We start from the raw sequence: 102,005 nt of genomic DNA on the forward strand, positions 1-102,005 counted from the left end.
TGCCTACACCATTATAGTTTCAATGGCTTAAAGAAGATTACATTAATCTCAGATTCAGGACCTCTTCCTTATGCAGTATATTTTAAAGCATTTTTATTCCTTGTAAAAAGCTATAATTAATCTGCTACAAATAATATATTTTAACTGGTGTGCAAATAGCAGAATTGTGATATCCAACAAGAGACAACAGAATATACAATATATACAAAATTAAGCAATTACGGCTGTTTTTTTTAAAAAATACAGCAGCCTTGTTTCCTCCCAAAAATTTAATCTGGCGCTTTGTATGAGACCGAGTACTTTGGATAGAGATCTGCCAGGAAAATTGAAGAATAGTGAAGAGCTAGAATAAGACTGAAACTCAAAAACTGCTATACTTTTTTTAAATCCCTAAGGTAAAACTCCTTTTTCATAGATGCCAAATGGATCAAATACCAATTACAATTTTATTACTAATGGGCATAATCTGGACATGGTTAAGCACTTTTAAGTACCATTGATTTAAGTTTGTGTTTAACTCTCCTCCCCTTGAAATCAATGGGACAGAATAACATAGAATGGAGATAAACAAGAATTAGAATAAGAAAAAGGAAGAATAAATAAACACTTGAAGGGAACATGATCCTGCCATTCTTAAAGGCCCATTGATTCTAGTGAGGGTGGGTGTGAATTTAGGAAATGTTAAATTTGCTAAAAATAATGAAAATAATGAAGTTTAAAAGTGCTCAATTCTGCCCAGGTTGTTCCCAGGATTACGTTGTGCATTATGACTTGATTTGACGGCTTGATGGAAAAGATTTCAAATCTCACACTGTAAGCAGTGGCTTTATGCATGTCTTTGGCCTTATGCTCATAGTTTTGAGTCCTTTCAGCCTCAGGCGCCAATCACGTAATGGAGAATATCTATGGAATTGTAATGGAGAATTCCACAGAATGACTGAGGACACAAATACAAGAAATTATGTTTATCATGGAAGATGTGAACTTACCACTGTTCCAGCAAATGAATATGCCATAACAAAGATGGAAGAAAGGAACGTGCAAATATACACCAAACTGCAGGAATCTTAAATATCATGCATTTGAATATAAGAAGATTGCAGTCCTAGACAGAGGGCCATCTTGGTAGTGGCACCCTCCCTGTGGAACGCCCTCCCTTCAGATGTCAAGGAAATAAACAACTATCTGACTTTTAGAAGACATCTGAAGGCATCACTGTATCAAGAAGTTTTTAATGTTTGATGTTTTAGTATGTTCTAGTATGTGCTGTAAGTCGCCCAGAGCGGCTGGGGAAACCTAGCCAGATGGGCGGGGTATAATAATAATTATTATTATAAAAATAATAACTGTTGTTGTTGTTGTTGTTGTTGTTGTACACATGACATGAGACTCAGGTTTCATGATGAGACTTCAGACTCAGGTTTCATGATAACCTGCTCAGTCCTTGGTGCTTCTGCCTGAGACTGCACTGTGGGTCAGTTTGGTCTGTACTGTTCCTTTGTGATGTGAAATAGGCCTGATGTCTGCATGCAGCAGCATCCTCAGCCAGCTGCTTCTCCAGGAAGATTAGGGCCACCATTTTAATTTCACACGGTCCTTCAGCACACCTCAGTATTAGGGGCGTTGTAGAAAATTAACATGGCAGCTCAAAGTTGCCTGACACTGATCACAGCCCTGCTGTTGCCTGCAGCCACCAGGTAAACCCATGACAGCCCAGTGATGCAGGACAGGGCCAACCAGAGGGCACTTTACCAAGCTGGTTTCGCAAATCTGGAGCTGGTAATGGTGTGAAAGCAGACCTTCACAAACATGTGTCATGCATTGCAGTAAGTCTAAGACAACTCATTATTAGATGCACCAATTTTATTTACTGAAAATATATGATGAAAAAGAAATGCCAATTATTTAAAAAGAGCTTACTTAGGACCACAGCAGTTGTTGTTTTTTAGCAGGATTAGTTGCAAATACTGAATATTGCAAGTGACATTTGTGTGGCAGCGCCTGGGAACTAATGGATGGTTCCCATGTATACCACCATCTCTCATTGCTTGATTACTTGGTGGTTCTCAGTTGAATGAACTAAAGTATTGTTCTTAAGCCGATAAGAAATCTGAATTTGATCTGTGACAACTTTTTAACATATGTCCAGACCCTAGGTGGGCAGTGGCAGTGGGGGTTGGAATAGGGAAAGGGGGGAGAACAAAGAATACTGTACAGTGCTTTCACTCATGGTATCTGAAGAAGTGTGCATGCACACGAAAGCTCATACCAGGAACAAACTCAGTTGGTCTCTAAGGTGCTACTGGAAAGAATTTTTGATTTTGTTTTCACTCATGGAGTAGTTCATATTATTTATTTCATAAAATTTATACACTGCCTGATTGTAAAACAACAACACTCAAAGCAGTCCAAGAGAGATGTTAAGAAGAGAGAGAGGAAGAGGTTGCAATATCTAGTATTCAATTTATAGTATGTCAATATTGGGTGTCATCTTTAATACAAGCTTTGAGACTATAAATGAAGTGGCATTGCAAAGCATAAACCTTAGAAGAATAACCACACCTTTCTTACCAGATGGACCTCCTAAACCCACCCCTTCTATGTCATATTGCAGGTGCATCAATGGCTGCTGATGCCAAGCCTCCATGACTGTGGGACGCTGATCTCATTAATTCCAGGTGTTCACACTCCTGCCTTTCGAAGGAACTTCCAACCACAATGTTGGTAAGGATACGTTTTATTTGATTACCTAGATTCAAATCCCCAACCATAGACAGACACTAAGTAACATCTGTGTTTCCTACTATTCAAACATGCAATAGGATGGGGACACAGGACTGCATTGACCAGGCATAGGCAAACCTGGCCTCCAGCTGTTTTGGGATTACAACTCCCATCATCCCTAGCTAACAGGACCAGCAGTCAGGGATGATGGGAACTGTAGTCTCAAAACATCTGGAGGGCCGAGTACTTTGCCTTAGCTCTTGATCCAGAGCCCCACATATATTCCAATGAGCTTTTAAGCATTAAAAATAAGAAATCTAGTAACTCAAAGAGTGTGTGAATCTGCTACCTTCATTAAATGAGTACAGCTGTCTTAGTAAATGAGGAAGCTCCAGGTATGCATGAGGGGTGGATACATACTTAGGTATGTAATGTATTGTCAATTATCATAAATATTTTAATGTTATTAGCTACATTTGTAGCTTGTGGTGTACATGGTTCTCTGCCTCCACACATATAGTGAAAAAGCTGTCAACCAGCGTTTGAGGGACATCAAATAAGTGTTTTTATCATTCACGATAGATTTAGGATCATTAGGAGGGAAAATATATTAACAGTTATCTGTGCTGTGCAAGAAGTCAGCACAGTAATATTAAAAGAAACTTTGCTTTTTAATTTAAAAAATCTAAAATAATTTGATAAAGATCAAGTGCCAACATTTATCTTGTTTTCTCTCTGTGTAACTACCCTGTCATCTTCATTGTGCATTAGGAAGACTATTTTGTTTTGTTTTACTAAGATATAAACATGCATGAGCACTCTATAATTCCTTTCAAAATTCTTTTCAATCACCATAAGAATTGCGACTTCTGCAGTCAGATCCAAGTAACATCTGCTCAGAGCAACCAGTCAATATTGTGGAAAAGTTCAAAGAATGAAGATCATTAGTAGTGTCAGCTTTACAAGCAGAAGGTAATGACGTTAAAGTGAGCAAGGATAATACCCACAAACAGTGGCTTCATTAACCAGTGATTTATCATGATGAAAGACCTGTTTAACCTTTTGATCTCCACATGCTTTCTGATTTTAACAAAAAAATCCCTATTATTTTGTGTTGTCGTGATAATTTGTGGATTGTTAAAGGGTTGTATTGAATTATTCTGAAAGCAATTTATGCACATTTTAATTTGCAATGGGATAATCAGAAACCTATGTTAAAATGTATTCAGTAAGTATTATTGATTTCATTTTTTAAAAAATTCTTTTTGGCCAGTACGACAAGTGAAACTGGTGTCCAATTAAATTTATAAGTCTGATGAAATTATAGGGGGATATGTTCATAATGTATACTATTGTAATTGTCAACCTAGCTTTAAGCTCAAACCCTGAGAACCACATTTAAGCTTTTACCATATAATAGTTCAGCTTTCCTTCTTCCATGCTTAACTATAGTTCAGTTTGACGAAAACCAACTGCTGGAAGCCTTAGGCCCTAGCACTCCCCCCCCCCCCTGTTCCTCTAGTGCAGTCACGAGGAGGAGTTTGAAATATTTCCTTCTGGTTTAGATTAACCACAGCTTTTTGCCTCTAAGAAAAGCTGTGATTCATTTTACATATGGTACCTTTGAAACAAGCCAGCTTCAAACTATTGAGCTGAGTTGTTTAAACCAACCAGAGTTTAGGGTTCAGAACTGCTGAGCACCAACACCCTGCACATTGACCTATCCCTCCTTCCTGATCCCCACCTCCCGCCCCCATTCCCCCCCATGCTGTAGCAGCATGGGCATAGTGAGGCTTTTCAGGGTCTTACACTTGGCGATGTTTCACTCTGATAAAGGACCATAGGGAACATAGAATCCTTCCAGGGCAAGGCATTGTGGGTGAGGTGGCCCTGAAGAGTGCTCGGCTGCTGCTTTGCAACAGCACTAGAAAACACAATAAAATACTGCTTAACTACCGTTTACTGTTTCACTATAGTTAAACTTTAAGCAATATTTGCCACAGCAAAGTGGCAGTGGCATAGGCACTCTCCAGGGCCAGCCCTCCTAATACGCCTTGCTCCGAGGAAGGATCTCAGAGCCTGGTGTGTGTCACCGAGTTCCACTGGAGTGTTCTGTGGAGGCACTACTGACCATTTTGCTGAAGTGGCAAAGCAGTGGTAGTACTCCTAATACGGTCCTTCCCAGAGGCAAATATCACAGTGTGGCTAATAGACAGACCAAACTCAGCCCTCCAGATGTTTTGGGACTACAGCTCCCATCATCCCTGACCACTGGTCCTGTTACCTAGTGATGATGGGAGTTGTAGTCCCAAAACGTCTGGAGGGCCGAATTTGCCTATGCCTGCTCTACATTGTGTCTAACCAGAATGGCCATGGCCACCCAGGAAGAGTACAGGACTGCCTGAGGCTTGTTCTCATCACACTAAACTATGATTTAGTGTGGCATCCGAATGTCGCCACTCTCTTCTGTCTTTTCTTTCTCTTCATTTTAAAACAAAATCAAGAAAAGATATGTGTGAAATGTTAAAAAGCAGGGTTTGTCAGAATGCTGGGATTTTCTTGAGACTTACCGGCATTAGAAAGTCTTGGTCCTGAACCGAATTCCTCATGAATAACAGCACTGTGTGTTCAGGGAATTGGTCGTTTGTTTATGATGTCTCTAAATTGCAATCACTGGTAAATAATGTAAGTAAATATCTATCTAAAAGGGGTTGGCCCTGAGATTGGCAGACATTATAACATTTCTAAATTAACCAGGTCTGGTATGACTATAACAAAATAAAATAAAAAATTCCTTCCAGTAGCACCTTAGAGACACTTCTTCTGAAGTGTGCATGCACACGAAAACTCATACCAAGAACAAACTTAGTTGGTCTCTAAGGTGCTACTGGAAGGAATTCTTTATTTTATTTTGTTTTGACTATGGCAGACCAACACGGCTACCTACCTGTAACTAGTATGACTATGTTACCTTTGCTCCTTTGGATTTTAAGGTTTTAGTTTCAATTTTTGTCACTTGGCAGTGTTCAGTTTCATTTTGTTTGTTTATGGCAACTGCTTTGGGGGCCCTTGTTATAGCCCACAATCAGTATAAAATTATCTTTATAACAATACTAGATGGCATGATAGAGTAGAGGTGTTCACCTGACCTCTGGGACAGTGAGTTGCTGCTGTTTATAATATTTATTGATTGATTTTATTACATTTATATACCACTCAATATAAGAAGCTCAAAGTGGTGCATATGGTTCTCTGCTCCCTAATTTATCCTTACAACAACTTTGTGAGGTACATTAGGCAGAGAGACAGTGACTGGCCAGGACACCCACTGAGTTTCATGGCTGTGTGGGCATTTGAACCTGGTCTATGGGGGGGGGGGAATTAGGTCATGGTGTGGTTGGCCTAGTCCAGTGCTCTTGCCCATGTATTTGCACCATGTTGCCCTCCTGCCTCCTTGTCCCTTCCCCTCCCAGAAAGCAGACCACCCACCCCATGATGCCATCTGCTACTGCTGTATAAATAACAAAATGAAAAATGGTATCAAAAAAATTAATTCAAAACTGGGAAACTGCAAGTCTTGCTCTGGATATAATGCACTGTCCAAACATTCACACCATTCTGAACTGAGCAGCCTACACATTCTCTTGTCATGGCTGGCATTTGGAATCTCTACTTTGCAAAATCACAGGTGATACAGTGGTACCTCAGGTTACATACGCTTCAGGTTACATATGCTTCAGGTTACATACTCCGCTAACCAAGAAATAATGCTTTAGGTTAAGAACTTTGCTTCAGGATAAGAACAGAAATCATGCTCTGGCAGCGCAGCAGCAGCGGGAGGCCCCATTAGCTAAAGTGGTGCTTCAGGTTAAGAACAGTTTCAGGTTAAGAACGGACCTCCGGAACGAATTAAGTTCTTAACCCGAGGTACTACTGTATTTAGGAAGACAGGACACACACTCCAACCATGGGCATGTCAGAACACATTTAATTACTTAAGACTAGTCCCGTCCCCTGTCCCCCGCCTTTCTAAATATCAGCTAGGTATACATGTGTCCTCAGGGGACATGGATGGTGCTGTGGGTTAAACCACAGAGCCATGGGCTTGCTGATCAGGTCAGCGGTTTGAATCCCCACGACAGGGTGAGCTCCCGTTGCTCGGTCCCAGCTCCTGCCCACCTAGCAGTCCGAAAGCATGTCAAAGTGTAAGTAGATAAATAGGTACCGCTCCGGCGGGAAGGTAAACGGCGTTTCCGTGCGCTGCTCTGGTTCGCCAGAAGCGGCTTAGTCATGCTGGCCACATGATCCGGAAGCTGTACGCCAGCTCCCTCGGCCAGTAACGCGAGATGAGTGCCGCAACCCCTGAGTTGGACACGACTGGACCTAATGGTCAAGGGTCCCTTTACCTTTATACATGTGTCCTGGATATAGATCATGGCATGCAAGAAGGGGGCTTTAATGTTGTTCAGTCGTTCAGTCGTGTCCGACTCTTCGTGACCCCATGGACCAGAGCACACCAGGCACACCTATCTTTCACTGTCTCCCGCAGTTTGGCCAAACTCATGCTAATTGCTTCGAGAACACTGTCCAACCACTGTCCAAACATTTTTCTTTGAACAATAGTGGGGGGGGGTCTTTAATACTTCCCCACTATTGTTTCAAGAAAAATCCCTTCACCTAAAGGTGCTATTCACCCTGGGAGAGGAATACTAACAGAAGCTTCCCTCCAGGAGTGGCTGGGGAGACCCAGCCAGATGGGCGGGGTACAAATAATAAATTATTATTATTATTAACAGCTTTAGGTCTTTGGGGGATTTCCAAGACAGAGGGAGAATAAGGACCCTCCACACACACATGGTTCCAGGCCTGATCAGCTCCCCTTCCCCATGCAACCCAGACACTTATCTTTTCGTATCATCTGCCTTGACCCTGGTTAGGTGCTGTTCTACTGGGCTTATGGGAGAGATCTTTCCCAACAGCTACATTCCATCTACCTCAGCCTTTCTCAACCTTGGGTCCCCAGATGTTTTTGGCCTACAACTCCCATCATCCCTAGGTAGCAGGACCAGTGGTCAGGGATGATGGGAGTTGTAGGCCAAAAACATCTGGGGACCCAAGGTTGAGAAAGGCTGATCTACCTGATCCTTTCAACTGGAGGTGCCAGAAATTGAACCTCCAAGCATGTGTTCTATCACCGCAGTATGATCCTGCCAGAAAAGTATCAGCCATTTTCCAAACAAAACACTTCCTCCAATTCCTTATCCTTTGCATTCATTGAAAGAGAATAAATGTTATTAGCACGGGTCTAATTCTTAATCTTCTCTCAGACTATGCCACAGATGTTTGATTGTTGTCTCATTGAAAAAGAAGAATGAAAGAGAACAGGGTTGTAGCTTAAGCAAGAATACCGTAATACTTCTGTTTGCCCCTTGTCTGTGATGATGTCACTGATGTGCATTGGAATCTGTCTCTCCCATTCAAGCCATTTGAAATATTTTAAAATTATGTGTGTGTGTGTGTGTGTGTTGTGAGCTGACTACTCAAACAGCACTCTGGGCAGTGTGCTGCTTCATGGTGCATTCACAGAGACTTTTAATATATCTGGTGAACATTAGCAAGGCACCTATCTCCCCTGCATCAACCCTTTCTTTATCTTTTCTTCTCTGATTTCCCCTTATCAATGCTAGAAAACATATCTTGTTGATTTTTTTTTTAAAAAAAAAACCTAGTGAAGGAGGTTTCCCTTTGCAGCAAGGCTGCTACCATATAATTCTTTTTTTTTTTTCATTATCTTGAAAGGCTCTGCAGAAAAGCACCAAATAATGCTGCAAAGAGATTTTAAGTGCATGTACTTTTTCTTTCTTTCTTTAATGCAGTATCAGTAAAACAAGGTTATGAAGTAAACAGCTATCTACACACACGTTCAATTCACTCAATCTTGAGGCCAGCTTTTGCCACTGCCTCCTCCTTCTCCTTCGCTCTCCCCCCTCCTCTGTAGCCTAACAAAAGCTTCTCCACAAAAGAAATTCTTCCTGGTCTGTAAAACAGTTGTGTAAAACTTGAACTGTAAAAGCCACAGTTGACTGCGTTAATGCAGAACAGTTGGGAGGGTGGGGAAATCAGTGGCAGGTTGGGGCAGGCTACAGCAGTGGTGTCCCTATTCTGCTGAGGGGCTACTTAGTCACACCACCTGCTCCCCCTATTATTTCAAAGGCAAACCAGTCATGGCAATATGGACAGACGGGTGTTTAGCTTCAATACCATAGACACAGGACACCAGACGGTTCGAGGGGAAGTTAAGAAAAGATAAATTAAGTGATCAATAAAGATAAGGGGAGCAGTAAAATGGTAGGGACAGATCAGACAAAACGGGGGGGGGGGCGACGGCGACGACGACGTGAGTTTAATAATGCAAACAGTAGCTGAATTCAGCTTTCCAAATCCATATTATATTTAACAGAACTATTTCTTTCTCCCACTGATTACTTCTGTTCTTCTATAACGATAACTGTGAAGCAAGCGTGGAAACAGACAAATGTGTGATTCTTACCAGACTGCTCAGTTGCCAGGCAGGCGTAAAAGGGGAGAATCGTATGTTTGGAGCCAGCCAGCTTAGCTCCCGAGTCCCAATAAATACAAATGTTTCAGTGTGGAGAAGTGGAGTTGAGGTTTTGAGAAAGAAGGGTGTTTGCCTTTAGAGCAACTGAGTTCTCCTAGAACTGACAAGGTACCAGTGAAATGCTAGCAGAATTTGCAGGCTCCTGAAATTCATCCAATTACATCCACTGTCTATATGTGTGCAATGTCAGACCCTCCAAGTGTCCCTATTTCCTAGGGATGTACCTGATTTGGAGAAGCTGTCCCAGTTTCTGATTTGAACCCAGAATGTTCCACTTTTCCTTAGGATGTCCCTATTTTCATTGGAGAAATATTGGAGGGTATGGAGTTATTTGACTCCTGAGCCGTCTGAAGGCAATCCTGTATAGGAAAGGTTTTTTTTAACGTTTAATGTCTTATTATGTTTTTATATATGTTGGAAGCTGCCCAGAGTGGCTGGGGCAACCCAGTAAGATGTGTAGGGTATAAACAGTAAAATTATCATTATGGAATAGGATGTCCCTATTTTCATCGGAGAAATGTTGGAGGGTATGCAATATTATGTTTTATATGTGTATACCTAAAATTATATGAATGTTTAGGAGTGCAATTATCTTAGATGTATTTCTAGAAAAGGAAAGGGGGTGGACTTTATTTCACACATGCTATGTATACAGAACAAGAGGAATCTTTTTCATCTCAAGGGCAACTTTCTGGTGGCTGCATGCCAGTGGTGGTTGGAGCCCAGAAGCAAAAAGTGGGTGCCACAATATCTGTGACTCGCCTTACATGTGTACAGTAGGCTACATTCCAGACACTTAAAAGCCAGAAATTTCTACACACACAGCTCTCTATCTAGCTAAGTGACAGGCATTATCACACTTCAAGGTAGGGTTGCCAGGTCTGCTTCCAAAAAATAGTGGACAAGCGGGGGGGGGGGTAAATTAAATTAAATTATATATTTTCTTACAAACATTTTAACACATATTAAAATACCATTTCATCATAAAGCTTTTGGGAAAAAAGTCCACTATTTTGTGGGAAAAAATAGTGAACATAATGTGAAAAAGTGGACTGTCCACTCAAATAGTGGACACCTGGCAACCCTACTTCAAGGACATATTCCAGCCAGGCAAAAACACTCAAAGAGGGGATAGAGCAGGCAGGGTAAGGGGTGGGGCCTGCAGAGAGTCTCGAGGGCCACATTTAGGCCCTGGGCCTGACGTTCGTTTCCCTTGACGTATAAGGTCTAGACAAGCCCACCCAGATGCTTAGAAAGTTGAAGTAATTTTAACCTGTTTTAGTATTTTAAATTTGATATGTTTAAAAGTACTGTTGCAAATTGTTCTTGATTTTATTCTTTTATCTACACTACACTGGATGCTCCCTCAACACTCTATAACAGATTTTGGTTGTGTGTGTGTAGGTGGCTGCAGTGGAACAGAAGGATCTACCAAAATCCTCTGCTCTCCTCTTACATTAATGAAGGCATCTGCTGGATCAAGAGCCATTATGTGGCACTGGATTTCGCCAAGAAAACCAAGATAGCCGATTTGCTTGGGCTGAAAAGTATCTTTTTATCTAGGGGATCTATACAGAAACAACTATATTTCTGAGGATAATAAAAGATGTAATACTACGCTCCAGATTAAAATTGCCATTACTAGGTAGAATTGACATTAATAAAGCAGAGGCTTTGTCTAAAACCACTTTATATTTCTAAGATCCTATTGGACAAAACATTAAATGAGTGGCAGAATGTAATTTCTGAATATGTCTGGAATAACAGAATAACAAGGGTGGCATTTAAACAGGCCAGAGTGGATAGAAGAGGGGTGGAATTGGAACTGGAATTCATGGGCTAGAATCTCATTACTGTGTAAGCAAGACAGAATGGGTGTTACAAGAAATTCGTTGTTGTTGTTGTTGTTTCTTACCTACCCTTCACTATGAGGTCCAGCTTAATAAAATCTCACTGAAAGCTCTAGGGTTTATTTAAATAAGAGAATGGTTTGGAACTTGAATTTGCTCTAGTAAGCAGGAGTTCTAAGTTCTGCTTCTCCCTCACAGAGGAAGATGAAACCTTTGCCAATTTCTCCTTGCCTCAGTACTTGTTGCATTGTTCAAAAACCAAGAAACAAAAAACACCTGATCCAGAAGGTGGGGCAGAGGAGGGAAATCAGCAAAAAAAAAAAAAAAAAAATCTACCCCTACCCCATCAAATAAAATACATTCCATGACTAGAAGCAACACTTCCATTCATGGAAGTCACTGTTCGGGACCAACGGTTAGGGAAAAATTGTAGCTGGGAATACTGCATTGGTTTAAATGCTGATGTTCCTATTCCAGCATATGATGAAATTATTGTGGAAATGTGTGGAAATCACATTTTCTCACAGCATTTACAATTAGGAGTTTTTCATATGCAAAGTGACTAATCATATTGGGCAGAGCACTCTTCTGGAGATCTTTGGAAAAGAGGATCCATGGCAGGGGAATAGCAACCTAAGCCTTGTGTCAGGAACTACTGACCTCTGTTTCATGTGCACAATTGTAGTTTCTCAGGGAAAATGCTACCCATTGGCTCTTCTGGGGCAGGAGGAGTAGAAGAGGGCTTCCTGTTTCAATGGTACCGGTACTTTGCTTCAGCAACAAGGTCTTCCTGAGCTCTGGTGTATCTTGGGTCATCTCTCTTGGCTTGTCCTCTCATCCTGCCTTCTGGTTTGTCCTCTGCTCTTCAGACTTCTGATCCCAGCTCCTGACTCACTGCACCTCTAATGCTCTATCAGATACCAACTGAAGTAAAAGATGGTGGCAGGAGACAACTTTTTATTTTCTCTATACTGTAGTTCTCCCTGCCCTGCAAATTGATCACAGTTGGGGAAAATTAACTTAGCCTGCTGCGTGCTGCAATAGTTTTGCCGAGTCCCATGGGAATAAGATGGCTTTGGATCCTGTGGTTCAAGCTTCCCTCGTGTCACTTTTCATCCCCTACTAACAGTGGAGTAGCAAGGGTGAAAGAGGCTACGGTCCCACAGTATTGAGGAGGCCTCTGGTGGTAGACCTCCTTCTCCAAACACAGTCCTCCTTCTCTGACCATGGAAATGGAGTCCTGCAATCCCCTATGGCCCCTAAGCCACCCTCCGTGGGATCTTAGTCCTTTGAAGGACTAAATTGAATGGAGAAAAAAATTCAAAGGGAAAAGGCAATTTTGTTGGTATTTTTTCTTATAAGTCACAACCCAACATCTTTGTGAAAAGTAAGCCTTCAAACTAGTGTTTCATTTCTAAACTAAAGATGGCACAGCTCAGAAGGTCTACTGAGGAATCCTTACCCTAATTTCAGATGTAACGAAGGATTGGTTATGGTGACTAATTGGAAAGGCAGCCTGTATGTATTCTAAGTTAATAATCCTATGCACACTTTCCAAGAGAGGAAGTCCTGAACACACTGAGATTTAGCTCCAAATAAAGATGCAAAGGATTGTGGTGTAAAGCACTTGGGGGGGGGGGTTCTTACTACTTTACATGTCCTAGGGTTAGGCTTTGCCATAGCTGAATAGCTAAGCTCTGGTGTACCCTATCTCAACGTAAGCCCAAAGCAAATTGCACTCTTCACCCCATGAGATCTATGAACTGGTCTGTTGATTGTCAAGGCCAATTCCTTCAAAGCTATTGACAGCTCTGAACTCAATATTCACTTCATCCGCAGAATTTGGATCAATCCCCTGCATGCATTGTTCAGCTTATCAATTTACAGAACCCAATTTAGTAATTGCCTGAATAAATCCTCTGATTAGTGTAATAAATCTGAGAAATTGTCATTCATAGCTCAGCAATAAAACTGTTTGCTTTGATGAGATATTATACAATTCTAACTCTGAGTAAGGCATGGTACATTAGCATTAGTACATCAGCTTAATGGGCATGTAGAGTCATAAAATGAATCAAACAAACAACGGGGGCATTAGAATGTGTTAGGGAATTTGCCACAGTGCAGCCATAACATGATTCATTGAGCAGATTTCTTTTAAGGCTTATTAGCGTCTTGGTAGAACAAGGATTTATACAAGTATTTATTTAACTGCCAAGAGGGTGAGAAGCAGTCTTCCAATGCAGCATAATAATTATCACTACAGTGATATTGCAACAGAAACAGACAAACTGAGTGATGACACAGCTTAATCTCACATCGGAGTTTATTGTGTCCTTTGTGAGAGGACTTATTAATGTATTGCTGCAGGAATAGCATAGGTCAGTGGCATCAGTCAGCAGCAAGCCTAAAAAACTGCTTCCCTGTGGGGTGGGAGAGAATCATATTTTTACACAGCTGCCAATGATGGTGTTTGACTCCCAGCATAATACTACTGAGGAAGGACAATGTATGGAGAATCTGGCCAGTGTGTTCAATGGAATTAGTACCCTACAAGGCAACTATATTGACATGCTTGGATTTAGGCTTGGTAGCAGGACAAAAATAAACCAACAAAACACCCTAGACTAGGAGTCCCCAGACTGTGGTTCATGGACCACCAGTAGTCCACAAAAATCATTCAGGTGGTCCATGGAGTGTATGTGTAGAACACTTACATTCCGAATTATATGGAATTCAAATTGAAATAACATAAGAGAAAGAATCAGTAAAAATACCCTTTAAAAACCACACAGCATCAAGCACAGCACATTACAATTGCTACAACAGGCAGAAAAATTACCGTATTCAGTGGTCTTTGAAGACCCCGGGACATTTTCACATGGTCCAATGGGGGAAAAGGTTTGGGAATCACTTAGAATGAATAGCTGGCTAGTTCACATGAGGTATTGTTTGGGGCTCACAAGCTGATTTTAGGGGTGCCATATTTCAAAAAGTGAAAATCCAGACACATTTTTTTTTTTTTTTACAAAATCCAGACACAAAAAGCTTTTTTGACAAAAAAAATTTGAGGTTTTTGAACTATTTTTAAGGGAAATTGCCAAAACTGACACTTCCGACATGGGTTGTCATACATCTAGATTATCCCAGACATTTTTGCGATTTCTGCACGGGAACTGCTTCCGACTGCAGTATTCCGGCTATGCCTAGGAAATTCTGGACATTTGGCAACCCTAGATTCATACTGTCCCTACAAGGACATGGCTACAGTACTGACTACTTAGATCTGCAGAGGGCATTCAGAAAATTATGGGTGACAAAGTCTTCAACATGGCAATCTTCTTCACATAATATGTAGCGATGAGCCAACAGAAAAAAATCTGCATTACAGGATGGGACTAAAGATTCTGAGTGTGTTTTTGTGAACAAATCCATATTAAACCTTAAAAATCCACAAAGAATCATTTAAGATAAATATTAAGGTGCGGAAACACAAGGTGACCTGGGTTGTGAGTCCAAAGGCTGCCTTTCTCTCTTCTTTTTGTTGGTTTTTAAAAGTAATTTCAGCCACCTAAAGCAGGCTAGCCTGTAGTACCACTGCACCCCATAAACTTCCCTGGGAGTAACAGGTTTTGATACTCAATGAGAATTTTATGTACATTTTATGTGTTTTATTTTCAAGACCTCCTTAGAGTATCAGGCAAAATCAAACATTAAACATGTTGTCAAATGGTTGCGGCTTATGGCACCACCTCGTGAGAGGTCTGTGAGATCTTGCCAGAACCTGGAAGCTTCACCCACTTCTTGAGAGCCAGCATGGTGTAGTGGTTAAGAGCGGTAGTCTCATAATCTGGGGAACTGGTTCCTGTCTCCGCTCCTCCACATGCAGCTGCTGGGTGACCTTGGGCTAGTCACACTTCTCTGAAGTCTCTCAGCCCCACTCACCTCACAGAGTGTTTGATGTGGGGGAGGAAGGGAAAGGAGAATGTTAGCCACTTTGAGACTCCTTAGGGTAGTGATAAAGCAGGATATCAAATCCAAACTCTTCTTCCTTGCTTTGGCAGTCCTGGCAGGTGGGCAGGGCACACACACACCCCTCCACAGGAGAAATGGCAGCAGAGGCAAATTATTGTGAGAGCGCCACAAGATCTCATAAGGTCTCACCAAAAGCCACTGCTGCTGCTACCTTATCCAGCGGCAGTGACAGTATTGTCTGATACCCCACTGCAGCACCTATGGACATAGCCTTTCTGTAGTTATTCATGACTGGTACAATCCAGACTTGATCACTGCTGTAGGCTGTCTGTGGATTTGCCCTTCCAACTATTCAGAAACTTCTGGTGGTTCAGAATATGGCAGTCAGATTATTGAGTGGCAGTGATTGCTGGCTAGGACCAGTGGGAGTTGTCACCCACAATGTATGGAGGGCAGCACGTTAGCTAAATCTGTGCTAGGTCCTGTTCTAAACAGACATATAACCAGGATAAAAGCCATTGAACTCGGGGGTGGGAGTCCAAACCAAAGAACTGGAAACTAAACACACAGCTGAGGGCAGAGCCGAACAACACATTTAAAACATATGCGATGCACATTTACAGCATACAACTGCTCCCCAAAAGTTATGATAACTGTAGTTTATTAAGGATGCTGGGAATTTGTAACTTTCTGAAGGGGAAACTATGGTTCCCAGGATTCTTTAGGGGAAATCATGTGCTTTAAATATCTGTTGGATACGCTTTAAATGTATGGAGTGGGGAAAGAATGAACAAAATTGAAAGTAGGATAAAGTGTATGAAGTTTAAAACATTTTCCTTGCTTTTTCTTGGGATTTACTGTATTTAAACTTACCTTTAGCTATAAATGGTAGAAAATAAAGTAGTATTCCTAGTGCAATGCAGTCATGCTAATTAGAATTATAAAGTACAGAGCAAACTACGTCCACAAGCTTACAGTCAAAATTTTGCTGAAATGTACGCACTAACTCCTTACATTAAGAACATTATGTTTAATGCTCGGTAAGTTTTGTACATCATTCACAGTACCATAAATAGTCAGATTTGGCTTTGGGTTTTCTGACTGACCAAGCTTTCCTACCAACATTACTGGAGTTGTATTGTTGATTGTAAGGGGGAAACAATGTTGTAATTTTTTCCAATCATTAAGTCTTACAGCTGTACAAATAGCATAGGAATGTGTATTCTTTTCCCTCTTGGCCTTAAAATTATGCATGCCCAGCAAATGCTCATAACAATTGCTTCTTAAGTCACTGAAATCTAAAACCATTCAGTTGCCCTGTAAAGAGCTCCCGGCGCCTTTTGATGTGAAACTTGGATAAGCTTAAATGTGGAGAACTAATAAAATAATAAAAAGACCCCAGAGGTGTTTATAGATTTCAATTATCTCTTGCTTTTCTATCCCAGGCCTGGACTAGGTCGGAATGTGTTGCTCTCTCAAGTACTACTTGAGTCTAGGCTGCATTTTTATGCTGGCTGGTTTCACATTCTCCTAGGCTGCTTCTTTGTAGCTGAATCGCCTTAGTGGGGTTAGTGTACAGAGGTGCTAAGGACTCCCCTAGACAAAGCAGGCATGCTTCACAAAAGCAAAGGAGCAAAAGGAAACAAAATTGAATCTCTAGCACCCAGCTCCTGAGCAAACAGACAAAACTAATGGATCCCCTCTTGCTCCTCCCATCCAATTACTGTGATCCAGTAGAGAGAATATGGCAACATCAGTTCACACAAATTCTAATGCTCTTAATCCCTTCCATACATATAAACCTCACATTCACCAACATTACTTCATTACCAAGCCACCCAGGCAGACTGAGTGTCGGAATGGACCCACCAGCTGCAAAAACCTGCCTCCTTCAGGTTTTAATCAGCTAATGAGGGATATGCAAATGACAAGCTTATGGGATTATGGCTTGTCTAACAGCAGTCCTCCCCACAGTGATACAGTACTAATACAGGTGTTAGTAAACTGGTTATTCGGCCCCAACTAATTTAGGTCCATTCATGCTGCGATTGTGCTTGCAGCCTTGTCATTTGTACCAATGTTTGCAGGCCCAGTGGGAGCTCTGTTAGTACTGTGGTGGGCCCGACATGAACTCCTGGTTGTCAGATATGATGTTAATAAATCCTATTGGTTTGGCATTTATGATGTTTCTTTATGGCCCCCCGCCTCCTTTGCTTTGCCTGAATCAGTCCATGGGAAATAGCCATGGATCAGTCAAGGGGGAATTTAATTAAATGTTACTTACCATTTATATGGACTTTTCACATACTTCGTTGGGTAAAGGGTGAACCTTAGCAATAACTCATTTAACCTCCATTTTCTCTTGGCCACAAGGAGCCAGTTCTCAGTTGTCTGAGAAGGGGAATATAGTTAAAGTGGTAACACTAAGGAGAAGAAATGTAGAGCAGCATTGGGTTAAAGAGGAATAACTAATTTAAAAAATGAGCAGCACTTTTGTAATACAACTTGGGCTGTTGATTTCAATTGCAGAGCACAGCTATCATTCATTTTGTTTCCTTAAAAAAGCTGGCGGCAGTGCTTTATAGCGCAGCTGTTTAAAAAATGACAACACTGGGAAATCATTGCAGGAAACACCAAAAATTTAGATGTCAGAGGAGACATCTAGAAAGGCATATAATATAGTATGGAAGTATAACTGTTGTCCTTCAAGTCTCATATATCACAACTTGGACAAAATAGACCTAGGTGAAGGGGGGATGTGTGGTGATCAGCAGGCTAACTGCTTAAGTCTGCAAACCTCAGTGTAAGTCCACAGAAACATTAGCCTGTTGAAATATTTGTTCATTTGCTTATTTATTAGGATTACTTAAACCATGCGCTTCAACCATAGAGGTCAGTAAAAATAAAATAAAATAAAAGTAATTACAAAAAAGACTTTTCCATCATTAAAAATAAAACTAGCATGAAGAAAACCAGCAAAAAATGCAGATTAAACAGAGTAAAGAAACAGCAGATATCAAACTAGAAAGGGGTACTCATATTAGTGCAACACGTTTTCATATCTGATATTGGAAAGAGCTGATAATCCCCTACAAACTGGCAAAAAATGGGGTAATTTGCTGGTGTATACAATTAATACATGTAATAGTACAGATTACTCTCAGAAGGATTAGTGGTTGACATCTATGGTGAGGAGAGGTAAAAACACAAGGGTATGTGAACAAGCAAACTTGTATATTTTATAAAATAGGATACTTGGTCCCTTCAAATGTTAATCACTTAAAGGCCTCCACCCTATCACAGGGACAGTGAAGCATCACCTCTGTCCCTGAGTGGCTCCTAACTCTGTCCCAACCAATGTCCACATATTGAATGTGGACATCTAACAAGAGGAAGCCTATGTTATGTGGACATCTATCAGAGCCGGAATTCTTTGTTCATAACTGGGAAAATTAGTACTTCACATTATTTTCCAGTGCAGCAAATAATTTCAATGAAAACCATAGAACCTTTGGTTCTGCAGTTGCAGGAAACCTAAATACATCCAAATGCTGACTTCGAACACTGCTGCTGATTTTGTCTCATTGAACTCAAGAGAAATTATTTCCAAGTAGTCATGCATAAGATTGCACCATCAGGCATCTAACTTGCTTAGGTATAGTTGAGAAGAATAATTGTTATTGTTTTAGAAAGTAAAAAGTATGTGTTCTAAGCTACAGTTTAAGCAATGAGTTGAAACAGCAGAAAGGGAGAGTTACCTTTAGAAAACCTTGAGGTCAAATCAGACTACTAGCATACTTATTCTATGCCTTTCCCTAACAGAATCCTACATGGTGGTATAAAGGATCAAAGGTTAACTACTGGCTAACTCTGAGGGCAAGGTATTATTCAAAATTAGGTCCTTAACACATTTGCTAGAGGACTTATCTGTTAGCCTTGTTTGGAGTCAGTATGTTTGCCAACAGGGAAAGTATTTAGAAAGGGTAGGGGATGGGAGGAATTTGTAGAAGAGCATTCTACAGTCTCTTGTCACTGTAAAAAACTGAAAGGCACCAGTAGTTTGGGATCTTCTTCCTAAAAAACAAAGAAACAAAAACCACCACAGCATCTAAATTCATTTGGAAGGAGGCTTACAGTGCAATCCTAGACACGCCAACTCAGAAATGAATTCCATTAGTTTCAATGAAACAGGTAAGTTTATATACAGTTGCAGTCTTAAGGAGTAGGATTCCCTGTAAACAAAGTTTTAAAGGAAGTTTTCAGTTCTGCTTAATATTTTCTGAGCTTTAATAAAATAAGGGGTGGAAAGTACCTTCCATTAATAAAATGAGGAACTGAGAAGCAAGACCCAGAGCCGACAGGGATGCTGCACCCTGGCTGTGAGGGACCATTGCTGCCCAAGAGTCTGAACAACTAAAAGGATGCAGGCAGTAGGGTCTTGCCTAATAGCCTTATGCATGGCTATTAAGCTTGGCTATAGAAGCCAGATCAAGGAAATGGGCTTCCTAACAGTTACCATGAATTGGAATTGGGCACCCCAGCTGGAGTACTTAACTTTACCCTATTAGTCTTTATGTTTCTTGCATACCTGCAAATGGTAACCAGACTACACTAATTAGACTTTGTTGTTGTTGTTCAGTCGTGTCCGACTCTTTGTGACCCCAGGCACGCCTATCTTTCACTGCCTCCCGCACTTTGGCCAAACTCATGCTAGTCGCTTCGAGAACACTGTCAAATCATCTCATCCTCTGTCGTCCCCTTCTCCTCGTGCCCTCCATCTTTCCCAACATCAGGGTCTTTTCTAGGGAGTCTTCTCTTCTCATGAGGTGGCCAAAGTACTGGAGCCTCAACTTCAGGATCTGTCCTTCCAGTGAGCACTCAGGGCTGATTTCTTTAAGGATGGATAAGTTTGATCTTTTTGCAGTCCATGGGACTCTCAAGAGTCTCCTCCAGCACCATAATTCAAAAGCATCAATTCTTCGGCGATCAGTCTTCTTTATGGTCCAGCTCTCACTTCCATACATTACTACTGGGGAAACCATAGCTTTAACTATATGGACCTTTGTCGGCAAGGTGACTTTATGTAAGACTTTATGTAAGCTTATTGTGCAATTTATGCTTTAGTATGCTTTATGCAGCTTAGTCCTGTGCTTTATACTATGAGTTGGCTATGTGCATTTTGTGCTAATTCCTGCTATACATGAAAAAAGTGTGTGAATAAAGCTGAAGACATTTTGCTGCCTGAGGCAAACTATAGAATGCACCCCACTACCATGCCTCATTCCTTCAAAAACAGGGACTTGTCACATGCACCCAAGCGCATGGGAAGAAATGCCAGTGGCATCCTACCATGCATGCACTTACTTGGCTTATTTATTTGCCGTTTAGGGGAATGCACAATCAGCTCCACACACACACCCATAGCCAAAAATGTCGTCTCGGTTTACTGACCTAAATGCAATGCACTACACAATCGTGACAAAGGGAGGGCAAGCGAGCATGAAAGCAAGACTAACACACACAAAGTGAAGCTGTTCACCTCTATGCCATACATCCTGAGCAAGAGTAACAGCAAAATGTGGGGAAAGCTGCTTATTCCCCCCTCTTTCTGGAACATGTCACTTCATTCACCTCTTTAAACTCCAAAGGAGAACCAAGACTGCAACCACACATTTACAACTAGGTTTGTTTGGATGTAAATCCCTATCCCCCAGTGAGAAGAGTCTTACTTCTACATCAGTGTGCGCAGGGTCACAGCCAAACTTGGAAGCAAAACTCACTTTCTAAATAAATTCATACAGCACGATTAGCCCTCAGGAACTGCTTAGCCCCACTTCTCTAGCCCATTTGCAAAGAGCGTGGCTTTGTTTTCCTGGCAGCAGCAGAGGTGGTGTATGTTTGTGATGGGGCAGAGAACTGGAGAAGAAACATAAAGGGCAGCCCAAGTGGAATCTCTGCAGCACTCCTCCAAGGTACTGTGGAAAATTAAGAATGTTGCCTCATAGCTGCTTACTCCTGCCATTAGGGAAGAGAGGCAGAACCGAGGGCACTTTGTCAAGGGCTCTCTCAGACCTGGAGCCAGCCCTGACTAGGCCTCAAAAACATCCCCTAGTGCAGCATGAGTAGCTACTTTTCAAGGAACAAAGGTGAGAAAGCCAATGTGTGCATGCATTCACTTGTGTGAGCCTAAATGGGGTCTTTGGACTGGAGCCACAGAGTGCCAGTCAGGAATGCTTTTAACGTAACGTTGTAAGCATATGAAAAGTTTTGGAATTCTAACCTAAGCAGTCAGTGAAGTCTCTGAACAGAAGATAATAGGAAGCTTTTAAAAGGCAAACAGGATTCAAGGACTGACTAAACAGAGATAAATTGCTCTGATCTTAACAAATAATTTAAGCTTTTCATCCTTCTTTTGCAATTATATTTTGCTTCCTAGAAAACAACTTCTATGGCACCAAGAGATCCTCTAAAGTACTTATTTCTGAAGAATAAAAACATAGAGAAAATGGAGTTTTAAAAAGTACACTTGAGGTTGGGATATACAAACCAATGAGCAAATGTTTATCACTAGTGAACATTGGAATACGGTTGTTCATATATAAGTAACATATATCTGGGATCAGTGTTATGTCCTATATTTCACATGAGCAGCACACAGCAGGATTAGGAAAGACCTGTCAAATTTTTGATTTATTGATCTTGCTGTCAGCTGCATGACAACCATTCCTTACTCCTGATCACATATTAAACTGGTGATGAAACGAAACACTAAGGCTACATTCTTTTGCTCACTTACATGGAAGTAAGTTGTGTTTAATTTAGGGGGATGTACTTCCGTGTAAGACCCAGGTGGCACTGTGGTTTAAACCACAGAGTCTAGGGCTTGCTGATCAGAAGGTCGGTGGTTCGAATCCCCGTGACAGGGTGAGCTCCCGTTGCTCGGTCCCAGCTCCTGCCCACCTAGCAGTTCGAAAGCACGTCAAAGTGCAAGTAGATAAATAGGGACACTCCAGCGAAAAGGTAAACGACATTTCCGTGTGCTGCTCTGGTTCACCAGAAGCGGCTTTGTCATGCTGGCCACATGACCCGGAAGCTGTCTGCGGACAAATGCCGGCTCCCTTGGCCAGTAAAGCAAGATGAGCTCCGCAACCCCAGAGTCGGACATGACTGGACCTGATGGTCAGGGGTCCCTTTACCTTTACCTTTACTTCTGTGTAAACATGCTTAGGATTGTGCTGTAAGCTTTACTCAGTTTGCTGCTTCCAGAATGTACCTTCTTTTCTCCAAATTTTGAAATAAAATATGTTTAGATTTGCTTTTTAATGTTTTACAGTCATTTTGATAGGTTTAACAGCTATAACCAACCATGTATCATTCAGGGACAGGAGTGAGAATATAGAATTACATTTGCTCTACAGAGGGGGGGGGGGGAGGAATCCAAAAATCTCTTTCAAAGTTACACATCATTATAAAGAAAAGTATAACTATTCAGCCTAATCCTCATCATCTTCACTCAGAAGGAAATCCCAATGAGTTTAATGAAATTTGCTCTTCAGTAAGTGTGCTTATGACTGCAGCCTTACCTAAAAATGACTCCAAAAAATCCACTAGCTCAGGAGCCATGGAAACCCCGACTGCTGCCTCTTTAATTTGCCAAAATAAATAAATCAGGGTGTGTGTTTGTTTTTTACAGAATCCGACCTCTGCCATTCACCATAAAAACACGAATAGCAGGATTTCTAATCTTCTTTCAGTAATGAACAATTCTTCAACCTTTATATACACTGCCTTGTCAAAGCCAAATTACCATGTTGAGTAAGCAAATATATATCCATGTAATATTTTATAGTTTATTAATATCCCATGGTCTCTAATGCACCTTTGGTCGTATCTGGAGGAAGATGGGTTTGAAATGAAAGGAAAAAAATATGTCCAAATGGAAACACTGTTACTCCTCAGAACGAACAGTTAAATAACAATTTATGCCATGTGCAGTTGTAGTAAACCATCTCTGATTTCTCCCCACCTCTCCCCATAAACAAGAAGCTGGAAAATCTCTTCTCCCAATTCCCTTCTCTAAGTCCTAAGCTACTCAAATTGGGCATTTGTGACTACCTTCTAAGAAGATTATCAAGCCAGATGACCCCAAACAGCAGTGCCACCAATTAGCCACCATTCAATATTAATAAACAGTATGATGATAACAAATAAAAAGATTGATTCTTCAGATGCAGGAATCATTTTAATTAATTTAATCCTTGCTGAAAGATCAGCTGTGCACAGCGCTGCTTGCCAGCGGGCGCCATTTGTCCCTACCTCTCCCCATCACCTAAAGCCAGTGAATATGATCAGTAGCCAGCACTTAGGGAACAATAAGAAACAGATTGTACTGTCAGGCTTCATTAAAGATCATCATTAGTATTCCAATTTGGAAACAGTCAATCTATCCCAACCTTTTAGCCATTCTTTGGGGTTGCTTTTGTGGAGTTTGGTTCAGCTGCTGAACGTAAAAGGTGGCGGGGGCAGGGAATACCACCAACCCGAGATTTAGAGAGAAGGGTGGATCTCCTTGATGCCTGTCAGTCAAAAGCTTAAAGGTAAAACTCTGGGGATAGAAATATTATGCAAGTGTTTTCTAAACGATATCGTGTGCAGCTGCTTGTCACTGTGAGAGACTGTATGGGCAATGAACATAAACCCTTAATGATTACGTGTGGGAATGGAATTGACACTGGCGATGCTTTCTTTTATTCCACTGCTGAGTTCTTTCAGGGCTGGAGAGCCTGAGATGGGCTGTGTGTGTTTCATTTTGGTCTTGCAGCTATTGGCATTTTGAGCAAACTGTGAGAGGGAAAGAGAGCACAACTTGTGGCCAGAGGCAGTGCATGAAAAATGGGATGGCAAACCCTGCTCTCCATAGGTAACAATTGCATTAGATGCCTCATGTAGGGATGCACATATGCTTCAGATCTGCATGCATGTGCACTCTCCAGTCTTCCAAAGAGGATTATATCCAGAAGCCTGTAAGATAACTATTCTCAAGGATAACTAAAATAAATATTAGATGAAAGGTAAATACTGGAAGCAAAGGTAGTATTTTACTGCAATCCTGAGCTGTGTGCACCCCAAATATCTAAATTAAGGTAGCAATGCTAAACATACTTACCAGTATTTTGAACACAGACTTCTGAGTAAACATCTATAAGATTGTGCTGTAAAGGTAACACTCTGGGAAGCAAATGAAGGTTTGTTTCCTCCATGATTCACAAATTAGACCAGGGCAAAGTGGAGAAAATATGTTGGATACAAATGGGACAAGTTAGTTATACTTAGATCCCATTGATTTCACTGAAAATTTAGTGCAACTATCTTAGCCTTGATCCAACCCAGTATTAGGCACAAACCCACTTTTTATTCTTAAAAAAGAGAAATGTATATGTATCGGTGGGACTCAGAGAAAAGCCAGTGGAATAAATTCTGCTGGAAGTGCTATTCTGTGAACTGTTATAGAAGAACTATTGAAAGACTTAGTGCAAGCATGCATCACAAAATGTTTTGTGCAAGGCCTTGTATTAACAGAAGACCAGAACTGGATTTCCATTTTCTTCCCTCAAACAAGGAACCTGCAGTAATTCAGCAAGAGTCTTTCTGCTCATGGAAGGTATGTTCCACTTACAGGACAGATCTGGAGTCAACCCATATATAGTACACATGTACACACAAACACACACATGGGACATGGTTAAACCACAGAGCCTAGGGCATGCTGATCAGAAGGTCGGCGGTTCAAATCCCCGTGACAAGGTGAGCTCCCGTTGCTCGGTCCCAGCTCCTGCCCACCTAGCAGTTCGAAAGCACATCAAAGTGCAAGTAGATCAATAGGTACCGCTCCGGAGGGAAAGTAAACAGTGTTTCTGTGCGCTGCTCTGGTTCACCACATGACCCGGAAGCTGCACGCCGGCTCCCTCGGCCAGTAATGTGAGATGAGCGCCACAACCCCAGAGTCAGACACGACTGGACCTAATGGTCAGGGGTCCCTTTACCTTTACCTTACACACACACACAAGTATGCAAAACATACTTGTCATTACCACTTTACAATTTGATTTTAATATATTCACTGTTGTGCTAACATTATTGTAAGCCAACGCGGAATTGTTAACAGAATGCATTTTAAATGAATCAAATAATAATAATATTGATATTACAAAGTATATAAGCAGTTTAAGCAACTTTCTTCTTTTTTATCTTTTGCCATTTGCATTGATAACTGGCTCTGAATATAAGGAGATCATTATTTAGTTTAAAGGCACTTGCTGTGATGATGAAAATTAACATGAGTTGGAAAAGTTGTTCTATATCTGAATTCTGGAAGGAGCTCCAGCTGATGATAGCCAGCTATAAGGCCAAGGCTGATGCCCCACTGAAATCTGCAATGATGTCATCTGCAGTAGAAGTAATCTCTCTGGCTCAATTAAGGAGGTGCATGTCAACACAAATCTGGATTTTGCCTGGCTGCATAGCCTTTGGACCAGGGGTAGGCAACCTAAGGCCCGTGGGCTGGATGCGGCCCAATCGCCTTCTATATCCGGCCCACGGGTGGTCCAGGAATCAGCATGTTTTTACATGAGTAGAATGTATCCTTTTATTTAAAATGCATCTCTGGGTTATTTGTGGGGCACAGGAATCTGTTCATTCCCCCCCAAAAAAAATATAGTACGGCCCACCACTTGGTCTGAGGAATGGTGGACCAGCCCACAGCTGAAAAAGGTTGCTGACTCCTGCTTTGGACCATTACTGTTGGAGAGACCCAAGGGTAGAACCTTCTACTTGCTCAACAATGCCAAGCTCTTCTTGATATTTTAATTCTTCGATTTTCTGACGTGGATGGGAATATGTCTGGGTGGTAGGCTCACTGGCTTAACAGTAACAACAATGTGAAGTTTTAACTGCTAAAAAAAGGAAGAAGAGCTTTTCAGTTCCATGACACATTTTCCTTCATGAGTTTAGAGAGTTTGAGTCGTCTGTCAACTGTCTGCTTAGGCCAGAGCATTTGGAATCCTGGTCTGGATAAAGGAATGGGTCTGCTGTAGACATTACAACAGGGCTGCTCAGCTACAAGAGAAGACTGATTTTCTTCCATTGGCTTCTGTGAAAAACACACTTGTTTGCAAATAAACATGACTGGGATCAGACTAATTAGCCACATTGCTTGGACCTAGGTATGTTTATTGTAATTAGGCCCACTGGCTTCAATGGTACTTAAGCTGCAGTCCTGTGCACACTTACCTGGGATGCACATAAGCTCCACTGAAGACTCTCTTCCAAGTAAAAGTGCATAGAATTGCACTATTACTTCTTAATGTGTTCACATAACATTGAAGTCAAACTCAGCCTACTTCATTACTTGGTGTATGAAAAGGGTTTCATCAGGAAGCAGGAATTCTGCACAGCTACTCAAGAAAGTTCATTGAAGTAAAAAAGAAAAAGTGCAAAAATAAAAATTTTCCTGTGTGTGAAATTGTGCTTTTCTGCCCTTCTATGAGACGTTTTAAATTGTTGGGCATTTAAAAATTTTGTTTTTGTAAAAAGCAGCAGGGGTGCACTGGGAAGATCAGACAATGGATCAGTAGAACATTTGTGAGCTGAAAAGACAATGTAAAGTTTCAAGTCTAATTTCAAGACTCCTTATACGCAATACTTTTTTTCTCTTTAGGAATGGTTTGTCAGTTTCACTCAATGTAACTAAGATAAGACTGGTGCCCTAATCCTAAATATGTTTACTCAGAAGTAAATACGATTGGTTCGGTGGGACTTACTTTTGAGTTGGAGCAATGAAGGCTGTATTCTGAGACTTTTCTGAGAAAGTCCTTCCAGTCATACCGGTACTGTAGTTGAAAATATATTTTCTCAGGTTAGAACCACACTGCCCTCTTGTGCTTCTAATTGGAAATTGCAGGCAAACAATACTAAAGTGGGGTGCTACCGTTTCAGAAATGCAGGTCTGCATCTGACTAAATTCTACTCAGAGCTTAGCAGACCCATTAAAATTAAGTAAGTTATGTCCAATAATTTTAGTTGGACTACTGTGAGTATGCCTAACGTTGGATACAACCCATGGCTTTGGAGCAGAGGGTGGTTCAAGACTGAAGTTCATTGTCAAATCTGTGCTGCCCATGCAAGCATGTTTTTCATGGCATGCACATGATGACATCATCATCAAAACGTCAGCCTGTATTTTTTTTAACATATAAATATGCAATAAGTAAAAATAATCAATGACACTTCCACAGTCATTGCTGGTGAGGAAGCTGGTTTTTTTGGCCATTTTTTGGCCATGGATGTTTTAGTTGAGATTCCTGCATTGCACGGAGTTGAGCTAGATGACCCTTGGGGTCCCTTCCAACTCTAGAATTCTATGATTCTATGGTGGGCAGTTTGTCATGTATTTAGTAATGTTTTGGTGGGTGGTCTCTATTGCTAAACCCCTACCTGCATTTCTCCTCACCTGAGCAGAAGATGGCCATTTCCCCCTCCTGGCAGCTCAAGAAATATGAGCATATCTATTTCCACCAATTCCTGCATGCTGAAGGCATATCAGAATCTCAGCAACCCAGTTTGGAAGAACTGCACTCTCAAGATTTCCCCACAGTACATGCGAGAGATTACCTTGAAGATGGTAATTACAGTACGTAGATCAAGTGTTTTTTAAAAAATAATAATTAGGAAACTTGTGCAACACCTTTTCATCACTCTTGTGCAAGTCTTATACAAGTAAAAATTCCTACTGCATAGGAATTCAGCTTAAAAAAAATAAAAATGGATTTGGATATATGGAAATAGAGAGAGTGAAGGAAGAATGGCCGAGGGAAGGGACAAAAGAACATAATGCAGATACTTTTCATCAAGTTCTGCCCACTGGTGTTGATAGCAAGCAGTAGAAGATCAACAACTATCCATGACTGGACAAAAAGGGGAATGAAGAGAAGCTAATGTGCAAATGTGCACACAGAAAAATCAGAGCAGAATGACCCATTTGTGTTTTTAGGCCCCCATCTGGAAACACCCACACAATGCTAAGTTTCTAATTAGAGAGGTGCTGCGGCTGAAGCCATGCCAGGAATATTAAATATGATGAAACAGACTGTGGCACAGGCTTAGCTTCTATTCCAGCCACTCATCTGTAGAGTTGAAATGATTCTGGAATTGAGACCTGGGTTCCTGAACACTGAAACAAATTAAATCTTTGGGATATTCATCCTTGTAACAGGGAGCACAATCTTTGGAAAACAATCCATTTCTATTTGGTTGGGTTTTTTGTGGTTGCTAGATGAATCATTCCAAAGTTTCAGAGAGCTAAAGAGAGCCTTCCTTTTAAATCATGAGCAAGACTCTACAAGAAAAGTATTCAAGGATCCAAGTAATTCAAAAGGATCCAAGTAATTCAAGAGCTTTATGGGTTATTTGTAACACCTTGAATTTGGACCGGAAGCACATCGGTCCTGAGAGATCTACATTGGCTCCCAGTACATTTCCGAGCACAATTCAAAGTGTTGGTGCTGACCTTTAAAGCCCTAAACAGCCTCGGTCCTATATACCTGAAGGAGCATCTCCACCCCCATCGTTCAGCCTGGACACTGAGATCCAACGCCGAGGGCCTACTGGTGGTTCCCTCACTGCGAGAAGCAAAGCTACAGGGAACCAGGCAGAAGGCCTTCTCGGTAGTGGCACCCGTCCTGTGGAATGCCCTCCCATAAGAGGTGAAAGAGATAAGCAACTACTTGACATTCAGAAAATACTTGAAGCCAGCCCTGTTTAGGGAAGTTTTTAATCTGTGACATTTTAATGTATTTTAATATTTGTTGGAAGCCACCCAGAGTTGCTTGGGGGACCTAGCCAGATGGGTGGGGTACAAATAAATAATAATAATAATAATAATAATAATAATAATAATAATAGGAAGCCAGTACAGTGGTACCTCGGTTTATGAACTTAATCCATTCCGGAAGTCCGTTCTTAAACCGAAACTGTTCTTAGACTGAGGCATGCTTTCCCTAATGAGGCCTCCTGCCACTGGTGCCCTTCCACCATTCAGCTTCTGTTTTAAGACCAAGGTAAAGTACACTAACCTGAGCACTACTTCCAGTTTTGCGGAGTTCTTAAACTGACTAGTTCGTAAACAGGGCTGTTCTTAAGCCGAGGTACTACTGTACAGTTCTTTCAGAGCAGGTTTAGTATGGTACCAACCAGTGACTCCTCTCAAGAACAGAGTAAGGATGGGGAAGAAGTTTGATACACAGGCATTATCCTGCACACCCCACTCAGAATGTTTGTCTTTGAAGAAGGATCCCTGCAGCCCTTATTGAAAAAGGTGACACAAAGAGGGAGGAGGTAGAGACGCTGCTGCTAGTGCTGACACTGCTAATGCCATGGTGAGGCACATGGCCAATGGAGCTCATTTCATTGAGGGAGCTGAGGTGGTTTCATTCCAGTGCCTGTTCCTCCCTCACTCAGCCCAGACACTGAGCTCCTCCAAGGGTCTTCTGTTGGTTCCCTCACTGCAAGAAGCAAGGTAACAGGGAACCAAGCAGAGGGCCTTCTCAGTAGCGGTGCCCTCCCTGTGGCATGCCCTCCCTTCAGATGTCAAGGAGATAAAGAATTACACAACTTTTAGAACACATCGGAAGGCAGCCCTGTATTGGGAAGTTTTTAATGTTTGATGCTTTATTATGTTTTATATATTCTGTAAGCCACCCAGAGTGGCTAGGGAAAACCAGCCAAATGGGTGGGCTAGAAATAATAAAATTATTACTATAATTATTATAATTATTATTGTTGTTGTTGCTGCTGCTGCTGGTTGGCTTGAAAACCAGTTGTGCATTGTGCAGCTCTAACTGCTTTGCATTTAACATGTGCCTCAGAGCACAAGGAAGCAGGTGGAAAGAATGGAAAGAGCTGTGCTGTGCAGGGACTGGCCACAAATTGCAGGGAAGTGTGCCTAAAAGAAGCTGAAGTGGATAAGCTGCATCTCTACCAGGAGTACTCATAGCACTGGGTAGATAACCATATTCCTATAAGACCATAGACTTGAACAAAGATTATTTAGGCTTCAATTCAAACCTCCCACCACCCACTGCTAGTGGGGCTTTGTGGAGTAGAGGGGCCACCACCACATCTGCAGTCCTGCTGTGAACAGTGGCCAAGGCAGAAAGCTGAGTGCAGTAAGACTGCAGCACCAACCAGGCCTAATAATGTCACACAACAGCAGTGACACCAGTTTGAGATCCAAAGGACCCAGTGCTCACTCAGCCCTGCCTCCAGAATGCCCCATGTTTGGGCTTTCCACTGGCTACCAAGAAGCTCAGTGGGTGGAAACAGGAGTGCCACACTGATGAGAAGCCAGCCTAGCAGAGAGAGCTGTGCGGAAGGACATCTCCACCCAGTTGAACCCCCCCCCTCCAGTCCAGGACAAGGGGGTTTGGATTTTTCTACCTAGCTGCAATCCAAGACTCACTTGTTTGAGAAGAAGCCCCAAAGAAGTCAATGGGACATACTTCTGAGCAGACATGTACAGGATTGCACCACTGGCACAAGTATCAGGCCTAAACTAGTTTTGGATTATATCCTGTTTGGTTATACAGCTTCCTGTTACAATGTACATGAGCTCAGGTTTTATGCACTGCTCAACTTTGCCTTAGTGTTTCTCCTTCTAACATTGAAAAAGAACTACAGTAGTAGCCAGATAATTTGCTGCCCCTGAAAACTGTCCTGAAGTAAGCAACATATGAAATTGCCTCATACTACCCGGATCAGTGTTTCTAAAAGGTTTTGGACCCTTTCAACCCACTCCAAGCTCTACATGGAGACCTTTTGTTTTCAGAGCATGTGCTTTACCACTGAGCTATGGACCTCCCTGGCCATTGATGATGCCATTATTCTAAATCTCTTTTTTTTTTTACATAATTTACCCTGTGACATTGAAGAGTTCTGGAGTAATCTCTCGTGTTCATCTTGTTCCATTTATTGGTTTGTGCATTGGTTAAGTATAGCCAATGTTTGAATATACGTAGTTGATGTTTGAGTTCACTGTTTACTATGTATTTTTTACATCCGCACATATAAAACTTGTTTTCAAAAATGAATCTATAGTATAGCAGACTTGTCATTTGCATTAATGGTAAGGATCATTTTGATGCTTCAGACCCTTTTAAGATAAATATGGGACTTTTCTCCAATTCGTTCGCATTCTGTTAGAAAGCCTTACAGATAGAATCCTACTGTGCTGGTACTTGAAAAGATGGTGAGTTTGTATCTTTAACAGCAACAATAACAAAAGCCCTCCTTGTATTTGTTAAATCTTGTTCCCATATCATGGTATTCTATCTTCAAAGAAGTTACTTTTTCTGGTGAAAAATGCAACATTAAAGGGCAGCCTACCTTTGGTATTTGAAGCTTTCCTTTCCAGCTACAATGATCTGAGCATTGCATGGTGAGGAAAGAGAACAGAGGAAATAAACCACCAGAAATTTAGCATCTTAAAAGAACAAATGTTTATAATCAGTTTGAGTGCTCAGTGGATTTGTGAAATTGTTTGGGATTAACAGGCTATTGATAGCTCATAAAACAATATTTAGCTTTGTCTGGGGAACAGCAGTGGAGAAAGGTGTGGGCACCTTGTCAAACGGGACCCATTGAGGAAGGATGATGGGTTAAGTGTGGGGGTCGACGTGGCAGCGTGGGTGCCCATTCTTCAAGGAGAACTTGTCAGTTGTTAGTAAGACTAATGAAAGGAAGGACGCCAGCATCTGATGGCTGGGGTAGTATTGATGCAAGTTAGCTGACTAATCAGATTGAAAAAGTCCCATGGTATTTATGTCACTTTAATTTGCCTCAAACAATTGAAGACGACAGCACTCTATTAAGGAAAGCTTGATCCAGAACTAAAGCTAAATAAATTAGGGTCTCAGTTTAATCAAATTATCCTTTTACTGGCCTTGGATTAACTCAGAAAGACAGCGTCGGTCTAGGGACTTTTGATTGGCTGGCTAATTTTTAAGAAGCCAATATGAAGAATGAGAGATTTTACACACAACTACTACATATAATACTTCAAACAGTCCCCTCCTTTTTCTTTTAAAAACTGGAAATAATGCATGTGTAAGGAGAATTAGTATTTTTGTAAGGAAGAGAGAGGCTTCAGCTTTTTCTACAGTATAATTTGCTTGAATTAATTCAATTTAGTTGAATTAAATAAGCTTAAGCTATAGCTTTCCCCACTTTTTGTAAGGAGCTGTTGCTTTCCCAGTATGGCAACAGGAATTCACCAAAGCAATATAAAATGTATCCAGACTGCCATAATCCCAAGACTGTAACAAAAGTCTGGTGAAACTTTCTCTTCTATTTACAGAAGGCTCTTTTACATTTAAAATGTAGTGTGATTAAGAAAACAAAAAGTAACCACAAGATATCAAAACTAAATGTTGTCGGTGTTTTCATAGTTCCTTTTACTGTAAGTTTTGCTTTAGGATGATCAATTCATTTAAGAGCCATGCTTGCTAGATGCTACAGTGACAGTGCAATCCTATACATCTCTACTCGGAACTAAGCTCCACTGAGATCAATGGGTCTTGCACTCATTTAAATTTATATAGGATTGCAGTTCTAGTTGAGATATTCTTTCTATGCCCATATGCCTATATAACACACTACAATATTTGGGAGATAGGGAAGAAATGTCTCAAAGTAGCAATTCAATGTTAGATGTAAATTGCTTCACAGTCAACCCCAGGGCACAATAAATGAATGGATAGCACCTATAATTAGACATTAAAACTAACTCAAAATGCTAAAATAAGTTAATAATTGCACACCTCCAAACATATTATATTACACCGTGAATATGAATTTGGAATAATATAGCAAACAACAAAACAGCACAACTAATCAACTGCAAAGGAGAATGCAATCAGTCTACACAAATCAACAGGCAGATAATTAACACTCATCTTCCCAGCACTACAGGACCAGTATCCACTAGGAACCTGAATTTCACTGTTATAACCGGTGCTGCACTCCTGCCCCCAGCAAGTAATGGGGGAAAAATTGGCTTGCAGGGGTGGGCTATGTTTCAGAATAGGATCCAGGCACCTTCTCCATTCTTCCTTCAACCTCCCCCTTCCCAAAGAGATGGGAGTGCAATGTACTCAAATGCACACAACTATTGTGATTCTCCCATTTACTCTCTGTGATTAATATGAACTCTGTGCTGGTTTGAAAAATTCTCCTTTACTCAACACAGCATGCACCAATAAGTAGCATGTGGCTTGCATACTATGCATACCCAAATGTAGGTAGATTCCTAGAATGTAATTGTGTATGGGGTGTTAGGGGAGGGGTAGTACGTCTAGCAGGGGACATGTCATGCTCTTTCTGGGGTAGTTTGCCCACCTTTGGTCCCCACCCTGCACTCAGCTCTCACCTGTCAGCAGGCAACAGTGGCCACCCTGAGAACAGCTTTGACTCGCTGGCTAAACCAGGTGAAAGTAGCCGATGGGTCTCAAACTCTTGGTGTGTTAGGGACTTCCCCTGCATGTGAAGACAGGCTCCAGAGGATTGAGAGGATTAGACCAATATTGGATCCAACAGTCAAGAAGGCGGGTTGAGGGGAAGTGAGGGGCAGATGGGACTCATCAACCTGGGAAGGTAGCCCATCTAGAAGAAGGAAAACTCTGATCCTATACCTCTGCTGCCTTCTGGGATATCTTTGGGAGAAGAAACGGCTACAGAGTAAACCCTACAAAAATCTGGAGTGGAGTCCCTAAGATGGTTGGATGGCCTAGCTGGTGCCAAACATATTGCTCTGCTTTCCTTTGGACCATACCAGTGAGGTTGAGAGTGGGATCTTAGCAGCCCAGAACCTCCATACCCATTGCCCAGGCTTGCACCCAGGGAGGTCACTTCAGTACTGCCAACACAGTGGTTTGGTTTCACCCCTGGAGATGTACTCCATTGTCTCTTGAGACATAAGGATACCATCAAAAACAAACCCTGTGATGATAATGGCAGGATAATAACATTCTTGCATTCTGGACAGCCTTGCAACACAACCCTCAACTGGACAGGCCAGCACTGTGGCAGGAAAGTTTATTTTCTAACACAGATATCAGAACCACTACCACCACGGTACTGAGAGGAAGAAAATGGGGAGTACAAAATGAAATAGCATCTGGATTGACAGCATTTCTTTTTAATCACTCACCACCAACCCACAATAAAAACCTAGTTACAGGAACCATCTGTAAGTACTATCCCTGTTTCCTTCATCTCTCCACAGACAAGCAGATACAGTAGGCATTCAATAAACACAGGAGAAAATATTCTTTCTGCCCACCACCAATGGAGCCTACATAAATAAATAACAATTCAACACATTAATAATAGTGTTATAGAAATCTACAGTTGTTACTTCACTGTATGTCATGCAGCTCTCCCAATCACACCCAGAACAAGAAAGTTGCCTACTCCATTTCTTTGTGTTTTCAAAATTCATTCCACTACTGCAGCACTTTTATAATGTTGATAGTTTCACCTTTCTTTTAGTTCTAATTAAGATTTAACACAAATGACCCTTGCTTCTCACCTGTAACTCACCTCAGAAGTCTTTACAATGGGCACTCCAAAGGGATGGACTTCACTGCAGCACATTAAAAAACAAAATGTAATTTAATAGTGTATGCTTGTGAAAAAGCTAATGGAAAGTCTTGATCCAATTTTTAATTTAGAATTAATTCAACGTGTGTGCCGTTTTCTCAGATTGGAAATGAACCTAGCACTTCTTCTGAAAGTGATGCCAAGTTATAAGAGAATTGTCTTGAGTTTAAAACTGAGAAGTTTTATCCCAAAGAATTGGGGTATGGGGACTGTAGGTTAAGGGGGCCAGTGTATTAAAAGGGGATGGCAACTGAATCAATAAAAAAAATGATAACATTTTTGTATTATTTTACTACGCCGTTTATTTTTTCTGGAAGAGCAGTGTCCAGAATTCACGTCGGCCACTGAACCTATGTTTTAGCAAAAACTAAACCTTCCTTGTTCGGAGCAAAGGTTGAAAGGAGTCATCATGATGTGAGGCAGCAAGAATGACAAGCTTACCGGTAGTTCATTGAAAAATCTGTAGATGCCAAACCAAAACATATTGTCACCCTCGTGGCCCTTTTGGGAAATGTCAGGATTTCCAGGTACCCCTTATTGGTCTGTGATCCGTAGCGGCTGAAAAGCCCTGGCCACAACTCGGCCCACACAACAGCAGGCCTGGGAAGCTCCGAGGGAACAGCTGGAGATATACATATTAAGATATCGCAAATGGAGCCAGTCTGGTTCTAACTTTGCTGTGTGCCACAAACTAATCATAAAGCACAACCCTATTAAACTGGAAAGGGTGTTTAAAAACCAAACAAGTCACACGAACCAGCACTGCAGATTAACACTGATTTATTAACAGCAACAGAAACCCTAAGGTATTGTTTCTGCCACACAGTTTTAAAATGAAGTCGTAGTATATTATATAGATATGTAAGGGATTGTTTTTGGTCATGTTTACCACACGAAAAGCCGACGTCCGTTCATGGGATGAACTCTTTCAAGACGCTGTTTGCGGTTCAATGTTTATTGAACCGCAAGCTAGTTTAAAGGCTTGGAGCGGGGAAATCGTTTATTAAACCGCTAATACAAGCTTTCGCAATTATGCGCAAAATGGGCCGCCTCATGCCTTCCTTTCAACGGTCATCTCTCTCGTCGTGGACTTAAACCATGGAAACAGCCCCCTCCGCTGCCCGCCTGACTTCATAATCCTCAGGAGTTAGGGATGTAGGGCAGTTTATCGGGGCTTCCCTTCAAATCCCGTCGCGGGTACAAAAAACAAAGCAAAAACTCGCGCATTTATCAAGTTTGGCTCACTAGGGCCCGCCGTAGACTCCCCCTTTCCTCCTCCCCCTTAGCACACGCCCCTCCTTCTAGCTGCCGGAAGCGCCAACCCGGAAGTTTGGGTGCTCTCTGTAGCCGCACGTGCTCTAGTCCGCCTCGCGGTTTGAAGAGGGGCGGAGTTCCGAGGACCATCACGGCCGGCCATGAGCTCTCGGGCGGCTGTGGTGATTGGTAGGTTCCTTCTTTCCTCCGTCCGAAGGTTCCGGCGGGGAGGCTGAACCTCCAAGCCCGGGGCTCATCCCTCTTTTCGTTTCATCGCAGGCGAGATGCAGGCAGGGGATGGTCCGGACAGCGAGCCTTGTTCGTCTGACGACGGCGGCAGCGACGGCGCCTGGGAGGAAGACGACGAAACGAAGGCGCCCGCGCTGGCCTCGTGCCTCTTCTGCGACAGGTTCGGTTCAGTTTGCCTCGCCCTTCCACCCCGACAAGCCTCTCAGCTCTTGCTTTGGTCTCAGCAGTGGCTCCAGCAGCTCCCGTCGCCTAGTATATCTGTATCTTTTCACATTCCCTTCCCCTGCATTAGTGGAGTTCCCCCAGCAGCTTCCAACAACAGTAACTATATAGATGTGTAGCAAGCGGCCTTACACTGATTCGGAACCATTGGCCCATCTAGCTCGGTTTTGTCTACACGGATTGGCAGCAGCTCTCCAGGGGTTTCGTGCAGGAGTCGCTCTCCCATCCATTGGGTGAAAATCCGGGATCTTGTGCATGCAAGGAAGCAGGTGCTGGGCTACTGAGCGACATACCTTGCAAATCCGATACCTGTAGTTGTTACCTTGCAAGGAAGAAGTTTTATCAAAGGAAGACTACGTCTTACAAAACGCCTTCAGCTCCCGGAGACATAATAGATGTCAAAGCATCCTGTTGTATTTTTTTTAAAGCCCCCCCCCTTTTTTAGTAGACAGGTGGTTGATGCTATCTAAATCAGTACAGTACAAAAGAACCAAAGGAGTGCGAAGTTCTAAGTTTTATACTGTTGCTATAATGTGGGTAGGGAGCTAAAGTTGTTGGGGGTGAGGGGAGTTACGACTGCAATAACATCTGAAGGGGCACAGGTACCGCCATCCCTGATGTAGAGGCAAACTGGTCAGCTTCTCTGTGTTCACTTTAATGGTAACTGCCACCATTATAACTCTCTAATGACTTCCACAAAGTTGGATGGGTTTGTGCAGGGGAATAGCTGTTTTAACAGTAAAAATGGGAATAATAATTACTCTGGGAAGGGTTTGCCAAGCAAGTGAGGAGCACAGGCATCACCTGAACTGTATCATTCTTAAATGCACTGGTTTCCATCCAACCAATGCTTCTCTCTTTGCTTTTTTCCTGTTAATTTTGAAGTTTTTACTGCAATACAATAATATGTTTCCAGTTTGTATTCGACATTTATTATTCACTTTCATACTCCTGGGGTCAATCTACTGATAATTTCCCAAACCACTATCTACTCAGCTAGATTTTTCCCCACTTTTCGGGAGCTTGTAGTTTGTTTTCTATTGCTGTCTAAGTCTTATTTAAAAAGCTTAGCATAACATATGGACAATTTCTATGTTAACAACATTTGAACTGTGTTTTCCAAGATTTTTCAGTTCAGCTGAAGATGCTTTTTGCCATTGTACATCAGATCATGGGTTCAATATTGGAAATCTGGCTCATAAACACAGTAGTTTATTTCTGCATTTTATATAGTGATTTAGTATTTTGCTGCAAGTTTACATTTTACAAATTGATGAATAGCTCTTAACCTGTGAAATAAACCCAGATTTAACAATATAATTAAAGTACAAGTAAAAGAACTTTACTTGTACTTTAAGTTTCTTTAGTTACAGGTGGGTAGCCGTGTTGGTCTGCCATAGTCAAAACAAAATAAAAAAAAATCTTTCCAGTAGCACCTTAGAGACCAACTAAGTTTGTTCTTGGTATGAGCTTTCGTGTGCACACTTCTTCAGAAAGCTCATACCAAGAAAAAAACTTAGTTGGTCTCTAAGGTGCTACTGGAAAGAAGTTTTTTATTTTGTTTTAAGTGTCTTTAGTTTTGTTTTTAAAAAATATTTTTAATTAAATATTTTCTTGATTTACAAAGGTAGTGCATATCTCTCTCGTATTTTTCCATATAACTTTTTTACAAATCAGTTTTTGTTTTGAGACATTAGGAAGAGAAAAGGGGGGGAGGGAGGTGGGTGGGATGGGAGATTAGGTGGGGTGGGGTGGCCGATGTTTTATTTTACTTAATATGAGTAGGGTTTGGTGTTAGCATTGTTGTGTGTGTTCTCCGTTGTTCGCTTATGCTCCTTTGGCAGTGAGAGAGGTCGGGGTTGGCGTAGGGTGTGATTGTTCATATTGTGGTTGGCTGTGGTGATCTTTGGTTTTCTGTGTGAGTGGGGTTGGTGGGTGTTTTGGATCAGGTTAGCCATATTGATCTTGTATGCTGTCGGTAGATTTTTGTCATTGTCTTTGTTGGGCTGTGTGTGTGATGAAGGGGAACCATATGAAGGTGTCTTCTTCTGTTTGTCCCCATGTCAGTTTCAGGTTACTGGTTAGTTTTTCTATTAGGGCTGTTTCCCATACTACGCTGTACCATTGGTCCATGTTTGCTCCTGTCAGGTCTTTCCAGTGTCTGGTTATGATGTTTTCTGGCTGATGAGAAGTAGATGGATTATGAGTTTCTTGTGTGTAAGGTGGGCATTATTGTCTTGGAAGAGATGTTTAGTAAGACCAATTCTGGGGTGGTTTCAATACCTTGTTTGGCTTATTTTGCCTATTTTTGTGTGGTTGGTTGTCCAGAATGTTGGGTTTGGGGGGCACTCCCACCATATGTGGAAGTGTGGTGCCTGTGGAGGTGCACCCTCTCCAGCGTTTTGGTGAGGTTCCTGGGTGTAGTTAGTGCTAATTGTCTTGGTGTTAGATACCATCTGTAGGTTAGTTTTAGGGTGAGGTTCTCTTCTTTTTGTGTAATAAGGTTTCAAGGGGGGTTTAGACCACATTCTGGTCCCTTGGGTGGGGTTGATTTCGTATCCTATTGTCATCCTCCCATTGTTTTTTTGATTGTGTCTAGTGAGCTCGTGAGATTTTGAGTAGTATTTTGTATGTTGTGGATACCAACCCTTAGGTGTCTTTAGTTATACTGTTTTAAGTACTTGTATGAATGAGCTTATTGTATTCTGTTTCAGTATGATGAAATAATTCTATCCAGTGAAGGCAGAAAGAGAGAATAAGGGAAGCTGAATAGCATTATTTGAAGCCTCTTAATCTACATAAAATATTGGTTCATTAGCACTAAATTATAAGTTGCAAACACAGAAACATGCAGAATCTACCATGTTGGGTGTGACAAGCAAGATTGTTGGTGTTATACATTCAACAGATCTTGGAGGCTAAAGATAAGCAGTCTACAGTTCCATGTACACAAATAGGTGTGTCATCAAGTCTATGTCGATTAGCATACAGGATACATACAGGAACAGTTGAGCCTGGGAGAGATGTCTGGATCTGGACTACAGGAAGAAGTGCTTAAAACTATTGTAAATGGTATCTGTGAGCTATGAAATACCTTTTGTGTGGTAACAACTGCCTGCTATTACAACAGAAAACACTCAAATGTATTGTAAGTGTGAGCCAGTAAGAGAGATGGTGTATTCTTGGCAGTCTTCTATAGGGTGATAGTTAAAAAAAAGTCTAGAGGTCATAATATGAAATAAAATAGTTCAGCAGAAAGAAACAACCATGTCTGAATTCCAGTGGTAAATAGATTAAAATGTTGACCGACTTTTTAGCTTGACCAAACACACTACTGTACTTCTGTTTTCCTCTCTCTCTTCTAGGACTCGATTTCTATGGTTACATCAAGCTAGTGAACTTTATTAGGCTGGAAGTAAGTTACTGACTAAAGTTAAGTTATACTATGCTATGTCTCTTCAAAGCCATGCTAGTCAGAATTGGTTTAAAGTTTAGTAATAGGTTTATAAGGAAAACAGTGCACTCCCCCCCCAAACATGCAATTACTATCCATTGTTTTCATACTTACAAATGTAAATATATTAAGGCTGCAGATTTGGGTATGGTAAGATGTGCAATGGGGAGAGAGATGTAGGATGTGTGGCAAATGTGCATCATACAGTGGTGCCTTGCAAGACGAAATTAATTCGTTCGGCGAGTGCTGTCGTATAGCGAAAATTTCGTCTTGCGAAGCACGGTCGGAGGAAGCGCGGCTTTACGGGGGGGAACCGCAAAACCTTTTCGTTTTGTGAGTCGCGGCCATAGGGAAATTTGTCTTGTGAGTCTCCCTTTCGTTAGCGAATGCCTTTTGTCTAGCGAGGCATTCGTCTACTGAGATACCACTGTATATATATATTTTTGGTCATTTTATGCTACTGGTAGGGCTTGAAAACAATTCTAAGAACCCTCAGGGGCAGCAGATTCTGATGTCAATTTCCACATATCCCCTTATTCCTGTAAGAATTTTAAGAACATTATAGAGTATATTCATTTTTATTTCAGAAACCAACTGTAGAGTATTTTAGTTCTATCAGTACCCCATTTCCTTGGGAAGAAAGAAATATCTGAAGCCTGTCCTAGAAGATGACCTCTTACTCCAGTTTGGTAGGGTTCTTTTTAATTTTAAATTTGTATACTTAGATAGATGAAAAATGTGCAACTTTGTATACTGATGGTTTAAAGGGCGGATATATTCTAGGCCAAGAAAAACCTCTCATATCTTCAGATGAACACAGATGGCATTCTATGTTTAGATTAAGCACCTTAGAGGAAAGATGGGATATAAATAGACTTGCAAAATGTAGTAATAAATATAGTCTTATTGGCGTACAGAACAAGCCATGCAGTTATTTGGATCCCAAACACTCAGTAACTCTTAATATTTGCACGCTGTGTGATAAATTCTCTTGGTTGGTTTCCAGATATAGAAGATCTCCCTGACTCCACTGACATCTTTTGTTCTAATGGACTAACTGAGACTTCGTCTCTCCTTGAGCGTTTGAAACATGCAGAGCACAAAGCAGAGCTGGCAGAAACAGCATTGGCCAGAGCCCAAGAAGATCTTCAAAAAATGAGGTATTGGCCAGAGAGCCTTTTACTCTAGTATCTATTAGACTGAAGCATCTTTTAGCGCTTAGGCCACTAGAAACTCAGCAGGATGATGCTTCATCTGAATGGATTAGGAAGTTGTTGGGAAGCAGGATTCTGCAAACAAATCATACAGCTGCTGTTCCTATTCCACAGTGTAGGGATGTCACAGACATGGCAGTTCCTGCAGTACTCTTTCTTTTTGAAAGTTAAAAATGCTTATAAATGGGGGATTTGGAAGTAACGTTCGGCGCTTGCTGTTAGAGAAGAAGAAGGCGAGTGAAAGTGCTTGCGCGAAATTAAAAATAAGATAAAATTTAAATAATAAATGGGGATTTGCACGTCACGTTTCCTGAGGTGTTATGTGGAGGGGAAAGATGCATTTTACTTTGTTTTGTCTTTTTAAGATCTACCTCCTGTTTATCCAAGGACACCCAAGGCAGCTAAGATATAGTAGTAGAAATGGAGCAACAAGTATAATCCCTAAAAGCCGATTCAGTAAAATTAACACAAGTAGGGAAATACCTTTTTTTGTAGAAAAAGGCCAGGCCTTCACCAGCTGCCCGAAGCAGTATAGTGATGGGGCCTGATGGATTTCCTTGGCAAGGTGTTCCATAGGGTAGGAGCCACAACAGCCTTGTCTTCCAAGTTTGAGGGATTTGCAGCAGGACTTCAGATGATAATTGGAACATGCGGGAAGGAACATACTGAAGAAGGCAGTTCCCAAGTTGTTAAGGGGTTTAAATATTTAGACCAGTGCTTTTAACTAAGCCTATAGAAATGGCATGATAGAATCAAAACACCTAGCTCATGCCAGCATTTTGACTTTTGTGATTTTGCAGTAATTGAAGTATCCAAATGCTTTTCAAGAGTAGCCCTGCATAGACAAGAGTTACATGTGTCTAACCTGCTGTTCACTAGAGCATGAACGATGAAGGCAAAGCCTGTTTTTGTCTGGAAGGAATGTACCTGGCACAGCAGCCAAAGCTCGAAAAAGACACCCTTAGTAACCAACACCAAGTATAACAATGTGAGATCTGGAGTTGAGGAATACCTCCCTACCTTCAACTATGCATACATGGGTCATTCAGAGAAAAAACTTCATGCAGAACGGGCTGTGAACTCAGTCCTGAGTCACACAGTCAACCTACAAATAGTTCTGTTTTGTCTGCATTAAGTTTCAGCTTCTTGCAGCCTATCCAGTCCTTCAGTTATAGCACAGTGATTCATGTCTTCAGCTCCCTCCCTAGGATCAGATGAAAATGAGAGGGAGAGTTGGTGTATGCTGAGGACTTTGCAACCCAAATCTCTGGATTTGTAACACCAGGCCCGCCAGACAGATCCTTACTCTACTGGCAAACTGGAGTCCAAGTAAAAATGGAATCTAAACAGTTTTATATGCAGAGTTCTTCACAAACAGATCACAGTGGGCTTCCATAGCTTCTTGTAAACTTTCTGAGGACCATGATGTGAAAGGCTCTGCTAGATGGCACTGAGCAGGATCAACCAGGCACCATAAACATAGCCTGTCAGTAAGCCAATGAACTTTTGGGAATCATTCATAGGGGGGAAAGGCCTTAGGAGCGCCTGCGTCAATCTGGTGGAGCACAGAAGTGATCAGGCCATCGGCAGAATGACCAGCTATGTGAGTTAGAAGTCCCTCAGAGGCATCAGAAATCCTTCCAATCCATCAGTCTCTAGGGGTTGACCATTTTAATTGCCTCCCACCTCTGTGGTTAACCAGATTCTAACCAGCATATCCAGTTTACACCACAGGAAGAATCTGTTTTAAAACGTTCTACTTGAAATTCCAAAATTGTTTTGATTAGGTATTTCCTAGTTAAAGGTGTAGTTGCTTGTTCCAACAGTCCATGGTTTCAATTCATAATGCACTGATCACAGCTACTCTAGTCCCTTTTTCAACTTATTGCCCCCTTCTCTTGCAAAAAAACCTGGAACTTAATGGAGAAATTAATTCTACAAAGTAATTATATTCACCAACACAGAGGAATTGTTGGAGATTTAGAGCTCCACTGGCAGACTTATACACATATATAGGGAATATCTGATCATTTAGAACACATCCCAGAATCTAATCAGGAAAAGTAGTAGATATTTATTATTTCCAGAACCTAAAAAAAAGTTCTATTGGGCTATTTAAAACCTTTCGTTTTAGGCGTTGATTTGGAAGTGGCGGCAGATCTTCTCACTGCTTTCAGATTTGTTCAGCAAATAAATTGGGGGGCAAGAGGAGTATTGCCACATCGGGTTCAGAACGGCTTACAGAATCTGGACTGCTGTAATAATGTTTAAATTAACATATTATAGGGGAAATGAGCAATGAAAAAGCAAATAAACATTAGAGTGATTGACTGTCCATCCCTAAAGTGTGGACCTTCTCTCTCTATGGAGAGGGAGGTCCATGGATGGTGAATGAGATTCACTTTTACATGCCTTCACGTGGTGCACATGGAAATGGCCACCATACTGTCATTAGTGCTCCTGTGGTGGTGATAGCAGAAAGGTGTTTTGGAGTAGATCAGGGGGACATTGGGGACCCTAAACCCTCCCGTGTTCTTTGGATCCAAAGCCCACGGGCAACATTCCCTTGGGGTAGGGGTATGCCAGCCCAGCCCCCTTGCCATCTGCTGTAGCTGCATAAAAAACAGCAGGGCTTTGAATTTGGCACTTTTTCTGCCACAGATCCTTTGTCCCCTGCTGCTGTAGGATTGCGCTGTTAAAGTGAGTGAGCTGTTCTTCCAGCTGTATACTATAGTCACTTTGAAAACATGGTACTTTTTATGGCTGCCTTTTCTTTTTTCCGTAGCCGATTGCTTGTCCTTGAAAGATCATTTTGTGTTTCATTGCTAATTATTTTCAATTATATGTAATAAGGACATATTGTACTATACCATTTGGGTAATTGGGGGATCTGTATCCCTGGCTTCTCCGCTTGTTTGCCTGCCTTTTAAGAACACCTTCAAAAGTGCGTCCTTCTGGTATAGTTGTGGCTTTAAGGTTAATGATAGCATCTACTTTAAATGGCTTGATGTGGAAGGCTTTTTATCTTGAAGGTATCTTGTGAAACAGCAAGTCAGGATTCCAAATCATGAGTTCTAGGGAATCTGAAATGTGGAAAAATACTGAGGCTGGCATGCAAAGAGAATACAAATTTTGTACGCTGCAGCATCCTGCACAGCAGCCAGCAGGGGGAGCTTCAGCATGCTTCAGATCCACGATAGCCCCGTGAAACTTGCATGCTTTCTGTCTTCACACACCCTCCCCACATTCCTTTTTATGGTCTCCTTAACGTGTCTCAAGGGTATGTTCCAAATTGATTGCAGACAATTTGCCCAGGATTTCGTGATGAACACAGAAGTCAGAAGTGGCGCCATTGCGGACCTAAAAGAGGATGAGGAAGATGTTTACTTCAGCTCATATGGCCACTATGGGATCCATGAAGAGATGATAAAGGTGAGCAAACCAGTAGAAGCATGTCTTTCTCGCCATAAAGATGGATGCCATGGGGGTTTGTCCATAAGTACACTGCAGCATAGTTAGCTGCATTTTTAACCCTGAGTGTACTTCCTGGTTGTTGCTCTGTTGAAAGCAAAGGTTAAAAAGAAAAGAAAACAAAACCCCACAATAAACGCACGAAGGGGGAAACACTACAGAAGAATAAGTACCCAGGCTCAAGATGTAAAGGGGCATGTACAGTCTAGCTTTCCTTTACACTGTCTAGAAAGCCTGTCGTAAAGGTTTGTGGATTCCCTGCAGAGGGATGCAATGGAGCACCAAAACAATTTGGCCAGGAATGAAGGCGGTCAGTTCTGTTTATCTCCTTAATGGAAGATACTTTGGATATATCTACTTTCGGCTCATTTGGATATGGTAGATCCTGGTGGCTGTAAAAGTAGATGGTTGAAACGGAAAGATAAAAGTACCGATGCCCTGAAATGTACTTTGTTCATGAGAACAATCCATAACTTTGTCAGAAATGTTTTTGTTCAAGAGATAAAAAAAAATACCCCATGTGTGTGTTATGCCACCCCGTTATCAGAACTTAATTTCGTGGGGGTTTTACAATAAAGATACAACAACATATCATCTATTCTATATAATTGTAATATAGAAAAATCCACGTAGGATTAGGCAGCAGGTGAAATTTGTGGGATGTAATCTACTGAGAGCAGTCAAGTACAACATTCCTTGTTTTCCTAGAGTGGACATGCGAGGGAATTTTTGGTCCAGCCAGTCAAAACTTCCCGTTCCTCCTGGCCTAGAGCACCCTTCCTTGCATGTGACTAGTGGGTGGGCGTGACCTTTCCAGACCTGGTAAAAGGCCAAGCCATGCTACCAATTTCTCTCCTCTTTCCCATCTTCCTTTTGTCCTGCGAACTTCCTGAACTGCCAACTGCAGTCATTAGGTCAACCCACATATGGGGTAAACCTGTTTGTATATGCTTGTAACTTTAAGCCTAAAGCCTGCCTTCAGGGATCACACTGTGCTCTGCCTGATGTTAAGTAAACTTTCTTTTTATTGCTTATGAATAAGACTGTGGTGTCTTGATTCTTTTAGGAGGGAGTCAAGGTGTCTTACCAGGAAAATATTAGAACACATTTCAATCTGAACAAGCCAGATTGAATTGCATATTATCTTAAGAAATTCACATGAGTTTGCAACTAGTTTTCTGCTGTGTAAAGGGGAATGCACTCTGCTACTGTGTTTCCCCTAAAATAAGACACCGTCTTATATCCCCCCCCCCTGAAAAAAACACAGTATGGCTTAATTTCAGGGGATGTCTTATTTTTATTAGGTCTCTGTCTGTCCACCTACCGGTACCTCTCCTCTGTGGTGGGGCAGTCTCTTTCCTCCTCCCCGGCGTGGCGGTGCAGCGAGATCGGGGTTTCTCCCCGCAAAAAAACCCCCTGTTATTTGGTTTATTTGCTCTGACGGTCCTTGGGGCAAAGCTAAAAAACGGGAGGAGGGAGGGAAGGAGAGAAGCTTCTAAAGCGCTGCCAAGTTCCCACCACGGGTTCCTTCTTATTTATCTCCTCGCACGCGACAACGCTTCTCGCTCCGCAGGCGGGGCAGGACTCTGGCGAGAGGCTCAAGCGAGAGGCATCTGTTAATGTGCGCCTCTTGCTCGCTGGCTCCCTGCAAGGCGGCGTGTGAGGGGCTGAGGCGATGGGGGACAATGGCTGCATCTCCTCCGAGCCCATGCGGCAGTGGGGCCCCTGTGCTACTCTGGTCCGCTGGGCGGGGGGGGGGAGGTCTCTGAGGGCTTTGTGGGGGCTTTTGGCGCCCTCCAGAACTGCGCCTATCACTATGGCTTATTTTCAGGGTACGGCTTATATTTCGCAAATGCGTAGAAATCCTGCTACGGCTTATTTTATGGCTACGTCTTATTTTAGGGGAAACACGGTAAGTGAAGGAACTTGCTAGAACAAGTTAGGAAGGATATTAATAAACAATATATCCTCTTCTGCCACCCTGAACATTGCCGCAAAACTGAAAGCACTTAACATGCTAGGTTCTGTTAAGTCACTGGAACTCTAGATTCTGATCTGTGTTATTATTTGCTCTTATAGTACTCAGTTGTTACGATGGAAAATAATTTACCTCTTCCTTCTGGGTCTTGTAGGTCCCTGCTTACACAATTCATTTATGTGCAGGGCCTATTGTAGGTTTAGATCCTCAATATATAGTAAAAAGATTGGGGTAGTGGAACCTGTCACTCTCTAGGTGCTGTTGAACTCGATCTTCCATCACTCCCAGCCAACATGGCCCGTGGTCAGGGGTGATGAGGTGTGCAGAGCAGCAACACCTGGAGGACCCAGGTTCCCAGCTTATTATTATTGTAGATCAGGGAATGCTTGGAGGCAAGTTAGCATGGGATCAACATTCCAGAAGTCTGAGCTGAGGTTGTCATCAGTATGTGGATGACATACAGCTCTTTTGCATCTGTCAGTTCCAAGACAGTGGAGAAAGCCCTGAGCAGATGTTTCGGTCACCTTGGAGATGGCGGTGAACAAATGTACAAGACAAAACAAAATAAAAAATAAAAAAATGCTTCCAGTAGCACCTTGGAGACCAACTAAGTTTGTTCTTGGTATGAGCGCATACTGTATATACTTGAGTATAAGCCTAGTTTTTCAGGACATTTTTTGTGCTGAAAAAGCTGCCCTCGGCTTATACTCGAGTGAGGCGGGCGGTGGGGGGCGGCGAGAAAGAAGCCCTTTCTCTCCGCTCGGGCCGCCACCCGCTCTCCCCAGTCAACCATTCCTTAAGAAGTGTACAAGAACGGCGGTTCTTTACTCCCCAGGCAGCTTGTTCCATTCCTGAACTGCTCGCATAAATGCAAACTTGGCAAAGGAGGAAGAGGAAGGAGCAGCTCGTTCCTCCTCCTCCTCCACAGCGGCAAAGGTGAACCGGCTTATACTTGAGTCAATAAGCTTTCCCAGGTTTTTGTAGGAAATTTAGGTGCCTCGGTTTATATTCGGGTCGGCTTATACTCGGGTATATACGGTACCAAGAACAAACTTAGTTGGTCTCTAAGATGCTACTGGAAGCATTTTTTTTATTTTGTTTTGACTATGGCAGACCAACACGGCTACCTACCTGTACAAGACAAAGACATTGTGGGTCAAGAAATCTGCTGATCTGTGTGGTAGAACAGAAGTGATCCTGGACTGGCTTGTGGTCCTCCTAAAGGGCTAACTTACATAACCTGGAAGTCTATTGGATAGACCACCTGCAATCACATATCTGCCCAAGCCTTAAGGCTGGCATCAGAGACCCCAATAATTAGATCCATCAGCGAAAGCTGCTAGACTTGCCCTGCAACTCTGGAATATCCTTCCTGAGAAACATGTTCAGTACCCTTACTTGCAAGTCTTTGGAAGAGCTTTAAAGTCCTATTTATTACCGTGCATATAGATAACTTTGTGTTGCCATCTTTTAAAAAACGTTCAATCTGTTGTTGAAGTATTAATCTGTTGGTTTATCTGATGGTTATTTTTGCTACTTCTGCTTTGTTTCGCTATTATGTTTTAGTGTTTTGTAATCTTACTGGATTTTTTTTAAAAAATTGACTATACTGTATATAATACCTCAAGAACCGCCTCTCCCCATATAAACCTGCCTAGACTCTATGTATATCATCTGAGGCTTTTTTTGTGTGCCTCCTCCACGTGAGGTCCAATAACACGGGAACTGGCCTTTTCTGTAGTGCTCCCCATTTTTGGAATGCTTTTCTCAGGGAGGTTCACCTGGTGCTTTCATTATATATCTTTATGTGCCATCCAAAAACGTTCCTCCTCAACCAGGCCTTTGGCTGATTAATATTCTACAGCCTTTTTACATGCGTGTGGGAAGGGGGAGCTGTTGTTTTTGTTTTAATTTCTTGTGTTTTTATCTTGTGAACAACCCTGAGATCTTTTGATAAAATGCAGCATATAAATCTAATAAATAATATATAATGTAAACTGCCTTAGGTAGATGACTTAGCCTGAAAGGTGATTCAAAATATCCATTATAATAGCTTCTGAGGACTGAGCATAAGACCTTTTTCCGTGCAAAGCATGTGGGCTGCCATTGAGCTACAGCATTTCATGTGCAATTAAGGGGTGATTAAGCTCCACATGGTCTCAGATGTGTTAATTTAGATGTGTTAACTCAGTGTTAATTATTATTTTTTTATCTTGGAGAGGAAAGCAGGATTAAATGTTTATACATGCCTTTTCCATTGTCGGGGAGTGGGGACTTGTTAACACTGGATTTGTCAGACTATCATTTGTATGTTTGAAATGGAAAATACTGCTTATGTTTTAAGCACTTCCCTATTTGTTCTGCACAAGGACCCAGGTTTGCCAGTTTTTTTGCTGTTGCAGCATTGCAAATAGTCTGTTTTTCTACTTGAATTTGGGCTTTAACATATGTAATAGATTCCCTGTCTTTCCACCTCCCCCTTTTTACTGCTTGAATATTATTCCTACACAGAAGCAGAGGGGGCAGTGGTTGTTGGAGGGGGGAAAGAGGAGTTAACAGTGCCCCAAAATAAATGACTAGAGGTTTCCTGAGCAGCCGTGCATGTAGCAAAGACAGCAGTTGGAAATCTATTGATTAAGTTCAGGTAGCAAAAAGTAGTGAGGGTGGAAGTCTGAGAGATTCACAGTTGACTGCTCTTGTGACAGACAAAGAGAATTTTAATCTTAGGCAGCCTCACGTAATAGAGTGTCAAAGTAATGGACGCAAATAAATAAATAGCTCCTAATGCTCAAAAATGAGCATTAAAAGAGACCCAAATGAATCACTTCATTTCAGATGTTTGCAGTAAGCATTACTGAAATGCTTTGCTATTTTTTTTTTATAACTTGCACCTTCCACCCAAGTTGAATCCTCAAGATGTCTTACAATCAGTGATGCAAAACAATAATTAAACAACAATTTGAAATTGGCAAGGACCATAACTAAGTGGCATAGCGTAGTTATGGGACCTTTTGCATGCAATATCTGGCTGGCTTCTGCAGGTATTGCGTGCAAAATATGTCTTACCCAGTCCTTGGGGAGCTGCTGCCAGACAGCATAGACTCTTGAATTAGATTGCCTTATACCAAGTCAGGCAACTGGTCAGTTTTCCAGCAACAGTATAAAGTAAATAGCATCAAGAACAGCACAAAGTGCTATAAAATGCACATTCAGCCAAGGTTCTTTTTGTTTGCTATCTGCATATGCCCAGTGAGATAGATATCATAGGGTAGTAAATTCCATAAACCTCGCACTGCTGATGGGAAGGACCAGTCCCACGTTTCCATTCTCTGCATCTCACATGGCATAGAAATGCATAGCATGGCCTTTCCTGATGACTGCAGCTCTTGACAACACCTGGGTTCATGCAAGAGGCGGTCCTTTTAGATATCTAAAGCCCTGGATAGAGTGTCGGGAACCTGTGGCTCTCCAGACGTTGCAGAACTACAACTTTTCATGAGCTCTAGCAACTGTGGCCAATGGTCAGTGATGATGGGAGTTGTAGTTCAGCAACTTTTGGAAGGACAAGAGTTCTCCACACCTGCCACAGAAGATTTGGAACCTAAAGGTTGCTTGTTTTTTCAATATGTTAAAATCTTTATAAACAACCATTTCATGTTGCATTCTCATATTCTTATTTATAAATTTATAGAAGCTTGCAGATACGGTAGTCTAGCTCTAGTTGTTATTTTGCTTTTACAAACTCAAGCTCTGGAATATTGGTTGCTGCAGAGAATTGTACTTTCAGCGTTTTAGCATTGCATCCAGTGCTGCAGTGTCCAATTTGTATGCAAGCAAGGGCTCTTGCCTTTTTTTAGCTGTTCTCTGCACACTTTATACTCTCTTCTCTTCTCTTCTCTTCTTTTTTTGACCGCTGTCATAAGGAGCTAAAAATAAAAACCTTTGCTTGGCTGATTGGTTCTCTAGCCATTTGCAGGGATAGTAAAGCATATGGCTTGCTGGCAGTCTTTCTCCCTGCCTACGCATATTGAAAGGTGTGATGTTAGTTGGTTGCAAAGACAAGCTACGTAGCCAGATCACGTACAGATGTACTACATCAATTCAGGTACGTGAATGGAAAAACACCAGTATATCTCTAGTCATGCTGAGTGGGCACTGGAGAATTTTTCTGAGCTTGGCATTTTGTAGAGTGACTTGCACAGCTTCTGAGATTCACTTGGCTATGTACCTTTCTTGGTTTATATGCATTTGCTGAAAATACAATTTCTCCTAGAACAGCATGCTTTTCTACCTAGAGCTGACCAGTGGCCTTGTTTACAAATAGAAGCAGTATATTACTTTTCTCCTTTAATACCACTTTTCTCCTTTAATATGACTTCAGTAGTTCATACCCCAATATTCAATAAGATTTGTGTTGGACTGCACTCAAAAGCAATGTGCTTGATTCTTCGTATTGTGCTTTAAAAATGGGGGAACATATATATGAACCATACATTAAATATTTCCTTATGAATAAAAGGGACAGGTTATATCTTGGTACAATAAAACTTCAGTATTTCATTTATACCCACTAACTTTGCCAGTGTTGCTATAACAGGCTAGACATCAAGTTAATTTGCTACTTCCCGAATCTTTTTTTTAAAAAAGAACTGTTAAAGATATCTCTGCTTAGAAAATTCCAAATCTCAGTATGTTTGTTTTTAAAAAATGGAATAGGGTAGGGAACATTGGAAAGGTGACAAAAGCATTTTATTCTACTGTAGTAAACTGTAAGTGTGCTCTGAACACATCTTTTTTTATTTTAAATAGGATAAAGTACGCACAGAAAGCTATCGTGACTTCATATATCAAAACGCCCACATCTTTAGAGATAAGGTAAGTGGGCCAGCTTTAAAGCTCTTAATGTTCTTGCGGTATGGGACTCTCTGCGGTAATAAAAGCCTCTTGGATTGTATTCTTTCTAGAATTGGGAGACTGATGCTTTGACAGGGCTTTGATTCAATGTACTTGGGTTCTATTACACAGAGAGTATTATTATACTGCTGGAGGGTGCAGAGCACTGATAAGAGAAATTGCTGATCAGCATTGTCATTGTTCAGTGTGCTGTCTCTGAGTGTTCATTAATTATGATGGCATCATTTTGTTATACCTTTCCTCGTCTACTGTTCTTTTAGTGGCATCTGAAATAGGCCACATATACACTTATTTACAGTAATTCAAGGTAATTTCTAACCTGTACTTTGCATGATAAAGGCGTCATGGCCAACCCTAAGGAATTGGGTTCTGGAAATAGTTCAGATTCCATTGTTTTATTGTGACTGATACCCACATAAATTAGGCTTTCCTGGGCAGTGTATAAAAATCCATTGTTGCTATTATCTGTCTTTGCTGGGGACTGTATTCTGCTGTTATATGGTGCTACCAAGGAACAAGGATAAGTGCATGAAAGAGAAGAATGCTCTAAATACGTGGCGCAATCTGTTCCCCCTAAACACATACGGCAGGGACCCACTGCTGGGCCTTTTCCATTGTCTCCTTCATTGGCCCTTGGCAGAGCATATATAATGTCAGTAAAAGGCCTGTTCACATATTTCATATAGATACATGTTGGCACTACACTTCTGTGCCCCAGTTAAAATATGTTAAAGAACAGATTCCTGATTTTTTTTTTCATAATGCAAGTTAATTTATTTGGAAACATTTCAACAACATCTTTATTCTGCACAATTTTTGCCTGGCCTTGTTGAGCAACCAGAGTCCTTGGATGGCGAGCAGTGTGTTGTCCTCAGTCTTGTGTTTTGCCTCTTTGAGAAGTCCGCTCCTGTTCTCTGCCTTGGAGCTGGAGAGGGAGCAAGGTTCATCCCCATAGTTGTGTGAATTTCTAGGGCCCATCTGTTTCCTTCTCCAAATACAAGCATTTTAATTTTGCCACTGTTGGAAAATTGGCAGAAGGAAGTAAGCAGACCAGTTCCAGCAGCCATCCATTCTATTTTATTTGCCACTTTCATAGTTAAAAAAATATACTAAGTTTGAATATATTTCAGGTGAATTAAGAAACATGGACGTAGCAGTGCCAGCTATCTTGGGGCTGACCAAAGGCGTGAAGGAGAGCTTGTCTACCCATTGGTTTAAGGACTGTCCTTTTTTTCCTTTGGTTGCGAGAGGTTTTTTTTATATACCGGTATATACCTGTCAGAACAAAAACCCGGAACACCAGTTTCTCTGTCAAGACCCTGTTGATGTTTTGTCACTGACCCTACATAAATAATGATTAACATTACCATATTTGAGGGTAGCCTTGCATTCAGAAATGTGAGGCTAAATGTTCAGGGATTTCATACATTTAATAGGATGAAATTGAATGAAATTTTGAACCTTTCAGCAACAGTCTCCCTTTATTCTCCCCAAAGCCAGTCTTTATATAGTTTGTCTGTCAACCTTGACTGACAGATGACAAGGTGAAATGGGTTGCTTTACCTTTTACGTGGTGATGCATCCAGTTGCAGTATCACTCTCATGATTCTTGATGCAGTGTCTATCATCAGCTACCATTAGCTGTTGTAAAAAACAAACATAAGGGATTGAATGAGATATCGTGCTATATATTGATACATGATGTATTTATATTTATAATGGAGTATCTAAAGAACAAAGCAGTGTATAAGCAGGAAGATAAACTAGCCAGACAGTTAAGAGTGCTGCGGTCATAATGCCTAACCTAAATATCTAGGTACTTCTTCAGATCTTTTTAAATCTACATTTGGAAGTTCACTTCTGTAAGCAAACTGCTGCTTTATGCCTATCCCAAATGATCTTACTCTCTGATTTTTTGTGATTATTTTTTTTTAAAAAACCCTCATCATAGCGTTTGCTATTCAGATTGGAAATCTCTGGTGAAAAATCACTGGAGGGTCTATAATGAAAAAAAGCTGACAGGCCTTTAATTACAGACCTGTAAATGGCACCACTGGAATACAGTCAGAGCCCTCCATCAGATGTTGGCAGTCTGAATAATGACCTGGTGGCTGAACACTTGTGTGTCCAGTTATCTGGGCATCTGTCTTGTATCCCCCCCCCCCAATTCTCGCCAATTCAACTTGTTTTCAAATGAATATAGGTGGGTGTTCTGTGGGAGGAATTCAGTGTTGTGCTCTTCTAATCGCTTCACCAGAGCAAGCATTTCTCCTTTGCCAGGCAGAACAATCCTCCCTCTCCTACATGTTATTCTGGGGGTTCTTCTGGCTCTCCAGAGCATATTTGGGGGCGGCACATGGGAGGTAAGCCCCATTGCACTAGCAGGAGCCCTTACACTGGTTTCTCCTAATGTGCCAGGTTAGTTGAATTTAGGCCTGTGTGTGCACATGCACATACGTATGTATGATACATACACACGTTAACTCAGTAGTGGACCACATATTCTACATAGATGGTTTGAATTTATCATAGGGATGATATACCGGTACTTTAATTATACTGTCCCAGTATGTTGGACAAGTAACATTCTTACCCAGCTGCACTGTGGTGCTGGCATCGTTAATTTTGAATGTTTTGGAATTGCAACGACATTTCAGGGGCACCATAAGTATATTATTTGCCTGGGGGTTGTGTGGGTTCAACCTGTGAGACACTGAGATGTGTTTTTTGAATTTTGTTTAATGCCAAGTTCAGATTTCTCAGTATATCTTGCGACACTCTACAAAAATTGTTTCATTAGCCGCATGCAACCTGTGAAGTGAAGAACCTGTAGATGTCTGAATGTTGCTAGACTACAATCTCATTAATCCCTGACTTCTGTCCATGCTGGATGGGGCTGATGGGAGTTGGGAGTCCACTTGGAGGAGTACAGGTTCTCTATCTCTGCTATGAGGTGTATTCTTTGCTCTCCTGAGAATTTAATCCATTGTGTTTCTTATTTACTTTTTACTGGAAACTTGCAAACTTTCACAGATAGGTTTTGGGGCTCCATTATAATGGCTTTGTAGCATCGCCAAGTATTGCCACAATAATTCTTTCTTTCTTCTGTTAGATTGTCCTGGATGTTGGTTGTGGAACTGGAATCCTCTCCATGTTTGCAGCCAAAGCAGGTGCAAAGAAGGTGATAGGAGTAGACCAGTCTGAAATTATCTATCAAGCTATGGACATCATTAGGTAAGAGAATTTTAGAAACTTGAATTCCCTGTGTTAACATTCTTCACTATGTACACTCCTATTGTTGGGTGCCCATCTGCATTTAAGAGTGTGACACTCTATATTTTTAAGTAACATTAATTTCCCCCTGTACAGTGGTACCTCTACTTACGAGCGTGATCCGTTTCGGGGTGCTGTTCGCACCCCAAAAAGTCCATAAGTAGAGCCCCACTACTGCGTTTGCACGAAGCGCACAGATCGCTTCTGTGCATACACGTGCTGCGAACCCGGAAGTAAATAATTCCGGGTTTGCTGTGTTTGTAACCTGAAAAGCCGCAACGTGAAACAAACATAACACGAGGTATGACTGTACATTGCCTGGCTTACTGGCAAGGGATGCTGTTGCATAGTTCATTTTTTGTACTGTCAGCAAAGCCTTTATTTAAAATCACCACTAAGTCATTGGCAGCAAATTATGGGATCCAGGGACATGGCCCAATGTTTAGGAGCCTCTAGCATTCACTGTTAATGAGGAAAGGCAAACAAAATTTGCTCCTAAAGTGGCAATTAATTTTTTCAGATGCTGTTCAAATTGGCGGCTTTGAGCACATTACATGATGTGTGCAATACCTACCTCTATCATGGAACTGCAGTTTCTACAAAGAGCAGTTATTTAGGCTTATCCTTTTTTTATGAAGTGCTGCAGGCAGATGTTGCATTAAGAAACTGCCATTTGGACTAATTTTTTATCCCTTCATTATGGAGTACAGGAAGACCTTGCTGCTACACTTGGTATCTGAGATAATTATGAAAATACCTGTCAGCGCAACAGTTTTGGAGTTGTTTGATTTGCATGCCATGGTAGGGGCAAAGGGGGGTTTAAAAGAACTAATCTTATGACAGTGATGAATGGTTTCTAGGAGTACCCAGTGAACAGTTGCTCTAAGGTTACATCTGCTGATCGTAAAACTATTTCATTTGTCTCTAATTCACATTAAAACAATTTGTAAGAGTCTTGTTACAGACTTTCAGAGTAGCTGTCACAGCCACCCATTTTGAATACATAGTATGCATTCAGACAATCTTATCTTGGCTTAAGTTGAGATATATGAGTGCACCTTCTTTGCCTCCATTGAGACACCATACTTTCCCTATTGTGTTTGTGAGTGAACAAGCCAAGAAGTATTCAATCCATACTGGGAAACTCTGGTTAATGGCTTCAGAACAAGCCACAATATGAAGCCATTGTTAAATTGTTTTCCTATCCTGGCTTGTTCCAGGGCTGTTGGCCATGATTTTCTAGTTCAAACTGAGGATTTCCTGGAATGTCTGCTTAAGCTGAGATGTGATTGGCAGTGAACGTTGGTCAATCCCCATTGATCAGTAATCAGTCACCAGATCCCCATTGATCAGTAATCAGTCACCAGAGGCCAAAGTGCCTTGAGTGCCGCCATGATTGTACTTTAATTTACATGGAGGGCAGAGACTGGGTTCATAGTTCTACGTGTACAGTCCCCCTGTCATTGTTCACTTATGTCATTGGCTATGTGTAAAATAAATCATTTTGATATCTCACGTGGTAAAAAGTCCATTGCTAAATTCCTGAGCATCATCACTTCTGTTTCCCCCCCTCATCGTTCTTTTGTGGGTCTGTTAGGGTAATGCTGTTATTGGAGCACTTGTGAATCTTGACCAGAAGGCGTGTAACATTCTCGACGTTGTGCTTGCAGACTCAATGGACTGGGAGATACTATTTCTTTGATCAAAGGAAGAATTGAAGAAGTTGATTTGCCCGTTGACAAAGTGGATGTTGTCATATCCGAGTGGATGGTGCGTGCACAAATACGTTCTCTTAGATTTTATCAGCAATACTTGATCTGATTTTTGTGTACTTTGTCCTTGTGTGTTTAAATTATATATATTGTCAGATGTCTTGGCATTATGTGTAGGTATGCCAAGGGGAGGGCATTACTGTGGAGGCAGTAATGCTTCTGAAGGCCAGGAGTCAAGAGTACTCTTCTGCTCCTCTCCTGCCTGGCCAGTGTGAAAATAGGATGCTGGACCAGATAAGCCATTGGCATAATCCAGCAAAATAGTCTTATGTTCTTAATGAACAGCCAATATTTTAATTGTTCATATGTGTTCAGCTTCTACTTACACAAATTAGCCTGAGAAACTGATGCAAATGATGTGTGATTTTTTATTTTTTTTTTGGTAAAACAATCCAGGAAGTGTGGCTTTGTGAACCCACACACAAATTCATGTTCTAGAGTTTTTTATTAGTAACTGAAGTATCCAACTTTAACATGACATGACGGTGTATCTTTCAAATCGCCGCATTTCCATAACACAACGCATAATGCAGTGTAAAAGGAACACTAGAAACCAGGACAGAAGTGCTGTGATTGGGGTGGGGTGGATACCAAATTGCATCATAGTTGTTCCATATAACTTTCTGGTTTGAACAGCCTGATAATTGTAATTGTGATGGCGTATACATCTGGAAAAACTTCTCGGAAATAGAAATAGTTGGTCAGTGTTAGAAAAAGAAGTCTTGCTATTTTTATAGCTCTATTTGGGCATCAGATCAGCTTCTCTAATGGTATTACAGCATGGAAATTTGAGACTTGCAAAAATCCAAATATCCTTGGAAAAATAGAGAGACTTGTGGTAACAGGCAATGTTCTGATCCACTTATTTGAGGAAAATATTCCTTCAAAACAGTGGAATGAAGGTGTGCATCATAATGAAAAGGTCAGAAGTATTTTGGGGGGTGGGGTGGGGTGGAGAAGATCTACTTGCTTCCTTCAAACTTAAAAGTTAATGAATGAATAGTTACTTGCCAGCAAATGTATTTATGTTTCTTGGATGGCTAGCAGCCCTGTGATGATAAATATTGTAGGCTGATTCCATTTTTCATACCATACATAATTTATGGAAGTCTAATAAAAACGTACATGACCTACTTTAAAACCTAATACCATTTGAAGACACTGTGTTGATATACTCCAGTAGAGCTTTCCTGCGGAAATGTAGGGAGTATGGCTGCTTTTTGAACATAGGATTAGACACCTGCTTGTGTATTTGATTATTAACTGTTTCACTTCTGTGCTATTCTAGCTTTTCTGTTTTACTTAAATACTCCTGTTGTACACTTGCACTTGAATATACATCCTTTGTTTGCTGGCAAGATCTCAGTGATTGTGTTCAGATGTACTGCTAAATGTTGGTTTAGCGCTATCCTCCTCTCTAGTTCATGCACTCTCTCTACCCTCATGGCCAAGAGGAGAAGTTTGGAAGCTTTTGCTACTACTTTTAGCTAACTGCAGCCTGTTACCTCCAAACCAGAAAACGTTGTTTAACACTATCTGTGATTGGTCTCATAACCCATGGTTTGAAGCAGGCTTCTTAAGAAATTGACCACAGTTGGTTTTGAACTTTGTTTTCTGGTTTGAAGGAAGCAACAAGCCATAGCTAAGCAAAATCTGAACTTTTCTGAACTGTACTGGGAAGAGTGCAGGAACCTTGAAAGGAAGAAAGACTTTGTGTACATAGCACTAAACTATGGTATAGCTTTTTGTCTGTCTTGGTGCTAACAGAGGTACTTTAAAGATCTTAAGTTGCTTGTACTGCATGTGAGAATCTATACAACACAAACCTTTTTGGATGAAATCCTTTCCACAATTATTTGGGAATTAGTCCTGTTGGAAATACGTAGGACTTTTTACACGCAAAGGATTGTACCGTTAAGCAGCCATATTAGCAAATGAACAATAATGTTAAAAATCTGCTGCTTTTAGAATACACTGCAACAGTACTGTTAGGAGGACAGATATGAAATAATTGGGGCTAATGCTGTAGCAATAGTTTCAAAGGCTCTACTTGTGCACTAAAATGGCATTTAGAAGCATGTGGAAGTGTTTACACACAATGCGTATATTTTTGTGCTAGTTGGAAGCTAAGAAATGTGTCCTGGGTATCGTTCATATTGCTGGAGCAGCGGACTATATATCTTAGGTGAGCAGGCTTTGTGAACAAGGCTGCTTTGTATGCAGTCAGAATTGTGCTTCTGTTCCCTCGAGGTACAGAATTTTAAGAGGTAATGCTGTTTTACAGTAATTAGGGTAATTCTACATTCAGTAGTTAACTGAAATGAGAACGGCTGTGCAATATGCTGGTGCTAGTTTTTCAGAACATTCATTTTATCAGTTGAGGGAGATGATTCCATGTGTATGTACACCTGGGAGGAAGCTTTTCAGCACAGGCTTCACATTTCATCCCATGTCTAGATTCCTTAAACGTTCCTACTGGAAATAATGAGTACAGATAGCAGAACAAGCAGAATGCCTTAGGGTAATGGGCTGATTCTCTCCCCCCCCCCAATTTTTTTTATCATGCTAGTCTTGAAAGGGGAGACTTTACCTTTGGAAGCATGTTGTAGAATCTAGGACAGTTTGCACCTATGTTTGATGCATCACTCAGGAGGGCATAGAGTTGGCAGTGTCCAGGACTATTGTCATATTTGAGGTAGACCTCCTCAAGCAAGTTTTCCAGTGGCAGAGGGGTAGGCAGTGCCAGACAGCAACAGGGATGGGCAGTGGCACTTCTCCATCCTCTTGGTAAACCTTCAGTCCAGCCCGACAACGAGAACTACTGTACAAGACATAAGAACATAACCAAAGACCTGCTGGATCAGATGAAATGATAGCTATCCAGCATCCTATTTCCCACAATGTCCAAACAGATGCCAGTGGGAAGCCCACAAGGAGAAGGGCAAATAGGGCTCTACCACTGTTACTCCCAGCAACCAAGCATTCAAAAACTTGATACCTCTGGTCCTGGAGCTCCAAATAGCCATCAACTGCATCTTTGTTTCCTCAGAGTGTATGTGGCCTTTGAGGCAGTTGCTGTCTTTTAAGATGGTGATGACTAACTTAGTCCTTCAGCTAATAGCCAGGGAAGATGGGAATTAGTTCAACATCATCTGGATGGGCGCAGGAGGACCACCCCTGCTTTAAGAGTAGCATATATTTCCCTCGGCCCATGGGGTGACGAAGAGTCGGACACAACTGAACAACAACAACAATATTTCCCTCATGGCTTTTGTTATCACTGCAGCATTTTTTCAACTAGGATGGAGGTGGGGAACCTGAAGTTTTTGGACCCCAACTCCCATCAGCCCCAACACAGTATATCAGTGGTCAGGAATGAAGGGAGTTGGAGTCCAGCAACTATCTAGAGGGCCATGGGTTCCCCATCCCTGAACTCGGAACAGATAAGCAGGAGGAGTATGGTAAAACTAATTGAAACTGATTTGAACTAAATAGTCCTTTGGATGTGGATTTCTGATATAGGCAGTGTTAAAATGATGACCTTCAATATATTTCAGCTTCTGATAATGTAGGGTGTCACTAGCTTCTTTTGAGAGATGCAATTTCTTGCAAATTGTTATAGCCTACTTCAATTTTGCCTATTGTGTCTTTTATGACACGAGCGTTCATTTGAAGGAAGAGGCTTTCCTTCCTTGAAAAAAGCCCCCCCCCCCCATTTAAAAGTCAAATTGGGCGCAGTAACCTTTTTTCCCACCAGCCAGGACAGTCTAATTTGTATAGAACAATATATAACTACAGGAATACACCTCAAACAATCCTTTTTATTGCTTACAATAGTGTGCTTCTATAAAGAGAAAATGATTTCTCCTTTTTAGTTCATCTGATAGGATGATATTCTGCTAAGTCACACATCATAACTTACATCCATAGATTTCATTGGCTCTACTGGAATAGGAATGAGTTGAATATCACCCAGAGTGAACATGTCAATTGCATGCCATGGTTCTGCTGCTCACCTAAGTCATTAATATTCTGCTCACACATCTGTGCAGTACAGAACCCTTTGCTGTAATTAATTTTGAAGGTGCTAATGCGAGGTTTTTATTTTTATTTTTTTAAATCCTGAACCGTGTCAGTGTAGAAGCAGGAGAGTCCCTGAGTATCATAGGAGAAAACGTCAGGTATAATTCTCTTTCCAGATGGCACCCCTACAGGTGAAGCAGCAGTCTGTGAAATTACATTCTAAATTATACCAGAGATGAGCACCACACATAGAGCAATGCATTCAGAGATTAGTAATAAATGACTTGATTCAATATGAGGAATAGTTTGTTAGTGAGATGCAGGGATGTGATATTGCATGAGAAGTAAAACTTGCAGGAACAAATGCCAGTGAGAGAACACAATGTTTATTGAAAACCAGCATAGCAGTAGTTTGACTCACCTTTTCATACAGCACCTGACAGCATAAAAACATTGTGCTGCAGCCAGTAGTGGTTCTAGACTAGTGGGTAAAGATCAGTAGGTGATCTGAGAGGCCAAAAATATATGTGGTGGGAGAGATGGCGGTTCATTACCCCTGCCATAGATTATAACAATAAAAGTCAGAATCAATTTTTTTTAAAAAAACCAAAAACAAATGAGCAACAAAAGATCTCTCAATGCAATAACCATAAAACCTGTCATTTAACCAATTAAAGATCATTTGTGCTTGTGTACATTCTTGCTGGGTTGGATAAAGTGATGCACATTTGGTCAAAAATCCTATTTTTGCATATATGCTCATATTGTATGAACTGATGGTGACTGAACAGGAATGAGATCTTGGAAATGTAGAGGATAGCTTCATGAAGATGTAGATCTGGATCATTAGGAAAGGGATTGAAAATAAAAGAGCCAGTACTGATGCCATTACACAAACCTATGGTGTAAATAAGTTCTGATCACCTCACCTGAAAATCATAGAATAATAGAGTTTGCAGGGATCCTGGGGGTCATCTAGTCCAACTCCCTGCAATGCAGGAATCTCAACATGCCGTCTCCCATCTATACCAACCCCTGCTTAGCTTTGCCAATGTGCAAGCAGTTTTATTGCTGCACTGAGTGAGTACTGTGGAGCTGAAAAGGGCAACCAAAATGATCAAGAAGAGGATTGAATAGCTTCTCTACAACATATGGGGCTCTTTCATTTAAAGGAAAATTGGGGGGGGGGAGAGACACAGGAGACATGATTAGAGGGATTTAAGATGATGCCTGGCATAGAGAAAGTAGATAGGGATAACTTTTTCTTTCTCTCCCATGATCCTAGAACTCTAGGACATTCAATGGTGTTGATTATCTGAATATTCAGTGTGTAGTTACTATGGAATTTGCTTCCATGAGAGGCAGTGGTTGCCCGATGGCTTTAAAACAGGATTAGACAAATTCATGCCTACTAATGGCTGTGTTCTATCTCCACTTTTAGAGCTGCTATGCCTCTGACTGCTAGCTCAGTTGTTGGGAATAACTCGTGGGAAGAGCAGCGCTGCACACAAGTCCTCCTTGCAGGCTTCCCTCAGGCAATCTGGTTGGCCACTGTAAGAACAGAATGCTGGACTAGATGAGCCTTTTGGTCTCATCCAGCAGGGCTGTTCCTACACTAGCTGAGGGCTAGTGTTTGCGCTCTGCAGCAAGTAATACTTTCTGACAGCATAAACATCGTGCACACTCACAGTCCTCTAACTTACCACTTTTGGGGGAACAAGAGGGAACATATACTGAGCCTCTGTTCTGCAAAGGCAGGGAATCTCTTCAGAGACCTACAATTTTACTGCAATTTGGAATGTGGATGGGAAAACCAACTAACGGCAATAGTAGTGGAAATTTATTTCACAACACTGCATATTACACAGCACTAATGTCTGTTAAAGTGCTTGTGGAAGTAATTGTTAAACTACAGCAGGCATCTGCAATAGAGTAGAGAATAGAATAACTTTCAAAGGATCCTCCAGTACTTGCTGTTTGAAAAACAAATTTTAAACTGAAAAAATGTATTCAAGCATGGAACTTGATTAAATTGATATGTAGCACTGTCTCCTTTTCAATGTGGTGCTTTTTTCTCTCCTTCCTCTCATTTTCCCAGGGTTATTTCCTTCTCTTTGAGTCAATGCTGGATTCTGTCATTTATGCAAGGGACAAGTACCTGGCAGAAGGAGGCTCAGGTTAGTTCTGGAATTCTAATAAATAATCAAGCTCTGGGGAAACCTAAAAGATTTAGATTCTGCTATGCATGACTAAGAAAGTTCTTACCTGCGATGAAAAATGTTTCCATTAGCGGAAGCTCCAAGGCATTCATTTCATTGTAAGGGTAATACAAAAGCATTAATGGGATACTTGGGCCTTAAATGAAATAGCGTTTTCAAGAACACTTTGACTTCTTAAAGATATTGAAGTATGAACCTTGAAAGTTTATTTTTTTTAAATCAGTAAATAACACGGCAATAAGGTAGTCAGAAATTGAGCATCGAAATAGCTGCATTTATCTAACTCAGCTGGATAGCTGACTAATCTGACTAATTTCTAGAAGTTCATTAATATATTGGCTATGCTGAGCATGTAATGGTTTAGCACTCCTCCCATACATTTGGGAGGAGTTTGGCAGTGTTTGTTTCACTTTTACTGAAGCTTGGTTTGTGATTGTCTGAAGCAGTATACCTCTGAATACCAGTTGCGTGCACAAAGTTGTGGACTAGAAGAAACTTTGGCCTGATCCAGCCTGGTTCTATTTCACAAACCAACTCTAGTAACTTCAAACCATGGTTTATGAAGCTGGCTTGTTAAATTTGCCAGAGTTCATTCTAAACTAGGATCCCTGGTTAAAGCATAACTAGTGAAACTAAACTCATACAAAGCCTAGTCTTCCAAACATGTGTGAGAGAGTGTCAGGAGAATAATGTATGCAATCTCTGTACTTAGGTTGTGCTCATAGCAGCTCATCCACAGGACACTAAACTGCTTTTATCATTGCAAGTAGCTACTGTATGACTACAGAAGCCCACTTTGTCCTTTGTTTGAAAGGATGACACCATTTACCATGTTGATTAGTTGCCAGGGCTAAGAAAGAAGTAGAGGAGCACTAGGGATCTCAGACCTGGTAATCTGCTTTGGTTATCTTTTCCATTCATAAAACAGTCTTGTGTGCCTTAAAAGTGCCACATAATACTCTTGTTGCTCTTGCTGTGAGAGGCTAACACTGTGACCCCTCTGGAAGTTCACTTGTTTGAATAAAGACCCGATTTTCTTTCTGTGGTGTATTCAAGGAAGTGGGAACAAGAGATGGTTGTGTGGTGTGGTGTTGCTGTTTTATGTATCTCTTTAATTCTGAGTTTGTGTTTACCTTTTTATGCCACCCTGGAAATGGAAATATGAATTAATACATACGTATGCAGGGTTTTTGTTCTAAATAGCACATTGCTACAGAATCGCCTGCTGCAGTCATATAATAAATTTGATAAATTATAGAAACCTAGGCATTCCATTCCGTAGCAATAGTAATTTATGGGTGTTCTAATATATTTCTTCCCTTCTAATTTTTAGAGTCCCATGCATTCATCACATTTTATTTTACTCTAGTCTTTTTTCAGTGCCTAATATACAGGCTTTTATGAAATTGAAATCTGAGTATATTTTAGATTTTGTTCTTTTTTCCTGTACACTTCTCCAGAACTCCAAAAAAGCTGTTTGTTGGAAAACCAGTCTCTGTAGCAATGATAAGAGGTGATAAACATTGGCAGTGCTTGTTTCATGCTGCAAAACCACTGGCTAGCTTTCTCTTCCTTTATCTATAGAAACAGTTCTAAACAAGCTGAAATTCTGACCTGTGAGTTTCTCCTTTGAAATACCTACATTCCCTACTGCTGTTTCAACTGTTCTTCTCCATGACTAGGTCAAGGACTCAGGCAGAATTTTATGCCCTTTCAAGTTGGAGCAAACACCTGTTTGAGTTGTTTCTTGGTGGGAAATTGGTTTTGTATTAGAGACCTGATAAGCACTTGGATATAGTTTGGCCCAAACCAAAACCCACTTCATAGGTATTTTCATTGCTTACAGAGTTAGATTGTGGAATATCTAATTCTGACTTTCTGCAATAGGAATTGTTGAGTCATCTGTGCTCACTGATCCACCTACTAGCAATGTGCACAGCTGGATGGCTTAATTAAAAATGGTGCTTAGCCAGGGGAAATATTTTCAAGGCAGACTGCAGCATTTAAAGAATCCTGGGAATTTGGACCTTTGCCCGTCTTGTAGTATTATAAAGCTGCCAGATATTGCTGCTTCATGTTTTATATTTGGCATGTCTGTGTCCAAAATAAGAGAGTTGCTCTTTTACTCTACTGTCAAACCATGGGAAATATTAGTGGGGAAAGCACTGTGTCTGTAACTAAGCGCAGAGGGGAAATAGTAATTTGAGTTGCTTGAGAGAAACACGGATAGTACAACAGGTTGAGGTTCAATAAAATTGAATTATTTTCTACAGCCTGCTTTCTTTTCCTCTTGAGTGAAATACCAGGTATATAGTTTTGCAGAGCCTGAAGAAAACAATCCTTTACTCGAGTTGCAAATGGTACAGCTGTGCATTTTTAAGTTTTTCCACCTCCAGTTCTTACTGCAAAGCGCTAAGCCAGTGCAGCCAGGAAATTAACATGTTGTCAAGACATGATTAGGCAACTGGCAGCTTAAGAAGCAAATCTGGCATTTTGTAGTGGTGGTGTCATTTCACAGCCCCAGTGGGCTGTTCCTATTTGTCAGTGGAGCTGTAGGAGAAGGAGGTGGTTGCATTCACAGAGGACTTAGATTGAGTGTGTGCTGCTGTTCTATGTGTCCTCTTTTTGTTCTTCTACTTTTCAAGCAGGCAAGTGATAAGTATAGCTTTAGGAAGGGGGATATTGCTGGGCCAGCATAAGGAAGATTATCTCTGTCCCCTTGGATATCTGCCAATGCAGTGTAGAATGATGTAAATTGGTTGGTAAGAAACATGTTCCCTCTTCTAGTGAACTGAAAAACTGTTGGTTTTTCTGTTCAGTAGAAATCTAAAAATAGTGGAATGGATATACTCTTTTGAGTATAGTCTGGGTATTACCGATTGTCTGGTAGGATATTTGTGAGCTGTTATTGATATAGGTTAATTAGAAATGATATTGCCGATGTCTCAGTATTTGATGCAACAATTTTTACGACTGCATTTTTGGATTATACAAATGCTTGTGATGCATAGTGTGATATGAGTCAACAGAATTTCTATACAGGGAATTAATAGATTTAATAGAATTTGTTAGAGATGTCAAAAAACAGGAAAGAAGGCCTGTCAGTTTATAGTGAAGCAGGACTTCAAGAAATCCATTATCCTAAGTGACTAAGAAAGTGGTTGACTGGTTTTAGGAAGTCACTTGAGTTGAAGTAGTTTCCTGTAGCATAGAGGGAAATGGTAGCAGATCTTTGGGAAAGGATAAGTAAATACACTATGGATTGATAATTCAAATGACATTCAGGTGTGGCTAGAAAACAGTTCTACGCTGCCAGACCTTCAATTTTATTATGAAGTGGCTTGTTTGTGTTGGCTAAGGGAATGGATTATATTGAAAAATGCTCACATTTTAGATTTGGAAGGCCATGATATTAAATTCAGCTGACATGCATGTCTTTGGTATGGGAAAGCTAAAATCTATAAGAGTTATATGAACCATATTATTAGGAGGAATTTGTACTGAGTGGGAGAAATATAAAAACTTGTTGGAAGGAAAAACACTCCTATGATTATTGCCAACTGAAGCAATTACAATCAAGAGAATCAACATGGATAGACAGTGGGCATCCTATAGATACCGGTACTTGCTAGATTTCACAGGGAATAAACCCAAATTGAAACCTGTAGAAGAACTAAGAAGCCATGTTACTGACTGGTTACAGTATTATCAACTTTATATATTTAAATTAGATAAGAAAAAATGTTTTTTTAGACCAAAGCTCACAATTTGAAAGCGTTATTGCAGAATAAGGAAAAACTATTGTCTAAAATGTACAAACATTTATTGGAATGGGAAACAAAAGATGAGCTGGTTAAAGCCTCGGTGACCCACTGGGCAATTGATATAGGGTATAATACAGAACTAAACCTCTGGGAGAATCTTTGGCAGAAAGACTTGAAATTCACAGCATGCTATACGTTGAAAGAGAACTACAAGAAAATGATTCATAGATGGTATCCAACCACAAGTAGATGAGCTAATACAGTATGTATAAATTGGAATCAGATTTGTGTTGGAAATGTAAAGAAATAGAAGGAACTTTTTCATATTTGGTGGGCATGCAAAATACAGTGGTGCCTCACAAGACGAAATTAATTCGTTCCGCAAGACTTTTCGTCTTGCGAGGCACCGTTTCCCATAGGAACGCATTAAAATTTAATTAATGTGTTCCTATGGGGGGGAAAGTCCAGGGGCCCCTCCCGACTGGCACCGGAGCCGCGCCGCGTTTTAAGGCTGCTGTTCACTCGCTGCAGCCTTAAAACGCGGTGCGGTGGGGAGGGGAGCCGCCGGATTGGCCCCCCTCCCCACAGGCCCCGGAGCCGCGCAGCGACGCGTTTTAAAGCTGCAGCGAGCGAACAGCAGCGCTGCTGTTCGCCCGCTGCAGCTTTAAAAAGGCTTACCTTTTGGCTCCAGTCGGGAGGGGTGTTGTCCGCGTTGTGTCCGTCATCTTGGATTGACTGCGCATGTCTGAGTTGATCCAAGATGGCGGATGTGACGCGGACAACACCCCTCCCCACTGCAGCCAAAAGGTAAGCCTTTTTAAAGCTGTAGCGAGCGAACTGCAGCGCTGCTGTTTGCTCGCTGCAGCCTTAAAACGCGGCGCTGGGGCCGGTGGGGAGGGGGGCCGATCCGACGGCCCCCTTCCCCGCCGGCACCGCGTTTTAAGGCTGCAGCGAGCGAACAGCAGCGCTGCTGTTCGCTTGCTGCAGCCTTAAAACGCGGTGCCGCGCGGCTCCGGTGCCGGCTTACAGTGGTACCTCGCCAGACGAATTCGTCTCACGAGTCAACTAAAAACTCGCAAAACCCTTTCGTTTTGTGAGTTTTTCGTTGTGCGAGGCATTCGTCTTGCGGGGTACCACTGTAGTTAAAGAATATTGGGAAATGATATATAATGAGATGGGAGGAAATGTTTAAAACAAGGTTCCCCCCAAAACCAGAGGCGTTTTTGTTAGGAATGGTGCAGACAGAGGTAGCCTACACAGGTCTCCGAAAAACTTATTTATTTATGCAACAATGGCGGCTCAGATTTTGTTAGCCCAACAATGTAAGGTGAGGGAGGTTCCTAGTAAGGAAGATTGACAACTTAAGATGTTAGAATATGCAGAGTTATCAGGTCTAACAAGTAAAATAAGAGAGCAAGAAGAACAGATATTTAAAGAGGAGTGGAATTTTTTGCTGAGTATGTAGAAAATATGTACGCCATTGAAAACGTTCACAGTATTAAGGCAAACTCAACAGTGTAATATATTGCAATGGAATATAAGATTGGAGAACTGAATTAGATGGATATACAATATATGCAGGAATGGTGGCTATTTTAAAAGAACCTTGGAAGGGGAGGGAGGGAAGTCATTGAATGTATGGTTATAATGAAAGATGTTCATTTTGAAATGCATAAACTGAAAATGTAATAAAAATTATTTTAAAAAGAAAACAGTTCTTCACTTTGGGGACAGAAAAGATTGATGAGTGAAAATAGATGTTAAGCACTTAATATTTATACTCCTTTCTCACTCCCAATAAAATACATTAATAGTTCTCTAGCCTGATAGTCCAGTTCATTTAGCAGTATTTTAAACAGAACTCTTACACCTTCAGGCGTTTGTATCTGATGCTCTAATGCCAACTAGTTTAGAAGGTTAATGGAGGCTTTATAGATGGTTTCATTTGTTTCTCCATAAATCAGCCAGCAGGTGGGGTTGAAACAGCAGAACGTCCACAGTAGATGCAATTTACTTTTGCATCATGTGTAGCAACAGACCGATAATTCTGTCAGACACCATTGAGATAAAAATATGCTACATTAATTTTAGGATGGAACTTTTTCAAGAGTTAGACTAGAGGTCCAGTAACCTCCTTGCCTGATGGAAGGAAAGATGGAGATTTGTAATGAATATGCTTTGATATAGTGTAGTGTGTGGTATTATAATCTATGGGATTTGACACTACAACAGTGTATGTGTGTGCAACCTGATTAATGGGAGTGGTACCGGCATGGCTTCTTTTTATTTTTGTTATTGTTAGTTATTAATGGCCTTCCATATATCTAGGCCATGTACAAAATAAAATAAAAACTAAAAGCAGGTAAAACACAAAAAGGTGTATCATTTTTTTAAAAAAAGTTTTTCTTCATAGCCCTTTAATTTCTGTATCTCATTTCTGTTCTCCAAGACATAAGCATAGGCTGCCTTCAAACTGAAAAGAGAGGAAGAAATGCCTAGAAACTTCTCAAACGGTAAATGTGGCCAAAATAGTGAAAGTTCTGCCAAAACAGAATATGTTGGAGCTGGGGAACATGATATTCAAAATGCATGTCAGCTATGCATGCATTTATCAACTTTCTTTGTTCAATACAATGCCACTAGCTTAACTGTACAGCTCATTTAGCAGAATTTTAAATACGACACTTCCTCCTTTGGGCAGTTGTAGCTCGTGAGCTATTTTGCCAACTAGTTTAAAACAGTTGTTCACAGTACCTTTCATCATAGTGCTTAATATATTCCAGAGAAGTTAAAAGTTTACATTGCACCTTTGAGGTAAAATAGATACTGCAACCTTAGTGTACAAGCTGTGCTGGGTGAAGAATATTTAGGTTTCAGCAGCATGTACAGCAGATTTGTGCAACTTTATTAAGGCCCCAGAACATAGAAAGAAAAGTATGAATACTTCCCACCTGTGTTTCTGTGATCATCTTTTTGCTACCGCTTTAACTTAGCCAAGTGCTAATCATTTATTCCAGTCATGGTTTCATTTGACTTAACTTTGTTGTCACAGTGTGGGCTAATGGTTGGTTGCTGTGTCATCTTCTACCTCAAGTTTTCCAAAAGCCTGATCCCTAAAATAGGGGGCTTTCAGGCTGGAGCTGAAAGTATTATATGAGAAAGGTGATTGGTTATATTTGCTTTTCCACCTTCAAATGATAATCATTTACAGCTATGCCTCTAGCCCTGCAGTTACTACGATCTTACCCTTTTAATGTCCTTACATTTGTAAGGCATTGCTGAGGGATAAAAGATTTCCCATCTTGCTTTGCTCCCTGTGTGAGCTGTTACTAATGACAAATGATTTTGGGGCAGTGAGTCGAGAAGGACACAGATGACAAACCTATGAATTTCTAAAGTGCGCTTCTCTAAGAGATGTCTGATCAGCAGTTTAATATTACGTCTGGTGAGAAATAATTCAATCAGATTAAAAACTAAGTAATGGAATATGTATGAAATAAAAGGTTCTTGCATAGGAGTGGTTTTCCTTTCGTAAGTAGCATGGGGTTTAAAGAAACCAAAATGACCCATCACGGAAGTGGATTATTCAAAATATGTTGGCTCCCTTTCCTATTGTGTTTTTAGATGGGTAAGATAAATAATAATTTTAATTTTTCTTGGGGTGGATCTTTTCTGCTAAAGACAATTTTTAAAAAGCAAGCTTTTCATGGAAACATTGTAAAACTGTAACGAGCATCTAAATAATGGCCTGGATGCCATAAGCCACAAGCAGAGAAAGCTGCATGCCTACTGCTGAACTGAATTCTCATAGTTGGCTGTCAAGCAAGACGTGTGTTGATGAATGGGTGGACCGAGTGGCAGTGTTGAAGCAGGATCACCAACCTTGTATGAAATGGGGTATACTGGGCTGCACTTAAAGGGGTGGGAATTAGGAAAAGGTGAGGTATCCCATGTTGTGCTAATAGAACTGCCTCAGCTCACATAAATAAATGGAAAAATCTACAGTTTCTATTGGACGTTAATGTCTTGGTGTTACGTTTTTCTTCACTTTATGCTTGCAAAGTACTTTCTTGAAAATAGTACTTCTTGGATTTAATCTAATAAACTGCACAATTCAAAACAAGAAGTGCTGATGTAAGTTTTCTGTGGCTAATGTGTTTCTTGGTCAGGAGCATTAAGGGCACAGACCAGATCACAGCTTCTGAGCATGCGTATTGTGGTCTGATTTGTACCCTTAACGCTCTGTTTGGTTTTGTGACCCAGGGACGCGTTGGCCACAGTGGGCATGAATTGGAGCAGAGTTTGGCTGCTTTCCTTTTCAACAGCTGCTATTTAAGTAGGCTTCCATCTGAATAAAATTGTTTAGTGTAGCTGCTGAACAAGAAACACAAAGAAATTCTGGCGCATATGTTTAATTGGTGCTTGCATACTTTTTGGTCCACTCCACTTGCCTGTTGCATTTTAATTTTTGTAACTAGCCTTCAGTTTCATGTCTCTTTTAAAAGCTGGATATACAAAGAACAGCAGAATTAAATTCATCCTAGTTCGGATTTTTATACATACAAAGCAGAACATCATCTGATAGGCCTCATTTGTTTGGTCGTTATGTTATCTAAAATATGAATGTTAAAAAAGGGTGGTATATTTGTTAAACGTTGCCCTGCTTTTTGGATGATTTAGGCATTTTTCATTGCTAGGGAGATTACAATATAAATCAGATAAAATCATCACTCCATTACCTTCCTCTGCTAATGTGGTAACACATTTCTGGTGCCACTTGGTGAGTTTTCCTGTGTTCCCCTGCTTACCAAATACAGCACTGTCGTTTTGGAAAGAGCTCCTTGACTTAACAGTGCTTTGTCTACTGTAGCACAGAGATACTGCTGATAGTCCAGGAACAAGCCTAATATATAGCAAGGGAAGACCTCCAAAAAAATAAAAATCAGCAATATTGTCTGAAACAGCAGTCACTGTATACTCCATGTGCCCATTTATGTGACAGCTGTCATGTATGTAGAGCCATTTATCTGTCTTAGGTTCTGCTTATCACCACTTCCCCCAGTTGTTGCCATGCCTTTGTTTCTACCAAGACAACAACAATGAATCCCATGAAATTGATTTTTTTTTAAAAAAAAAATAGGTCTGTTTCTGCTTGTGGTAAATTTCCTCATATATTTCAAATTAAAGTCAATGCTAAGATAAAAGGGAACTTGTACCATTGTTTGTTGTCAATAAATTATTTGCAATGTCTCTTTGCAGTATATCCTGACATCTGCACCATCAGCCTGGTGGCTGTCAGTGACCTGAAGAAGCATGCAGACAGGTTAGCTTTCTGGGATGATGTGTATGGCTTCAACATGTCCTGCATGAAGAAGGCTGTCATTCCAGAAGCTGTTGTGGAAGTGTTAGATTCAGGCACATTTATATCTGAAGCTTGTGTTATCAAGGTACTGTAACAAATAATGTAAATTTCAAGAAAGGAATGTATCATTATTAACCCAGTGCAGTATGTAAGCTGTTCTTATACAGAATATGTTTTGTTTCCCCCTGGCTATTCAGTGTTAATAAAATAGGGAGTCCATGATACTAATATTTTGGAATTTGCGCACATCTTTATGGATTTTGCAGCCTTCTCGTAGTAGTTTTTCTCTCTTCTTTCCCACCACAAAACTAATAAAGGCAGAAATAAAACAAGGAGATGTAATGGCTACCTGCCCATTATTCATTCAACATCTATTGACTCTATATGTCAAAAGTGATGTGCAGTTCTCTGTTGGTTCCATCTGGAACCTGTTAAATGTCTCAAGAGGCTGTCTTTAAAACTTAACTCAAAATTTCTGCTTCTCTCCCCACCTGGTCATGCTCTGTCTCTGGTATACTTAATTACAGGCTTTGGAGCTGCATTAATTATATTGTAATTAATTATGCTATAATTATTAGTTTGATTGTTTGCTAAAATCCTTGACTATTTGCACATTCAATGTTATGAACAAAGTCTGAGTGCTAAAGAGTATTTTCATTTCATTTATTACACCTTTCCTCAAAGGACTTCAGAGTGACATACATAATTTTTCCTCACAATACCCTGAGAGTTGGACTGGGCTGAGAGACAATGACTGACTGATCTGAACCCTGGTCTTCAGGTCCTAGTGCAACACTAACAAGTAGGCCTATACTACACCATTAATGGCAGGAGAAACGAGATGATTGGTTAAGAAGTATATTGTTTTCCATGTAAACATATATTGTAGCACCTCTGTAGATAAACATTATATGTGAAAATCACACAAACATTGCTGCATGTACACCACTTAGGTGTGCTTAACTGAAGCAGTTGGGGGAAATTTCCTTTCTAATCCCCTTCCCTTTTTAACTGTTGTCTGAAAAGGCAATCTTATTTTTTCAAAAGAACAACATTGTTGCTGTGTGAAATTGATTGTGTTCAATGTTCTGATAATGTACATCCCTAGACCAATGGCCTCACGTTGCCCCCTCCCATCTAGAGCACAATAGGCTACGCTCCTCTTAAAAAGAGAGAATATTTATTACACAAAATTATTCAATCACAATTTTAATTTGTAACACCTCCCTCTAAATGTTGTATAGTGGTACCTTGGTCCGTTCCAAAACCAAGGCGCGCTTTCCCATAGAAAGTAATGCAAAATGGATTAATCTGTTCCAGACAACCCCTAAAACAGCAATTTAACATGAATTTTGCTATCTAACGAGACCGTTGATGCATAAAATGAAAGCAATAAACAATGTACTGCAGTCACACATTCATTCAATCAATCAATCAGTAGCTGAACTGGGTTCCACACAGTCACAAAAACAAAACAAAAAAGCCACCACAAAAACAAAAATGCAAAATAAATAACAAAAACAATACTCAAAACAGAAGTGTGGCACTCAAAACAGAGCACATTTGGCTTCCCAAAATGGTTCGCAAATCGGAACACTTAATTCCGGGTTTGCAGTGTTTGGGTTCCAAGTTGTTTGAGTACCAAGGTGTTTGAGAACCAAGTTACCACTGTATAATAGCCCTCATTGCCTTAGATTTGTTCTGGAGAAAAATAGGGATCCTGTAGTTCAGGCTCCCTGTGCATCTCTAACAGATTTAAGAGAGTGACAAGCCTGTTTTGGTTATGACTACTTTGAGATGCTGCTGTTGCTTAACAACCTACTTTTACATAACAGGCTGGAAAATAATTGCTTGAGTGGAATTGATAGATAAAACTTCCAAATAAGTCTTTAAATGTCGACTATCCATTTTTCCGTATAACATGTAGTAAAATTAATGAATTCACCAAGAATGTCATCCTGAGTAAACAACCAAAATCAATAATTGTTCCATAAAGCTGATGATTTTCAAATATTGAGGAAATTATAAAAAAAATGTACCTAGTTAATCATAAGATGACTAAGAATGTATACGTTTCACCTCTGAATCTGGCATTTATTATCCTGAGTAATGGTTTTGTCATACTCCATTCAGCCTCATGAAAATCTGACAGCTTCTGTGTAAAATTTTGACTTTTGTGTATTTTAAAGGGATTTCTTTTCTGTAGGATGAGCAGTTACTAATAGTCCTATTCAGTAACCTCTTTGTTTAGAAAAATCACATCCCAGTTTCAAGAATTTCTCATAAGGCATCAAAAATAATATAAAGTTGAGCAAACGTGTAGCAGTAATGTATTAAACGTTCCAGAGTAACACAGAAAATCATACAAAATAGTCATAGATATAATAGTGTGAACCAGCAACTGATAAAACATACAGCTAGCCCAAGATTACTAAAGTAGTCAACAGGAAACAAGCCCATATATGAGCCTTTCTTTAAAAAAATATGCAAGCCTTCAGACATTTCCAAGAACTCTGTAGTGTTGTGGCCTGACAGTCCAGTTGGCAATGAATTCCACAGCTGTGGGGCTGCCACAAAGAATGCTCTCAGCTTTGTAGCCACTGGATTTCACCACTCCTGATGGACAAACAAGAATGGCTGAGCAACAGAAGGTGTTTAAAATGTCCCTCATTGGCTGACATGATTATGACACCATAGCTCTGCAGTATTCTTTTGTTTGTCATTTCCAAGGTTAGTAAAATGATGGAGTTGCCTTTCATATCCCTAGCATTACCTAGGATAGGGAACATACATTATATTTGCACATTATTCAATTGGCCATGATGGGTTAAAGAAATTACAGACATATGTGCCAATTTGAATTTTTAACAAAAGGAGGTGGTGTGTATGAGTGAGATGTCCAGTCATAAATGGACTTGTGAGTTCTGCTGGGAGCCCAGTTGCTGTTCACAAGTCTTTTTCAAATAAAATAAATAAGTATCCAAATAAAAGGATGGGTGCACAACAAATATGTGTGAAAACACTCTGTGGGAATTTGTAGGGATTAAAGCTAGAATGTTGTAGTAAATCTCAGGATTGTGCCTCACCTTAATTTGATTTTCAGGTGCCCTATTATTAGGACTGATGATGGCATATATAAGACTCATCAAGCCATGAAATATGCTAATCCTTCCACCTTCAGCTTAGAATTGCTTTACGTGTGATATAACTTCAATACATATCAGTTTTATATAGGAACTTGTATGTACTTCACATGGAGATCTCATTTTGCTGCCGCTTAGGATTTCACATGTAAGCCTGTTTTTTTCTGAATGGAAGCATTATCCCTGTGAGAAACATAACTGTATTAAAAAAGCATCCCAGCAATTTTAACTTTCTGGTCGTAAGCTGAAGAGTCTAACTGCATCCAAGTGAGACTTTGTAGTCCTACCCCCAGTTCATCTTCTGCAAACAGCATTGCAAGCAACTTTTTAACCTTAAGAGTTTCATTTATCATGTGCTTTTAGAAGACTGCAGTTATAAAGCCAGTGGGAGTCCTGAGCTTGCACTAAGAGACTAACCTTTCCAGTTTTTTGCCATATACACCTGGTACGCAACTAGTTTCCATGTAGGTTGCTTTTGAGAATAAGTTTTATTTCAGGTCTATTATACAGAGATGATTAAAACAGTCCATAGATTCCACTCAGATACTTCTGCTTTGTTCTCACACAAGACTTTGCACTTTCTTGCAGCGGATAGATTGCCATGTTGTATCGGTTTCAGAACTGAATTTTTCATCAGACTTCACTCTGAGAGTTACAAAGACTTCAGTGTGTACGGTAAATATTTTAATTCAGCATTTCTGGGGGTTTGATTGCTGCGCTTTTGAAACCTTTGGTCAAAGCCTTCATTTGCAAACTAGCTAGCTATCGACCATGGCTACGGGATTACATGTTGGCAATACCTGGTAGCCATTGGTGTGTTGCAATCTTGTCAAGCAGTGTCTCCCATCTTGTATAATGTGTTCCTTACACCAGCAGTTATGCCATTCCTCTTAAGTCCTCTCTCTCTTCAGGGCCAGCCATGTAGAACGTTATTCCCCCCTTTATTCCTGATGTAGATCTTCAGTCAACCCTTCTTCGCTGGCAGAAGAGAGGCACCAATTTGTGGTTGCCTCGGGTACCAAAGTGTCTTGGGCTGTCCCTGTTTCTCTTACATATATCTCTCTTTCTTTCTTTTTACATTTTAATACTTTTTAACTCTTTTTCCTGTGTAAGCTTGTTTCACCATTCCTTCCTTTCCACTTGTCACAAGCTTATCTGCTATCTCCTTTTAAAATTTCATCCTCCACCTACCTTCTGAACTCTTTGTGAGCTCTTTCATATGGAGTATCTCCCTTTCTCACTGTGAATTGTACTTTTTACACCCGCTTTTCCAGTAAAGCAGTTTCTACATATTGCCTTCACATATATCATTGCTTGTATCTTCCTGTTTATTGGTATGGGTTTGGGGTATGGGTTGTAACTTCATTTTCGAACCAAAGTGTGTGTATTTGTTGCTTTTTATATACACTTGCTTTCTCTAGCCTTAAAAATATAGTGATATAGGTGAAATGTTTGGTTTGGAAGTTTCTAGTTTTGGATCAAAGATTTGTGGTGTTGCGCAAAAAAAAACCCAAAACACTTTGTCAAGTATTGCGTACTTCATCATGTAAGATTATTGACACCTTATGACCAGAATTTCCACTCCTTTTGTGATGGAGTATAGCAGTTTAGTTAGAGGCTGACAGTCCATCCATCACATCAGGCTGCCTAACCTTGCAGTAAATGAACAATAAATCCATTATATGTATTGGAGATTTTGAAGATGGTTTAAAAGTGTATTTCTTCAGCTGGACAAATATTCACCTTTGATTTTCTGTATGTAGAATTTTAGTTTGGCTTAAGATACTAGAATAAAGGTTTAATGTCATAACATTTTTGCTCTTAAAACTAATGTGGCTGTTTTTCCCCTTTGAGGAAAGATGGGTTACAGTCTCAGCTCAGAGTCAAACTACATCAACAGACGTATAGTGTCCAGCTCAAGGGAAGTAATAGTGCCACTCTATTATGCCTTGCTCAGGCCACACTTGGAATACAATGTGTGTTTTCTATTTGATTTAGTCCAGAAACTTAAGGGAAGAGGAACTTGAGTGTTGTTCTTCAAGGCAATATTTCTATTTGTAGAACCATTTGGGGAGAGTTCCAATCAACCTACATTGCTTCTATAAATTCCTTAGCTTTACATCGGGATATTTATGAGTCAGGCACAGTCTACAACATTGGAAAGTAGACTTTGGCATATATCTAGAGATTTGTGCTCAGTCACTTTTACCTGTAGAACTTTAATATACAGTCACTGACCCAGGTTTGCGGGTCACTGTGAAATTCCTACTCATATTGAAACAGGCAACTATTAACATTTTAACACTCCCTCCCTCTTCATAAATCTGCCTGTTCTCCTCTATCCCCTGCTTTCTCATGACCCAAACACCTGCCATTTGCAATGGAGCTCTGATCCTCTGTGCCATTCCCCAATCCTTATATGTCAACTTCCCATCTCTGTCATAGATACAAGCAAAGTGTAAGGTGTGTGTTTAGGCAAAGTGGGTTTATTAACAATTTTACTCAAAATAACCATTTCGGATTTCTGTAAATAATTGTATTTTGGCTATTAGAGCCATACAACCATTTTATTCTTCAGTGTCTTTTTGGCAATTCATTTCAACCCAAGCTGACCATGTGTATGCATGTTCTCACCATAGGCCAATTTGAAATTTCACACAAATAAGGAAACGTGCGGCCCATCCCATTTCACCACCTGAGGTGAAACAGGAATGTGCCCCTCCCTGCCCCCCTGCCACACCATGCCTCACATGAGCAATGCCTCACAATGCTTTAATACTCATCTTCTCTGTCCCGGGGCAGGGAAAATGAGCGGCAGTGTCACGCACTGGAATGCTCCTGGCAAGAGGGAGCATTCTGCAAGTGGTTGAACAGGCAGGGCACCGCCTCTTGTGCATAGCTGTCAACCTTTTCCTTTTTGTGGGAGGGTTGACAGCTATGTATATAGCAGTGGGGAACAGCAGGGAGGGTTGACAGCTATGCTCTTGTGCTTCCACCACTTTACCCAACCTCATGGGCTCAGTAAGCAAAGAGCTGAAATACAAGAGCACCATGTGCATGGATATCTGGTCCCCCCTCCCTTATAGGTACTCTTAAAATGTCTGATAATCAGCTTTAACATATTGCTACATTCACAGAGCTTTTGGGATTAAGCAGGTTAAAAAACTAGATTAAATTGCCCAAGTTTACTTGATTGAAAGCACAGTATTCCTACTAAAATTAAAGAGCTTAATAGATGGTTTCCTTCCTAGCACAAAACAGGTACTGTGAAATGCTTTTAGTTAATATCAGTTAGTAAGTTCAGTATCAATTGCTGTTGATAGGTTCTTACTAGTTGGTGGTGTTAGCGGTGATCTAAAATGTTGCACATTATGACTTCCGGCGAGGTCGCCATCGCGGGCGGTCGCTGGGTTGCCTCGGTTGTGAGGCCACTCAGTCCAGCCCGGGGGTTGGAGCCCCGCCACCACTACGCGGGGCTCCGGTGAGGCCGGGAAGAGCGTCCCGTGCCTCGGGCTCCCCGGCGGGCCCGCTAGGCTACGCACCCTTCCCTCGCTCCCCCTGTAAAGGGGGAGTGGGGGTGAAGGGAACGCGGAGCCGGGCCATTAGGGGAAATGCCCCAACCGGGCGGAAAAGCGGCGAGAACTGGCCGTGGTGAGCGACGACGTTCTCCCTGAGAGATGAAAGGGAAAGAAGCAGAAGGTCGTAAGTACTTGATTGGATTAACTGCTGAGTTTAAAGACTTAACGACTTAACGACCCTGGAGGCTGTAGATAAAGGAAGTCTGCCTGTCTCCCTTCGGAGGCAAGAGAAATAACAGATTGTGATACTGTTGCTATTGGATGGATATATTGTTAAGACTTTTTTAGGAGTGAGACTTTACAGATCTCCCTTGGGAGAGGAAGAGGATGGAAAATATTCCATTTGAAAGTTTTGGTCTTTGCGCCCCGGTTTCAGAGAAAATGGCTGCGAAGACTCTGAACCGAAGTGGAAAATTACTGCTACATGATGAATAACACTGAAATAGAAACTGAAATTTGATACCTATGCCCGTCCTCACCATGTTGGGCTTTGTTTTTGAAACTGTTTTGGACTCTGGACTAACTGATGAAGAAAGGATTATTATACTGAAACTGGAACTGATTAATCGGAAATTGAAGGTTTTGAGTGGGGATTTGAAGAAAAATCTATTTCCCACAGAGGAGACCTTCCAGATACTCGATACTATGGAAGAAAGTCTGGGCAAAGAGCTGAGGGAGTTGATTGGAAAATTGAGCGAGTTGGCATGGCGATCCCCGGAAAAAGAAGCGAGGAATGTTATATCCAGCCCCCGAGGTGTGAGCTCGGGAGCGATGGTCAAGAAATTAAGATATTTACAAATAGAAGAATGCAGCATTGAATGGGAGAAGCCGAGAGAAGATGAACAGTGTATCCTGATGCTCGATGCAAGGACTGTTGGGGACGGTGTCTGGTTCTGTGTCTGGTTCTGCGGGCGTATAAGAAAAGAGGACAATCTGAGGAGCGGTTCCGGTGAAAGATGGAGAAGGACATTGGATAGAGGGGGGATAGGGTGAACTCTATCAAGTATAAAATATAAATGCTCTGTTATGGTAATCTGAAATCGGAGGGTTAAGACATTAAGCTTTATTTTAACTTTTAATAAGAAAAGGGATATTTTGAAATTTTTTGATATTAGCAGCAGTTTAAGGGAAGAAGAATAGTTTAGATTTAATATAAGAATAATTTGTTAAGATCCAAAGAATTGTTATTAAGATTGTTGTTTAAGGTTTGAATTTTATTAAGTGAATAAAATTTTTAGAGAAAGGAAGTTATTAAAGTAGAATATGGATATAAAACCGAAGGAGAGAGGGTGGGGGAAGTCAATTGTCAAGATTTGGAACTAGAATATTTTCTTAAGTGTGTAAACAAGAAGAATTGTATTTGTGTTTGTATTTGATTTATATATGTAGGTGTGGGTGTGGGTTTATGTTTTGTTATGAAAATGCCAATAAATTCTTATTAAAAAAAAATGTTGCACATTATGTTTTGCTGTATGACTAAGGCTTTGGTCCTCCACCCACTTACCGGACAATAAGCCCTGTTGAATATGGTGAGACTTACTTCTGAGTGGACATGTAGGGTTCACCCTAAAGCATGGAATCTGCCTTTGAGGGCCCTTTAAAGACTGCTGAGAGTTCTGCCACATAATTGGCTGGTTTCGGGGTTGGGAGCAGTAAGGATAGGCAATGCAAATTTTAACCCTGCTTTCCCTTCTGATTCAAACTCGAGTGGTTCCATACATAACTTCTGGCTCACCCATGGAGGAGGTGGTAGATTGGATAACTCCCCAGATATGCAGGAACTTATTTGCTTGTAATTTTAAAAGCTAAGGACTTCCATGCTCGTTGCTGTCTTGGATGCATTAAATGTTGTTGTGTTAGTTAGAGGGAAACTGTGGTGGTGGTGTGAAGAAAACAGGATTAAGCATATATTGACCTCGTTCACCCCCTAACAACTTAATGTTATTCTGGGGATGGAGTGTTGGCGTCAGGGGATGCATATCACATACTTATGCTGACCCAATTTTGCACCCAAACTCTCCTATACTCTCCAATGGGAGGAAAAATACCCTCCTACCTCAATCTGCATTGTTGAAATTGTGCGAGCCAAGCAGCTTCTAATAGACCCAAATCTCAGGTATCACCACTATAGGTCAATTAGGTTATAGCATTAGATTGCTGAGATTTAGAGCTAGGTGAGCAGGAATTTGTTATCTGGCTGCAAAGTTCAGCAATTCACTACTATACTAGGGTGGAGAGAATTTCTCCGCCATTTATTTCCCCTCTATGATATTTGCAGACCCCAGCTTGGAAGTGATGAATGAAAGAGGAACTGCTTTCATCAAGGAATAAAAATCTAACGCTTTGTCATATGAGAAGCAGTTACCGGGTATCAAAGGCTGAAGATGATTTAATTTTCAGACAGTATCACACTTTGAATAGTATGGTACAAAGGCTACTTGAATAATACCTAATGTGCTCAATTATTCTACTTTTGAGATGGAATGAGGCTTTGTACAGGGTACAATAAACGAAGTAAATTTTCTTCAGTACCCCCTCCCCCTTTGAAGAGTAAGGATCATTCAGTAATCTTGAGGTACTGAGTTGTTTTCATTAAAAAAATATAATTTTAAAAACAAAAGTGGTATTTCTGCACCAAGAACATAGTGATTGTCTGTCTCCCTCTCCCTCTCTGCTGCATGGCTTACAAGCATTTCATCTCCATGCTTGGATAAACTCCATCAAAAGCACATTATCCTCCTACTTCTGTGGCCAGCTGCCTAATTGTATCTGCTCTAGCTGCATGCTGTTGGAACACGATACTGACGAGGAACAAAAATGATAAATTGCTCCCTGCAGCTGATAGCGATGATGGTAACTTTTAATTTCCTCTCTCCTAAGTGAATTGGTCAAATTGCTTTTAACTGGTTTCACAGGGGTTTGTATAAATCAGACAGGGATTTACAGTTGGTAACAGAAGTGTCTTCTTAAAGAAGCGGCGCAGGTAAATGAAGAAGCAGATATTATTACCCTGCGCTTTGTTCTGTTCTTTTTTAAAAAAAGAGAGAGCCTGAAATACAGGATAACGAATGAGTAAACTGTGGGTGTTTGACCATCTTCAACAGACACTGATTTTTTTTAGAGAGAGAGAGGCTGCTTATTTTGTGGTTTCTGTGAATAAAATTGTGCCCCGCTGTGGCAACAGAACAAATAAGTAAGGCACAGAGCTGCAATATATTTGATTTGTGTGAGAAATCATGCACACACAGAGAGAGACACACCTTGTACTTGCAGTTTCCAGATTGGTTACATTATGGCTACTGATGTCTGATTATTTACATGTTCCCAGTAATATATTTGGGAGAATTTCTACATTAAGGCAACTAGCCTGGCTTATATTTCAATGTCAGCTTGGTCTGTGAATTGATTTCACAGGTCTGCATACAGGCTTAATGATCACATTTGCAGCTCTGGTGCTCCTCCTTTCCCCCTCTGCTTAGCTGACTTGGTTTATGAGCAGGAGAAATTTGGTGTGGGGTTTTTTTTTTTTTTTTGGTGAATTTCTACATCTCATTAACCTCCTTGCTCTTTTTTTGCTTGCCTACTTTTCAAAACAACCGCCTTCCCCTCAACATGCAGAGCAGTTCTGTCTGTTGATGGGATGTTGAGAACAGAAGGCAGAATAATTACTCTACTGCAGTGTATCTTTAACAAAAAGCATCCTTTCGCAGTGCTCAATAGGCCAGATCTTCAGTTATATATGGCCAATCCCATTGTGTTTGCTTTCAATTTCCTACTGGTTATACTGTTCAGAGAATAGTGTTTGAATGACTCTAGTGGAGATGCTGGAGTCTATTGTGATTATTTCTCTGGGGGCCTATATATCTGTTGTCAGACGAAGTGCTGTGGTGGGGAAGGAGGTAAAAGCAAGCATAAGTCACTTGCGTGTAAAACAAAATAATACCTGAAGTAACTGTTTCTAAGAGTCAACACCATTTTCAGTTTTGTTGCAGTTTTTATCCTTATGCCTATTCTATTTTCTACCCAGACCTTTCTGCTTTAACTTAAAAAATATATTTTGTATCTTGCCTCAAAGCTGTTCGTATAATGTTGGATAAAAGGTCAAATAAATAAAAATAATTGCTCTGCTAAATTACGAAGCTATCTAATCTCTCAAATTTATATAGCAAGTCTCAATTAGAATGGTTCTGCAGAAGATGAACTGTGGGGAAGTACACCGGTCTTTCATTCGACAGCCAGTCTGTAATATTAAGAGATAAAAGATGTATGCAACTTTTAAGAAGGAAGACAGAAAACTAATGGTTGTTCAAGCAAGCCTTCCCCTTTAATTAAAAAACCCCAAAGATATTTGTGTCTCCGACTGTGGCTTTGACATACATCAGACAGTTCCACAACTGGGAAAGAAACAGAATATAAAATATCATAGAATCCAGCAATTTGCACAGAAAGGGGAAACATGAATAGCAGACATTCAACCAAGTTTTATCCAGAGTAGACCTGTTGAAATTAATGGGCCTAACTTAGTCATGTTCATTAATTTCAGTGTGTCTAAGTAAAATATAGTTGAATAACTCGCGATGTGTTTTAAAATTGCCCACTCCTGTGGTAGGAAAATTAAAACAATGGAGTGTCTGCAGTGTTTCATGAACAGAAGACAGCTTGCACAATGTATATTTTCTCCTGGAATCCCCTTTCAGCCTTTCCAGAGACTTGGGAAGACCTAACAGACATTGTGGACTGTGATGTGCGAAGTGCAAGACCTCTGTGCCAGATTTGGGGAAATTCCCTTGCCCCCTGCAGCCCTGGGGAACACAGCCCACAGTGTGGGGTGACTCTCTGGAGAGGCTTTTTAGGGGTGGTGGGGAGAGGGAAAGATTTGTTGCATGACGTGTTATAAGGCAGCTTCCTACCTTCCTGTATGACAGTAAAGAGCACTTTGCTAATAATGCAAAGGAGGGGAATGCATTTTGTTCCATTGCCTGAGGTGCTGAGGAAAGAAACCCAAATAGTTAAAAAGCATAACTTGCTTATTCAGTATTTCTCCACTCACACGATGCTCCTGCTGGATGGAGAAAAGGCAGGAGTGTGCAGCCCTCTGAAAAACTGCAGTGCAAGGCTGAGGAACCCTCCAGGGCCATGAGAGGGGTGGGGTAGGGAGCTGGAAGGGGAAGGGAAACACAAGTGAAAATTGTCTCCCTACCCTTTCTCCAGTGGGAGGCTCTGCTGAATCTGGGCCTCTTTCACTTCATGGGAGGGGCACACTGTGGAGCCGGCCTGTGGAATATAGAAGCACTACAGTTGCTTCGTCAGGATTTAGCATTCTGTTAGGTAAGGTAATGTACTGGCTAAAGTCCTATGAAGTAGGAGTCCCCTTGTGCTCTGAAATAGATGCATCATTTTAGTGCTTTGGATTGGGTAGTGCTAGAACATGACTGAACAGTAGAACCATTCCAGATTGTTGTATTCACTTATTGATGTATTCTCGAAGGACCTTGTCACCGTTTGGTGCTTATCAATACCAATTGCAATTTAAAACTTTCCAGTTATTGAGGGGAAACTCGTGAACGATGCTTCATTCTTGGTGGCGGTGGGGTGTTTGACAGGTGTCCTTCACGAGCAGCCTTTCACCCATGTTCTTGTACAGAGAATGCTGCCCACATGCAGATAAAGATTTCTGTTTGAAAGTTGCATCAGTCAGCAGCAGACATTGGGGAAAGGAACCATGTGGTGCTCACTAGGCATGGTTATTTGAGGGAACCTTTTAGAGTTTGTATCTATTGAATACATGCTTATTGGCTGGGGTGGGGTTGAGAGCATAATTAGGCTTTGTGGGTGTTTAGCAATATGTAGGCCGCTTTCCATTGTTCTTGCAACTGGAAGATGGTCTTAACTGGGCTTGTATGTAGCATTTAGCTTCTTGTGGTTTAGGCATGTAGCAAAAGCTAGGCAGTGTGCTGTCACAAGAGGTAGTGAGGGCTTTAGAAGAGGATTAGACCAATTCATGGGAAGATAAGGTTATCAGTGACTACTAACCCTGATGGCTGTGTTCCACTTCCACTGTTGAAGGCGGCATGCCTCTGAAAGCCAGTTGCTGGGATCACAAGTGAGGAGAGCTCTGTTGCACTCAGGTTCTGCTTGAGGCCTTCCCATGGGCATCTGGTTGTTGGACTAGAAGGGCCTTTGGCCTGACCTTATCCAGAAGCTCTTCTTATTTCCTTCTTATGATCTGGTGCATTTTCTGCAACACAGTTTGATGCACCAGAGGCAAGGGCTCTCTTAAAGTAACCAGACAAATGAATGCATGCTTTGGACAGTTTTGGTTGGCTTTGGTAGTCTTTTCATTTCTACTTTGATTCTGAGCAGTGTATATGCAGTAGCTCCCCATTCTCCATACCCCGGAAACACAACAATATTGCTTCTATTACAGTAATGAAAATGGAAGGACAAACCTTAACTGAATAAAGGCCCCAGCTTTAACCCTTCATACTTGTTGGCATTAAACAACATGTAAAAGAGAGCCATTGTATTTGCTGAATGACATCAAGGTGGTTGAGTTTTCAATTTGTTTTGAATGCCCGTGCCCAAGCAAGAACTTGGTACAGTGGCACCTCGACTCACGAATTTAATCCGTTCTGAGTGCACATTTGTAGGTCGAAAAATTCGGAAAAATTCGTAAGTCGAGTAAACTGCATCTAAAACTGCCAACAGATGTCCTTCGGATGTCAAAAAAATTGTAGGCGTGCGGGCACTTTTTTCATTCATAAGTCGAAAAATTCGTATGTCGAGTAATTCGTAAGTTGAGGTACCATGTATTACTCAAGATATTATTTCCAGCATTTATATCGATGATATCAAGAAACACTTCAAGGCTAATGAATGTGAAGATTGCTGACATTTGTTTGTTTATTTCTAAATTGCAGGCAGTTGCTGGGTATTTTGATATATATTTTGAGAAGAATTGCAGCAAAACAGTGAGTACATGTTCAAAATTAATTTAAAGATATATTGTATATTTTGTCAGCTTTTTGCCTTAAGGTGTTTTGGAATAAGTCTGTTTTGCTGTTGCAAGCATTTAATGTATGTGTGCTAGATTAATGTAGCATGATATTAAGTCTTGTATGTCATCACAGATTTTTGAACTCTGTCACTGCAGGTATTGTTCTCAACTAGTCCCTGCTGTACCAAAACACACTGGAAGCAAACAGCATTTTTTTTGGAGAACCCAATTTCTGTGGAAGAAGGTACAGTATTTTTTTCCTAGCTAAATATAATTTCTATAACACTAGATTCTTCTTGACACGCTTTTAGATTTGTTTCAAAAGCTGAAAGTAAACACTTGGGAATTTCCTGCACAACATCCAATAATAATTTCCCTCCTGCCTTACACTGTATGTGAAAGTTCTTGCTTTTAGTTCACCAAAATAATGTGACTAGAGGCTTACAAGGACTTTGCCTCATGCAGTATTGCATTATGAATGCTCTTTCACTAGACAGATGAAACAAAATAAAAAATAAAAAAATTCCTTCCAGTAGCACCTTAGAGACCAACTAAGTTTGTTCTTGGTATGAGTTTTCGTGTGCATGCACACTTCTTCAGTTACCCACAAAAGCTCATACCAAGAACAAACTTAGTTGGTCTCTAAGGTGCTACTGGAAGGAATTTTTTATTTTGTTTTGACTACGGCAGACCAACACGGCTACCTACCAGTAACTGGAACTAGATAGATGAATACACATACTCTGCACATAAGCAAGTAGAACAAAAGAAAGAGGACTGGGTAAAAATATTTCTCCCCCATATACTAGCTTTCTACATGCAGGGACTTTTTACATGACAATAATCAAAACTGCAACCCCTGTCATCTAGCCAGGAGTCGTAAGAGTCCAAGAAAGACTTTGGTACCTTATTTCCCCAGTGAGCAGTGATGTTTACATACCATGTAATAATGACTTGTTCTCACTACATGTGCAGAGCAGGTCACTGTTTGCTTAAATCAAATTTGACCATTATATGGACTAGGCCATATTACTTAACGTGTTTCTAGGTTGAGCATACACTTCATGTACAAGTAGTGTATATTTACAGAATCTACCCGCATTCACACGCAGGGAACACTGTGTTGGGGCATAACTTCCCAAGGGAGAGAAGGAAAATGCATTCATATGCAGTGGTTTCAGGGGTGGTGAAATACTCAATATGCACACAGTTGTTCTCCATGTGTTGCTTCTGCAGTGGAACTGTGCTTCTGGCCACACCCCTGATGTTCCTGGATGCATGGCTGGGAAAGCAGGAAAGCAGCGTAGGAGCAGCTGTTCATATGTCGATTTCTCTATTTTATTTTTAAAAAAATCGCTCCCTCCCTGCAGATAGCACTGCAACCAAATGTGGCATGACCAGTGCAGTGTTCAGGGTCAGGAGCAAGGCCAGCAGTAGATATCCACTGCCCACTTGTCCACATGTAGAAGCCATGCATGAAGAAAGAATTAATAAGGCCACTGTAGCCTCTTAAGTGAAGCAGGCCTTAGTTGCTTTTGATCTTCGTCTAGTCCAGGGGTAGACAACATGGTGCCCTCCAGATGTTGCTGGACCACAACTCCCATGATGCCTGACCATTCGCCATGCTGGTTGGGGCAAATGGGAGTCGGAATCCAACAACACCTGAAGAACACAAGACTCCCTTCGAGTGTAGTCTCTTGAGCTGCTGAAATGGAGCAAACAGCCCAGGAAGGTGCACTTTCATGTATTGAGGCAGGCATACACGAAACTTTCTTTGCCCAGTGCCTCAACTCCAAATGTGTGTGCTTGATGTAGATGTGGCGGTCTTAGGCTCCTTACTAGCTTTTTTCCACAGGTCATTTTAGCTGACGTTCCTTGCTTGTTCTACATTAATAAATGTGCAGTGGCATTTGTCAGAACACACTTAACATTAAAAAATAGGTATCTAATCTACTATAAGAACTCTGTTAACTAAGGTCCAGTGACTTTAAGAACAATCATAGACCCTGAGCATATGTACCTAATGAGTGCATGATCTTTCTATACCAGTGATCACAGTATTTTCTTGTCATGTGTTCCAGAATCCATACATAATTTACTCTCCACCAGAACTTCTGCTTTTGTTTAACCCTTCAGGGTGGAGTTAAAAAGGGAGTGAAGGGGGAAATGGGGGTACAAAGGGAGTTGCAAAAAAAAGCAGGTGTAGGAGAAAGGGATTGAAGATGAAAGCAGCCATTATCTCAAAGTCTAATTTCTTCTGATTTTCACCTTAAAACATTCCCAAAACCTCACTAGCCAAATTTCCCTGATAACCTCCCCTTTTCCTTCTACAAGCAAGCAACTTCGTTCATTTTTGCACTATGATATCACTTTCACTCTTCAACCCAATCTCCTTACCCAATTAACCCAAAGCCTCTCTTTTTCACTGACCAACGTCCCAGTTTTCCTGTTGGTTCCTAGGAATGCTTCTAAGAACAACTTGTGTACTGGTTTTAACGTTCCTAATCTCAAGCTGGTATTAGTGTGCTGTTTATAGATTTTAATACTTTTCAGTAAATGTGCTAATTTCCTTTTGAGACAGTAAGCTAGTCTCAAATATTATAAAAAATAATAATTCTGATTTATCTCTCTGGTCCCTCTTGGGGTGCCAAACATGGGAATATGTCCAAATCTCAATGTCAAAAGCTCCCTCATATTGCAGGTTTGCATGTAAGCAGCACACTTCATTACCAGCCCATTCATCACTAAAGTGTATATGTCTGTAAAATTTAAAAACAGTGAATGGCATTCATTAATTTCAGTGGGTCTACTCTGAGTACGACTTAGTTGAACACAACCCATAGGGAAGAAGAGTGTCAAGGCTACTTCACATATGACTTTTGCAGTAGTTGCCCATCTGTCTACTTATGACAGAATAAATCACGCTACATATGCATTAAAAACATCCATCAGTGTGTACATATTTTCTCCTACCTAGAATATTAAACTACCAAGGATGAACTGGTCTTCAGAAAAGTGTTTTCCTCTGACGAGTTTTGGCTGCACTGCTCTGCTGTGTACAACCTTTTAAATTGCTGTGGAAAACAACAAACATTTTATTTTCACTGCAAGGCATTATCAAGAACATAAAATGCAACCATGTGCTGTTTTATTGCTAATGGGTTTTGTGTGGGTTTTTTCCTCCCTCTTTTTTTTTGGTTCAAGTTAATGGTTTTCCTCCCGTTCAGAGTAAGTCTCTTTTTTTAAGATTTCAAGAAAAGTTATATTAAACATTAGGTTGAGATCGCAGCCTGGTAAGTCAGAGATGCTCTCAAGCATATCCTTTCCATTTTGGCGAGAAATAAAAAAAACTTTTAAGAGCTGGAAGACTTCTAATTTGTGGTAGGCTTCAAAGCTAAAGACAGTTCTTGCATAAAAACACCATTGAGCATTCATGAGGTTGCCTTGTGAAATCTATGGGGCATATCTATGTCAGTCAAGAATGTACTTCAAAAAATGCCCTTCAAAGTGGATAGTTCCCCTTGTCTATAACATATTAAGACTGCCCTTTCTTCTGTCATTTAGCTACGCAGCAAGGTATTACGAACAAATGGAGCATGATGACAGCATTCTGTTGTACCTCACTGTGAATCGCCATCATATTCTGGAACATCACTCATTCATATCAATCCCTACCACTCTAGTTAGAAAAATCTTACTTTCCAAATCTTACTTTGCACTACGCAGACCAAATCTTGGCTGCTTTGATGAAGTTCAGTGGGACTTGCATCCTAGTGTGTGACTCCAGCCTTTAAAAGCATCCACTCCACTCCACTGCAAGTAGCCCTACTGTGGTATAACAGATACCCTTTCTGGACAAAACTCCCCCCCCCCTTAAGAACATTAGGTCATGGCCTCCGTAATGTGCAAGAGATGCCTTTTTAACTTAACACACACACCCCAGCAAAGATAATATGTAATATACAATACTAGAGGCTGCTCCTATTTCACAGGCCATGACATTTGAAAAGGCCACTATAACCAATCTTTTCCGCTCAAGGCAGAGGAGTTCTTCTGGATCCCCAATGGCAGTTTCTATCCTTTTATTGTTGGGTACAGTGAAATGTAGTCATGCCAGTCTACTTTCTCCATTTGAGTACTGTTTCTGTACTTGCATGATAATCCCACAAACTTTCTGTCTTGTCTGAGAGCTGTAATTGAGTCCTAATTGTTGTAATTGGAGCTGGTCTTCTCTTTCCCCCTTTGTTTGCACTGGGAATGGTTGAATCATCTTGTGCATCCCAGAAAGTCTGTTAATTAGGTGTCTAATAAATATTATGAATAAATAATAACACGTCATATGAATAGATTGTGCCATAAGTATGTTGTAGTGTCACTGAGTAGCCCTTCGGTTTAAGCAAGAGGCTCAACGATACATGAGCAGAAATGCTAGAACATACTCAGCCATAGAGTCGTGCCTTTTTAAGAGGGAAAGAAACCTAATTTTGTATGCTGCAGAAACAGCACACTTCTTGTTCTGTTCCTGTTTGCTGTACTTTTTACTATGCAAAGCCAACTTAAGTGTTCTCCAAGGGAAGAATGACAGTACTGCAGTAGAAAGATAATGCATTCAGTCTTGATCAAACCATGACATGACTTGTGCCTTCCTTGCATCTTATTGAGCATAGGTGATGCAGCTCAGTCTCTGGAAGCGTTTTCTGCAGGGCATAGAGCAGTAGAGCTGTTGAAAGCACATCAGTCATTTTATATCTATATGGCATTGATTAATTGGTCTGATCTTCCTTTCTGTTATGATTACACAGCCATTGCTTTAGTTTAGCAACGGAAATGGCTGGGCACAAAAGATTTAACGTGGCCTGTTGGGGCAAGGAAAAGGAAAAGATCTTCCTCATGACAATGAATTAAACTGATTGTCTAGGTTGCTTAATGCAATTAACATGGTTATAAATAACAGGGCTGCCTTTAATGAAAGCTGTGGTAGGTTGTTATAGAAATGTTGCCTCTTACAGCTTGCCTCAAGGTATGTATCACTAGAGCTGTATAAATAGCAAGTTTTATTCATTTTTATGCAATTAAACCTAGACTGTGTGTTCTGATAAAATCCCCCAGGGGATAGAATTATAACTCTACAGTAGGATCTGGTTGTCCACATTTTTAGGGACATTTTGGCTGGCTTTTGTGTGCTGCTGTCAGACATAGAATATTTTTGTGAGCAGATTGACGCCTATTGGGCATATTAATCAATTCTATACACTAGTGTGTGGGTTTTTTTTTTTAAGACCAGCCTCTTTTATGTATACTCCAAATGATTGTGAAATCTTGCCTATACTGTCAAAATTATTTTGAGTTAGATTTTGCAACATGCAAATTAATTTTATATGAACTAGTACACCTTCAGTTACAGGTAGGTAGGTGTGTTGGTCTGCCATAGTCGAAACAAAATAATTTTTTTAAAAAAAATTCCTTCCAGTAGCACTAATTTGGTCTTTAAGGTGCTACTGGAAGGGGAAAAAATATTTTTTATTTTGTTAGTACACCTTCAGTTCTCAGCTAACATTCAATTTTCTGCTGGTTTAGGGGTGTGGGGGATAGAAGGGGTTGTGTTTTTTTAGGGCCTCGATTCTTCTTCTCTTTTCTTTTGGAATTGAAGTTGTTTTAAAAAAAAGGCCTCAGTTCTTCACTGTTGCATAACTGGTCATACACAACAATGAATAAGATTAATCCCATCAGCTCAATGGGTTCAGATGTGCCTTGCATTCAGACACATGTATGGTCTTGCCGTTCTTGAATGCTTATGATGACTTCACAAAAGGCCCCTGTCAACAATATTAACTAGCACAGAGATTTAATTCTGTATTTATGCAGTTATTGAATGTGCTTCTCAGAGCTTCTGACAAAGGAAACAATGGTGCTCCATAGAGCTAAAAAGGTCAGATTAGTTATATTCTTGAATATATGAAGACTCCAAGTACAAAGAGTGTCTGCTACCCAAGATAATACTGTAATAAAGCAATCCTGGAACTTTAAAGGCAATTATTTTAAAAGGCGGGGGGAGGGGGGGTTGGAAAACATCACATGTGGTACCAAATAGGCTTTTCTCCTTCTTCTTACTTTTCTCATCAAACCAATCTCTAGTCCTGTTCACATGACATTAATAGAAGATCTTTACTTAGGAGCTGATATTTTAATTCATGAAAGAGTCACCCGGTTCCAGAATAGGTATAGCTCTTCTAAGGAGATACTCCCACCCATTACATGTATGCATATTTTTGTTTTACACTAACAATTCAGATCAAACCATGATTTACGTAGGCTTTCTCCAGTCACTCAAAAATGGAGACCACATATGTTTTTATGCCAAATGTACATTACCTATTTTCATAATAAATTACTGGACTATTTGTGGACAGAATTAAAAATCAAACCATGCCTGCTGCATTAGTTAATCTGGCATAAATTATGAAACTATTGATTATACTTTGCCAACATGCTGATTTTTTCATGCATCTGTCCCTTATGAAGACGCATGAGGCATCTGAATGGGATATTTTAAGGCCTGTTTATTTAAAATAGCCACCAGTAATCCTTCCCCCTGCAGCGATTTTAGTAAAGCTTCACCTTTCCCAAGGATTTGTGCATTCATGCAGTTTTGAACTTCATACAAATAGCAATGTTATAAAGGTAACTGAGTATGCATGAATGTATTCACAAAATCTCCAGGCTCAATTCGCAAAATCATATGTTTGTGACAAGGAGACACAAAGATTCATTTCTCTACCTGGAAAGAGTTATGAGAAAGGGTTGGATTGGCTGCAGAAAGGAAAGACAGGATTTCCTATGGACCAAATGCTTTGGAATAAAAGTTCTAGAATACGTTCTTTTATTGCATTTATATTTCAAATTTAAAAACTCAATTTAAAAAAAAGATACAAGGATGGGTATTGCTTTATATAAAGGGAATAGAAGATCTAACTGCTACACTATTAGAAGAAAAATAAATAGGACAAATAAATTAGTCAGTGCTGACAGTCTTCAGTGCCTGAGCACAGATAAGACTTTCCTAATTTTTCTATACAAGGAGAGGCATAAAATATGCAGGAAGTTGCACTTCCTGCTTTGAAGAGTGAATAGGAAAGCCACTTTGGGGGAAAGCCAATATGTGCCTTAATTCAGGCTGCTTTAAGCTTAGAGCCACCATTCCATAGAATATATCTATACAATCCCATACATACATCATTTCAGAATTAATCTCTACTGAGTTGAATGGAGCTTACTCCCAGTGAAGTTGCAGCCCAAGGCTTCAAAATTCTCTTTAATGTTATCCTGTTCATCAGATAAAATAGTTCATTTCATTGCTCATCTGGACTTCTGTCATACATGTTGGAGAATTAATGTGTTTGGTTATAAAAACCAGTTTCTCTCATCCTTTGAAGGTACAGTGGCTCTCCATTCCTGTAATGCCAAGTAAACACTTGGTCTTACATGAAATGTGCTGGTGCTGTCTTCAAACTTCTTCCCTTTCTTTTTTATACTAGCAGCTTTATGTTCATCGCCTAAATTAATAAAACAATTGAAAACCTCTAAGGATACATAAAAGGTGGTAATGATGATTTTGCCCGCTACTGAAGCACATTTGTCTCTGGGGTGGAATATAAGCAACTGCTTAATAGCAAATTAAACACCCTTCAAAGGATTGGGACAAACAAATTCGGCTGAAACATCCAGGGATAATATTTAAATAAGCAGGATTCTCTTTGGTACATTGCCAAAATATCTGCACTAAACACCTACCGAAAGAGCTGGCAAATCTTAAACAAAAACAGTCAACAATTTACTTTGTAATATAAAATAAATACATTTGGTTCTTTCTTAAATACAGACAGTTCTTCAAAATACCCTTTAGCCAAATCCTTTAAGTCCTTTTCCAAGTACTGGTGCAATTGCAAAGCATAGAACAGACTACTGCAAACAGATGGATTTGTGTATCTAATGTTGTTGTTTAAAAAAAAATCATGGTTGTTAAAACCTTCAGTTTGTTAAAGTACCTGTGCCTCCATCTCCCATTAGATAACCTGACAGAGACTTCACAGAAGGTTATCAAGTGTGACTGCTTTTTGTCTCATTGACAAAGGTTTTAGGATGGTTGCAAGGTGCCAGTTTGGATATCATGCCTTTATGTTTTTAAGGTCAAAGGCAGCACAAAAGTATGTCGCCACGTAACTTCCTTCCTACCTGCCGTCTCTGCCCATCCCTTAGCCCCCTCTCTGTTTTAAAACCATTAGAAAGCTGTCAAACAAAATATGTCATAGTTTACAACAACTGAAGGGATATCAAAGCAGTGGTGTTGCATTAAGTTGATTCCTTAAACCTATATCTGAGCAGGAGAGAACCAACTTGATGGTTTTATGTGAGTGTGTGCAGAATTCTCATTAGGGAAATCTTTTGGGAGTGGTGGGTTTCAGTCTGGTAATCAAAAGGCAGAAGGACTTTTCCAGAGTCACTGGGGGCAGAATTCAGTGCTACAGCGTTTTAAGGCCGACTCTTTTCTTCCTACTGTTGCATTAATAGGATGGTAAAGGTTTCAAAAACATGCCACCCAAATGTGATCTCATTTGTCATGACTTTTCACTATATTACAACAAGTGCCTTCAATGAAGCAGGTGCCACTGTGCATGCAAATTTAGTAACACTGTATGTAACCATTTCCTTGGTAAACTAATAAAGTTGCTTCATTTGTGCATTGTTTTGTAGGTGAAGAACTGAAAGGAAAGATAACAGTCCACAAAAACAGAAAAGATCCACGATCCCTCATCATAACACTTTCACTGAAAAATGTGAAGCAGACATACAGTCTTCAGTGAGGACTACTCCACAGCTGGCTTTGAAATGTATAAAATGAATTTTAAAAATGGTTATTTGGATCAGCACCTTTGAAATACATTTTTTCTGGAAATGATAGTGCTAGAAAGTGTGTTCCCATAGACTGTTGGTTCTTCTTTCCAGGCCATACCATACAATCCAAAGCAGTTAGTAGAAGAAACCACAAGGGGATTAAGTTTATTGCAAGTCTGCTATCGTGGACGTGAGCAGCGCAACTTTAAAAAATACTTTTGACCTGTTAATGAAATCATACTAAGTTGTACTCAGAGTAGATTCAATGAAATAAATGAATTGAAGATATGCATGACTAAGTCAGTTGATTTCAATGGGTCTACTCTGAATATGGCATTGTTGGATACCGTTCTTGGATAGTTAAGTATTCAGAAACATAGCCAAGGTTCTTGATAAGGAATCTTCTGGAATTTACTTATTGCAATTTTTTTCTCCAGTTTTGGCCTCCTTTAGATGGGCAAAACATTATTTTTCCTCAAGTATTTTTATATTGCAACTGAAAAAATAAAGTTTTTTGTATTGACACTATAAATTTATTATGTGTCTTGATGATGAGATTTTTGTATTGAGCCACCTGTTGAGACTTTGAGGTATCAGTCTTGTCAATTCTTTGTTTTGCTAACTTGTCACACTTGATATTTATATGCCCTTCTACTTACAGAATAAAATCCCATCACCCATTAAGATTGTCATACTTTAAATCTGTAAACCGTAACAAGACAAGTGCACAATGCATCATGACATACTATTGCCTTTCTGCCGACACTCCCAACCGATTCAGAATACCGCAATTGCCATTCGTAATCAGTACTGCTGCTTACATTACATTGATTGGAGTTAAAGACCATTCTGGTTTTAACATACACCTGGATTCTTTGGCTACCTGAAATAAAGAATAGCAAAAATGGGCACATAGTTTTTTTTTTAAAAAAAAGTCGTGCCATCTGCTGCAATACCATGAAAGATAGGTGAGCTTTCTGTAACTCTTTAGAAAAATTCTCTTTTACCCTTCACTACAAGATGTTGGCGCTGTGGGTTAAACCACAGAGCCTAGGGCTTGCCGATCAGAAGGTTGGCGGTTCGAATCCCCGTGACGGGGTGAGCTCTCGTTGCTCGGTCCCAGCTCCTGCCCACCTAGTAGTTCGAAAGCAAGCCAAAAAGTGCAAGTAGATAAATAGGTACCACTCCGGCGGGAAGGTAAACGGCGTTTCCGTGCGTTGCTCTGGTTCGCCAGAAGCGGCTTTGTCATGCTGGCCACATGACCCGGAAGCTGTACGCCGGCTCCCTCGGCCAGTAACGAGATGAGCGCCACAACCCCAGAGTGGGTCCCTTTACCTTTTTACTAGATGTTTGAGGCTATGTGTGTGTCCTTACAACAAATGGTGCAGAGGGCAAGATGGCAGCATGAAGCAGTAGGCACCTAAATAGGTTTACTGTGAATTTAATGCATTTCCTGCCCTCCAGTATGCAGTCCGAAGGGATGACTGCCCCTAGCCTTTTGGTAATTAGCCCCGTCACCTCAAGGACACTCAGCTCTCCATTTAGTCACTTTCTCCATTCTCTATGTATTGCAGAGAATTCAAGTGAGGTACTTTGTGTGTTTTGAGATTAGCTTTAGAGCCGGCTGGAGGTTCTGTCTATTCCAAAGATCTGCATGAGGCCTCCCCTCCACCTTGACATGTACACAGAACTGGGGAGCGGGGAAATGCTAATCGTAGCCAAAGGGGTACACATCCTCATTTAAAATGTTATTGTCTGTATGGAGGGAACTGCAAAGGTCATCTTATTTAGCAGAAAACCCACTACTGCAGCACACCCAACAGGAGATTTTAAGCAGAGACTGCATGCCCACTTAGAAATGAGAGACCACCACTGCCATCTTCAGAGATAGTCTTCTCCACTGTCAACACAGCTAGTGCAGTTGCAGTTGGGAACATTCTTATTAATGTTTAATATAAATAATTTTGTCTTTTAATGTGAATCCGTTGGTTTAGATCCTACCCTCTGGAGCAACAGAAAACCAGTTTAGCCCATTTATGTGATAGCCCTTCAAATATTGGAAGAGAACTGTCATGTTGCCTTTTAAATAATCTCTTCTCCAGGCTAAACAGCTCCAGCTCTTCACATCCTTGTTCTCTATCCCCAAACCATCTGTGTTGTCATCCTCTGGATATATTCCAGTTTGTGGATCATCTCTATGAATTTGCAGTCATTGGCTGGAAATATGAAAGGTGACTAAATTTGCTTTCAATGAACAGCTGTATAGAACACTTCTTTTCCTCCTGTCTCCATAAGGCTATGGCCCAGGCCATATTGGGAATTAACATTGCAAACTGATTCTGCGTTAAGTTTCCGTCACCAGGGATAATTTTGTGATATTCCACCAAGAGTACTTAACTGCCCTTTCATTCCCCCCAAAGATTGTTCTGTCAAGGGTGTGGGCTAATACATTTTTGACTAACAAATTGTCACTAACTCTCCCGTTTTTAGAACTTGCTTTTGCAGCCAAAATTTTTGCCCCTTAATTTACCAACCTCTTTCCCACCAGTGCATTACTAAAGAAAATGGTTCTTTTAATAAATTATTACAAGTGGTGCTAATACTTAAAAATAAGATCTCAAATTAATCACATCACTAAATAGTTTATTAATGATGCAAAGCCACATGGGCTATTAAAGCTAAGAGGTTTGTCATTAGCTGATGTAACTACAGTTTGTACAGACTGTTTTTATATTTAATGATTCCTTTAACTATTTAAGGCAATGATATGACTAGCCATTGAAGATGGAACATTTGCTGTATATAGGCACCAGGTCTGGTAATCATGAAGAGTGCTATAGGGTAAACTCCTGTAGCTATAATTAAAAGTTACTCAGAATGGGCAAATACTCCAGTATAATCATTATAAATCCCATTATTATTTGCATCTACTACCATTTTGCAATGGGCTATACGAAAATAATTTTCAAAGCTGTTTTTGGAGACATATTTTCCAAAACCTAGCCATGTTACACTGGGGAGAACACAGGAGTCCTATTACAGAGAAGAAGCAAAAAAAATAATTATTGGACTATGAGGTAAGCTGTTACTCATCAGATGCCTTTTTAGTTGTTCCTTGATAAATTAGAATGGGTTGCATACATGTGGAGTTTCCAGAAATTCAGAAATATTATCCAGAACTGAGTTTGACCCAACCTTTCCTGGTTATTTTTGCCAAAGTATAAAATAGGTTTCACTTCTGGGTGTCAAGTGTATTTAAAGAAATAAAACACGTATTTTCCCCGCAAGGGAACTTTTCCATTTATAATATGCCAAAAGATGATTTCGGAGTGTGTCAGCAACTGAGCTGCAAAACAAGGAAAAGCCATTAATATAGTGGCTGCGCTGGGTCTTTTCATAAGAAATGAGCCACCTATTGGGGCCTTTTTAACAGATTTGGGGTGTTCCCCCCCCCCACCTCACACTTTCTTGGTTGTCCTTTGTTTTTAATTCTCTAGGCCATAGTATGTTTTACTTTAATGAGATGCAGGCCCTGTGATCCAGCAGGAAGAGTGCTTAATCTTAAACTCGACAATGTTCTAATGGGTAAAGGAATGCAGAGAAGCATGACAGATAGTTTCATACAATCGCTGCAGCTGCCTGATTCACATCCTTTAAAAAGAGGGGGTTATCCATCACTTATTCCCAGATGATGTCAAAGTGGCATGATTATATAAGAGTGCTTACTGATGGAGAAGTTGGACTGCGTGGTGGTGGTGGGCATACTAAAGAATGCAAGGCTCCCTGGGCAACCCTAAAATGTGGGGAGAGGGGAAATCCCACAGCTGAAGAACTTCCTAGTTGATGCTGCCTCATTCTGGCTAGCATGAAAGCATGTGGAATTTTCTTGTTTGCTCTGTCCACCACCCCTGATTTATTTATTTCTGTTGCTAATGTTCCCTTTGATGTTAACATAATGGATAGAAAATCACTACACTCTTTCCAGGACTGGTGTAGGATTCTGCCCCCCTTTTCAGAATTGTTTCAGGGGAACAAGGGTTTGGGATCCTGCAGATCCAAGGTGTTTGCCACATCCACCCTTTCTTAACTCTGTGAAAAACTGCTGATGGTACAGTTACACCTGCTGAGCTTTCTGGGGCCTCCTTAAGAGCCCAAGTGCTGCCTCCACCTGCAGAGTAATACTTACACCATCTCCCAATACGTACTCCTTAGGCAGACTTTGACCTGCTTTAGAAGTGCAGCATCTAGTATCATTCATAAACAAGGGACACTTAAAATACATAGGACCTAAAGATGCTACCAAATGAGAAAATTGGGGTCAAGTGTGAGAAGTCATGTCATCTCAGCCTACTTTCCTTGCTACAGGAGGTATCGAGCAAAATGGAAGCAGAAAAGGAAGATAAACTCCCATGGGACAGTCAGTGTCTTGGACTAGGTCAGGGGTCAGCAAAAATTTTCAGCAGGGGGCCGGTCCACTGTCCCTCAGACCTTGTGGGGGGCCAGACTATTTTGAAAAAAAATATGAACGAATTCCTATGCCCCACAAATAACCCAGAGATGCATTTTAAATAAAAGCACACATTCTACTCAAGTAAAAACACGCTGATTCCCAGACTGTCCGCAGGCCGGATTTAGAAGGCTATTGGGCCACATCCGGCCCTTGGGGCTTAGTTTGGGGACCCCTGGACTAGGTCAAATCCCAGCAGAAGCAACAGTCACAAAACATTGTCCTCCGCTCACATGTGGATACTGCAAGGCTGCCTCTGCAAATAGGCAGAGTGATCAGCTGCTTCAGGCAGCAAACCCTACTTTGTGTGTGCTGCTGCTTCCTGCCATTCTTCCTGAGCACCCTAGTTTGCATTGCACCACTTGAGCTGACATGCTGATGTCACAGAATCATAGAACAGTAGAGTTGGAAGGGACCACAAGGGCCATCTAGTCCAACCCCCTGCAATGCAGGAATCTTTTTGCCCAACCTGTTGCTCAAACCCACAACCCTGAGATTAAGAGTCTCATGCTCTACCAATTGAGCTATTGTCTTCTGTCAGTTTTGAAGCAAGAGGCAACTTCTACCCCAGTCTGCTTCTGTATGTGAAATGGAAGACAAATCAACTTGCCCTTCATCTTGGGCAACAAAGGGTTGTATCCAATGTAGTGCTAAGCTGAAGTCACTTAGCAATATACTTTTTCTGCTAGCAAAACATTTTGCGCCATCAGGACATACCTGGTAGTTGCACAAGAGAATGCATAGGCAAGTTGCTATCTTGGGCTGGTCCTGGGGAAAATAGCAATAAATTAAGTTCCAGATTTGGGGACTTTATTCAAGATAATCTGCACCATGGGTTGGAAAACCTAACGACATTCTGCCATGCTAAGATAAACTTGCCTAAGCAGCTGGGGAAAGTGAAGGCAATGCTGTTAAGGTTTTTACTAAACACTTTCAACCATCTCAGATAGATGCTGGTAACAGTGGCAGCACATGAAATGATCCATTATAGCAACTAAATGCAAGTACCATGGAATGAGCTCAGTGCTGCTTTTGACTTTTCACTGCTGCTGTTCCTACTGCTGTTGGCAGTGGGTAACCAAAGCAAAAGACACACACAAAAACCAAACCACTTAATGGGGCCCATACAAATTAAAGAGGAATAAAAATTACTCAACAAGTTAATTTGATTTTCCACTTGGGTACGACTCAGACTCCCATGGAAATGTGTATAATGTAGTGGAATAAAGCTCTAGAGAACAAAATGGGGTTGGTGCACCCAGATAGTTGTCTAATGTATCCAAAATGGTTTCCATTGTGTTTTATAGTAGCGTCACCAATATTCAAACACTGACATTTGTTTTAAGATGCTTTACACTGATCATTTTTATGTGGTTGGTGCAACTCAGCATTAAGGATACTGTTCTGTCAGCACAAGCATTTCTGCATGTCTGGTGGAATGATCTCCATTATTCTCCCATCCCTCCAGAGCAGATTTGAGAAGGGGCAGCAGGTGTGAAAGGGGGAAGTCCCATTGCACTGATTTCCTCTAATTCTTTTTTTTTTTTACTAAGGATTACACTTATAGTAAACTCACAACATGGCTACTAAATTGTAAAGATGTTCAAAAACTGAAGAGCTGGCAACCAGGAGAGGAGGTAGAAAGAAAGGTTAAGTCTACTGGTTCTTGGGTTAACAATGATCTTTCACTCTGCATTTAAATGGATTTTCCCCTATTGCTGCCCCCAGAAAGACTGGCAATTTGGAAGCACACTCACTCTGAAATGCCAAACCAAATTTTTAAACTTCTTCCCCATCTCGGCTTTCTGATGTTCTGTGGCAGTGATTCTCTTTAGGAGAAGGGGTGGACAGACTCACATGCTAGATACATGGTCCGTAAGATATGATCATGTGGGGCATGCCAATTATGGGTCTCTCCTGGCATCTGGGAATAACTGGGGGAAGGCTAATGTTGCATCATGGTTATTGAACTTAACAAAGTTCAGTTGTATATACAATTGAGCTTTTATTGAACCTCTTGATGAAGTGTGCAATGAACTAGTAATGAGCAACTTAGGTGGGGGAGGATCTCTTAATAGCATTGACCTTTGTCACATTACTGGATAGCCTTAACCCACTGTCCATTCAGCTGGAAAATTGGATTGGGGGAGTGCATGTGGTGGAACTTCTCTGCTATTTAGGAACTGTAGTAAAGCTATGCTTTCCCAATGTGAGTGAATTGATTCCTGCATTGGAAACAGAAACATAAGGAAACTAAGCCACCTAACCAAAATTTTAAAGAAAGATTTTCTAAGGCATTCATAGCTCCTAATTTTTCCAAAACAACTGTAAAACCTCAGATTCATTACCTTATAAGATGAGCTTTCTTTAAGCAGCTGTGAGGAACTGATCTGGAGCAACCAATGCCCCCTTCCCCTGTGAAACAAGTTGTAGGTTAAGCATCCACCATCCTTATTCCCTTGCTCCCCACCATCCCTTATGATGCTGCTTTTCAAACATAAATCAGTGTTTTTCATTCAAACCAGTTAAGTGCCTTCAAAAACGTAAAGGTAAAGGACCCCTGACAGTTAAGTCCAGTCGCAGACGACTCTGGGGTTGGGGCGCTCACCTCGCTTTACTGGCCGAGGGAGCCGGCATTTGTCCGCAAACAGTTTTTCAGGGTCATGTGGCCAGCATGACTAAGCCGCTAAAACCAGAGCAGCACACGGAAACGCCATTTACCTTCCCACCGGAGTGGTACCTATTTATCTACTTGCACTTTTTGGCATGCTTTCAAACTGCTAGGTTGGCAGAAGCTGGGACCAAGCAACGGAAGCTTGTTGCGGGGATTCGAACCACCGA

General features: G+C 40.8%; 1 protein-coding gene across 1 annotated transcript; it reads left to right on the top strand.

Annotated features, from left to right (window-relative positions):
* The first annotated feature begins 36,215 nt into the window (after window positions 1-36,215).
* On the top strand, window positions 36,216-94,666 carry PRMT3 (protein arginine methyltransferase 3). The gene is given in 17 exon segments (XM_033150847.1): window positions 36,216-36,321; window positions 36,412-36,541; window positions 37,728-37,810; window positions 39,969-40,018; window positions 40,645-40,693; window positions 40,696-40,746; window positions 41,064-41,217; window positions 44,574-44,703; window positions 51,530-51,595; window positions 54,747-54,868; window positions 56,578-56,677; window positions 62,801-62,879; window positions 71,945-72,132; window positions 75,779-75,865; window positions 85,689-85,739; window positions 85,922-86,009; window positions 94,517-94,666. Coding segments are annotated over 17 exon segments (1,566 nt in total). The 5' UTR covers window positions 36,216-36,293; the 3' UTR covers window positions 94,627-94,666.
* The last annotated feature ends 7,339 nt before the right edge of the window (window positions 94,667-102,005 follow it).

Source organism: Lacerta agilis, chromosome 1 (genome assembly GCF_009819535.1).
Source record: "Lacerta agilis isolate rLacAgi1 chromosome 1, rLacAgi1.pri, whole genome shotgun sequence".
Taxonomy (NCBI): Eukaryota; Metazoa; Chordata; class Lepidosauria; order Squamata; family Lacertidae; genus Lacerta; species Lacerta agilis.